The following is a 144,179-nucleotide window of genomic DNA, read 5'->3' on the forward strand; positions in this document are numbered from 1 at the left end:
AAGTCGCTTGCTCTAGTGGTTTTGGTGGATTTGGATGTTTTGAGGTGGAGCATGTCCATTAATTCCGGGTTGGACATGGCCTGGTATGTCAGGCACATGTCACCTCTGAGCAGACGGTATGCGACTGAATAGAGCTGGAGTTTCTTCAATCTGGCAGCATATGACAGATTTTGGAGTCCCTTTATCCTTTTGGTGAGGAACTTTTGGGGTCTCTCCAATTGCTGCAGATGTCGGGTGAGATACATCCCGAATGGGGCATTGTACTCGATCATTGGTCTGATAAGTGAAGAGTACAGGGGAACAATGACCTCACTAGATCTGGATGTGAATCCCTTCATGATCAGGTGGGCAATGTAGAAGGTCTTTCTAACCACTTTAGCAACGTGAGTGTCAAAAGAAAGGCCACTGTCAACCTGGGTCCCCAGGTCCCTGATAACCTCTTCTGTGCTTAGTGGATTGCCACCTATATGGTAGCTTGGGGTTACCTTGTTTTTCCCGAAGGGTATGACTATGCATTTTTTGGTGTTTAACTTCAGGCCATGGCTCTGGCACAAGCTATCTGTTTCCGTGAGTCCCTTCTGAAGGATATCCGTGTCCGATGCACTTTCCACTATGGCGCCCAGTTTGCAGTCGTCTGCAAACTTTGTCAGCCAAAGTCCTCCCATGTTGGCCTGTACTTCTGAGAAGTAGATGCCAAACAATAGGGGGCCAAGGACCGAGCCCTGTGGGACACCACTTGTGACCGGCTTGGAGTCTGACACAGCGCCAGCAACTCTAACCCTGTGGGTTCTGTCCTTAAGCCAGTTTGCAACCCATCTTGTGACATATGGGTTTACATTTAAGCTGGTAAGTTTTTCTACAATACCCGAGTGGGGTATTGTGTCGAAAGCCTTTGCAAGGTCAAGGTAGGCTGTATGGACTGCCTTTCCCTCGCCAAACTGGGTCGGGTCCAATGTCTGCAAGTCCCCTATATCTTTGTTTATGAGCTCCATTATGATCCTCTCCATAGCTTTGCAGACTAGACTTGTTAAGCTTATGGGGCGGTAATTACCAGGGTCCGTAGAGGCGCCGCCTTTGTGGAGTGGGACCACAGTTGCCATACACCACTCCTTGGGCACGTATCCTGTGGTAAGGCTGAGATTAAACAGCTGCCTTATGTGCGGGTTTAATTCCTCATTTAGCTCATGTAGCACACAGCCGGGGACACCATCCAGTCCCATTGATGCTGTGTTTTTAGCTTTAGAGAGAGCAGCTTTCACCTGCGCATTTGAGATGTCCGGGAGGCTACACTCGGCTGGGATAGTTATCTCTCCTTTAGGGGAGAGGGGGCTGAAGTTTGCACTGAATCTGTCTGCCAGTATGTTGGCAATGTCTGTGGGTTCAGTGATTTTTGTATCATTTTGGACTAATTCTGAGCATATCTGGGAGTTTCCACCCAGGTTCCTAACATAGCTGAAAAAGGCCTTATGATTGTCCTTTGAATCCATGGCAATTTTTCTCTCAAAATTGGCCTTAGTTGATTTTATGAGTGCTCGTATTTTTTTACTAATAATGATCAGGGTGACTTCCCTTTTATGGATTTTGTTCTATCATGTAATAGCTTTCTCCTCTTATTGTAAAGTTTGTTAATGGCTGGGGTCCACCAGACTGGACGTTTGCCCTTTGTGGAAAGAGTCTTGGTTTTATTTGGGATTGCCTGATCCATGCAGTCCTGGAGGTGTTCATAGAAGGCATTTGTAAGGGCTTCCGCAGCTTGGGTTGTGGTTTCCACTGGCTCAGGGGCCTTGAAGGATACCACACCAGTCTTGAGTAGTGTGAAGTTTGCTTTAGAGAAGTTCTTCACTATGGTCTTTTTGTTTGGGGTGGGGGGGATGTGGATTTCCAGTGAGATTAGTTTATGATCAGATCTCACCAATGAGGGATATACTTCGGTGTGGAGCATTTTGTCCCCATGTTTGTGACAATGAGATCTAGTATATTTTCTCCTCTCGTGGGAACAGTGACTAGCTGTTCCATGGCATTTGAATTTATGAACTCCAGGAACCGTTGGGCTATAAAGTTAGGGCTTGAGTAATGTTCCCAGTCTATATTCGGGTAGTTGAAGTCACCCAATATGATGGTGTTTGGAGATACATTTATACCCTCCAGTGTCTTCAGGAAGGCTGTGTGGGGTTCCTGAGTTTGAGAGGGTGGCCTGTAGCATACTACAATTTGTAGAGCAGTTTTGCCTATGGTTAGTTGCACCTGGATGGTTTCCGAAGCTTCGGGCGTTGCCACCAACCTGGAGGTGTGGGTATCCTTTATGAATATGGATACACCCCCTCCTTTTGTGGTGTGGTCCGGGTTTTGGGGCGGAACGCAGGATATGAGGAAAAGCCTAATAGGGCACGGGTGCTCTCAGGAGCCTTGAACCAGGTTTCAGTTACAGCACAGACATCGATGTTCTCCATACTGAGAAGGGCCTCGAGTGCGTGCATTTTGAGATTTAGACTTCTGGCATTGAGCAGCATTACCCTCAGTTTCTTCCCATTTTTGTTTTCTAGGGTGGTAGGTTTAGAATTTGAGCCTTGCCTAAAAAAGGCACTATGGGGGTGGCAAGAGCCTTAGCCAATATCCGGAATCTCAGGGGTGACAGGTGCAAGCCGTCCCTTGCGAAGCAGCGTGGCTTGTCAAGCATGTCATCCCAGGCAGACAGACACTGGATCCCCTTTGAATGACACCAGACATTAAGCCAATTGTTAAAGCTGATCATCTCGTCTCTATATTGTGGCATCATTCTTGGTGAAGGAAGGATACTGCTCAGGGTTAGGGTCATACCTGCCTGGGCTACATAATCAGAGAGCTCCTCTATGTCTCTTTTCATGTAGTCCAGGGAGGTACGTCTCAGGTCATTCACACCAGCATGGACAATGACTGTGTCATATTTGTACTTGCCGTGGAGTGACCCGAGTGCTTGTGTTATGTGGCGGATTCTAGCCCGATAGGCAGCTTACTGTGACCCTCTCCTTGTTCAGCCTGGTGAGTGGGACGTCAGTGTGTCTGACTATGGAGTCACCTATGACAAGTATGTTTGGTGTTGTATTTGGCCTTAAGGGCTGTGACTGCTTTGCACACTGCTTTTGTGGTTTATGTGTTGCTTGTGGGGTGTCTTGAGGTAGCAGTTGTTTGGGTGTCTGCTTTGGAGGCCTCTGCTGTTTAGATAAATTTTACTCAGAGCCTCCGAGTATGTCTTTGTGTGTTTATGTGTTTGATTCAGTGGAGTGGTAGCATTATGTGAGGCTGGTTTTGTGGTGTGTGTAGTTGCCTTCTCCTCCTGTCTGGTCTTGCCAGTCCTGAGTTGAGAGAGCTCAGCCTCCAGTTTGGCTAAATAGCTGCATCTCTCACAAGTATTTGTGTTATGTGGGAGGAGGAGAGGGTTGTCTGTGTACATGAGGCAGTTATAACATTGCCTCAAGATTCCCAGATTCACCAGCTGGACCGAAGAGGAGATTGACAACTGACCTTTGGACATGCTAGAATAATATTGGGAAATCCTTAATTGAAAACAAGGGCCAGTGGGGAGTGAGGGTGTAGTGCTTTTAATTTTTAGTGCTGACTTATATAATTGCTTTAGTGAGCAAGTGCCAGGTAACTTGAGTGCAATGTGTTACAAGTAACTAAATGCAAAAACGACAAACAGTAACTTTCTTTCAAGTGAAACAAGGAAATAAGTACAGTAAGCAATGCTGATATCACTAGTGATCCACAGAAGCGCTGAGAAGTTGAGTATTAGGTGGAATTAGCTTCCAGGGAAATAACAAGCAAACAAACAACAAGCATATAAACAAAGCTAGATTCAGCAGGCCTGGATCTAGTCTATGCTAGAGCAAACAAGGTGTACCAATTTCAGTAAGATACAGTTCAAATATTCAGGCACTATAAACCTTCAACCAGAAATTCTCAGCTCAGCTTTTAAGCATAGTGAAAGAAAGTAGAGGTATAGCCAGAGAATAATAGGGGGCTGGAGGGAGGGTAACCAGGACTGCAAAAGTGAATACACTCAAACATCTACATTTATGGTAAGTGTACACAACTGTACTATGTTCTTCGTGTTTCACTGTTGCAAAAATTACATTTGGGTAGATTCCCAAAGCTATGGTTGGGTGGAGGGAATTATACAGCATTAGGACCAGCTATAAGTCCCTGCAGGACAGCAGTGGCAAAGCCAGCTCTGGATTTAGAGAAAAGTGGTAGATGGTAATGTTTGGTGAAAGTATGAACTGAGCTCCAGGTAGCAGCTTCTAGAATGTCCCTGGTAGGAACACCTCTGAGAAAGGCTGTTGAAGTAGATGCAGCCCTGGTGGAATGGGATCTGATCCCCTGGGGGATAGGTTTACCATGGTGCTTGTAGCAGAAACGAATACGATGGCTTATCCATTTGGAAATGTTTTGCTTTGAAATAGCCTTTCCCTCTGCCCCAGCAGCAAATGCCACCAGCAGTTGTTCAGATTTTCTTTGAGATTTAGTCCTGCTTAAGTAAAATCTAAGTTGCCTTTGTACATCTAATGAATGCAGAATCCACTCCCCCTTGTTCTGTGGATTGGGAAAGAAAGTTGGCAAATGAATGGTCGGATTAAGAGCCAGTCTGGATACCACCTTAGGCATGAAGGATGGGTTTGTTCTGAGAGATACCCTGTCCGCATGAAAAATGATGAAAGGCTCCACTGCCATAAGAGCCTGTAATTTGGAAATTCTTCTAGCTGAAGTGACTGCTAAAAGGAAAGCTGTTTTCCAAGAGAGAAATTTTAAGTCTGCAGTAGCAGCTGGCTCGAAAGGAGGGAGAGTGAGCTTTTCCAATACAAAATTGAGGTCCCAGGCAGGAGATGGAGCTCTCCTGGGTGGTCTTAAGTTTTTGGCCCCTCTGAGATACTGCTTTAGCAGATGATTAGAGAAGAGAGGAGGTTCTGTGTTGTAATGAGCTGAAATGGCTGAGTCATGGATTTTTATGGAAGTAAAGGACAGGCCCTTGTGAAGCATCTCAGTTAAGTATTGCAAAATCTGAGGAATGTTGGGCACTGCTGTGCTTATCTCTTGAGATTGATTCCAGGCACAGAATCTTTTCCATTTTTCAGCATAAGATTTTCTAGTACTAGGTCTTCTCACCTCCAAAATGACATCCATCACAGGTTTGCTGAGGGATGCTAAGGGTGAATTTAGGTGATTAGCCACGCTGCAAGATTCAAAGTTTGGAGCTGAGTGTGCAGAGTTTGGTTGTTCTGTGAGACAGTAAGTAAGGTGTCTGAGGCAGGTGCCACGGTGGAAGGTGTGACACACTGCACAGGAGTGGGTACCAGTATTGGAGAGGTCAGTCTGGAGCAATCAAAATCATTTTTGGTTTGTCCTGTTTGACTTTTAATAGAACTTTGGAGAGCAGAGCCAGAGGGGGAAAGGCATAGACTGATAGTTTTTTCCAGCTGAAGGACAGAGCATCCACTTTCCAGGCTTTTTTGTGATGAGTTCTTGTGCAAAATTTGTCCAACTAATAGTTCTGTGGTGAGGCAAAAAGATCTATGTCTGGACTCCCCCATTTGCGTGTCAAAATGTTGAAAATCCATGGTTCCAGTTTCCATTCGTGTGGGTCCATGATTTTTCTGCTTAGTTCGTCTGCCAGAGTATTCAGCTTTCCTGGCAGGAATTGAGCTTGTAGTTGTATTTGGTAGGTCAAGGCCGTGTTCCACAATGCCATGGCTAGTCTGCAAAGGGGGTAGGAGTGTGTAGCCCCCTGCTTGTTTATGTACCACATAACCGTGGTGTTGTCTGTCTTTATCATTAAATGTCCTGGCTGAAGGTAGTCCTTGAAGGCTGTCAGTGCATTCTGTACAGCTAGCATTTCTTTTTGATTGATATGAAGGTGCATTCGATTTAGCTTTATCTTCTATCTTTTTTAGAACTTCTTCAGCCTTATTAGCAGAGATGGTCCTGTTGTAAAGGAGCATCCAACAATTTTGCTTTAACATGATCAGGTAGAGTGTGCTCTTTGAGCCAAGCATGTCTTCTTAGCACAAACCCAGTTACAGCAGCCCTGCAAGAGGCCTCCAAAGAATCAAAACCACATTGCAAAGTATGTTTTCCAACTTGTTCAGCTGAATGCAATAGATCCTGTAAATCTTTATTTTCCATACAGTCAGAAATTAATATAATTTTCTGTTTAAGCAGTCCCATGTTATGCTGTTGATATTTAAGCATATGAAATTGACAGTTTAAAGCCCTGATCGCCAAGGTTGCAGAAGTGTAAACCTTCTGACCCCATCTATTCAGTGCTCTGGAATCCCTATCAGAAGGGGTAGGATATTTAGCAGTAGAAGCCTTAATGCCCTTGGGACCCTGAGAAATGGTTTCAGGATCCGCAACAGGATTTTTAAAAAGGAATTTGTGGGAGTCAGGAACCCTGTAGTATCTGTCTGGCTTAAAAGGAGCCGGAGGCAAAGAATCAGGAGCCATACTAGATTCTGAAATACAATGTCTAGAACAGGAGGAATAGCCAAAGGCCTATGCTGAGGAAGAAGAAGAAAATCCCTAAGTCTCTTTTTAGATTCAGAAAAATCCTGACTTTCCAAGTGGAAATGTTCCCTTTAGGTACGTAAAGTTTCCCCAAAAGAAAAATCCTCAGGGGGAGAAGCAGAAGGAATGGAATCTTCTGCATCAGAGTCCTCATAAGTAGGTATAAACAATTCCTGTTTATTAGAAGAATCAGAAGAAATAGAATCTTGTTCAGAAGATTTGTAGTCAATTTCTTGCCTAGGCCTCTTAGAAGGGGTGGGGTTGACTACCCCTGATCAGAGTAATTAAATCTTCAGCCATTTTGATCATTTGTTTCTTAGGCATAGGGGCCTGCACATGTGGCCTATGCGTTGGTTTTTTAGACATAGGTCGAGATTTTGGCCTTAGTTTTGAAGACGGCGTTGGTCTAATACACAAATCTATAGGCCTGAAAGCAGCCTCAGAAGCTGGTGCCTGCACTGCGGCTCCGGACCCATCCAAGGTAGAGACATCCGTGGGTTCCATAACTGAAGCATCTCACGGCATACCGGACTCCGAATGGGTCTCAGTAGAGGCCTGCAAATCAGAATTAGTGGGTATCAGGAGCTCCAAAAGTGCCTCACTGAGTACTGGTGAACTGGCGACTGGCTTAGGAGAAGCGTCATCGGCAGTTTTGGACCTCAATGGCCTGTCTCTGTCTTTTTCTTTGCGTTTTTTAGGTATTCCGGTAGTCAGATTGCTAACCGATGACATTTCTGAATAATTAAAGCGTGAGCCAAAATATTTAGAAGCAAAAATGTACCAATGTTTAATAGTGCATTGATTAAATAAAACACAAAACTGACAGCAAGGTACGTCATGGTCAGGGCCTAGGCAAGGAATACAGTACAAATGGAAATCCTTATGAGGTATTTGCTTCCCACAAGTAATGCAGTTATTAACTTTTACTGACATCAGTAAGGAGCAAGAAAAAGTTTCCCAAACGGGGTACTTAGCTTTTTAGTTGAAGACTTCAGATCTGAAACTCGAAAACGAAAATTTCAGGAGTCGGCCGACCGGCACTTGCGAACTGCTTCTGCTTCGGGCACAGCACGGCAAGAAAGACTAATGTAATGGCATCGGCTGCATGTTTTATACCCCTGATGACCTGACGTCATGGAAGAAGGGACAGCAATCGACGTAGGACCTAAGACTTTGTTAATCAGGCCGACTGAGGGCAACCTGCCAGCAGATTACCCAAATGTAATGACTGCAACAGTGAAACACAAAGAACATATTTGCTCAATGCGTGTCTCAACGGGCTGCTGCATGACGCAGCATGGAGCTTTTTCTATTGGCCCAGGCTTCCTCAGGTGACCGAGATAGCCTGAAAATGAAAGTGAACAAAGGAACATGCAAGTGCAGAGGCACAAACGCAAGAGCAACTTTGTTTTTTTTTTTTATTTAACAGGCACTAAGCCTGTTACTACCAGTATGTAGGAAGGTAAGTAACTGAAGTGTATGTGTGTGTGTGTGTGTGTGTGTGTGTATCTACCTATCTATCCACAAAGTTTCAGAAAGTCAAACTTCATATGGTCAAAACCACATGATTTACTTTCTGAAATGAACAAGACAACAAGAATCTATGATTTTGCAAGGGGCCAAGCCCCCCATAACCCCTGCATATTATATATACCAACTCTGAGATTGCACTACAGTGGGAAAAAGGGAATATTTTCTGATCCCCACTGTACCGCAATCTCCATACAAAAGCTATTATGTTTTGGAAACTCAATCAAATGGTCTCGACCATATGAAGTTCAAAGCTCTACTTTCTGAAACTTCGATCTTCTGAAGGGAGATCCATATATATATATATATATATATATATATATATATATATATATATATATTGATCCCCTTCAGAAGAACGAAGTTTCAGAAAGTCGAAAAAAATATATATATATATATTTATATATATAAATTTGTGTGTGTATGTGTGTGTGTGTGTGTGTGTGTGTGTGTGTGTGTGTGTGTGTGTGTGTGTGTGTGTGTGTATGTGCTGGGAACCAAAGAAGCTCTCAAATTACCATGATTTTGCCTCATACTGTGTCCCATTTCTTGTAAAATATGTGATGTTCTGGATGACAGACATTTGAGTTTCAGATTTAATAACCTTCTAATCTAGAAATCTAGAAACTTTCTAAGTACATAAAAGCAATGTCTGTCCATGATTGTAGTTCTCTGTTCCCCATAATTCTTCAATTTTCAGCTTGGTTCTTCAGCTAAGGTGTATTTGGGGAGGAGTTTGTAATGGTTTGCACACTGTTTTCTGACAATAGTGAGATAAGAAGAGAAATTCCTACATGGCAGTTATTTTGTACGTATTAATTCATTTGATCAGAAGACAACATCTGAGGTATACAGTGATAGTTGTAAAAGTGGCTGCAACTAATGGTCACATCTGTTTTTTTTGTGTGTGTGTGTGTGTGTGTGTGTGTGTGTGTGTGTGTGTGTGTGTGTGTGTGTGTGTGTGTGTGTGTGTGTGGAGAAGCTCTCAGCTGTCCCTAATTTTGGAGAATGTCTCTGACTTTTTTTTGCATCATACTCTGGTCTGTTCTTCATAAAGTTTGTGTTTTTTTTTCTGGTAAATCATTGAGGATTGCACTCAGTAAATAATGATGACAAACATCTGAGTATCAGATTTAATAGCTTTAAAAAAGGATGCTAATTCAAAGCCTGTTATTCCAGCAAATTTCTAAGTATATAAATGCAATAGCTGTCCCTGATGTTGGTCTTTTGTCCATATTATTTTTACCTTTCACCTTGGTTGATAAGCATGTGGAGGGTAGGGGTGAGATTACACACCTTATTGTCATAGCAATGAGTTGAGAAGCTGAAGTCTTGTATGGCAGTTATTTATGTATTAATCCATTTATCTGATGCAACCAGACACCAGAGGTATACAATCAGTCAAACTGGACTGATACCAATTTCACTTAGTTTGTTTTTGAAAGGACAGTGATCAATGAGGTCAAACACCTTTGTCAGATCTACAAATAGGGCACCTTTAAGGAAGCTATTATCAGGATGTCATCAGTTAGGGACCAAAGTGCTGTCACAGTGTTTTTCTAGGCCATATAGAAAGAGAGAGCGAGAGAGGGCATGACAGGGTAGACTATCTTTTCAAGAAGTTTGACCAGAATTGGGTGGATGGATATTGGATGAAAGTGAGATGTATCTTTTCGGTTGGTTTGTTTTAGGTGGAGTTTAATTATAATAGTTTTCCAGTTTATAACATGATGTTTTGTATGAGACATAGATTATATATGAGATGAAGAAATGGATGCACAGTGATATATGAACCAATGGTTTACTTTGTCAGATCCAGAAGGGGTGTCAGTTGAAATATTTAAAAGTAAAACAGAGATCTGTTTAGGACATGTGCATCTGAAGATGAGGAAAAGAATGAATGATGGTGAAGTGGGCAATGCATGATCTGTGGGAGGTGTGCAGTTTATGATGGGAGATTGTTAAATTCTTCGAGGATATCTTCTGTAGAATGTTTTGTTGTACCACATTGAATGGAGTTTGTAGACAGGGTATCATGAGGAGGTTTTCTTCCTATAACTTAACCTCTTTCCAAAAGTGTTTGGGGGAATGTAAGAGGGTAATTTGTTTCCTTGTTGGGAGATTTCTTTTGTGTCTTCTGATGGACTTCTTGGTTAGATTACACAAGACTATAAAGGAGGTGGTTGTCGGTTGTGGTGGTCTGTTTCCATTTAGGTAATGCTTCATCCCTTAGAGTTGCAAAATGTTTGAGTTTAGTGGCTAGCCATTCAGTTTTGGTGGGCTTATAAAGCCTTCGGATAAGCAGGAAGAATTTGTCTTGTAGCTGGAGATGAAAGGTGGTTAGGCTTACAGATGCTGTAATAGGGTCATGTAAGGAGAGTATACAGTTCCAGCTGTGGGCTGTGAGAAGGGTTCTGAGTTTGTCTGTATTTGTGCTGCTCTGGTTTCTGAAGATCTTTGATAGTTTGATAAGATGGCTGACAGTTGTAAAGGTGAGTGCAGTGGTTACTTAGTGATGGTGACAGAATGTTTATGTTGGCGATGGAGCTTGGTATGTTTAGAATAATCATGTCGAGTGTGGAGTGTTTGGAGAACCTGAGGTTAAGTCTTGTTGGTTCTTTCATGAGTTGAAGGAGATCTAGTTCTACTAGGAAAGTACCCACGTTAGTTAAAAGAGGGTCAACATAAATAAGATTGAAGGCACCTAGAATGATTATGTTATTATTTTTGGGACAGTTATTAAGGACATTAGTGATGAGTGGTTTGAATTTATTAAGGGAAGCAGGGGGTTGTAGAAAGAGTGCAGCAATCAGTAGTGGTTTGCCTAGCTTGTTTCTGATGCTATGTGCCTTGAGAGGGGCACAGGCCAATGTAGGAAGGAAGTAGTTCTGCTGTGGAGGAAAGGGAGTTGTTGGGCCTGGGATGGGTTCAATATTACTCTTAAGAAGAAATATAAAGATTATGGAGGATAGTTTGAAGGAGGTCTTCAGTGTTTTTAGGTAGGGAGGAACATGCTTCTGAGTGTTAATAATTGTACAGAAAAGTGATCCTGACAGTGATGATCTTCTGTTTACTGGGGGGTGGATGGTGATTTGTTGATATGGAAGTGAGGAAGTGATATAACTAGTTGTGTAAGTGTTTTATGAAGATGTTTGTTATTGGTTGTAGTGGGTGAGGGGGATAAAGAGGAAAGAGGAAGGAGGTAGAATGGGGTATGTTTTGGAAAGAGGAGCATTTTACTAATTGGATCTGTGTCTTTTTTCTACAGGAAGTTATAAATGGAAGTTATCATTTACAGTAATATTTTAGTACTGACAATGGGAGCAGAGAAATAAGACGGTTGTCTGGTTTTATGGTAGTGTATTTTAAAGAGGTGTATCTTGAGGGTGTGAGACTGGACAGAGATCATCGCAAATATATATTGGATGGTCTGGTGGTGGCTGGGGAACTGGTGGTGGGAGAGGCACAAAGCAGAACACAATTCCCACTGTCTCAGGAGTTAATCCATCAAGGCCTGTGTCTAGCAATGAATTCAAAAACGGTAGGTACAAATGCATGTGTTGTTAAGAAATGACAGCTTGGAGAAAAAAAGCAATGCTAATAATTGTATGACAGTAAAGTAGTGCATGTTGTTCCACCACTTTAATGGGGTAAGCTAACCCTAAAAGGAATGTACCTATTGAGATTGAAGTGTTTTGAAAGGAAAAGTCAAGCAAAGAGCACCCATGGAAATACCTCCTGTCTTAACATAGTTGTAAGAAAGAAAATGTAGAAGTATAACACAGCAAGCACAGCTGGCAGGATAAGTGTGAAATGCACCTTAAGTGTTTTTCTTTTTGCTTGCTTTTCCTTTGTTAAAGTGCCTGTGGGAAGAGTTCGGGTAGAATGCTGCACAGTTGATGTTTGGTTACAGTGTGAGGACTGAGGAAAGGGGCCAGGTCGGTTAGCAAAGATGTGAAATACTATAACTGTAGGCAAGGAGGTATGATCATGGCGGACTCGTCAGGTTGGAAGAAGACCATTTCATAACTCATGTAAAACTTCTTCAACAGGTGCCACTTGTGGCAAAAATGTAGCCATAGCAAAGGTTGTGCTGAGCTTCCATAGTGAATTAGCTTTGTCAGTACTTCAGTATTGATACCTGCTGTACAATGAGAAGTAGCATCAGCCTGCTATGTCTGGTGAAGGGAGGACCAGGCAAACAACATAAAGCCACAGTGTTAAGGGAGGACCAGGCAAACAACATAAAGCCACAGTGTTAAGGGAGGACCAGGCAAACAACATAAAGCCACAGTGTTAAGGGAGGACCAGGCAAACAACATAAAGCCACAGTGTTAAGGGAGGACCAGGCAAACAACATAAAGCCACAGTGTTAAGGGAGGACCAGGCAAACAACATAAAGCCACAATGTTAAGGGAGGACCAGGCAAACAGCATAAAGCCACAGTGTTAAGGGAGGACCAGGCAAACAACATAAAGCCACAGTGTTAAGGGAGGACCAGGCAAACAACATAAAGCCACAGTGTTACGGGAGGACCAGGCAAACAACATAAAGCCACAGTGTTACGAGAGGACCAGGCAAACAACATAAAGCCACAATGTTAAGGGAGGACCAGGCAAACAACATAAAGCCACAGTGTTAAGGAGGACCAGGCAAACAACATAAAGCCACAGTGTTAAGGGAGGACCAGGCAAACAACATAAAGCCACAGTGTTAAAGGAGGACCAGGAAAACAACATAAAGCCACAGTGTTAAGGAGGACCAGGCAAACAACATAAAGCCACAGTGTTAAGGGAGGACCAGGCAAACAACATAAAGCCACAGTGTTAAGGGAGGACCAGGAAAACAACATAAAGCCACAGTGTTAAGGGAGGACCAGGCAAACAACATAAAGCCACAGTGTTAAGGGAGGACCAGGCAAACAACATAAAGCCACAGTGTTCTTGGTCTTGTCTGAGAGAGAAATTAGCCACTTGGAAAGACACTCTAGGTGTGTCTCAACTCTCACCATTACAATGAAAACTTTATCTGAGGTCTTTATCACTTTACCATAAACTGCATGTCAACAACATGGCTGCCTAAGAACGTTTTGTCTGTGCCATTTTCATGCAAATCCAGGTTCCAAAAAGAAAACCACAAGTCTGTTAGACTGTTGTAATCTAAAAGTAGGCATATCATTTAGTTTTGATACGCACTCCCATCCTTACAAAAACAAAATCAGTTGAAATTCATCCTTGTACATAAAAATCAGTGCCATCAGAAAAATTACCTATAGGAAGGCAGTAAGGTAGATGCAATGAAGTCAGGCTCACTTCACATGGCAGTTAAGTTTTTGAAGTTCTGAACAACACATAGCCTAATGCAAAAGCAATCTTACCTGCTAGCTTTTGCACCTTTAAAATTTGGAAATTGGAAATTGCATGTCTCGCCTTCAAATATCACCATCACCCAACCCTTCAATGCAAAGCACACAGCCTGCAGGCCAACCATACACAGTTGCACATCACCAACTGTCTCTCCTTTTTCTGTCTAAGGGAGCCCACTAGCATTCCCTGCCATGAACTTCTATCAGTAAGCAACATTCTGTGGGCATGCCCAGTAAAAGAAATCAAAGTCCCTGAACAACACTGTATGAAATCAGCATTATTTGGCTGACCTGTTTCACTGTAAGTGTTTTTCACATTTGTCCTTCCAGCTTCATTCATTTCATTCTCATAAACTGGCTAACAAAGATGATAATACATGCTTTCTTTCAAAAAACATGAATATTATCTTTGTTTAGACAATTTATTTGGAAAAAATATGTTAAATTAGCAAGACTCCCTTTTTTCCTTTCATTTAAGGAATGTTCAGTGTACTAGCATCCCCCCACAGTATGCCCCAGTAAAATCAAATAATTTCAACTTAAACAATAGCTGTGTAAGTAATCTTATCATGACAGTAGATGTTCAAATAATCACTGCTGCAGTAGTCTTAGCTATATGGGTTAGATTCTACATAGGATTTAACAGCTGGCCAGCTTCCAAAGCTTCAGAGCACATTCCACATGCCCAAACTGTTAGTTAGCTCAAGCTAAGCCAGCTAAAAGACAAGTGTGGGTGCAAAGCTCTTCAGAGCTTTCCTGCCAACAGACAGAGGAAAGGCTAAGACAAAGCTAGGAACAAAAACAAAAAAATGTCCACACCCCTGTATAAAAAGCACACTAAAAACGAGATGGATGGGGGAGGCAGCAAGTACTGCAGCAGTGATCATTTGAATATCTACTGTTATGGTGTTTACTTAAATAACTGTAGTATGTTCATCATATTAATCATTACTGTAGTAGCCATAGCTATATAGGTAGACGGAGAAAAGTCCAGGAGCACCTGGAGAATGATCCTAGCACAGCTTGATGTGGACCTAGAGAAGGAATCAAGTGTGTAGTGTTTTGTAAACGTAAGTACAGAGGACCAAGTAGCCACAACCCATTCCAAAAGGCCATAGATGAAGCCAAGGCCCTGGTAGAGAAGGCCTTGACCATTCCTGGAATAGTTTTGTTATGGTGAGTATGGCAAAAAGTAATAGCCTTAGACAACCATTTGGAAATGGTTTGTTTTGATGCATGATGTCCCATCTTAATACCTTCACAAGAAATGAACAAGTGATCTGAATACCTTAAATATTTAGTTCTGCCAAGATAGCACCTGAGTTGCCTGTGGACATCCAAAGTATGGATTATCCTTTCAGTATCATTTATAGGTTCAGGAGAGAAAACATGGAGATGGATAGTTTGGCTTAAAGTAAACTTGGATACCACTTTAGGCATAAAAGAAGGATACGTTCTCAAAGAAACCCTGTCTACAGGGAAAATGAGATAGGTTTTAGTCATCATAAGAGCTTGCAACTCAGATACCGTTCCTACAGAGGTCAGAGTGATCAATGAAACTGTGTCAGCCAGGTTAGCTGGTTCAAATGGAAAAAGCGGTAGCTTCTCTAACACAAAATCAAGATCCCAAGGAAGGACCATTAGTCTTCTTGGAGGCCTCCAATGCAAAAACCCTTTCAAAAACATTTTGACACCAAACTGCATTGAAAGAGGAGGATCCATGGGCAGATGTGATGAAATGTCCAAATAAATTAACCTTGATAGAGAAATAAGAAAGGATATAGAATAGTAACTCACACTAAGATTGCAAAACCAATATGTTCTATTTATTTATTTATTTTATTTTACATTTGTTAACTGGGAGATTCTGACTGGATATATGTCTATTGTCAGCGGAGGCCTGAGGAGAAAAGCTTCACAGTAAGCAACAGATAGGTAAGAAGTTTATACATAACAAGCAAATTTCACAGAAACAAAAAATTGAAACAAATACAAGCTTATTTTCATAGGAAAAAGAAAAAGGAAAGAAATGACAGATTATTTACAATACTGCTTGGGTTTACAGTTTTGAAGAAAAAAGAAATTTATATATAACATGCAAATATTATTAGGAAAAACACTTTATTCTACAAGATTGTATAAGTTTACAGGTGTGTAACGTAATCATCCTTGATACTGATGGACATATCAAACATATACTAGTATAATGTTTGAATCATGATAGTACATGGGAAGTGGAGAATCCTAGTACCTTAGGGGACATTATGGAAGAACTGCAAGGTATAGAGGTAAGAGGATGCAAGATAGGGGTGGGAAGTGTGGTAAAGTAAGGGGTTAACCTGGGGGGAGGCAGGGGCATTTCCATGAGAGTAGTAGGTGTTCTTTTAGTAGTTTTTTGAAAGTAGCAATTGAATTGACAGATGTAACTGCTGAGGGTAATGAGTTCCAGATTTTGCCTATGTATTTTGGGAATAATGAGTCACCTGCTGAGTTGTTGGTTTTGGTTATTTTAATTAGTCTTTTTTCTCTAGAGTGAAGTTGTCTGGGATTGACATGTAGTTTAAGTTAGATAGGGCAGGAGTTTTTTCAGGGAGTAAGTAACAGTTTATTAGTGAAAGAGAGATGGTGAAATGAGAGGAGATTTGGGAATTCAAGCCAATTAAGTTGGCGTAGTGCTTGACAGTGGTGGGAACGGTAGGGGGCACTGGTAGCAAATCTGGCAATTTGATTGTAGCAGATACTGAGCTTGGCCATTTCAGCTTTGGGTAGGTTGGTGAAGATAGGAGCGGCGTATAGTAGTGGGGAGATGAAGTGGGTTTGAGCTATGGTTATCCTAGCAGGTTGAGTTAGAAATAGTTTGTTTTTATAGAGACTGCCCAGTTTTCTGTGGATGTTTTTAATAGTTTGGTTTATATATCGATCGAACGTGAGGTTGTTGTCGATGGTCACTCCTAGTAGTTTAGTATGTGTGTCTGGAGAGATGATAGCTCCATCCTCGGACACAATATTGAATGAGTCAGGAATAGGAGTGGATTTGTTTGGTTTAAATACCATCAATTTGTTTTTTTTTTTGATTAAGTAGGAGGTTTTTGTTAAGAAACCAGGTTTCAATATTTTGGAAAGCTTTTTGTGTGATCGTGAGCAATTCGTATGGATTATTGGCTGAGCAGACTAGTCATCAACATATTGTATAATGGATGTTTCTTGGCAGATGTAGTGAAGATTATTAATGAAGATGGAGAATAGTAGGGGACCTAAGATGGACCCTTGTTAGACTCCATTGGTAATAGGTAGCAGTGAGGATAGGTTATTGTCCCATCTGACTGCTTGTTGTCTGCTTTGTAGGTAATCCTGGAACCAGGCTAGTGAGTGGCTGCTAAGGCCAAGATTAGTGAGGGAGGGAGTGGATTAGTTTACCATGGTTGACCATATCAAAGGCTTTTGACAAGACTAAGAATATGGCAGATGTAAGTTTGCCTGCATGTCTGTTTTGGTTGATGTGATTTGTAAAGGAGAGAAGGGCTGTGGTAGTACTGTGGGCAGGTCAGAATCCATGCTGGGTGGGAGAGAGTAGTTGGTTATTGAGAAGGTATGGCATAAATTGGTGGTGTATACATTTTTCAAGAATTTTTGCTATGGGGGTATAATAGCAATAGGGCAATAGCTGGTAAGGTCAGTGGATGTTCCTCCTTTATGTAAATGGATAATATAGGAGGTTTTCCAGATTGGTGGGATGATGCTTTCAGATATAGATCTGTTAAGCAGAATAGAGATTGGGTAGGCCAGCTCATTAGCAGCCAACTGAAGGTATTCAGAGGGGATATTGTCAGCTGCTAGGGAAGCTGGTTTAAGTTTAATTAGCAATTTTTTGACATAATTAGTAGGGATGGGTTGAAATTGGAAGGTTGTGTTAGGCCTGAGAACATTCATGGGAGTATTGGTGTCAGTGGTATTGGGTTGCTGTTAAACTGGTTTGGAGATAGTTTCTATGAAGTATTTACTAAATGAGCCTGGTATATCTGTTATTTCATTTTTGGAGGTGGGGGGGGGGGGTGAAGGGTTTACCAGGATGAAGTAGTTTATTTATTCCAGCTCAGAATTTGTTTAGGATTGTGTTGATGTTGGTTTTGCAACTGTAGGAAATATTTTTTTTTTGTCAAAGGAAGTTCATGCTTACTGATTCCGGCAGACTTCTTTGAAAAGGTTACTAAGGCAATGGATGAGGGAAAAACTGTGCATCCTGCCTACTTAGATCTGGCTAAGATATTTGATACAATACTCCTCTCAAGCATTGTCAACAAACTTACAAAAACAGGTATAAACCCCTTTATAACATGTCGGATAGCCAGCTGGCTCACTGATAAGACCCAGGAGGTTGGAATCAGTGAGGCTACCTCCACAAAGAGGCCAGTAACCAGTGGAGTCCCTCAGGGCTCTCTGCTGGGCCCACTCCTCTTTGGCATCTGCTTCACAGATGTCAAAACAAATGTCAAATGCCTCTGGCTAATTAAGTTCATAGATGATTGCAAACTGGGAGCAGTTATTGAATCCTCCAGGACAACAGCACCCTTCAGAAAGGTCTAATACAGACAAACACTTGGTGCCACAACCATGATTTAAAACTCAATACCAATAAAAGCATTATAGTACCTTTTGGGAAGTCTGCCATCTCAGGTAACTACATCATCAATAAAACACCCTTAAAAGTTGATTCGCTCATCAGCGATTGGGGAACTCATGTAGATTAGCCTAGCCTTCGACCTACATGTGTCCAATGTAGCAAGAAAATACTTCCATTTTGCTCGGCTTATAAGGAAGGGCAGGGCATCTAGATTCAGGGAGGTTATTGGCCCTCATCAGACCCATCATAGAATATAATGCCCCCCTTTGGTATGTACCTGACCAGATATATGCAGCAACTGGAACATTCACAAAGGTTCCATACAATGAGTAAACACAATGTCCTATGCTGATTTCTCTTTACTCAGTATCATACAAGCATCTGAGAGGTGATCTTTGCCTGGCATACAAGACATACCTGGACCCTGTTTTTATGAACCTTTTGTATATCCACAAAACAAACAGCATCACTACTATATTAAAAACCCTAACTTTTTCTTGCAACATAGGTAGAACATGTTGAAGAGACAGATATGCTTCTCAGAGAATTCCCATTCTCAGGAACAGGTCCCCCATCAATGTGAAGCAGGGTCCCTCCCTATCCCTATTTAAACACAACTTGGACCAATGGATGGGTAAAGGGAAAATCACTTCTGGTCTAGCTCTTATGTCCCTGATGGACAGAGGTAGTCAGTAAATCAACCTTTATAAATCAAATATAAATCCAATGTTTGTCTCACATTGAGCTTGTATGACTAGGCCTATAACGGCCCTACTGGTTGTTAGCCTAGTGTACACTTATAAACCTATGGCCTGTGCACCAGAGAGCCAGCCATGAATGGGTGCTGGTTATGTTGTTGGCACCAAATAGAAAACCCTTTTTGTTTGCTAATATATAATTTTATTTCTAGCAGGCTTTCTTTGCCTCTTTAGTACCTGATGTATATCCTTGGTAAGCAGGTGCCTAAAAGGAATTAAAACCCTGTCAATCAGGCAATCAATAACTGAAGTTGATTGATGTCGTGGTGTATCAAACACCCCTGTTTTATGTTAGCTGATCCAGTCAGTGAGGAATCTTGTGATAATTGCCCATGGCCATTTCCAGAAGAAGATGAACCATGGTTGCCTGGGCAAGAAGGGAGTCACCACAATGATCTTGGGGGATTCCTTTCAAATCTTCAGAAGTACCCTGGATATTAATGGAAATGCTGGAAAAGCATACAGGAACATTCATAGGTTCATAGGTGTGTACTAGGCTAATGGCCCTGGAGCCTTTACAAGCCTATCCCATAGAAGTATCCTGGCTTCGTGCCACCTGCCATTAGATCCCAGTGCTTCTATCAAGCAGAGCCACTGGAGTGATCCCCAGGGTGAACTTTCTATTTCCCATCCACTCATCAAGATTTCTCTTGAAGAAGGCCAGTGAGGTACTCTGTTTGACATGTACGGGAAATCTATTCTAGAGCATGGGTAGTCTCTGGGTTATGAACCTATCCCTCCAGCATGTTCTGTTAATTGTGGTAATGAGGTTGAGGTCTCTGGAGCATGTAGTGTGGAGGGATTTGGATTTCTTTAGCTGTAGCATTTCTAACAGAGCTGGGTCAGATATGGCTTTGTAAGTCAAGCACAGATCGTCTCTTAGTAGATGATATGAGACAGAGAATAGCTAGAGTTTTTTTGAGTCTGTCCATGCAGGACATGTGCTTAAGGCCAGGGAACCTCTTCGTGAGGTACTTTGTGGCCTTTACAGCTGTTGCACATGTCTAGTGAGGTACATGCCAAATGGGGCATTATACTCGATGACTGGCCTAATGAGGGAAGAGTAGTGAGAGATGATGACCTCTTTCTTCCTGGATGCAAAACCCTTGGTAATGAGAGGTGCCACATAGAAGGACTTTCTGACCACAGTGGCAATGTGGTGGTGGAAGGAGAGGTTGCTGTTAACCTGTGTCCCCAGATCTCTTATAATGCCTTCAGTGTTCAGCGGGCTCCCATTGATGTGGTAATTAGTGGGAACTGAGTTTTTCCCAAAGGGGATGATGACACATTTTTTGGCATTAAGCTTAAGGCCATGGTTTCGACACATGTCATTGGTCTCAGTGAGGCCTTTCTGTAGGATGTCTGCATCACTTAGGGAGTTAATAATGGGTCCCTGCTTGTAGTCGTTTGCGAACTTGGTCAGCCAGAGTCCCTCCGTGTTGGCCTGGACTTCTGAGAAGTAGATGCTGAACAGGAGAGGACCCAGGACCGATCCCTGTGGGACTCCACTCGTGACTGGTCGGCAGTCTGACTTGGAGTCCGCTAGTTTCACACTGTGGGTTCTATCTGTGAGCCAATTTGCAACCCACCTAGTGATATAGGGGTTGATGCCTAGTTTGGTGAGTTTATTAATCATTCCTGAGTGGGGAATGGTAGCAAAGGCCTTGGCCAGATCGAGGTAGGCTGTATGAACTTCCTTGCCCTCATCCACAGCTCTGGTGACTGACTCAAAGAATTCAACCAAGTTGAGCAGGCATGATCTACCTTTCACAAAACCAAACTACATGGGATCTAGAGTTTGGAGAGTCCCTATATCCTTGTTAATTAGGTCCATGATGATGTTCTCTATAGCCTTACATATCAGACTCGTCAGGTTAATGGGGTAATAATTCCCAGGGTCTGTAGTCACTCCCCCTTTATGGAGAGGGATGACTGTAGCAGTGTACCATTCAGTAGGGACAAAGCCTGAAGTGAGGTTGTGATTCAATCACAACCTCACCTCAGGCACACAGTTGTGGTGCCAGTTCACTTTGTAGTTCATGTAAAACACATCCAGGGATATTGTCGGGTCCCATGGAAGCTGTATTCTTGGCCTTGGACAATACAGTTTTAACCTGCGAAGCAGTACTACTGGGTGCCTGGCATTCCTCTGGTATTGTGATTAGTCCTTTGGGGGGGTAAAGTTGGCACTGAATCTGTTGGCCAGTATGTTGGCAATATCTGTTGGCTCATTATAGGAGGTACCATTGTGCAGTAACTCAGAGCAAACCTGGGTATTGCCGTGGAGATTCCTGATATAACTATTGAAGGCTTTGTGGTTGTTTTTAGTGTCTGCCGCAATTCTGCCTTCATGGCTGGCTTTAGAGGTTTTGATGAGGGATTTCAACTTTTTGTTAAGGCTAAAAAGGGAATTTTTTCCAGTCTTGGGACTTTACCTTTTTCTGCAACAGTTTTCTCCTTCTGTTGTAGAGTTTATTAAAGGCAGGGGACACCAGATTGGCTTCCTTTTTTTGGAGTGGAGCATCTTGGTTCTGTTGGGTATGGCTAGTTCTATGCATTTATGTACGTGTTCATACAGTGCATTGGTGTATGATTCGGCAGTCATGCATCTATTTTCCATTGACATGGGTGCCGTGAAGTTAGCCACCTCTGTTTTTAGAAGCCCAAAGTCAGCTTTGGAGAAGTTTTTCATGATGGTAACCTTTGCAGGGGGTGTGGGTGAGATGTGGACTTTCATGGTGATTAGTTTGTGGTCGGATCTAACCAGGGAGGAATTGACTATTGGTGTAGAGCAATGGTTGCCCATGTTAGTATGATGAAAACAGAGGAGTCACATGGATGGCTACTGCCTGACTACTACTAATGCTGGTATCAGCACAGCTTCACTCTGTTGGGATACAATACTCCTTTGCTTCTTCTCTCACCAGAAGCAAAATGTTAGCACCAATCCCAAGAAGAGAAGCAGGCCACAGCATGTTTGGTGATCCTCAGTTTTGTCCCAGATGATCCAAGGGTCTGCAGGTTTGTAGCCTTTTTCTGTTAGATGCCTCGAATAGCAACTAGACCAATCAGGTACGTTAAGCACAGACACTCACTCTCCAACCAGAAAGAGTCAGGAATCAATGCACTCTGCTCCTACTCTTGCCAGGATCAGAATATAAGCACAGATTCCAAGCTGTCACCTATAAAGCAGTTATTAGGCTTTCTGGTGATCAGCAGTCTCCAGGAAATAATGTAACTGCATTCCTTCTCTCACCAGGAGAAAACAGAAGCACTAATCCCAAGATGACTAGCCTGTCCATTGAAAAGAAAAACAAAACAACTTCCAGGCCTTCTTACATGGAGTACTGGACAGAATCTCGCCAGTTGATTGTTCAGAGAGGAGGCAAAGAGATCTACTTGAGGAATTCAAAACATATGGATCAAATCTTGGAAGACTGCCTTATCCAGTTTCAATTCATGAGGGCCTGCCCTGGCCCTGCTCAGCTTGTCTGCCATACAGCGTTGCTCTGGCATAATGTAGGATGCCTGTACAGTGAGATTGTACTGTGAAGCAATATAACAAGCAAACGTGGCAAGTCTGCAAAGAGGGTATAAACTGTTTCCCACATTGCTTGTTGATGTACTACATGACTGGTTTTGTTTGTAACCACTTGAACAGGTTCTGGGGCCAAAGATAGACAGCTAATGCCTGTGTCTGTCCTTGTTGTCCCACACCCCCCTGATCTTTTATCCCTCCTGAAATTGCTCCCCATGCGAATTCAATTTACCAGTGGTGACTGATTGCTTTGGAGCAGGGAGAGAGAAGGAGAAACCTGGATTTAAGGATATCTGTTGTCTCGACCAAATGATTTCTCTTCTGAAAAATCCTAGCACTGGCATATGTAAAGATAATGGTGTTGGTGCTAGGACCAAAGGACAAATATAACAGAGAATGAAATCTGCCATTGCAGACTAGTAAGCAGCATACAACTTCTACCTCTGGTGTACTCCTACACATAGTTTTTCTTGGAGAATCCTTCCAGCCCTTGAACAAGGGTGCCTGTATGTTTACCTTATTTCCTTGGCTGTCCTTTGATAATTAGCAGAGTGCCTTGGATTCTCCCCTGCTACTTTAAACTCCAGTTGATGGTTTCCCTCCCTTCCCCCACACCCCAAGTGATTGCTCAGGTACAACACGCCAAAGGTTTTAAAAACCCTGGATGCCATATTTGCTCTAATTGCAGTTGAAAGTCCTCCAGGTGTAGCATCTCTAAGCCACTGAGCACCTTATTGCTGTGAGCAAGGAATTCTCTCACACCAGCTAAAATCAAAGAAAACTCTAACCAGCAATCATCCAAAAATAGACTGCAGCCCCAGGTTTAACTCAAGGAACCTTGTTGTCACTTGTGTAGTATAGGTGCCAGCTTTTGTGACTACTGTTATGCCTTGTTAAAATCTATTTGTTACAGTCAGCTAGAGTGCATACCCCAGGGGTAACAGCTGCAAACCTTCTTCCTCTTAGCCTACCCCACCCCTTTCATCCATTTCACTGTTGATAATTTGTTGTATGTTAAGGTACTGATTGTTTTTTACAGTTGCTATGGGTGCAGCCCTGCTCCGTTCGCTCACCTCACACCCCCATTCCCACCCACCCCCATATCATTTCCTTTATACCTAACCACCTGTTTCCTCCTACACAATCACTCCTCCCCTTCCATTTCCTCACAAACACTATAGCCTATTTCCTGCCTCCAACATAGAATCCCTACCTCCTCCACCACCTCTCTATGCACACCACCCTATAACCATTAAGTATTACCTATAATTAATATTTTAACTGCAGTAAATACGCATATCTGAACATAGTCCAAATAAATTGACAATATATAATTCAATTCACCTTATCCATAGTCAATAACATCATTACAGATAAAGTAGCAAGTATCCTCCCCCAACCATATTTACTAACTCACTATCTCTGCTACCCTCTCTTAACTAGAGGATACCAGTTACCTGACCAATACTTCTTGGCCAAACTGCAGCTCCCTAACACATAAAACGATAGCTCTTGCACTGGCCATACTCTCCATCACTTTTCTGTAGCCGTATACCCAGCATTACCTGATGCTTATATAGCTCCTAAGTCCCTAACATCACTTCAACTTGTAGCTACAGACAACTCCCATTAGCAAGTCTTACGTTCTCATCCACCTATCTCTTCAAATCTCTTATCCCTCTTAACAACAAACTCCTACATACACCTAATACTGCACCTTTACTATAACACCAATATCAAACTAGAAAAAGAACTGAGACAAATGAACACGCCCTCACTGCACCACTTATATTAAAACAATCCAAATGGTATCGATATCCACCTTCAATGAACCAAACAAAACATCAAAGTTTTAAAAGGTAAAGCCTTCAGTTTTAATTTCCGCTTTTCATCCTGCTCCTAGCAGGACTTCTTCAGACAAACATATAAATATTGATTAAAAAAAAAAAAACAAATCTGCCATCAAGTTCTCTGCAACTCTCGAATGTATTAACCCTACTTGTTTTTACAAACTATATTGTATGTATTTTTACTTTGTAACCTTTATTTGCATTGTGTAACCTATATTGTATTATACTGTTCTTGGAGCTTTTCTCCCCGGGCCTCCACTGAAAATGGGCCCTTCTTGGCCCAGTGGACTTCCCCGGTAATCAAACTGAAATAAAATAAATAAATAAATAAACTAAAACAACAAGAATCAACAAATTTCCACTTTTTAAAATAAAATCACATTTCAATTACAGTTGAAATCACATTTCAATTAAAATGCTTAGTTCCCTGTAACGGGATTTAAAAAGGCCAACCCCCCCCAAGAATAAAAGACACAGCACATTTTATACTTTCAATAGTATTTGACTTTGTAAACAAGTAAAACATGAAAGTAAGAAATGAAAAATAGTAAAAACAAAAAACAAAAGAAATAAATATTTCATTCTATATTGACAAGTTACCAGCAGCGCCGTTCAAACATACAAAAAGTGCAAAAACAACACACAGTGCCTGACTGTGTGTTTACCTCCTTTTTTCACTTATTCCTGACATGTTGACTAAACTTACTTCTTCACCTAAAATGGCTCTTCAACAATCCTTACTTATAAAGTTACCCTAAGCAACTTCTCCTATTTGTATGAATACTGAGAAACATCGCTCATACAGCTGCCTTATATACTAATACATAAAGGTTCCATGACTCATGTCTGCATTTAAATCTGTATCTTTGTATTTCCAGAACTCACCTTATGTTGCTACATATTAATGTGACCCAAAGTTGTTCAAGGTATTTCACCTCGCTTTTGTTACCACATTAAAGACCCCAGTGTGGTGGAAATGAATCACTAAACATCCAATAAAGCTCCACTGTTATTCCATCCTTTAAACAATTTCCAAAATTGTCTGCTAGTTCATCTTATTTAAGCCTCCATTGTTCTTTGCTTGTGTAGTTACCCTAAAACACCACCAAGTGTTGTTTGTTGGTATATACCTACACAAGTTGCAATGGTTTGACATGTTATATCACCCAAATAAACTTCCAAACGGGAATTTTTATGAGTGAGATGGGGGGGGGGGGGATGGAGGCCATGCCCAACCATATGCAAAATGACCTGGTCCACACTGGGGTCTTTAATGTGGTAACAAAAGCGAGGTGAAATACCTTGAACAACTTTGGGTCACATTAATATGTAGCAACATAAGGTGAGTCCTGGAAATATAAAGATACAGATTTGAATGCAGACACGAGTCATGGAACCTTTATGTATTAGTATATAAGGCAGCTGTATGAGCGATGTTTCTCAGTATTCATACAAATAGGAGAAGTTGCTTAGGGTAACTTTATAAGTAAGGATTGCTGAAGAGCCATTTTAGGTGAAGAAGTAAGTTTAGTCAACATGTCAGGAATAAGTGAAAAAAGGAGGTAAACAAACACACAGTCAGGCACTGTGTGTTGTTTTTGCACTTTTTGTATGTTTGAACGGCACTGCTGGTAACTTGTCAGTATAGAATGGAATATTTATTTCTTTTGTTTTTACTATTTTTCATTTCTTACTTTCATGTTTTACTTGTTTACAAAGTCAAATACTATTGAAAGTATAAAATGTGCTGTGTCTTTTATTCTTGGGGCGTTGGCCTTTTTAAATCCCGTTACAGGGAACTAAGCATTTTAATTGAAATGTGATTTCAACTGTAACTGAAACGTGATTTTATTTTAAAAAGTGGAAATTTGTTGATTCTTGTTGTTTGTCTGAAGAAGTCCTGCTAGGAGCAGGACGAAAAGCGGAAATTAAAACTGAAGGCTTTACCCTTTAAAACTTTGATGTTTTGTTTGGTTCATTGAAGGTGGATATCGATACCATTTGGATTGTTTTAATATAAGAGGTGCAGTGAGGGCGTGTTCATTTGTCTCAGTTCTTTTTCTAGTTTGTTTTTTGTGTTTGGATTTCATAACACCAATATCACTCATTCATAGGTAATACCCTTGCATGTAACACATTCTTTCTGAAACTAGATAACACGGGTTACACATATCCAACCCAAATACTAAATACATCATTCTACCCATTAATAATCCTCACTCTACTCCTACTTTACATCCTGTCCTCCTACCACACTCAGCTTCATAACCACACCCCATCCCCTTGGCAAACTGATTCCACAGCCACCACCACCAAACTAAAAAACTTCCCTATATCGCCATGTGACCTTACCTCCCCCTACCCTTCTCTTACTCATGCATTAAACTGAAAATCAAAACTAATCCCCTCTTTTCTCAAAGACTAAAATAATTCACAAATTGACCAAACTCTATCTTCACCTACTCCATAAACTCATTTGTAGTGGTGATATACATCCCGATCCAGGACCCAAAACATCAATTAGCCCAAACTTAAATAATCTAAATCCCTTACACCACAGACCTACCTCAGCTCTCCCCTTTTTAAACATTAATGTAAGCAGTATACTTAACAAAATTCATGACCTTCATGCCCTACTAGCTCTATACAAACCAGATATCACTGTGTTAACCGAAACATGGCTCAAACCACATCACAATAATGAGATTACTGCCCCAGGTTACAACATTATCTGAAGAGACAGATCAGAGAAAAAAGGCAGAGGTGTTGCAATATTATTCCAAAATCATCTTGTCTTAGAACAACTAGATTCCAATACCAATGAATTCAAAGATGTAGAACTAATCCTTGCCAAATTAAAAATAAGTCCCAACAAACATATAATTATTGCAGGTGGCTATATACCACAAGGCAATAACATCACTGTAATGAAAAGCCTGCTTAATTAGACCTCCAACTCCCTTCCACATGAAACCATACTATTAGGAGACGTCAATATTGACTGGCTTCACTGCTCCAGCCATAACCCCTCTGCCATCATAAACCTCCACAGGTTTACCCAAACTATAACCACCCCCCACTCAAATTGACAAAACTTCCAAACGCCAGTCCATCTTAGACTGAATCCTGGTATCTAACCCCACTCTTGCACAGCAATCTGGGTGTCTTCCAGATACCCTAAGTGACCATCATCCAACCTACCTAATTAGGAACAGATCCCAAACCATCAACCAACCTATCCTCAGAGTAGTTAGAAACAAAAAAAACCTTTATAGCTACTGATCTCATCAATACTCTAAAAAACTGTAACTGGACCCCCCAAAACATCTACCTCTAGACGATGTCGTTGAGTACTTTAACACAACCTTCATAAAAATCTTAAACAATCATGCACCCCCTAGAACCATTAGAATAAAAACTAACTATGCCCCATGGCTATGAAAAGATACTAAAACTATAATGAAAGAAAGGGACAAGGCCTGGATTCAATATTTATTTATTTATTTTACATTTGTTGACCGGGCTAGTCTGGCTGGATACATGTCCATTTTCAGCAGAGGCCCGAGGAGAAAAGCTCCACTAAATACTAAGTACATTACAAAATATTACAAATGTTTATAAGTAACAAATTAGAAAATCATAACATCACACAGAATGCAAGATAGATTCAGGAGAAGCACATTTCGATGAGCAGTTAATACCATATTAGCAATTTTACATAGAATGTACCTAGGTCGATTAGTACTGTAAAAGGAGAAGAAATAAGACAGATACTAATAGGAAGAGTGAAGGAGAGATGTAGTATGAGAAAGAAAAGGTTAGCCTGGTGTACTGCAGAAACAAAGCCAATGATTTAGGTAGTACAGTTTAATTTTCTGTTTGAATTGAGGCAGGGATGTAGTCAAAGTTATGTCACAAGGTAAGAGATTCCAGCATTTACCTATAGTGTTAGTGAAAAGAGAACAACCTGCTGTGTTGTTTGCCTTTATTGATTTAGTCATAAGTTTACTAGAGGAGCGAAGCGAGTTCAGATTATTATACGGGATTAGGAGTTGAGAGAGTATAGGGGTGTTGTCAGGTAGGTGTAATATGTTGTGAGCTATAGTGAGTTGAGGAATTTTTAGGTAGTTTTGAAATTCGAGCCAGCCAAGTTGCTTTAGATTTATACAGTGGTGAGTCCTAAAGGGGTTACTAGTGGCGAAACGTGCTATGTTATTATAGCAAGTTTCAAGTTTGTTAAGATTGTTTTTCTTGAGAAAAATAAAACCATTACTTTGAGACAAAACTATGTAGAGCTTCGTAACAAAGCCAAAAAACAAATCAAACTAGACAAATTCAGCTACTATACAAGCATGCAGGAAAAATATGCTCACAACCCACAAAAATTCTGGGCCTCAATAAATGGTATACTGCATCCAGGAAAGTCCATGACTCCATTCCCTGTACTTCCAAATAACCATGAAAACATTCCTACTCATTTTAACAAATTCTTTACCAAAACAGTCCAGACCCTTGCCAATGCCCAGAATAGTACTAGCAGCCCCACACCAATAACTACCCCCAACCCACCCCAATATACAAAGCAATAGCCCCAGTTTTCACCTCCACTCTGTATCTACCAAATCAATATCTAAACACCTTGGTAAACTTAAACCCACCACTCTAGCAGCTGATAAGCTGCCAGCAGATTTCCTTCAGATCTCAGCTGAAGCTATAGCCTATCCTGTCTCTATTCTCATAAACAGATATCTGTCAGAATGCAAAGTCGCCACCTCATGGAAAACATCATATATAATTCCACTGCACAAAGGAGGCAACTCCTTAGAGCTCACCAACTATCGCCCAATAGCAATCCTATCACCTTTATCCAAAATATTAGAAAGAGTTGTTCATACTCAACTAATACAGTACCTCCAGAATAACAACCTACTCTCCATATCCCAGCATGGCTTTAGACCTTCCCATAGCACCACAACAGCACTACTATCATTCACCAACATAGTTAACCACCACAGAAACAAGGGTCTATTTATTTCTTCCATATTCTTAGACCTATCAAAAGCCTTTGACATGGTAAACCACAGCCTGCTTCTTGATACCATATCCACCCTAAATATAAGTCCCTCCTCTATATCATGGTTCAACAGCTACTGATCTGCCCATCAGCAAGCAGTCCTATGGTAGGACCAATTGTCCCCCCTGTTACCAGTAACCATAGGAGTCCCTCAAGGATCCATCCTTGGCCCATTGCTGTTCTCTCTATTTACTAATCAGATCTCTTCATCCTCTCCCACTGCCTCAATAGTACAATATGCAGATGACACTACACTCATATGTGCTGCCCCTACCCTTAGTGAACTGCAAACCCTTACCCAAAATAACTTCACCCTAGCCGAAACTTGGTTCACCAACATCAAACTTCTTCTTAATCCCAAAAAAACAAACTAATTATTTTCAACCCTGGCAGAGCTCCTCCCCTAAATAATAATTTCACCATTAGCTCCAAAGAAAACATTCAAATCAGTACAACCACACACACTAAACTGGTAGGCATAGAAATAGACAATAACATGAGGTTCGACATCCACATAGTACAAACCATTAAGAAAGTTAATAAAAAACTTGGTCTCCTCCACAGGAACAAACAGTTTATGACAAAACGCACCAAAGTAACCATCGCAAGGACTCATCTTCTATCCACCCTCCTCTATGCCTCCCCCATCTTGACCAATCTCCGGCAAACTGATCTAAATAAAATGGAATCTTGCTACAACAAGATTGCCAAGTTTGCTACTGAAGCCTCATATAGGTTCCACCACTGTCTATCCCTTAAGCAACTCAACTGGCTTGACTTGCCTCATATACTTCTACTCAATCAACTCTCTGTAGCGCACAAGCTCTTCTACCTTCCTGAGATAACTCCAGCACATCAGCAACTAATTCAGCCCCATATTCCCTCTAGAGCCTTAAGATCTAGTAACCAGAACCTTATAACTGTCATCAAACATAAAAACGAAGCTGGTAAGTCCCTCTTTGCCAACACCATTGACAAAACCTGGAACACACTACCAAGCCAAATAACTTCTACCACCTCCTTTAGTCAATTCAGAAAACTCCTGAAAGCCCACTATCTAAGTAACTGGCTATGCTCATGCCATTCACCAGGCTAATCCATACCAAGAGAATTTGTCAGGGTACAGCTATGTATAAACAGTTTCTCCCCTGAAAGCTTCCAAACCTGTATACATTTACCTTACAAAACTTATAACTGCAAAAGAAAACAAAAAATGTACCTCTGATTGTCTACTGCAAGAAATGTTAATCACTAGCATGATGTCCTGTTATGTGTATATATGCTATATGTATGTTCGTTAATCACCAGCATGTTGTCCTGATGTGTATATATGCCATATGTATGTATGTTCTACTAAATTTTACTCTCATGCAATGTATTGTAATGTGAAGCTTTTCTCCCCGGGCCTCCTCTGCAAATGGACCTGTGTCCAGTCGGAATTTCCTGGTAAAAAAATATAAAATAAATAAATAAGCAAAGAGATTTCAGATACCTCTGTATCTTTGTCATGTGGAATCTTGCCAGGGGTATCATGAGAATCATAGATGCCATTTGACCCAAAATCCTGAAGTATTCCCACAGGTGACCAAAGTCTGAGTGGAAAACCTTAGATTTAGAAGTAGATATAGATCATTTTTTTCCTGTGGAAGAAAAGCTGTTTGAACTAAGGTGTTTAGTTGACATTCTAAGAACACAATCCTGCGGGAAAGAGTCAAGAAAGACTTTTGAATATTCTCTTAGAATCCTAGGTTGTGTAAAAGATCTCTCACCTAAGAGAGAGTGAGAGAGAGATTCCTGACACTTTGCAAAAGACTCCCCAAAGATAAGCAAGTCATCTAAATATGGAAAAATGTGGATGCTCTGTAGCCTGCCATGAGTTATAGCTGGAGCTAGACATTTTACGAATACTGTTGGTGCAGTGAATAGTCCAAATGGTAAAGCAGAGAAGTGATCATGTGATCCAGACAAAAACCTTAAATACCTGAAGCCTGGATGAATAGGGATATGGTAAGTCTAAAATTACCAAGAAACTTGAAAGTGGAAGAGTAAATAACAGGTTGTGAATTGACATCATTTTGAATTTGGACACTCTCACAAGCAGGTTTAGGAAAGAAAGATCCAGAATGGGTCTCCAAGCATTTTCTTTCTTTGGCACTGGGAACATCCTTAAATCCCCCCCCCCCCCCAAGAAGGAAGAACTGGTTCTATCACTCCTTAGAATGGCATGTGATAAAGAACCAGTGGAAACAAGAGTCTGATTTGGAAGATGAGGAACGACCCCATGGAAAGATGGAATGTCCTCACACTGCTATCTGTAACCTTGAGGAATGATTTTCAGAACCTATTTTCTGAGTCTATCTGTTACCAAAGAGGAAAATGGAGATTAATATTTTCTGGAAGAAAAAAAGGGGTCAGGGTCTGTTGAGCAGTCATCAGACTTATTTGACTGTCTTTGGTTTTGGGGAGATTTGAGAATACTTTTTGGAATCCCCTTACCATTTCTTCTTAAATATCTGTTTGCCTGTATTTTGTCGAGACTGTTTATTCTGCTTTTTTTGCTAAAATTGAATGAGGAGATAGAACATCCCTTGGAAAATGTAGAAATGGAAGGCTGCAAATCTTAGATTCCCTGGATCAGCTTGTCCTTTTATCACACTTTTTAATCACCTCTGCAGCAGAGGGGCCAAACACTAAATTTCTATCCAAGGGTAAATTTAAAATCTCATTTTTTAACCTCATCTGGAAGATTCTGAGAATGCAGCCATGCATACCTCCTCAAAACAGTACCAGTGGCCATAGCCTTGGAAGAAGCATCAACACTGTAAACAATGAGTACTGAGTAATGCAATACAAAATGTTATTTAAAGCAGATTTTCCCTCACAAGAAGAAACTGCAGATAAAAACGTTCCTCATACTTTCACAATTAGTCAGAACAAACTTTAACGTATGAGCTTGACAATTCAAAATTCTGCAAATCAAAGTTACAGAAGTATAAACTTTTCCCATATCTATCAATATTTTTTTTTATCGTCCTTGTCAGAAAGAGTAGGATTGGAATTGACAAGGTGCTTAGCAGCAGTGTGATCAACTAGAGCTATAGCTGTTGGGTCAGGTTTGGGAACAGTGTATAAAAATGTAAAAGATTGAGGAACTCTATATATCCTATCTACCTTTTTAGGGATGGCTGGCTGATAATCAGGAAAACTGCAGACAGTAACACACACCCTTTCAACAGACAGAACAGGAGGAATGAGTGCAGGTTCTGGAAAATCCTTCAGTAACAACTCACAGTATTTTCTGAAGGACTGAGAAACCACTGTGTTCTCCTGCTGTCAACACTGGAACATGCTAGCGGTAGTCTCAGAGAAAGATACCCCCCCCCCCCCCCACACAGAAACAATCAGAAACTGAGCTTTCCTAGAGTCTGAATCAGAAATCTGAGGGGAAAATCCTGTATCCATCCCCGCATCTTCAGAATCTTGAATCTCTTCAGGAAAAAAGGCATCACTCTTTCTTCCACCAGAAACTACTTTACAGGAAGGGCCAAGAGCCTGAATTAAACCCTGAGCCCATCCCAGAAAACTATTCCTATCCAAAGAAATTTGTGAAGGAGTGGAATTTCTTTTTGACAGCAAAAATGGAGCCAACCATGTTACTAATGGCAGCAGCCCAGGGATGGGCAGAGCATTTTGACAAAACAGGGAAACCTTCCCTGTTCCTTCTCCCAGGACTGAAAAGAGTGACTCTCCCTTGCCCACTGAGGGGACCCCAACAACTGTAGAATATGTGGTTAACCCCACCTCCATCCATAATGGCTGTAGATGCTATACCAGAGGGAACCGGGGTAAAAGATGAGTGGTCTGAGGTACAACTAATGGCCACAGAAGATTGTTAGTAAATTTGTTTAATGTTTCCTTTTTGTAGCTGGTAGAAGGCCTGACCATGGGATCAGTAGTCTGTTCCATGGTCAAGCAGAAAATGGTGCCCCTTTTCCAGGAAAGCTAAGCAGCAAATTCTGGTAAACACTACCATTAAACAAAAGTTACTTTTTTGACAGAAAAACAGTAAAAAGCACTTTAAGTACTATGCTAACCCCACAGATTCTCCACAGAAAAAAATATTTTCAGTCACTTTACAGCACTTTTAGAACAGCCAGGAAAAATGAGGTCTCCATTTAAAAGTATGTTACAGTTTTGTGATAGGCCATTAAAACACAACACTCCTATTTTAAAATAACTTTCCTAAATATGAAAGTGAGAAAACAGCAGCATAAATAAGAAAATGGAAGTTTTTTTTCCCAGCAAAGGAACAGTATGATCTGACCATCGATCCTCAAAAGCCTCAGAGGAGCATACTCTTCAGTGGCAGGAAAGTACTAAAGTACTTTTTCACCCAAACTTGTCTTTTAGTCAGCTCAGCTCAAGCTGCCTGACAGTTTGTGCATGTGGAAGATACCCTGAAGCTTTGGAAGCTGAACAGTTGTTATATGCTTGGCAGGATATAATCCATATAGCTAAAGCTACTGCTGCAGTGTTCAACATGATTGCTAATGTCTCCATTTATAAAGTATTGTCACTCCATCTAACAAAAGGATTCATTCATACTTGACAGTAAACATAAATATAAAAACATGTGTAAGCTGTTTTCAATGTTCTTTTCAAGTATTAAAAGTATTAAAATACAAGCCATTATTTAAACAAGCTTCTGACTTAATTTACTAAGGTCTTAAAGCTCTATTCTTCAACAGAGGCTTTAGAGAAACTTATTCATTCAAACCAGGAATCCAGCAATATGCCTTGTGTTCCAGCTTAGAATTAACATTATCATATTTCCCATTTATTACAGTGCATTCCAAGACCATATGTCTGATATTAAGTGATTTGTTTTAACTAATGCATTATGCAAACGTCAAATGTTGACTGGTAATCAACATTTGTTTAAATCTCCAGTCTTGGAATACATTGCATTAAATGAGAGGCATATTATTTCTAAATTAAAAACAAGGAGTACTGATGGATTATAAGACTTAAAGCAAACTTCTATGATTTGACTGAACAGTTTCTCTAAAGCCTGTATTGAAGAAAATGACTTTAAGATCCTAGTTATACAATTAATTAATTGATAAATTAAGATGCTTAAGGAATATATAGTGGCTTGTATTCTGCAAATAACTGAGTTTGTGAAAGCATGTGTTTTCACAACTCTTTCTGCTGTCATGTAAACAAATTTTTGTGTATTTACTTGAGCAGGCTTTTATTTTTGAACATTGGCCTTACATGCCTTTTTCTGGTTTTATCTGCAACAGAGCTGTATTTTATATAGCATTATCATTGTATCTCCAGTAAGTGTTGACTGCAAATTGCAAATATCACCCTTCTTGGTGGCTAGTTAAGTAAAAGACAGCTTTCCTCAGAGCTGTCCAAATATGGAACCATGTCCACACAGCATGATTCAGAATAATATAATACACTCCAAACAAGGGATCAGCTAAAATGGACACCTATGCATTTCTAGTCACTTCCACGTTTCCAAATGAATAATATTACTCAGATCTGTAACTGTTTATTTAGAGAAGGCAAAACACTAAATAGGTTTGTAAATATTTCTTTAAAGAGATATACAGTTAATCATATCCAGGCTATTTAACTGCAACAACTGTGACATCAAAAATATTAAATTCATTTGTCTACCCATCAATAATTCTTTCATTATCCAAAAGCAAATAACCTAACTGCAAATGTGTCCCTGGAAAAACATATGTACTGCACATTAATTCAGTTTTCTGTTTTCAATTAGTAATGTGATAAGTTTATCCCTATGTAAAGAAATGTACCCTTTACAATTTTCATTATAAGATTATTTCCACATTAGTTTCTGCATACTTTCTGAAGGTAGCTTTCAAGTCCAGCTGTAATAATATTCCAGTGTGAGCAGCCATATAAAATAATACCTATAATACATTATATTTAAATAGTTACAAACCTTTATAAAATTATCAAATCATACAGGGTTGTATTACTACTAAAAAACACCAGATGGCACTATATTTAGTATCATAACAAATTCACGTCCTATATGTACTGTGGGTTTATTATGCCATTTTTTGGTTTTGCTTGTCACAGTACAACTATGGTGTAAGCTGCAACACCACCCTATCGTGCGGACCTGAATGACAGGTGCACACAAACCAAGTGCCCTTTTGTACAGAGATAACATTATGGCACTTATTAAATTCTCATTATTAACACTTCACCTGTTAGTTCCATTTTCAAATCTTTCCGATTGTTACCAGACCTAGGAGCAATGTCAGTGGTATAATATGTAGAGTACACTTGTCTTTGGCACTGGAAGGCCAGAAGGCTGTGAGTTCTTTTCCCACTCCAGGTGATCAGTTGTTGACACTGCAGTGCAGCAGTATGGAGTGCTGCACTCCTGACTGTGTTGTCCTGATGAGATATTAAATTGAGGTCCCACTTGCTTGAATCTCCTCTCACAAAGAGTAGGGGAAGTTCCCTGATGCCTAGCCAAATGTCCCTTAGTAGTAGTAATAGCACCTCGGGTCTCACCTCAAAAGAGGCCTTTAGCATACTGGGAGTAACCTGGTCAACAAAGAATAAATGAAATGATAAAAAAATAAGTCCGAATTCTTACTTTGTGACCAGAAACTGATGTAACAAGATCAATTTTTCTTTCATATTTACTGCCAAAATGATATACTTGGATTTGTCCTAGCCATTGCTTCTCTGGTCGTATATAAAGTACAGTTTATAAACAATTTGTAGGTAAAATTACAGTAGTGATTCAGCCATGGACCTCCATGCATGTGTCCTTTCAAACTGATGTTTCACCCTCTCTCTTTCAAATCATTCTAAGTACAATATTAAAATTCAAAAATATATACTATTTATCCAGAAAGTCTGGTCTCACAAAGGAGCAGACAACTAGTATTTGCTGGGTAAGGGGCACACATGGGGTGGGGGGGGGTCAGTGTTCCCCACCACACCCAATTACCAGCTGATCTTTTTGTCTTATCTTAATGCTGCCACATCACTTCCTTCTTGGTCAAAGAGTTAGAAGATTCTCCTCTTTGGCCTAACATATTCAAATCGACTTGCCCTTGTAGAGTGCCATTTCTGAAAAATACCCATAAGTTTATCTTAATCACAGGACTTTGTTTTATGTGGGAAGTTGGCATAATGGTTAAGGTGTTTACCTTACAAACACAAGGTGCAGGGTTTGATTCTCACATAGGGTAATTGGCTAGGCTTAAAATGACCCAATAAGGGCTGTTAGGCTAGTACCAACCTATGAAAAATATCTTGAAACTGTCTCATTAAGTATTCAGATATAATCCAAAATATCAGTTTATCAGCTGTTAAAGGGCACCTTCTATGTTCTCTGAAAATCAGGTAAGATTCCTAAATGTACTTGATCAACTCCCTTTTAACAAGTACTCCATTACATTGGAGGACTCCAACTACTTCTCAATAAACTGAGCACCTATACCTTCTATGTAGGGTGTGCACAGAAGTTCTTAGACTTAATAAACAGAAACTCCGTAGATCAGATAGTTAATAAGCCCACCAGAGGACATAATATTCTCAATCAGGTCCTTACAAATGCAGTCTGGATCTCCTTGGCATCTCGTTTCTCTGTTAAGCCAGACCATAAACTGTTGACATTCACTATCAAAATCTCCAAAGCCCCAGCATATAATACCATGGAATTCAAGGATTTCAAACATACTAACTTCATCAAATTCTACAAAGATTTCATAATTTACTCATGACAGCATCGGCTCTGACAATGACACAGCAGGTAGCTTCATGAAGGAGTTCTATGCCCATTTAGATAACTATGTAGCACAAGCAATCCCAACCTGAAGACAATATTTATTTTATTTATTCAGTTTGGTAAATGGAGTAGAACACTGACCTATATGGAACTGTTTCACTCACACCTTAGACAAATATAAATGACAGCAGACAAGCAAGTTATCAAGAAGTATTATGAATACAAACAAAATGTGTGAAGATAGTAATGAATCGATAACATTAATAATAAAATACATTGTACAAGGGACAACAGGAGGGGATGCTTAGAGTAAGGAAGGAAGGAGAAGAGTGGAAAAGTGAAGAGAAAGAGCACAATAATAAAAATAATAATAAATTAATAAATTAATTAATTAAATTGATAATAATAAAAATTATTTTCTTGGGTGGCAAAAGCCAGGGTACCATTTGGCTAGGCTTATATAGGCCCTAGGGCCAATAGCCTAGTACCTACCTATCAACCTATGAACAAAGTGTAAAAGACAGAAAAGTAAGGTAAGTACACACATAAATCAATTATATACACTATATACATTGTGGAAGACATGTTAGACAAGTGTGTGTGTGTCTTTCGGCTTTTCCCGGTTAGGGGTCACCACAGCAGAACTCCAGTCCGCTCATGATTGGCAGTGGATTTTACTGTGCCGAGTTGCCAGCCCGATGCCCAACCTTCAACGAAGGCACGCCCATTCATGCTCGCACCTACCTGCATGCCTTTAATGTCACTCGACTGCAGGGAGGGCATGTAAACTCCACACAGAAGGTGCTCCAGCCGAGAATCGAATGGGAGAACCTCTTGCTGTGAGGTGACAATGCTAACCACTGCACCACCATGTGTCAAAGTAATGTGAGGAAGACAACATTGCTTGATTAGTGAAAGGGAAAGTAGGGAATTATGTGATGTGTGCAGAAGGAAAGCATCTGTACACTGCTTCAGACTTGAGATGAGCTTTAAGTTGAGCATGGAGTGAGGGATACGAGGTGAGTTCTTTACGATTAGTATAGAGGGATTCCCAGAGTTTGAGACTTAGGATGGAGAAAGCATGGTTAGTGCAATAAAGTCTTATTGTGTAACTTTGAAGAAGTTGACCAAAATGATTAAGGCTTCTTATACTGTAACTGGGTGGGGGAGGGTGTCTGACTAGGTTGCAGGCAAAGGAAGGACAGGATTGTTTTTTAAGGATCTTGTAGACTTGGGATTCAAAAAGCAGGTTGGCACATTGTTGGACAAGTAGCATAAAAATAATATTTATTTATTTATTTATCTATTTATTTATTTATTTTTATTTATTTTACATTTGTTAACCGGGAAAGTCTGACTGGATACAGGCCCATTTTCAGCGGAGGCCCAGAGAGAAAAGCTCCAAATGTACAAAAACAAGTGTAAATACAGTGAAATTATTACAGTGAGTTATCACAAAACTGAGAGTTTTTAACGATATGTACACACAGGTATATGTTTTTCTCACATACACACAGCAAAGATAAGAAGCAAGTAGCTGAGAAAGAAATAGCTAAAGATTTCATCTGAAAAAGGAAAACACATATATTAAGGTGGTTATCATACATGGTGTAGTGTTAACTTTAAATCTTTCCAGTAGGTGGGTGATACATAGAATTTTAAACAGTTACAGAGACAGAGTTTTATTTTTGTAGTGAGGTTCTCATTTATGAATTATGATTGAGTGGGAGTTAGTCAGGGTTTGTAGAGGGACAAAGCCACTGTATTTTTAGGTATTTCCTAAGGGATGTTTTGAATTGGATAAGGAGGGGTCAGTGGTGAGTTCAGCATTACCAGCAGAGTTGGAGAATAGTGATTCACTAGCTGAATTGTTGGTTTTAACAGTTTGCACTAGCAATTTTTTGGAAGAGCGAAGGGATTTTAGGTTACTGTAGGAGGTAATAATATTTTTCAGTATGGGTGTATTGTTTGGTTGTTAGAGGATTTTGTGAACAACTATTAGTTGGTTATATTGCAGTTGATAGGGTAGTTCAAGCCAGTCTAACGATTGAAGGTTACGGCAGTGATGGGTTTTATAAGCTGATCCTGTGCAAATCTGGCAGTGTTATTGTAGCACGTAGTAAATTTACTGAGGTTTGATTTGCTTAGGTTTACGAAGATGGGTGAAGCATAAAGAAAGGTCGATAGCAGATGTGTACGGGCAATAACAGTTCTAGCAGATGGGGTTAGGAATGGTTTAATCCTGTATAAAGAACCTAATTTTTTATTAACTGTTTTAACAGTTTTGTCTGTCAGCATCAAACTTGAGGTTGTTGTCGATGATCACTCCCAGTAGTTTAGTACTAGGTTCTGGGGAAATTATGGTACCATTGTTAGATATTATGGTGAGAGGTAGTGAGGGGACCTTGTGACTGGGGGAGAAGAGTAATAGTTTGGTTTTATTTGGGTTTAATAGTAGTTGGCGACAAGTGAGCCAGTTCTCTACTTTGCTGAAAGTGATATGAGACAAGGATTGTAAATCTGTGGGGGAGGTGGCAGAGCAGATTAGAGAGGAGTCATCTGCATACTGAATGCAAGTTGCATCAGGGATGACTTTGTACAGGTCATTAATGAATATGGAGAATAGGAGCAGACCTAATATAGATCCCTGTGGGACTCCAAGGGGGACTGGTAAAAGGGACGATAGGTTATTCTTCCATAGTACAGCTTATTGTCTGTCACTTAGGTAAGAATGAAACCAGGTAATTGCTAGGTTATCTATGGAGAGTGATTTTAATGTGTTTAAGAGTAGCTGGTGATTTACCATATCAAATGCCTTGGATAGGTCAAGGAAGAGGGCTGAGGAGAGTTTGTTGTCATTATGGTTTTGATTTATTATATGGGAGAGGGAGAGACGGGCTGAGGTTATACTATGGCAAGGTCTAAATCCATGCTGGGAGGGGGCTAGGAGAGTGTTTTGATTCAGATAGGCAAGAAATTGCTTGTGGATACATTTTTCCATTATTTTAGCAAAGGGAGACAGAATGGCTATAGGCCTATAATTTGAAAGTTCAGTGGAATCCCCCCTTTATGAAGAGGAACAATGTGGGAGATTTTCCAGATGTGGGGGATATAGGCTTCGTGGATAGCTCTATTGATTAAAATTGATATGGGGTATGCTATTTCATTAGTGGCTTTTTGGAGATATTCTGCAGGTAGTAGGTCTGCTGAAAGGGTGGTGGATTTCAGTTTTTTTAAGCAGGGACTTAATAAAAGATGTTGTTACTGGATCAAGCTTAAAAGGGATCTTATTATCAGGTGTGGGGTTGGTGGTACTTGGGGTATAGGAAGATAACTTATTGGCTAGGGATTGCATGGTTTCTGTAAAGAAAGTGTTAAAGGTGTTAGCAACAATTTTAAGAGGTTGTTGGAGGGTAGTTAAGGGGGTAGGGGTAGTTGATTGGCCTGGGTGGAGAAGTTTGTTTATGCCTGACCAGAATTTCTGTGGTTGATTTTGGTGCTTTTGTTGCAGATTACAGTAGTAATTCTTTTTGTCTAGCATACTAGTCTTCTTTGTATCATTTCTCAGCTGTTTATATATAAGGTGGTCTTTTGGGGATTTAGTGGTTCTCCAGGAGGTCCACGCTTTGTTTCTGCTAATAATTTTTTGTCCTGTATCATTGGACAGCCATGGTGCTACTTTGTTATTGGTTCTGATAGTGCATGGGGAAGCATGGTTATCCAGGATAGCAAGAAATGTAGAGTTAAGGTATGAGACCGCTTCATCTAGTGGAAGTAGCCATAGGCTGGACCAGTCACATGTGTTAAGTTCATTTTGAAATTTAGTCTGAATAAAGTTCTTACAGCTTCTAATGGTTTTAAAGGAAGATTGTTGAGGGATGTAATTTCTTTTTCTGATTATATAGGTCAGGAAGTGATCACTAAGTCCTCAGGTAGGGTGCCTGTTTTATATATCTGGGGTAGGTTGTTTATTAATATCCAGTCGAGGATACTTTCCTTTTTGTTAGGCTTATTGATTCTGGTTGGGGAAGATATCATCTGGGAGAAGCCATGCAAATTTATATGGGTGGAGGGGAAGTCTGAAGAGCAAGTATTCCAGTCGATATTAACATCCCCGAGAATAATAGTTTCCTGGGGGCAGTTAGTGGAGAGCCATTGGAGGATACCCTCCAAGGTATTTGTGTTGTCACCTGGGGAAATATAGATTTATGCAATGTTTATAGATTTGCGTTTGTTGAGTTGGACCTTTGTGATGAGTATTTCTGCATTGTTAGTAAACAAGGCATTTGGGGTACTAGTTTTGGATACTTCCAGAGTGGATTTATACAAGATGGCTACCCCCTTCCTTTCTTAGAGATGCAATCAAGTCTTAATATAGTGTACCCTAGGAGTATAATCTCATTATCAATGGTAGTAGGCTTGACCCAGGTCTCGGTAAGGCATAGTATATCAGGGGAGTGGACATCCAGGAGGGCATGTAAGTAGTGGATTTTCTTGTTTATACCTCTAATGTTTAGGTGACACACTAGAAGTGAGTTGGGGGCATTATTTGAGTTTTGTAGGATAGTATGGGTGTTATTTGTGGGGCTGATAGTAACAGGTGGGGTTGGGCCTGGGTTAGGGTGGATGTCACCATCCATTATGAGGCTAGGTGGTAATCTAATACCAAGTTTTTGGAGTTTTAATAAGAGTTTGTGGTAGTATTTAGTTCTAAGATTAATATATGAAGCATGAATGGGATGCTGAGTTTTTGTGTTAGAAGAGTTTGATGAGAGGTGGGGTAGTGGTTGGTTAGAATGATGTGGCTGATCAGTAGTACTGGTTTTGGTTCTAGGGTAGTGGGTGCCAGGGAGGTGTTGGTATTCATAGGCTGTGAGAAGATAGAGAATTATAAGTGGGGGTATTAGGCAGTAATTATAGTTTGAAGAATTGTTAAAAGTATGTGGAGGCATTTGTAGGGGTATTTGAGTAATGCTTGTTTACAATAGAGTTGGGGTGTTTATAATTAGCATATAGTGAGAGACTGGAAAGAGTTTGAGTAATAGGGCTGGGTCCTGTGAATGATTGGATAATGCTGATTGATTCTGATGAGTGGGAGTGGTGTCAGATGAGGGGAGAGTGGCAAGGTGATAATAAGTGTACGACAACTGGGGGGGGCAGGTGGGAATTGGGGGCAGGGTAGGGGAGCAGAGTGAGCCCACAGGGTGAATGGAGCGGGTAGAGCCAAAAGAAGAAGAAGATCGAGGAGAATAGTTAGTGGAGTGCTGAAGTCTAACGGTAAGTGTGGTGAGATATATAAGAAGGTAAGGGGCTTAAAAAAGATAGAAGTGGGATTACAGCAGAGTGATATAAGGAAATATTTGTATGGTTATACTGGGACCACAGTGTGAGAGAGAACAATAATAAAGAGATGACTAGGAACTGTGTTAGGGGGATTCGATGAAGAGTAACTAAAGGGATTTAGAGACACTAAAGCTAATAGTATGGAGCCACCTAGTGGGCAGGAGGGGCACTTGGATGCACTAATAGTATGGAGCCACCTAGAGGGCAGTGGGCTACTTACATGCAAGCACACTACTGGGGATTCCTATGAAGCAAGACAGAAAAGCTACGTCAAAAGATGGTGCCTTTCTACATCAAGCTTTTTGATACCTCTGTAATTAAGCAGGAGTGGGAGGGGAGGTGTGCAGGTTCAAAGTGGGGGGGGGGGTAAACACAAAGTAATGCAAGGTTGTGAGTCAGAAAAAAATGGACTACGCCAGCTGCTAAAAAGAAAACAGGAAAACCAAGCTAAGTTAATTCCAGATCAGTATGGTGCAGTATTTTCCTAATAACTACAAATGTTATTTTACTAATCTAGTACAGAGTGATAAAAAGGACCACCACTTCTGCAGGGAAAAACAAAGGAAGTATGGGCTGCAGGTACATAGGTAAACTTTTTCCAAGAGAAAGTAGTTTTAAGTAATTGACCTAGGAGTACTATAGGAAGAGAGAAATGGGGGGGGGGGGGCAGTAGTGTGCACGCGTACAGTGAAAGGGCAAACAGTCTTCAGTTTGGAGGACAGATTAAATACAACTCTAACATACACTAGTGTAGCTGAAAGCAGTTTAGTGTTCCACCAATACAGGGACTCACAGTGCAGGGCAACTAGACAGCCTTGGGTTGATTGGAGGTTGGCCAAGATACAGGATGTAACTTTTGCTGAGGGGAACTAGTGTAGCTGAAAGCACTTTAGTGTTCCATCGATGCAGGGTCTCACAGTGCAGGGCAACAAGACAGCCTTGGGTTGACTGGAGGTTGACCAAGACACAGGATGCAACTTTTGCTGAGGGGAATGCGAGCACACTACTTGGGATTCCTATGAAGCAAGGCAGAAAAGCTAAGTCAAAAAAAAAATAGACAATAATAATTAGTACAATGGGAAATTCAAACACTAAACCCCCTTAGTTGTCCTACAACACAGCAGTTCTAAAAACACTCATATCAAAAATATTATCGTAAATATTACTAAAACCTTAAAAATTACTATTAGGTCTACTAAAGCAGCCCATGCACATAGGTTACCATCTAAAGCTGCGGACAATTATTAGTTCTTATTCAGCTACATTAGGAAACAAAGGAATAAAACCCAGTATTGTTCTGAAATTATTAAAAGTGGTACCATATATTAGACCTCTCAACTATCCCTATTTTGGAGGGACATTCCTACTTTCAGGATTGATTTAGGATGTCCCTATTTTTGGAAGTATGGGTCTATTTTCAGGTTTCATTTACCTCCTTGCATAATTTTCTGACTGCATCTCATTACATGTGATTTTTTGAAGCTGTTTAGTGTATAAAAAACACACAACATGAACAACATCCTTGTGGAAACAATAATTTAAAGAAAGAGAACATACATCTTATGTCTCTCTTTTTCTGAAGCAAAAGTAAATGACCTTCTGGGCAGAATTTTGCAATATAGTTTATTAATCTACAGACTTTACACTGCATTTTTAATAATGTGTTCATGTTTTCAAACATTTTTCTCATTCTGTTTAAAAACATTTCCAAGTAGTATCCCACATTCCTACTGGAAGTGGGAAGAGTTTTGTGCTGTTTGGTATGCAAATTGTATGCTAATTAGATGTCCAGATTTTTAGGTGGATGTTTCTATTTTTCAAGGGCCTTTGTTCCTATTTTCACTATTTACAGACTGAGGCGTATGCTACCTATTCAGACCCAATAGACACTGGCAAAATGCTAGCAAACAAATTCAGTGTTACTTTTATGCTATCAACTTCTTTCTGTCAAGCTGTTTAATCTAAGTTTAACTGTGGGTTTTGTCCCAGAAGATTGAGGTACTGCATCGTTGATGCATCTATACAAGAGAGACCCTATCACTGATCCATCAACCTGACAAGTCTCATCTGCAAAGCGAAGAAACATGTTATAACTGATATTGTAAACTATGATATGAAAAATATCATTCATCTTGACCTGCAGCAGTTTGAGTTTGTTATGGGAAAATCCTGCCTAATGAATTTGGTTAACTTCTTTAAGAGGTTGCACTGGCTGATGAAAAAGTCATACTATTCACACAGTGTATCTTGACCTAGCATTTGAAACCATACCCCATGTTGTCACTGCATACAAGCTTAATGCCTTAAATAGATCCTTATGTGCTAAGATAGATAGCAAACTGGCTAAAAGACAGAACCCACTCAATATGAGTGGCAGGTGCCTCATCAGAAAGTATGAAAGTAATCAGTGGTGTCACCTGGGACTTACTGTTGGGACCCCTTCTTTTCAGCATTTATTTTTATGATCTCTAGAATGGAAAGCATGACGCTCTGGCTAATTAAGACTGCAGACCACAAACTTGAAGTTATTATAGCAATAACCCATGCCTGGGTGTGGGTAATGCTGGATTTACCCACGGTTGGCGTGGTTGGGTCACGAGGGCGAAGCCCGAGTGGCCAAACAAAGCCAACCGTGGGTAAATCCAGCATTACCCACACCCAGAAGTGGGTTATTGCTATTAAACAATGACATTATTTAAGAAAAAAAATAATTACTTTTCTTAAATAATGGCATTGTATAATGCCTCCTTGCTGCCCTTCCGCAGCTGTCTGGTATTCTGCGGCAGTTCTGATGTACTGCGCATGTGTATGCCTATGCAGTACATCAGAGCTGTGGGCAAAAGCAACGGAGAAAGCAAGATCTCCATTGCTTTTTACTGTTTCGCTATGTTAAATGGGTTTAACATAGCGAGACAGCTTTAAAAAAAGCAACGGAGAATCTCCGTTGCTTATTTTAAAGCTGTCTCGCTATGTTAAACCCATTTAACATAGCGAGACAGGTTTAAAAAAAAAGCAACTGAGAAAACAAGATCTCCATTATGCTTTTTACACACTGTCTCGCTATGTAAAAGGAGTTTAACATAGCAAGACAGCTTTAAAAAAAGCAACGGAGATGTCCGTTGCTTTTTTTAAACCTGTCTCGCTATGTTAAACTCCTTTAACATAGCGAGACAGTGTTTTAAAAAAGACTTATACTAATGGAAAAAGTCCGGGCGACCAGACCTTTTTCCATTAATATAAGTTGATTTACAACATGCACGCTGACCAATCAGCGTGCACGTTTTGGAATATTAATGGGGGGGGTCATGGTATAATGTCAAGTACTTCTCTGATACGGTAACCCTTCAGCAAGAACATAATCATGTAAATAACTAGTGTACTGAAACTAGGCACAAATAAATTCAGAAATGTGAAATAATCACACATTTGGTAGACAAACCTTCCCCTCAGCATACAGCAGACACAATACCCCACTTCAAAATGAGAAAGTTGTAGGGGAACATAGGTTGAAAAGTCCTTCATCTTTCAGTTATCATGTGACAAGTATCTGCAGCTAATTGTCAAAGGAATATTATTCATATCTAAAGAGGTTAATGTTCTCTTAGCATTGATTATGTCAGTTATTGAGAATAAAGCACCTTTCAGAATGTACCTCCATAGACTTATCAAACAACTAGAAAGACCCAGAGGTTTGTAACTAAAAGATCATGGGCTTAAAGAGTCTGCTATACCAAAGCAAACTGAAAACACTCCTTTTATTTAGACTCTTGAGGGGAGATCTGTGCCTTGCTTTTCATGTTATTAGATACCCAGTTGTCCTCAATTTCTTGCATTTCCACAAGTCTGATATTTCCACAAATACCAAAACCTGGGACCTGAATCTTCACCAGCAGATGAAAAAAAAATAACAATGGAGAGACAGAGTCATCATGCAGCATCTCCCCCCGCAGATGAAGCAGTGCGATATGCTATCATCCTTCAAATGGGGCCTAGATAATTGGATGGGCACCCACAAATTCAGCCTTGGCTTGACTGGCCAGCCCTCCATGAGAAAGGGGTTATGGCCAATGATTGAGTACTGCCAAATTGTAAACGGTCACAAGACTCAGCTGGATTTAATTCTTATGAATCATTTGAATCAAAACTGATGAGGAGATAAATTGGTTCTAGAGAGGCATTATCAAGGTATATTGTAAAGTATCTCACTTGAATTTAATAATTATGCCAGCATTGGTTAGAATCTGTCTTTTAGAGACATGATCACTGGAGGGTTTATGAAGTTCATATGCGATGACTGTGTAGGTCTCATTCTTCTTGTTTATTTGGCCAAAAAAGCTGTGGTCCAGCCTAAGGAAGCTGAGAGTTCTGCTTTAATTAAAGGATACCTGCTTATTCAGGACTAGATAAAGTTATAGGTTCTATCAAGGGATAGTTCAGAGGCTAGACCCAAGAGCAATGCTAGTAATTTTAAGTAAAAGATAGATTCAGTTACAATCTGCAAGTAACTAGAGAAATTATCAGACAAAATACTGCATAATATTTTATTCCACCAAAAGGTATTATTATTACACTTCACTCACTAAAAATCATATCAGATGTGGTGCTGGACTCAGTGAAAAATTATTTGCAAACTGCTGGAGATGGAGACTCTAAAGTGACTTACACCTACCTACATGGTGGTCACCATAAAGCTAGTACATTCTTTTCTAGCTACTTGATGTTTATATTCAGTTTTCTTAATTGCTCACCTCTTTAGGTGTTAACATTCCTGAGGAGTTGAATTAAATTGTATGGAGCCCACCTATCCACAGACAAGGTTTTAGATATGGGACAATAGATCTACCATGTTATTGTAGGCATGAAGAGTCACTGGAACATATTCCTCAAAGAATAGTACAAGCCAAGTTGTTTGACTTTGCTATGAAAGTTATATATGCAAATGATTTTCTGAGTACCTTGTAAGATATGTTTCTTTTTCTCAGAAATAAGCATAGAATTACCTCATTTTATAACTGGAAATGTTTTAAACCTCCATGGGTTGAATAGCTGAATGAGGTAGCAGGTGTTGGGCTTCAAAAATTGCTGCAAAGATTTTGCTGCCATAGAGATTAGTGAAGTCACTGGGTGCAGGATCTTTAATGTACTGTGTAACAGTTTAAGGAATTACGAAGTATGCAGTCTTTTACACATTACAGGAGTTCACAAGTTTGAGTGCAGCTAAAAACCTGCTGGCCTACAAAAGGGTCACACATTTTACTTTTCATGTATGCATCAAGGTTATTTTTGAAAGAACTTAATGAATGAAATAATTCTGGTATGTGTTGTACATCAAAACTTTCAAGTTTTATTTCTTTTATTAGTATTTATCTGATCCTTTTTTTTTTTGTTTCCCCCAGTGGTGTGTTTCAGGAATAGACTCTCAAGTAGAACTGAATCAGACATTATGCTACAGTAAAGGCAGAGGCCACCTGTTAAGTAACCTGTAAGAAAATAATAACAGTTTATATGATACACATCATCGTACCATAAAATCTTAAGAAGTAGTTCACCTTAGCATACACTTTTCTGGTTTTTCAGATTCTCTGTAAGATAAAACACTTATTCTTGGTTTGGATAGAAAGACCCCATTTTGGAACATTCCACTACACATTAATTACTGAGAGCTTTTTTTGTGAAATGTCACAGGAGAAATGGGTTTCTTGGGAGATTTAGTGCAAGAAGTGGAGAGCAGGACCACGCTGGCTTAATTTCTTCATTTAGTTGATAAGTACATCTACTAAAAGAGGACTGCTGGAAGTGTCAGCATTTCTCCCATGCCCTGATCAAAGCCTTTTTGAGTGAAATCTTCATTCAGAGAGAGTTCAGTCTCTATGGGAGTCATTTTTCAGGAAGCATCTTAGTTGGTCAGCTAACTGCCGGCAAACCTGACAACTCCCATGTTGTCAAGTTAAGGAGTGCAGTGATATCAACGCATCTATATTATAATAACAAATGCTTAAAATGTCGAACACATCTTTGTCGACACGTTTTAAGCGAACACTCATAAGCGAAAGCTGAAAAAGTTGAAACTGACATACTCAAAATATTTTAGTTGTCCAACACGAATCCCCCACTGCCGCATTGAACATGAACTGCAAACACAGTAAATTTCACTTGTAATGAACACCCTAAATATAAGCCACAATCCTTCTAGTTTGTACAGTAAATGAAGTGGCCATACCAATTGCCAACAGTAAATCTCCAAAATTACACTTGACCAAAACGGCACTTTCCTGAAACACAAGCCAGTTAACACACATACACTAATTTTTCTTTCATTTTTGCAGGGGGGGTGCTCCCCCCTGCACCCCCCCCATGTGGGGGGCTTTGCCCCCTACCCTCCCTGCTAATTATATATACCAATTCTGTGATTGCACTAAAATGAACGTAAACATGCATAATTCATAATGTACACATCTTTACATCACTGCTACATTTGCATGTGTTGGCCAACTATAACATTTCAAACTTAACGTTTTAGATCTTTAGAGATTTCGCTTATAAGAGCGTTCGCCTAAAACGTGTCAACAAACTGGTGCTCGACAATTTAAGCGTTCATTCTTATAATATAAACCTCAAAATGCACTCCCTTGAGGCACTCCTTAAAATGGAGAACATCGATATCTGTGCAGTGACTGAGACCTGGTTCAAGGGTCCAGAGAGCACCCCTGCATTACTAAGCTATAACTCATACCACACTTTTCGGCCTCCTAACCTGGACCGGAACACCAAAGGCAGAGGTGTGTCCATATTCATTAAGGATATCCACACCTCCAGGCTAGTTGCTCAGTATAATGCATCAGAGGTTAGCCAAGTGCAACTAACTCTGGGCAAAACTGCAATCCAAATTGTAGCTTGCTACAGATCCCCCACCATGCCCCAGGATTCCCACTCCTCTTTTCTTGATATTCTGTAAAATATTAGGGTTCAACCAAACACCCTAATAATGGGAGATTTCAACTACCCCACCATTAACTGAGAAAACTACTCATGTACCAACTCCTTCACTCAACGCTTTCTGGAATTCATAAATTCCAATGCCCTGGATCAACTTATCCACACCCCCACCAGGGGCAACAATATCCTTGACCTAGTCATTACCAACATGAGTGACCGGTGTTCCACACCTGAAGTCAACTCCTCATTGGTCAGATCTGACCATAAGCTAATCACCCAAGATATCCACATCCCGTCCCCACCCCCCATTAAGGAAATCACTGTAAAAAATTTCTCCAAAGCCAACTTTATGCTTCTTAAGACAGAAGTGGCGAACTTCATGACACCCATGCAGATGGACAATACAGTTATGACTGCTGAATCCTACACAAATGCACTCTATAAGCACTTACACGAGTGCATGGATCGTGCTATCCCAAACAGAACCAAGATGCTATCCTCCAAAAAAAGGAAGCCAATCTGGTGGTCCCCTGCCATAAATAAACTCTACAACAGAAGGAAGAATCTGTTGCAAAAGAGAGTAAAATTCCATGAGTGGAGGAGATCCCTGGTCAGCCTCAGTAAGAAGCTGAGATCCCTTATACGATCCTCCAAAGCTTGCTATGAAAACAAAATTGCCACTGATTCTAGGGACAACCACAAAGCATTCTATAGCTATGTCAAGAATCTCAATGGCAACACCCAGATCTGCTCTGAGTTACAGCACAACACATGAAAATTACATAACCAACTGATATTGCCAACGTCCTGGCAGATACGTTCGGTGATAACTTTACCCCCCTCTCACCACCTAAAGGGCCCATGTCTATACAGGAAGAATGCAGAGACTCTGCAATCACAACTACGCAGGTATAAGCTGCACTCTCTAAAGCCAAAAACACAGCATCCATGGGACCGGACAACATCCCAGGCTGCGTTTTACATGAACTTCAGAATGAACTGGCTCCCCACCTAAGCACCTAAGCATCATAGCCTCACATCAGGCTTTGTGCCCACTGAATGACGCACAGCAACAGTTATCCCACTCCACAAAGGGGAGCCACCACTGATCCTGGGAACTATCACCCTATTAGCCTGACGAGCCTGGTCTGTAAGGCCATGGAATGTATCATCATAGAACTCATAAACAAAGACATTGGTAACCTCCAAACTTTGGACCCCACCCAGTTTGGGTTTGTGAAAGGCAGATCATGCCTCCTGGACCTGATCGACTTCTTTGAGGCAGTCACCAAAGCTGTAGACAAGGGTAAGGTGGTTCACACAGCCTATCTTGACCTCACCAAGGCTTTCGACACCATCACCCATTCTGGATTATAGCTAAACTCACTAAACTAGGTATAAATCCCTACATCACAAGATAGGTTGCCAATTGGCTCACTGACAGAACCCACACTGTAAAAGTTGCAGACTCCAAAAATGACTTCAAACCAGTGACAAGTGAAGTACCACAGGGTTCAGTCCTGGGACCGCTCCTGTTTGGAATCTACTTCTCTGAAGTATAGGCTAACACAGAAGGCCTTTGGCTAACGAAATTCGCAGATGACTGCAAACTAGGAGCCATAGTTGAGTCCCCAAATGATGTGGACATCCTACAGAAGGGCCTCACTGAGACAGATGCCTGGTGTCAGAGCCATGGCATCAAGCTCAATGCCAAAAAGTGCATTGTCATCCCCTTTGGTAAAAACTCTGTACCCATGAACTACCACATAGGCGGCAGTCTACTTAATGCTGAATGTGTGATAAGAGACCTGGGGACCCAGGTGGACAGTAGTATCTCCTTTGATAATCACATCGCTACAGTAGTCAGGAAATCCTTCTATGTGGCACACCTCATCACAAAAGGGTTCTCATCTAGGAAAAAAGAGGTCATTGTTCCCCTCTACTCGACACTCATTAGACACATTATAGACTACAACGCCCTTTTGGAATGTACCTCAAAAGACATCTGCAGCAGCTGGAAAGGCCACAGAAGTACCTCACAAAGAGGATTACTGGCCTCAAACAGATGCCCTACACTGACCGTCCCAAAAAACTCCAGCTTTACTCTGTAGCATATCGCCTACTCCGAGGTGATCTCTGCCTAACATATAAAGCTATGTCAAACCTAGAGCTGTTGGACATGCTACACCTAAAGAAATCCCAATCCCTCCAAGCTACACAGTCTAGGGACCTAAACCTTGTCACCACAATAAACAGTACATGCTGGAGGGATAGAATCCTGTCCCAGAAACTTCCCATACTCTTGGAACAAGCTACTCATCTATGTCAAGCAAAGTTCCTCATTTGCACGCTTCAAGAAAAATCTTGATAAGTGGATGGGAAATAGGAAATACACCCCGGGGATCACTTCAGTGGCTCTGCTCGACAGGGGCACAGGAAAATAACTTTCTTGGGTGGCGTAAGCCAGGAAACCTTGTTGGCTAGGCTTACTTAGGCCCTTGGACCGATAGCCTAGTACCTACCTATGAACCTATATAAACAGAGTGCAAGGTATTCTAGAATGATTTTTAACTGGTGTATACAAGTGGTTGATGAGTCTGTATTTTGTTACTGAACTGAATAAGTATCAGTATTATGATATACTTCAAGGTTTAAGGACAACCATGTGCTCTTCTGGGAGGGCTGCTGCACAAAGGTTCAGTGTAAGTATTGTATGTGAAGAGTTTAATGCTTAATCACCCAATACATTACAGAAATTCTAGTTTTGCCCTTCAGTGGAAAGCATATGGTAGCTAACTTCCTGCCAGTGGCAACAGTTTTAATAGTACAGGTTGATTCAGCAACTGTTCCATGATGTGTTCTGTCAGTGAGCCAGATGTTTACCCATCAACTGATGTAAGGCTAATCCACAGCTTGGGGGGTTTGTCACTGATACCTGCATGTGTGATTGTGTCAAAACCCTAGGGCTCATCACAATAGGCAGAATACACTGTCTTACCTTACTCTAGGCCTATCACATGGAATCAATGTGCTGTGACACCATCATAGATCTCCTGTGGTGTGAACAAGCACATACACCTTCCTAATACCATGGAATACAATTCAACACACCCTCCAAATGGCCTGTGTTCCCATACAAAGGTATACATCAACATGCATCCACCTGTGTTGTGGGGACATCACCTGATGCATGCATGTATAGAGACATCCTAACTTTCCTTGCCTGTGATGTACGCCAACATGCCACCATGGACCTCTGCTACATATATACTAGTAATTTTTCAGGTGTATGAAACAGACCTGTGTGATATGTTACTGCTACATCAGGTCCATTACGTCTGATAGATGTCCTTAAAGAGGTCATCAAGGGGATAAATGATGACAACAATATCATCTTGTGGAGCTTCAACAGTTAAAGGCATTTGACAAAAAGTCACACTGTGGTACTCAGTCAACACTGTCACATGTGGCCAGAAACAGCTATATCAGCCAATGGTTAGACCAGTGTATGACAAATGTGGCATCGCAGTATGTTGAAATGTGTGATATGACATATATCTCAGGTCCAGTGATCAGGTCAGTACATCAGGGGTGTCTGCTAGGCCCTTGCATAAGTTAAGTAATGGATATCACAGATGACATACACATGCTGTACCCAAACAGCTGCCGGAAGGACTACAGCTTGTGGGCAATCTTTGATTACAATTGTGATATTAGTATAATACACACAGTATCAACACATACCAGAGTCTGCTGCCACAGCCACAACAACACCTGCATTAACGAGACACATGGAGGATGTGTTACATCAAGAAACAGACACAACACCCAAGTATAATGTGGACATCACACCCTAGAATCACACCAATAGGTATGTGACCTGTTTCCTGGGGTAGAGGGTAAGTGGTACATCCACCAGCATCAAACCCCTCAACTATCCAGATTTTCACAGAATATCCAGATTTTTGCCACATATTTTCAGTCCGTCCCACTTAAAATTTGTGATTTTGTAGTAAATCACTGAGGACTGAAATCACTAAATAGTGACATAAATTTGAGTTTCAGACTTCATAGCCTTCAGAAAATGCCTGCTAAAACAAAGCATGTTACTATAGCAACTTTCTAAGTTTGTAAGATCAATATTTTAAATCTGTCACTATTTTTGTGCCTTTGTCCACCCACTATTTTAGACTCTGTCCAGATTTCTTGCATGAAGAGGTTGTGAGGTATGACCAGCATGTGGTCACAGTGCTGACTACTCCCTTGACTGTAACCCAAGTACTGGATATGTGAAGGACATGTACATCAGAGGGCATAATAACATCATAGTTCCCAGCCTTCATCACACCAGTAACTGAGTACAATGCACCCTTTTCCATGTACCTCTTTACACATGTTCCAGTGATGTGTAACTGAAGTGTACCACCTTTGTCACACTGTACTGTCACACATCTTATTGGCCATACCTAGGTACTCTTTCTGTGGAATATGACTGATGGTGCAGAGCACCAATCAAGTTGTTACACCAGGTGCATGTGTGCATCTGTTCTGCTTATGCACACACTACACACATTGGTGTTTGACAACATTAATGGCATGTCCATCATTTGTGATAGTGTGAATTGTGTCATTGATATATGCCATGCACACAAGGCAGCGAGCCTGGAGTGCCCATACTGTAACATACAGGTATAGTAGTGTCCCTCCTAACACCTCCTGCAGATATTACAGTACCAGGACAGTGTGAGTGGTTACCCTCATAAAGTGTAGATGTATTATGCTAGTTGTGCAGTGTGTGTGCAGGCTCATCTGTTATCACTCTACATCACATATGTTATGTTAGAGGCATGGGATCCATGGTGGTATTATTCAGATATTGTCAATGATTGTGGTTGGTTCTTGTAATGTTTGCCATGATCCTTTACCTGTGGCCACCATGCTGGAGACCTCTGCTGAGAGTACAGTCATATTCAGGTGTATCACTTTCCAATATGCATCCTACCTCAGTTGTATATCAGATCCCTAATAGATGTCCTCTGCATTATTCATGCAAGGATGCTTATCTGAAATACACATCCTCCCCATTGTTATGTCACCTTGTGTGACAGTCACAGACAGCACATTTTCACTGTACAATCCATACTGTACCATATAGATATGTGCTTGGTGTTGCTGCTACAACCATCTTCCATTGACATGCCCTGCTCTGCTGTACGTGCAGGAGTTTCACCTGTACTCTTTCCCTGTGTTCATTCCTACAATTCATCTGTGTGTCCCTATTCAATAGACACACTTCCCCTGGGTGATCATTTTACATGGCAGTCTCATGTCCTGTTACAGATCATTAACTCAGCTTCATGACAGAATGGCAAGCATGGGATATGACAATACTCTGTACTGTAGGTACTGTGTTTGAACAATATACTTCACATTCATACCTCTCAACTGACCAGATATTCCCAGGATGTCCAGATGTTTTCCTTATCAAATATGTGGCTTTCTGCCATATCACTTTGATGACTTCTGAACTGCTATGACTCAGTATTACAGACATTTGATGAATACCTCTCATCTGTCCTGATCTGTGCAAAATGTCAATTTTTGTCTCATATTTGTGATCTTTTCCTCATAACATATTGTTTTCCTGGCAAATCAATGACATGTCATTGAAAAATGCAGTCAGTAACTGATGATGGACATTTCAGTTTCAAATTTCATGCTCTTCAGAAAGTTCATGCTCATGTACAACCTATATAATCTAGCAACTTTATAAGTTTGGATGTGGAATATTGACAATCTATCCCAATTTCTGGCCCTTTGTCCCCCCACTGTTATGGTTCTGTCCACATTTCTTGCTCTAAGAAGTTGAGAGTGCTACATTCAGACACATTCCTATGTGATATCTATGTCAAATATGTCCCTATTACTGATTTGTTGTCCTCTCATTAAGTTGGCCTTTGTGCAGATGTGTTGCACTAACAGAATAACAGCTATTTGTACAGCCATACCTCTCAGCTGTACAGTTTTCTTCAGAATGTGCAGATGTTGCCTCATATTCTGTTGTACTTCTCATACAACTGTGTTTTTTTTCTGGCAAATCATTATTAAAGTATTGAAGTCTGAAGTCAGAAAATAGTGACAGACATTTGAGTCTCAGACTTCATACCCTTCTGACAAATCATGGGACTGCAAAACCTGTCATTCTATCAACTTTCTAAGTTTTTAAGAGTAATATTTAATAAGTGTGTCCCGAGCATACCTCTCAACTGTCCAGATTTTCACAGAATTTCAAAGCTTTTTTCCTCTTATTTTTGGTCTCTTCCTCATAAACTTTATGGTTTTCTGACTAATCACTAGTATGACCTGAGGATTAAAGTGACTAAAACGACATGCCTTTGAGTTTTGGACTTCCAGTCCTTCAGACAATGCATGCTAACACAAATTCTGTTTTTCTAGCACCTGTCTATGTTCATAAGAGCAATATTTATCATGTGTCCCTATATTTGTGCTGCTGACTCCGCATTCTGTCATGCTTTGTCCAGACTTCTTGTGCCAAGAAGTTCAGAGGTATGGTCCCTACTTGTCATCCTTAATTGCCCCCACATTATTTATGGATTTTGTCCCTGTTTTATGCTATAAGAGACAGCCACAGTGGTCAAAGTGAGTAAATAATAACATGCCTTTGAGTTTCAAACTTCATGTCCTTCAGACAGTGCATGCTAACACAAATTATGTTATTCTAGCAACTTTCTACATTTATAACAGCAGTATTTAACATGTGTGCCTATATTTGGCCATTTGTCCCCACATTATATCATGTTTAGTCCAGATATCTTGCTCTAAGAGGTTGAGAGATCTGTATTACTTACAATGTGTACTGTTCATGTAATGTTCATGGGTGGCAGCAAAGCTGCATTCTGAAAACTCCAGTGTTCTATCAATTTTCTAAGTTTGTTAGAGCAATATTTAAAAAGTGTCCCTATTTCTGGCCCCTTTTCCCACCCATTATCAATGGCTTTGTCCATATGTCTTGCTCTAAGACGTTGAGAGCTCTGCATGACTTACGATATATACTGTTCATTGGGGGGGGGGCATGACAGCATTCTGAAAAACCCAGTTCTACCAATTTTCTAAGTTTGTAAGAGTAATATTTCAGAATTATCTCTATTTCTGGCCCCTTTCTCCACCATATTATTGAAGGCTTTGTCCAGATGTCTTGCCTTAAAAGGTTAAGAGGTATGCATGACGTGATGTGTACTGTTCATTTGGGGAGGAGCGGACTGTCTGTGCTCTCCTTTACATGCACTAGCCATCTGTGTTGATTTACAAGGTTTCATGGCTCACAATACTGGCACGAGCTGAAAAACCTCACTTAGGTGCATCGCTCCTCATTAATATGCATTGTGCATTGCTGCACACCGACTGCGGTCATCATTATGGGTATACTCCATGTAGGCTTTGCATGGAGCCTACATGGAGTTTAACGAATCCTGCAGCATATATCTAAAGTACATTTGACTAAATGGTCAAATGACTGAATGCCATTGTTTACAGTGTTTGTAGGCAGGATTGTGCAGGAAAATGAATGTTTGACTGAAAACATTATAGTAGTTGGCATGAATTTGACAGTGTTCCCAGGTTATGGTAAGGGTTAGGTAAAGGGCACAGATGTACTGTTTTGCATGTTTGGCATGGTTTGTGTTCTGTGTCCTTTTGTCTTGAATAGTATTACTGTAAGGAAAAGGGTTTTTAGTTACATATTGTATAGGCTTAGGGTTAAGGTTAGGGTTAGAGTTAGAACACATGAGTAAGGTAGTGCTGTGCGGCTAAGCCCTCCCTTCCCACTTTATTCTTGTGTGCTATCCCTAACTCAAACCCTACACATTACATTACATTATTAAAAACCCTTTCCCTATCAGTACCACTACCAAGATGACACTTGATTTCACTTTTGTAGTTGGGGTGGATGATATAGGGAATTTTTAGCTGGATAGAATTTTTAGATATTTTGTTATTTGATATTATGTTTTGTGTTTTCAGTGTTTCATTATTTTCATATATTTTGAGGTTCAATATTTTGAGTTTTAGATATTTCATGACATACCCATAGATCTATATATCGATGTATGTTGTAGTGTAGAATGGTTTGTGACAAACAAGAGCAGTCCCTTAAATCATTTTTTTTTGAATTACAAATCATATTTATTGACAAATGAAATTCAGAAAAGAAATGTTTTATCATAAAAGTTAATTTGCAATCCAACATAACCAACATAAAGAAATTCACTTTTCTTTTCTAAACAAAACACTAGCAGAGAAACCAGTACTTTTAAAGCCCTCTAGACAGCGTTTCTCAATTCCAACAAAAGGGAATAGTAAAAAAGTTTCATCTTATTGTGACAATGTGAAGTATTGCCAGCTATGACAGGAAAAGTACGGCAGTGGATGTGTAACATATGCCAGCACAGCTAGCTGGAATTTTGTAAAGAATTACATGTCATTTGTATATCAAACTGATTTGCAGAAATGCTTGTGTTGAAAAATTTATTTGTAAAGCTGCTTGTGTTAAAAATGTACCAACAGTGTGTCCTGCTGGACAGAAAAAGAAATATACATGTATTATTGTAATTGTTTAAATGTATATGTTTTAATAGAGGACACTGGAAGATAAGAGGTTAATCTCAATCCATGTAACTTTGAAAATCATAAGAAATTAAATTACTTAAACTAGACCATAAAGATGTTATCTCACAGTTTTGAATTAAGCCAGAGATGCAGCGTCTGTAAGAAGCATGGTCTGGTAATCTCTGTAGGAACAGCACAAGTGTTAAAATTGATTTATGCATTCCAGGAGTTGCAGCAAATCTTAGCAAGGCTCTTTCTGTGTGTGTAGTATTGACACACGAGTGAGAAATCCTGACAGCTCCTAGCCAAGGGAAGTAGCATGGGAACCAGAAGTCCGATGACCAGATGTATGTGATGTCATTCTGTAATCCATCACTAAAAATGATATTTTAGTACTAGGCAAGACTAAAGTCTTATTCCACTCTGTTTTTATAACCGGGCAAAGAAGGATCTCTCACCTACTTCATCTTGCCTTGCTCTACTAAGTAACCAGGGAATTATAATTCTTTAGATCAGTCAGGAAAATATATTGAGATTAGTTCATAGGTTCATAGGTAGGTACTAGGCTATTGGCCCTAGGGCCTATATAAGCCTAGCCAAAGGTACCCTGGCTTTCGCCACCCAAGAAAATTATTTTCCTGTGCCACTGTCGAGAAGAGCCACAGAAGTGATCCCCAGGGTAAATTTCCTATCTCCCATCCAATCATCAAGATTTTTCTTGAACAGTGCTAATGAGGAGCTTTGTTTTATATAGATAGGCAGTTTGTTCCAGAGTATGGGAAGTCTCTGGGACAGGAATATATCCCTCAAGCATGTTCTGTTTATTGTGATGATGAGGTTTAGGTCCCTAGAGTGTGTAGCTCGTAGGGATTGGGATTTCTTTAAGTGGAGCATGTCTAAAAGCTCTGGGTTTGACATAGCTTTGTGTGTTAGGCAGAGATCGCTTCTGAGTAGGTGATATGCAACGGAGTAAAGCTGCAGTTTATTGAGGCGGTCTGCATATGGCATCTCTTTGAGGCCGGTAATCCTCTTTGTGAGGTATTTCTGTGGCCTTTCCAGTTGTTGTAGATGTCTTGTGAGGTACATACCAAAAGGGGCATTGTACTCTATAATGGGTCTAATGAGTGACGAGTAGAGAGGAACAATGACCTCTTTTTTCCTGGATGAGAAACCTTTTGTGATGAGGTGTGCCACATAGGAGGATTTCCTGACTACTGTGACAATGTGATTATCAAAGGAGAGACTACTGTCCACCTGTGTCCCAAGGTCTCTTATCACACTTTCAGTGTTAAATAGACTACCACCTATATGGTAGTTCATGGGTACTGAGTTTTTACCAAAAGGAATGACAATGCACTTTTTGGCATTGAGCTTGAGGCCATGGCTTTGACACCAGGCAACTGTCTCAGCAAGGCCCTTTTGTAGGATGTCCAAATCTTTTGGAGTTTTGATTATGGCTCCTAGTTTGCAGTCATCTGCAAACTTCGTTAGCCAAAGACCTTCTGTGTTGGCCTGTACTTCAGAGAAGTAGATACCAAACAGGAGAAGGCCGAGGACTGAACCCTGTGGTACTCCACTTGTCACTGGTCTGAAGCTGGATTTGGAGTCTGTACTTTCACAGTGTGGGTTCTGTTAGTGAGCCAGTTGGCAACCCATCTTGTGACATTGGGATTTATACCTAGTTTAGTGAGTTTATCTATAATTCCAGAGTGGGGGATGGTGTCAAAAGCCTTGGCGAGATCTAGATAGGCTGTGTGAACCACCTTACCCTCATCTACGGCTTTGGTGACTGCTTCGAAGAAGTCTATCAGGTTTAGGAGACATGATCTGCCTTTTACAAACCTGTACTGGGTGGGGTCCTGAGTTTGGAGATTACCAATGTCATTGTTTATAAGTTCCATGATGATATGCTTCATAGCCTTGCAGACCAGGCTCGTTAGGCTAATGGGGCGGTAGTTTCCATGGTCTGTGGTGGCTCCCCCTTTGTGGAGTGGGATAACTGTCACTGTGCACCATTCAGTGGGCACATAGCCTGAGGTGAGGCTATGATTGAACATGGTACTTAGGTGGGGTGCCATTTCGTTCAGTAGTTCATGTAGAACACAGCCTGGGATGTCGTCAGGTCCCATGGATGCTGTGTTCTTGGCTTTGGATAGTGTGTTTTTTACCTGTGCAGCCGTGATTACAGGAACTTTGCATTCTTCTGGTATAGAGATGGGCCCTTTAGGGGATGACAGAGGGGTAAAGTTAGCACTGAACCTATCTGCCAGGATGTTGGCAATATCCGTTGGTTCCGTATATTTAGTGCCATTGTGCTATAACTCAGAGCAGATCTGAGCGTTGCCATTGAGATTCTTGACATAGCTATAGAATGCTTTGTGGTTGTCTTTAGAGTCAGTGGCGATTTTGTTTGCATAACTAGCTTTGGAGGATTTTATGAGGTATCTCAGCTTCTTACTGAAGCTAACCAGGGAATTTCTCCAATCATGGGATTTTACTCTTTTTTGCAACAGTTTCTGTTTTTTCTGTAACTGTGTGAACCTGTCCACCTCTATTATTTTTAATATTTTCTGTGACTGAAGCTCTGGTGTTTATTCTAAATAGATATTTAGTAATTTCATGTTTTTATATTATTTATTATTATTTATTATTAAATATATTTAAACTTTTCATTGGGGCTGGTCTTTAAGAGAATATTGTAACCTTTGAGAGTACTCATATCTATTTGGTGACTTTGTGACCAGTCCTGAAAGCCTTACTGCATTGGTCAAACAGTATCATTTGTATTAATATTAATTTCATGCAGTATAATTGGGTACCCTTGTAAGAGCCTTAGGGTAGCTGGTTTTGGAGTGTCTGGTGGCAGTGTAACTATCACATAGTCTGAGCAAAAGGCGGCATATCTAGTAAATCTGTGCCAGCCTTTCCCAGGTGACTGTGTGTGTGTGTGTGTGTGTGTGTGTGTGTGTGTGTGTGTGTGTGTGTGTGTGTGTGTGTGTGTGTGTGTGTGTGTGTGTGTGTGTAAATCAAATCTCCAAGAGTGTGTGTGTCAACTGCTTGGAGCAGGGACATGAAGTACTGGTTTCACAGAGAGAGTGGTGGAGGACTTGGCTTGGACACTCGGCTGAGGACTCAACTCTATAGTGGTGCCAGTGAGCAGTCTTATTGGGGATCTGTAGAGAGAGGGAAAACCTGACCCCAGATTGAGAGTGTGTTCCCTGTGTGCATAGAACTGCATCTGGAAATACTGGGTGTATCCATTTTTGTTCCAAGAGGATGTCCCTCTCCAGTGTCTGTGGTGAGGATTTAGACTTATTGATCACTAGTCCAAAATGGGGACATCACATATTGTTGAGCAGTGGTGTGGATATTAATTGAGCTTCTGTAGCCTGTAAGTAATTGTCACTAAAGGTGTGTGCATTCTCAGCAGTCAGAAGGTAAACATACAGAGTTTCATTTCACAGCAGTTTTATTTTTTATTTTTTTTTTTTGTTACTTTAGTTAAGTCAGGGAAAGCGGGCAAATATGTCAGCGGAGGATTATAGCAAGCTGACAAAGAACCAGTTGGCCAAGGTGTGTGAAGCCAGAAAACTGGTGCATGTCAACCTGACTAAAGAGGAAATTATTTCAACCTTTGTCATAGCTCAAACCAGCAACCAGAAAGATAACCATTCTGGTGATAGGGATCTGCAGCCCTCAGAAACAGGACAGTTCTTTTCCTCAGAGGACTTAAAAACCTGACTGGGATTAAAGAGGCTTGAACTGGAGGAAACAGCAGAGAGACTGCAGCAGACATAACAGATGGAATTAGAATAAGCAGACAGACTGCAGTATTTGGAAGCCAAAGAAAATGACAAGCAGCATCAATATGACAGGGAGATGTTGACTCTTGTCCGGGGTCATGGAGGTAATGGGGAAAGGAACAGCTGAACCCCTGAAGCAGTAAAAGTCAGTACACGTTTTCCAAAATTTACAGAGAGTGATAACTCTAACAGTTTTATTCATATATTTGACAGAGTATGAAAACAGTATAATGTTGACCAAGGGTTCTGGGTACAGTTCCTGACCCCTTTACTCCATGGCAAAGTTGATAACTACCGTTTCTAAATTATCTGATATTGATTGTTTAAATTATGATAAAGTAAAGAAATGTTTACTTGAATGTTTTAAGTTAACACTTGAAGTTTACAAAAAAAATGTTGTGAGCATAGACGCAAGGCAGTTGAAAGTATGTGTGATTATTTTGCAGAGTTAAGCACTTATTTTCAAAGGTGGGTGAGTGGGCATCAGATCACCACTTTTGAAGGGCTGGCAGACCTTTTGGTGAGGGAACAAGCCTTTAGCACTTTGCCTGAGGAGATGAGAATATGGTTGGCAGACCGAGAATGCAACTCTGTATATGAACTGGTGGGGAAAATGGATTTCTACTTAGCAAGCAGGGCATCACTGCACAGGAAGAGGATACCCAGTGCTGCACATGGATATAAGGGAACCTATGGTGGGCAGCCTAAGCCACTCCAACAGAGTCCACCAGTAACAGGGGAAGCCACTAGTTCAGGGACATGTCCAGGATCAAGGGATAAATGTTTTAAATGTAACCATTGGGGCCATGTATCATATAGATGTCCGCAGAGGCAAGGTGGGAAACAAAAAGTGGGGGAGGCAGTAAGTAGGAAAAAAATATGCTAGCAGTAAGTTGTCTGGAGACAACAGGGGTACCAAACTATTACCCGAGGTTATATCCTAGCTTAGTAGATGGAAAACAGGCCACTGCTAAAAGAGTCACAGCCTCTGACATAACCATTGTAAAGCCTGCAGTGGTTAAAGAGGAGGAGTACTTGCTTGGGCAGTTCAGTCCATTCAGAATGTTAAGAGGGATCCCATTCCAAATGCCTTTGGCCAGGGGTCACCTTGACTGGGAGAGTGAAAAAGGAAGCAAGGAAGTAGCTGTGTTTGAGGATATCACTGCAGATGTCTTAATAGGGAATGCTTTTGATAATGTAGTACCTTGTGTGCATGCAGTTACACACAGTCAGGCTTAGAGATAGGCATGTTGGTCTGGTAGCCTGGGGGAGACCCAGACAGACTTCACACCTGAAGCCAGGGCTGGTGAGGTGACTATTTCAGCGAGGGAGCTACCCATAGCAGTAAGCCTGAAGACGAGTCACAGCTGCTGGTAGGTACTGAGGCAACACTGTCAGAGGATTCTAGACTTCCTGTAGAAGGAGAGTCGGGAAGGGTCACAAAGATGGAGTTGAGACAGGCTCAGCTGTTGGACCCTACACTAAGAGACTTGAGGGAGGTAGCTAGGGTGGCACTTCATTATCAAGGAAAAGAGGAGTCTGTATTCTGGAACAAAGGTTTACTATATAGAGAGTGGACCCCTTTGGGAGGGCTAGAAGGTGAGGTATACAGCCATTGGTAGAACCTAGAGCCTACTATCTGACACTTCTTGCCATAGCCCATGACATCCATTTTGCAGGTCATATGGGCATCAAGTGTACCAAGAGACATGATATGCGGAACTTTTACTGACCTGGGATTGCAAAGGATATAACAGAGTACTGTAGGACTACTGGTGGTAGTAGATTATACTACTAGATACTTTGAGGCAGTGGCTCTGTCCTCCATCAAGGAAGAGAAGGTGGCAAATGCTTTGTTAGAGATTTTCAGCAGGGTAGGTTTCCTGAGAGAAATATTGGCTAACAGACTTGCCAGTTTCATGTCAGACCTGCTGGCTTGTCTGTGGAAGCACTGTGTGGTGAAGCACTTAAAGACCACCCCTACCATCCCCAGACTAATAGTCTTCTGGCGAGGTTAAATTATTCACTAAATACCATACTACAAGCATTTCCAGACCATTTTAAGAGAGAGTGGGACAAATATTTGCCACATCTGCTGTTTGCATACATAGAGGTACCCTAAGAATCCACAGTTGTTTCACTCCTTGAGTTGCTGTATAGGCATAGGGTGAGGGGCCCTTAAGATTTGATTTCTGATGAGTGGAGAGGAAGAGTGTGAATCTCTCAAGGATTCTGTTGTGGCATATGTCCTAAACCTCAGTACAAGGCTTAGGAAGCTCATGGGCTTGGCCCAGAAGAACTTGGCAAGAGCCCAACAGCAGAAAAAGGTTTGGTATGACAGGAATGCTCGAGCCCCAGAGTATGCTATAGGACAACAGGTTATGGTTCTCATTCCTGTCAGACACAGTAACCTGCATGCAGCTTAAGACTGACCCTTCTAAGTGGGAAGGAAGATCAGTGATGTTAACCGCATGGTAGAACTGCTATACTGGAGGAAGGGGCACAAACTGTACCATGTTAACATGATGAAACCTTACCATGATAGGGAGGCCCTCATACTGAGTATTTTCAGTAGGAGGCAGGAGGAGTCTGAGGGGGAATCTAGAGCTACATTGAGCCAACCAGTAAAATGCCAAGTTACTAAGGTGGAGCCTAGGGTTGCATGCATATGACATGACAGTGCAGCGCTGTAGGTGGGTCAGCAATACCAGTGCAGAAGGGTTCTCAAGACAGGGCATGGGTTAAGGTATTTCCAGACAGACTCACTCCTATAAGCAAAGTTTCTCAAGGGTCACTTGAAAACTAGCATGAGTTTTCAAAGGGGGGAGAGATGTGACAATGTGAGGTCTTGAAAACTATGCCAGGAAAGGTAGGGCAATGGATGTGTAACATATGCCAGCATAGCTAGCTGGAATTTTGTAAAGAATTATATGTCATTTATATATAAAACTGATTTGTACAGATGCTTGTGTTGAAAAATGTATTTGTAAAGCTGCTTGTATTAAAAATGTATCAACAGTGTGCCCTGCTGGACAGAAAAGTAAATATACATGTATTATTTAACTGTTTACATATATATGTTTTAACAGAGGTTGCTGGAAGAGAAGAGGTTAATCTCAATCCACTTAACTTTGAAAATAGTAAGAAATTAAATTACTTAGGATAGGCCATAAAGATGCTATCTCACAGTTTTGAATGAAGCCAGAGATGCAATATCTGTAAGAAGCATGGTTTGTTAGTCTCTGTAGGTAGAGCAGAGGTGTTAAAATTGTTTTATGAGTTCCAGGAGTTACAGCAAATCTTAGCAAGACTCTCTGCATGTGTGTTATCGTTATATTTTAATACTAGGTGAGACTGAAGTCACATTGCACTCTGTTTTTGTAACCTGGCATAGAAGAATCTCAGGGAATAATAATTATTTAGATCAGTCAGGAAAATATAATGAGATTAGTTAATTATTGTTTTTCTGTAATTGTGTGAACTTCTCCACCTGTGTTATTTTTAATATTTCGTGTGACTGAAACTCTGGTGTTTATTTTAAATAGATATTTAGTATTTTCATGTTCTTTTATTGTTTATTATTAAATATATTTAAACTTTTCATTGTGGCTGTTTTTTTAGAGAATATTGCAACCTTTGAGAGTACTCATATCTATTTGGTGACTCTGTGGCCACTCCTGAAAGCCTTACTGTATTGATTAAACACTATCATTTTTATTAATATTAATTTCACTCAGTATAATTGGGTACGTTTGTAAGAGCCTTAGCGTAGCTGGCTTTGGAGTGTCTGGTGGCAGTGTAACTACCTTATAGTCTTGGCAGAAGGGGGCATAGGTAGGAAATCTGTGCCAGCTTTTCTCAGGTGTGTGTGTGTGTGTGTGTGTGTGTGTGTGTGTGTGTGTGTGTGTGTGTGTGTGTGTGTGTGTGTGTGTGTGTGTGTGTGTGTGTGTGTGCAAGCGCATGTGCGCATGCATGTGTGTGTATATAAATCAAATCGCAAGAGTATGTGTGTCATGGACACAAAGTCCTGGTTTCACAGAGAAAGTGGTGGAGAACTTGGCTTGACACTCAGCTGAGGACTCAACTCTATAGCTGTGCCATTGGGGACTCTCATTGGGGATATGGAAAAAGACAGAAAAACAGCTGCTGGACTGAGTGCCTTTCCTGTGTGCTCTTAAGGAAAATTTTGCTTGATGCAGAGAGCTGCATCTGGAAATTCTGGGTGTATCCATTTTTGTTCCAAGTGAAGTCCCTCTCCAGTGTCAGTGTTGAGGATTCAGGCTCCTTGATAACTGGCCCACAGCGGGGACGTCACACTTACAGCCAGGTAATAAATCCAGCCCACTTCTTCTCTGAAGGATCAGGTCCCTTTCTTCACAGGTATACCCCCCAGATTACCGTCTTTCTTCCTTCTGATCTATGTAACTCCAAATATAGTCTTGCTGGGAACTTCCTTATATCCAAAGACCAGTAATATATCTTGCATGAGGGCACTATGCTTTAAATATCCATGTGTGCAGCACATTAACACTCTTGATTGCGTCTGGATTAACATACATAAACAGGGGGCATCATCTACTATGCCATCTAACCCTCTTAAGCTATCACATTTAAAGGGGACAGACACCACTATGCTATGTGACACAGTGTAGAACCATCAGTTCAAGTCTCAACAGGTATTCTGTATAACAGAAACAATTCTTCTGTATTCTGGTGGCTGTGGCCCAATGAATGCATATCTTCTAAAGTCTGAAGGCTGATTGCCAACCAAGATAGCTTTGGGTCAGTGTCACTTTGTCAGAATAGCCATTGAAGGGGCATGATATGTGATCAGGAAAAGGTCTCACCTCAAGAGATAATATTTTGGGATAGCAAGGGCCCATTTAATGCATTGTTCTGTATTAGTAAGCTTCTTACAAATATGGCAGTTGGAATGATACTGCTGAAGCATTACTATGTACAAAGAAGTGGTTCAAAAAAAATCAGGTGCTATAGGCGTAGACCCTGATCATAGCATATTATTTAACTGTCTACAGATTAATCCTATTGCATTTGTCCACTTTATCTTCTAAGTAGCCTTACCTTTACTTAGGTAAGTTAGGGGTGAATCAGAAATGGCAAAACCAAAACAAACTTCCAATAATAACTAGCCTGGCCAATAAAAAAACAAAGGTTTTACTTGCTCTTTAGTCATTGATGAGGGCCAATATTGTATTCCTGTTTTATCAGCCTCTGGTTTCATGAGTCCATGGCCTATCATGTAGCTCTAATGGCAGGCATCTTCTATCCCTTTCTTGCACTTATCTGGATTAAACATTTATTTTAGCCTGATGAAGAGAGTTAAATACCCCTTGGACTTTTGGCAACTGTCTCTCTTAGTCTTCAGAGAATATTACAATTTAAGTAGGGTAAGCTGATGCTAATCTGGCATAAGGATTTTGTGTTCCAGCCTCTGGGATGCTGCAGGAGCTCCCTAGAGACAAAAAGATCACCCTTTCTAATGGAAGGAACCATCAATCAAAATACCATTTTTTTTCATTATTTCATTATTATCTGAGACTAGTGGGATTTAACAATAGTTCTTGGTTAAGTCTGAAGTAGACAGAAACCTAAACTTGCCCATTTTCTCAATCTATTCGTTTGACGTAGGATATGAATCAAATTTGGATATGTTGTTTATCTTTCTAATGTCTTTGCAAAACGTTATGGCTTCATCAGACTTTATTTATCAGTGCAATGCGACTAATACACTCATTCTGTGATTCCACAATAATCCAGGTTTAAGCATCTTTCAAACATTATCCTTAATTGCTTGGTGTTGCAACTCTGATAATCAAAATGGTTTTGAGTGTACTTTTTCTCCAAGTGTAGTTTCTGTCATATTTAATTAAACTGGTTATAGCAGGTAATTGAGAATACATCTTTGTATCCAAGTACAAATTCTTTTACTTCCTTTGTCTTAGTTACTAATAGTGTCTCCCCTATTTTGACTTCAGGATATATTGATGGAACCTTATTTTCCTCTGAAAATATACTTTCTAAAGAATATTCAGCAGAACTTTCTACAAAGGATCAGAACATTCATGTGATATAACTATTACGGTTTCCTTTTTTCACAGCTGCCTCAGCTTATAATTCACTTCACTTGTTTTCTATATTACTTCAAAGGCCCTGACACTTTTTAAGGTATTTTTCCACCTCCAGAATATGCCACCTTCTCCCCAGTGGCTTAGATATAACAGCAAGGATGCCTGAACCACAGAGCAAGAGGAAGGGAGCGCCCCCCCCCCCACACGCACACACATTTTTACAGCTGAAACTTAACGTGGATTTGTCTTTCTTTTAAGGACATGGTTAAAGGAGGACCCATTCATTGCACGCTAACATGGAAAGCACATGAAAGTTAATACTAGCTTTTCCCCATCACATCATATTATGCTGGAGTTATGCTAACCTCCCCAGAGTGTGCTGGAGTTATGCTGACCTTCCCCGAGTGCTGGTCATGATGCCAAGCTGCCATGCTTCCTTATGCTACGGTAAGGAGAGTTTGCTTTGCTGATACAGTTGCTTCTTGAGCTGATTCATTGCTGAGTGGTTCATTTGAGTTTCAACTTTTTATTGTTTTGAAAAGAAGGTAATCCTTTGTCCTAAGACGAAATGAGAATATCACTTCATGAAATATGGAAGTGAGATGGAGACTTTGAAGTGAAGGGACAAGTAGGTAATAATTTAATAAATAGTAATCAAGTTTATACCTAAGATTGCCATGTGTGTAATTGTAGGATGTTGCAATTGTCTGCACTGGAAGTCAAGCTAATTGTAGCCTCTGAAGTCTGTGCAAGATAATAGTTATCACATTGATTTGGCCTTTAAGCAAAAAAAAAAAAATTTCCATCAGGAATTACTGTTATATATTTCAATCTGTTGGTTCAGGGAATACTACCTCAGGTTGCATCAATCTCTTACAGTTAAGAAAAACTTGTTTGTACTGAATACCACAGAACAATATGTAATTACTTTTAGTAGTGTGAAAATAAAGTGGACATCACTAAGACATTTCTTGGGTATAGAGAAACCAACCTGCAACTGTTTCTCAACTAGTTTGTGATTGCTTGCTGAACCACATGTAGGTTATCATAGTGTCTTGAAAGAAAATTGCAGTAAAGGCTAAAGAATAAAAATCTTAATACTGAGTCCTATGGAACTCCCCTGCAGCATAAAAAAATCAGTGGACAGTTTTCACCTTTCCCACCTAAGTAGAAATGCCCTGTATTTGAGGTAGGTGTGGGACCAGCTGAGATTGTTTCTGTGGGCACCACGGTTGGATAGCATCTTTACGAGCCATTTATGGCTCATAATGTCATGAACTTTAAGAAGTCTAGGAAAAGAACATACACAACTCACTTTGTTAAGTTCATTATCAAATTCTGTAAACATCAGTAAAACAGATTTTTATGATACATTTGGAAAAAGACTGAGAAATGCAGAAAACCTTGAACTATAAGATTTTTCATCATACACTGAGAGAAAAGCTATTATTTTAATTTTCCTTGCATATTTCAAATTTATTTATTTATTATTTATTGCATTTGTTTACAGGGAAAGTCCACTGGGCCTGAGAGCCCATTTTCAGTGGATGCCCAGGGAGAAAAGCTCCACATGCAAATTATACAGAAAATACAATTTCAGTTGCATAAATAGGTAGAAGGCAATACAGTAATAGTAATAGGCATGGATTTTAAAATATAACAGTATAATGCACATGTCAGAGTTAACACTGTATTAACAATAACTAGCTTGGATATGAATTAATGAGGACAATAGCAGAGTAAGACAAAGGGAGGTATAGGTTCAGGTGGGGTAGTAAAGTAGGTATATAGAGAGAGGATGGGTATCAAGGTTAAGTAAGGTAATAGGGTTAGGCACAGATAGGATAGTTTGAGTGCTGGCTGGCTAGAAAAAGGGCATAGGAAAGAATTGGGAGAAGTGGGAGAAAAAGCAGAGGGGTAGAGTAATGGTAGCTGTGTCTAGTGAGTTATTTTTGTCATGGGCAAATGCACTTCAAGTTGCCTGTGATTTAATACTGCTTTTAATACCTTTAAGCTATTTTGTTTGTTAAGCTAAAAAGTCACGTGTTTGAAATTTCTGTTTGGATTTGGGTGTTTTAATCTTGCAGTTGTATTTGTAACAGTGGGGGAATTATGATATACTGCAGAATCTTTGCTACATTTACATATTTTTCATTGCACTTTTGTTGTGACTACATTTACTTGTGATGTCTGCCTGATTGGGTGTCATAGGCTTGTAGATTTATTTTTCAGTAGTAGCAGTATTGTGAGTTTTGCTGCAAGATCTGTGCAGGTCACTGTACATGCAAGTTCCCAAATGGCAAACAACTGGGTCATTTCTCAGGGTGCATTGTCAATTTGGCAGTTCCCTGGAGTAGATGACTTCCCAAAGGATGTGATAATGTGGTACTTAGTATTATCACAACCACATTTGTATTTTCACGAAATTCGCATACTAAAAGTGAAAGAAGGGCATTTAAGACTCAGAAAACATCCTCAAAGTGTTTCCTACTGTCACATTACATTTCTTAACCATCAGGACCACAGTAAGTTGTACACATACACAGGGAGTTTGTATCGCCAGTTACACAATGTCATCATATGCAATGTAGCAGTGCTGCCATTGCCTGCTGTCATCGCAAGCAACTTCCAAAGCTGCCAGCATTCTTCCAGTGTTTTTTTCCTCCTTTCAACTTTACTGTCTACCTCAAGCAAGGCTGACCACAAGTCAGATGGCAGGAACCTAATTCAACATACCAACATTAATAGGGAACAGGCAAGGAAGCACGCAGTGGCAAAGTAAGAGACATACACACTTTCCTTGGGGTGCTATCTTTGAAGGAGCTAAGTCAGAACAGAAATGTACGCTATTTACTGACAACACTACTTGATGAGTTGGAATAGTCACTTTCAGTGAAGTCTGTCATCCTTCCTTGTGCTCTGCATTTCTTTAATAATAAATCCCATTTATTAAATCTGACCAACCCAAAAAAGGGACACATTCTTAAACTTGCTCTTACACACTTTTTTACAACCTGCAGAAATCAGCGCGTACGATACCAGTCATGGCAGTTACAGCGACGTAACTCAGAAAGAGGATGTTTTAAATTACTGATCTTCCTGAAGGTAATACACTTTTTTGTCCTCAATAAGGAGTGCCAATAACACTTTACAGTGTTGCATGCCCTACTTTCACCTGAAGTAATCTATTTCTGCAACCGCAAAAATGTGGTTGCAATAATACGTAAGTACCGATAATGTATTTTTTGGATTTTATTTCAGTTCATGATTCTGGCACCAGTTATTGTTTGGGACAAAACTTCCTGCATAATGGGGATTCAGTAACTGTTCCTAGCTTGCAGTCATCTCAAACTTAGTTGACTGTTCCTGATTTTGTGTCATATTCTTTGATCTGTTCCTCATATGTGTGATTTTCTGGCAAATTTATGAGGACTGCAAAATTGAAATAATGACAGACACTTGAGTTTCAGACAAACACTGAGCCATTTGCTAAACAAACAATACTGTCTCTCAATGAAAACAGACTTAGCACAAGCTTTAAACTTCTCTGCCCTTGAAACTCACATTCATTGAAAATGCATGAAAACCCGCATTCATTTTGCATCTGGCAAGTGGAGGACTAAGCTTACCTCTGGGCTGTTTTCAAACCATAGGCTCCTTACACATTTTTAGGGTCATGCATTACATGTATGCATTCTTTGATTCACCTTTCTGATTGTATTAAATTATATTCCTTGTATAATAAAGCGCCACTTGTTAGAATGTGTTTTAAATTTGTAGTTTTGAACAGTCTTCTAGTAAGCAATGAAACAAAATATATGAACCAATAATGACAAAACTACCCATTTCAGAAAATTTCAACCATGAAAGGCCATTTAAACTTCTGTCATTACAATCCACCATTATCAGTAAATATGCAAAATCTCTGCAGAAGTAAGTCATCTAAATATTTCCACATTAAAGGGATCTGTAACTAATGAAGAGGTTGCTGCTAGCAAATGACTTTATATTTCACTGTTTCATCTACAAATAAAGTGCCTGTTGCCCTTGAAGAATAAATTGCCTGTGTGACATAAAAAAATGGTAAGCTTGTAATATTGCAATAGGGAATGGATGGCAAACTGATAACTGGTTCATAGTTACTAGGTATCTCCTCAAAAGGAGGACATTCACAGGACTACAGCATCCACTCCCTTTAAAGTACAACACAGTACAGTGATTCATCTGTATACTGTGGGAGTAGAACCCACAGCCTTCTGCATCAAAAGCAAGTATGTTACCCGTTGTGCTACTAACAATGCAACCAGCTTAGCATAAACAGCATTAAACTTCTTTTCCACTGAAGCTCTCAGCTCTTTTTAAAATCCACTTGCCCCCCCCCCAAATAAATTTTGACTTTTTCCAGATTTCTTGTGCTGTGAATTTAAGAAATTTAGTTGAGTGTCAAGTGGATTTTAAAAAGAACTGAGAGCTTCAGGGACACATTTTAAATATTGCTTGTATAATCTTAGAAAGTTGCTAAAATAAAGTGTTTTGTGTTGCCATGTGTTTCCTGAAAGACAGGAAGACTGAAACTTAAAGAGCTATCAATATTTAATTAATTCAGTTCTCACTGATTTTCCAGAAAACCAAATTTTAAGAGGAACAGATCAAAAGTATCAGCCAAATATTCTGTGAAAATTTATACAGTTGAGAGCTATGGACTCAACTCCCTGAATCACAAGCAGTTGTATGGGTAGAGAATTCAGGCTCTTTTTTCTTTTACCTAAGGTACAGGGTTTGAGCCTCACTAACATTAACCACCAATGCATACCTAAACACACACACACACACACACACACACACACACACACACACACACACACACACACACACACACACCTCTCTCATTCCTTAAAAATCAAGGCATCTTCCAATCTGACCCAATACTGATGGACCTACTGAACATCAACAAGTCAAATGGCATCAGAAATATTCAGTCCAGGTATCTAAACTGAATGTTGTGGAGAGATGGATAAATATCAGAGAGGCTACCACTGTTCCAGAACAGACTATGTATTCAAGTAAAACAAAGCTCACCCCTGTCCATATTCAAATGCAATTTGGATCTAAGGATGGGTCATAGAAAATGTACTCCAGGATTGTACCTCGTGCCACTAATGGATAGAGGCAGTTCCTAAATGCTACATCCCTTACATAGGTCCCCTCAAAGTATCTATAGTATAATCACATTTATTCTCACTATGGCTAATTATCAGCTATGGGATAGGTAAGACCACTCAAGAAATGTTAATTCAAGCACCAAAAGGGAAATTAGCTAAGCTTAAAATGTCCTCCAAGTGAATCTATGTTGTGGTAGTAAATAGTTTTAAAAAATTGCCCTTTTTAGATCACTAAGTGCCCCTCTCACCCTCTGCCCCCACAGTCTTCAACATCTTCCAGCATCTATGTATAATAGGCAAGTCCTATGGCAAAAGCATGGCTACTTTGTAAAACAAGAGCATGTAGCAAAATAATAAAACTTCAGGAGCAGTCCCCACCCTCCAACTGTGTTATTCAACTGTTCACAAAGGTACAAAATAATTAAGGGTGCCTGCAAGACAGGTGCAGGGGGGTGCACTTGCACCCCCCTGGAACTGGCTGGCCGGGAGATTAGATTTTGTTTAAATTAAAAAAAATATATATATATATATATATATATATATATATATATATATATTTTTTTTTTTTTAACCTTTGCGTCCAGTCACACAAACGCAACAGGTCAGTGGCGTAGCTAGCAGGGGGCGAGAGAGGCAGTCTGCCATTGGCGGCACTTTTGGGACTTTTAATAGTTTAAAAATAACTGTTTTTTTAAGGTCGTCCTTGAAGAGCATTCCCGTAGCATGCTGTACTTCAAATCCAGTCACCCACGTCATGTATATGCGTGGCTGCGGACGTCTTGTCTGCCATGGAATTTAAAATACAATTTGCTTCACCTGTTCCAAGAAGATTTGCTGCTTTGCATTATTCACTAAGTAAGGGGAGTTTTCTTAGTGTGTGCCGACCGATCAAGTAAGGGGAAGTTAGTTTTGCTTGCCGTTCATTCAAGTAAGGTAGGTAGGTCTGTAATCATTCATATACAACTTTGAAGTAGCTTAAAAAAAAGATTTGACATAAATGATAAAATATGTATGTGGAAGAAAGGATTTTTTTGATTGTCAGGGTCTTGCAGTAGTTAAGTTATATTCTTGCAAGATATTCTGGCTATATATGCAAATGCACTTAATCTCTTGATATAGTCCAGCGTCATACTAGTCAATACTGATAATATAAGGTTCCCAAAAATAATTTGTAATTTATATTTTGACATGATATCTGAATCTGATCAATATACTGTACTTAGTTTAAAGTCAATTTGAGCATTAATTTTTTTCCATATATAGTTTGGCTTATTATATATGTGGAGATTTGCATCTAAATGATTTTATGCTAATAAATGTGTTCATGCTGGGGTCATCTGGTTTCTTATCCAAGTATGACATACACAGATAGTTCTCAGCTATATAGTATTGTGGTGGCATTGATAGAAGACAAGAAAATGTTTCATTTTTACCAGTAATAGTTATTCCTTATTTTACTATAACACATTTTCATTTAAGCATTTTCACTGTGCTCTGCTGAATTATCGTCTAACCTCCAATGTTGGTACTTTAAAAGCATTGATGGCAGCCTTAATTTTATTTTTATTTACTAACCTACTGAGCCCACTGACAATGATTAGTTGACTTGATCAGACTAAAAAGTACTTAAAAAAGGACAGTGCATGCCAAGTCCACCAAGGCATGTTCAGAATTACTTATCTGCATCTAACCACCACAACTTTTGTGCCATACTGCTATATGCCCAGCTTTTGTATTTTTGCAAAGTTAAGATTATTATATCCTTTACTAAGACATTAGCGTGCAGCATACTTCTGGCAGTCTCTTAGCTACACTTACTCTTGAAAGCATATGAAAGGGCTGAGAGAAGGTTATATGATGTAGTGATTGGTCACTTCATTCAGGAATGTCAGTCTTAAACTTTTAGCATGAATTGGAATTGACAAGCTGTTTGCTCTGAAGCCTACTTAACAGCATATCACCTCTTTCCAGGAATGAGTCATATTATAGGATCATAGGAGGTTATTAGGCTAATGGCCCTGGGGCCCTTACAAGCCTAGACAAGAGTTTATCTCCAAAAAGAAACCTCAGTCAGCACCTGTCATCCCTGTCATTGAGGGACACAGGTAGAACCCCTGGGACAAATTTGAGGCTTTCCATCCACTAATCAAGGCTGAGCATGAAGAGGGTCAGTGAGGTATTCTGTTTGATGTGTATGGGAAGTCTATTCCAGACACAGAGCAGCCTCTGGGATACAAACCTATCTCTTCAGCAGGTTTTGTTGATGTCACATATTAGATTCAGGCCTTTCGAGTGGGTAATGAGCAAGGAGTTAGACTTATGGATATTGAACATCTCTAGTAGGGCAGAGTCTGAAATTGCCTTGTAGGCGAGACACAGATCACCTCTGAGCAATGTGTATGATACCAAGTAGACTGACAGTGATTTGGGCCTGTCCACATAGGATAGGTGTTGGAGGCCATGGATTCTCTTTGTGAGGTAATTCTGTGGCTTTTCCATTTGGTGCAGATATTTGGAGAGGTACATACCAAATGAGGCATTATACACAATTATTGGCCTAATGAGTAAGGATTACAGGAGGTAATAACCTCCTTTTTTTCTGAAAGCAATCCCTTTACTTATGAGATGAAACAAGTAAAAGGCTTTTCTGACAACTGCCACTACATGATTGTCAAATGTAAGATTGTTGTTAACCTGAGTACCCAGGTCTCTCATCACAGGTTGTGTGCTTAGGGGTTGCTGTTGATATGGTAATCAGTAGGGACAGGGTTTTGCTGAATGGTATGATACATATTTTTGTTTAACTTGAGGCCATGACTTTGGCACCAGTCATTAGTTGCTGTGAGACCCTCTTGCAGTATTTTAACATCATTTGGGGAGTCAATGACGGAACCCAACCTGCAGTCATCCGCAAACTTGGTCAGCCACAGGCCTTTTGTCTTTGCCTGGACCTCTGAGAAGTAGATGCCAAACAGTAGGGGTCCCAGGACAGATCCCTGGGAAACTCCACTAGTGACAGGTCTGCTATTGGAGGTGGAGGCACCAATTTTGATCTTGGCGATCCTGTTGGTGAGCCAGTTGACCACCTACCTACATGATGAGATAGGGATTTACGCTAATTTGTGATAGCTTTTCAAAGATGCCCAAGTGGGGGATTTTGTCAAGGGTCTTGGGTAATGTAAGCTGTATGTACTGACTTTTCCTCATCCAGAGCCTTGGTGACAGTCTCAAAGAAGTCAACCAGGTTCAACAGGCAAGATCTGCCCTTGATGAATCTGAACTGGGTGGGGTCAAGTGCTTGGAGACTGCCTATGTCCTTGTTTATGAGATCCATAATAATACGCTTCATGGCTTTACAGATCAGACTTGTAAAGCTAATTGGGGGATAGTTTCCAGGGTCAGTAGTGGCACCACCTTTGCGAAACGGATTGACAATGGCAGTTCTCCACTCTGCTGGGATGAAGCCTGTACTTAGGCTGTAGTTGAATAGGGTGCTCAATGGTGAAGCTATTTCTTGCTGGAGATGATGCTGTATCAGGTCCCATGGAAGCTGTGTTTTTTGCCTTGGATAGGGCCTTTAACTCTTGATCTATGGAGATGTGAGGTGTTGGACAAGCATCGGGATGTCAAAAGGGCCTTGGGGGGGCAGGGGTTGAAGTTTGTGCTGAACCTATCTGCTAGCAGGTTGGCTAAGTCAACTAGATCAGTGTAAGTGATGCTATTAAGTATTAATTTGGAACAAACCTGGACTTTGTCAATGAGGTTCCTGATGTAACTCAAGAAGGCTTTGTGGTTACCCTTTGTTTTGGAGGCTAGTTTCGATTCATAATTGGCTTTGGAGGTTTTCACTAGTGATCTAATTTGCTTGTTGAGGCTAAAGAGGGAGTATTTCCAACTTGGAATTTGTTGCTTTTTACCCTTGGACAACAGTTCCTTCCTTTTGTTGTAAAGGCTGTTGATAGAGGATGTCCACCAGCCAGGTTTCTATTTCCTTGATGAGCAGGTTTTATTTCTGTTGGGTATGGCTGAGTCCATGCAGTTGTGCAGGTGCTTGTATACTGCACTGGCGTGCTGTTCAGCATAGTTGTCTACATTCTTTGAGGGAGGCAGTGGTGTGAAGCTACTGATACCCTCCTGGAGGTTGTAGTCAGCTTTTGAGAAGTTTTTTAGGTTGATTACGACTGGGGGGGTGGTTGGGTGGGATAGAAACTTCAAATGAGACAGACCAATGATCTGATCTCACCAGGGAAGAACATACTATGGGAGTGGGGCAACGGTCGCCCATGTTGGTAAGAACTAAGTCCAGAATGTTATCTCCCCTTGTGGGGATGAGACGAGTTGGTCTAGTACTTTAGAATTGATGAAGTCAAGGAATCGTTGGGCGAGTGCCAAGTACATTAGTGCAGGAATAGTTAACCCAGTCTGTGGTGGGGACTCCAAGGATTTTTACTGCTTTGCATTATTCATCAAGTAAGGGGAGTGTTCTTAGTGTGTGTGAACCGATCAAGTAAGGGGAAGTTAGTACTGTGTTGTAATTTAATGGGGGTGGATGCTGCTGTCCTGAGAATGTCCTCCTTTGGAGGAGATAACTAGTAACTATGAATCTGTTATCAGTTTGCCATCCATTCCTTATTGCAATATTACTAGCTTATCATTTTTTAACGTAACATAGGCAATATATTCTTCAAGGGCAACAGGGACTTTATTTGTAGATGAAACAATGAAACATAAAGTTGTTTGCTAGCAGCAACTTCTTCATTAGTGACATATTTATTTATTTATTTTTATTTTATTTTATTTTACATTTGTTGACCGGGATCTGTTTAATGTGGAATTATTTAGATGACTTTTACTTCTGCAGTGATTGTGCATATTTACTGATATTGGTTGATGTAATGACAGATGTTTGAGTAGATTTTTATGATGGAAATGTTCAGAATTGGGGCAGTTTTGTCATTATTGGTTCATACATTTTGTTTCATTTCTGTTTGGAAAAATGTTCAAAACAATAAATTTAAAACACGCTGTAACAAGTATGTTGTATTATACAAGGAATATAATTTAATACAGTTAGGAAGGTGAATAAAATATGTGTGCAAGGGGCCTATGATTTGAAAACAGCTCAAAGGTAAACTTTATCTGCCACTGGCCAGATGCATTTTCTTTGAATGTGGGTTTCAATGCTGTTTCAATGAATGTGAGTTTCAAGGGAAGAGCAGTTTTAATGCTAAGCCTGTTTTCATTTTGAGACTGTACTGCTTCATTTAGCAGGAGTCTATCAGTGTTTATGCTATAAAATTTAAAATAAAAGTTTTAAATGAAATCCAAATAATCATTGTAGAAGTAAAGCAAAAAGCAATATGCACACTAGTGTTTATGGTAAATGGGAGAAATAGCCAAGTAATGGGAACATAGGAATGGCTGCAGGGGGGAGGGCTGCATATGGGGGAAGCCCCATTTGACCATGATTTTGTGAAGGTGGAGGGGTGGCAAACTCAAAGACAGTCCTGGGTGGCACATATTCTAGCTATATCTCTGCAACAGGTGTTTGCGACCTGTTTTTGTCTTCTTCATCTGTGCAACCAATGGTTTATGTCTTCATTGCCCGCACAGAATTTGAATTCCAGAAGACATTTGGACTGCAGATGAATGTACACGTGAGAGGTAGATGTGTGTGTATCTAAGTGTTTAAGAGGTGTGCGTGTGCGTGTGTGTGTGTGTGTGTGTGTGTGTGTGTGTGTGTGTGTGCGCACGCGTGTGTGTGTGTGTGTGCGCACGTGTGTGTGTGTGTGTGTGTGTGTGTGTGTGTGTGTGTGTGTGTGTGTGTGTGTGTGTGTGTGTGTAAGTAAGGGAGAGGTAGGAGTATGTCTAAGGGAGAGGTTCATACCTCACAATTATCCAGATTTTTGCCTTATATTTTTGGTTTGTTTCTCATAAAATTGTGTTTTTCTGGCAAATCACTGAGGACTCGTCAGAAAATAATGGCAGACATTTGAGCTTTATTTTTCATATCTTTCAGAAAATGTATACTAATGCAAAACTTGTCGTTCTATCCACTTTATAAAGAGGTAGGGGGATGTATGTGTGTGTCATACCTGTCAACTGTACAGATTTTCATAGAATGTCCAGATTTTTGCTTTATATTTTTGGTCTGTTCCTCATAAAAATTCTGTTTTTGACAAATCACTGGGATGAGCTAAGGATTAAAGTTACTAAATAAATGACATGCATTTGAGTTTCAGACTTGATATCCTTCAGAAAATATATTCTAAAACAAATCCTGTTATTCTAGCAACTTTCTAAATGTGTCCCTAGTTTGGGGCGTGCGTGTGTGTGTGTGTGTGTGTGTGTGTGTGTGTGTGTGTGTGTGTGTGTGTGTGTGTGTGTGTGTGTTTATGTGTGTGTGTGTGTGTGTGTGTGTGTGTGTGTGTGTGTGTGTGTGTGTGTGTGTGTGTGTGTGTGTGTGTGTTATGAATAAGAGGGAGGTAGCATACCCCTCAGCTGTCCAGATTTTTGCAGAATTTCCAGATGTTCCCCCATATTCCTCCTAAAAAGGATTGAAGTTGCTAAATAGTTTTAGACTTCATATCCTTTAGAAAAATGCATACCAACACAAATCCTGTTATTCTAGCAATTTTATAAGTTCATGGAAGCAATATTTATAATCTGTCCCTGTTTATTTTAGGCTTTGTCCAAATGTCTTGCACTAAGAAGTTGAGGTGCGTGTGTGAGAGAGAGTGAGAGAGAGAGAAAACTGCCCTAGTTAGATCTAGCAGCTGGAATTTATTTTCAAGTGCATTTTCAAGGAATTGTGAGCTTAAAGGGAAGCAAAGGTTACTGCTGCTCATGCTGTCTGCTTAAAATGTGCAACTGTTTTGTTTAGCAAATGGTATCATTATTGTGGATTAGCACAGCAGGTAGCATACTTGCATCTTGATGCAAAGGGCTGTAGGTTCTATTCCTACAGTATGTACATTTGTATTTTAAGGAGGTATATGGGACTGCAGTCCTTAGTATGTCCTCCTTTGGATGAGACACCTAATAACTATGAACCTGTTTTATAGCTTGCCACACATTCCCTATTGCAATATAGCAGCTTACCATTTCTTTTAATGTAACATAGGCAATTTATTCTTCAAGGGCAACTGGCACTGAAATATAAAGTTGTTTTCTAGCAACAACCTCTTCACTGGTTTCAGATCTCTTTAATGTGGAATTGTTCAGATGACTTTTATTTCTGCAGAGATTCTGCATGTTGATTGATATTGGTGGATTTTATGACAAAAGTTTGAGTGGCCCTTTAGGTTCATAGGTTCATAGGTTCATACTAGGCTATCTGCCCTAGGGCATTTATAAGCCTAGCCAGAGTGTGTTTGGCTTTTGCTACCCATTTTAAAGTAATTTTGCTATGCCCTTTTGGAGGTTAGTATACTGTGCCTCTGTCTAACAGTGACGCAGAAGTGATACCCAGGGTAGACCTACGATCTCCCATCCACTCATCAAGATTCCTCTTGAAGAGAGTCAATGAGGGACTCTGCCTAACCTGGACTGGGATTTTATTCCAGAGTGAAGGGAGCCTCTGGGTTATGAATCTGTCCCTTCAGCATGTCCTATTTATTTCAGTGCTGAGGTTCAAGTCTCTCGAGCGCGTAGCTCGATGGGATTTGGATTTTCTGAGGTGCAGCATGTCCATTAATTCCGGGTTGGACATGGCTTTATACGTCAGGCACAGATCGCCTCTGAGCAGGCGGTATGCCACTGAGTAGAGCTGGAGTTTCTTTAACCAGGCAGCATATGGCATCTGTTTGAGCCCTTTGATCCTCTTGGTGAGGTACTTTTGGGGTCTTTCCAGTTACTGCAGGTGTCTGGTAAGGTATATCGCAAAAGGGGCATTGAACTCAATTATGGGCCTGATGAGGGATGAATAAAGAGGCACGATGACCCCCCCCTGATCCAGATGTGAATCCCTTCATGATTAGGTGAGCTATATAAAATGTTTTTCTAACCACTTTGGCCACGTGGTTGTCAAATGAGAGATTGCTATCAACTTGGGTCCCCAGGTCCCTAATTACTTCTTCTGTACTTAATGGATTACCACCTATGTGGTAATTTGTGGGCACTTTGTTTTTGCCAAAGGGGATGACTATACACTTTTTGGCGTTTAGCTTGAGGCCATGGCTCTGGCACCAGTTGTTGTTTCTATGAGACCCTTTTGGAGGATGCTTGTGTCGGCTGGAGAGTCTATTATGGCACCCAGTTTGCAGTCATCTGCGAACTTGGTCAGCCACAGTCCTTCCGTGTTGGCCTGTACCTCCGAGAAATATATACCAAACAAGAGAGGTCCCAGGACTGAGCCTTGTGGGACGCCACTTGTAACTGTTTCAGAGTCTGACATGGCTCCAGCAATTCTAACCATGTGGGTTCTGTCCTTGAGCCAGTTTGCAACCCATCTAGTGACATAGGGGTTTATATTTAAGCTGGTGAGCTTATCTATAATGCCCGAGTGAGGTATTGTATTGAAGGCTTTTTGAGGTCCAGGTAGGCTGTGTAGACCACCTTCCCCTTGTCAGTGGCCTTGGTGACTGTTTCAAAGAAATTGACCAGGTTTAAGAGGCAAGATCTGCCCTTAACAAAGCCAAACTGGGTAGGATCCAGTGTCTGTAGGTCCCCAATATCTTTATTTATGATGTCCATGATGATCCTTTCCATAGCTTTGCAGACCAAGTTAGTCAGGCTTATGGGGCAATAGTTCCACAATCCGTTGAGGCACCACCTTTGTGGAGAGGGACCACTGTTGCTGTACGCCATTCTTTGGGTACATATCCTGTAGTAAGGCTGAGATTGAACAGTAGTTTTATGTTTGGGTTTAGCTCTTCTTGGAGTTCATGTAGGACGCAGCCCGGGACACCGTCTGGTCCCATTGATGCTGTGTTTTTTGCTTTGGGGAGGGCAGCTCTTACCTGAGCATCTGAGATGTCAGGGGGGCAGCACTCTGCTGGGATAGATATTTGCCCTTTTGTTGGGGAGAGAGGGGAGAAGCTAGGATGTTGGCAATGTCTGTGGGTTCGATGTATTTTTTGTCATTTTGGACTAATTCTGAGCATATCTGGGAATTCCCACCCAGGTTCCTAACATAACTAAAGAAAGCCATGTGATTATCCTTAGTGTCCTGTGCAATTTTTCTCTCGAAGCTGGCCTTAGACGATTTTATGAGTGCCCGTAGTTTTTTGCTAATACTGATCAGAGATGCCTTCCGTTTTTGGGATTTTGTTCTATCATGTAGTAGCTTCCTCCTTGTATTGTATAGTTTGTTTATGGCTGGGGTCCACCAGACAGGACGTCTGCCTTTGGAGGATTGGGTCTTGGTTTTATTTGGGATTGCATGATCCATGCATTCCTGAAGGTGTTCATAGAATGCGTTTATAAAGGATTCTGCGGTCTGGGCTGTATTTTCCACAGGCTCGGGAGCTGTGAAGGATTCCACCTCAGTTTTGAGGAGTGTGAAATTTGCTTTAGAGAAGTTTTTCACTGTGGTTTTCTGGGCAGGGGGTGGGGTCGGGATGTGAATATCCAGTGAGATTAGTTTATGGTCTGATCTTACCAGTGAGGGATACACTTCTGGTCTGGAGCATAGAGTCCCCATGTTGGTGATGATCAGGTCCAGTATGTTTTCCACTCTTGTGGGAGTGGTAACAAGTTGTTCCAAAGCATTTGAGTTTATAAATTCTAGGAACCTTTGGGCTAGGGTGTTGGAGCTAGAGTAATGCTCCCAGTCTATGTTTGGGTAGTTGAAGTCACCCAATATAATGGTGTTTGGAGAGACTTTCATATTTTCTAGTGTTCTCAGGAAGGCTGAGTGGGGTTTGTGGGTTTGGGAGGGTGGTCTGTAGCAGGCTATAAACTGGAAGGCAGTTTTACCCACTGTTAGTTGCACATGGATAGTCTATGATGCTTCGTGCTGTGCCACCAACCTGGAGGTGTGGGTATCTTTGACGAATATTGATACTCCCCCTCCTTTTGTGGTTCGGTCCAAGTTTTGGGGCCGAAAAGCATGGTATGAGGTATGACCTGGTAGTGCTGGGGTGCTCTCAGGAGCCTTGAACCAGGTTCCTGTTACTGCACAGATATCGATATAGGGTTGAAATGTTCTGAATTGGGCAGGTTGTCATTATTGGTTCATATGGTTTGTTTCATTGCTTAAAGGAAAAAATGTTCATAACTATAAATTTAAAACACACTCTAACAAGTGTTGCTGTACTATACAAGGAATATAATTCAATTATTATACAGTATAATTAATACAGTCAGGAAGGTGAATCAAAGAACTTTTGCATGGTTCTAAAAATGTGTGCAAGGAGCCTATGATTTGAAAACAGCCCAAAGGTAAACCTACCCTGCCACTGGCCAGATGCATTTTCTTTGAATGTGGGTTTCAATGCTGTTTCAGTGAATGTGTGTTTCAAAGGCAGAGACGTTTTAATGCTAAGTCTGTTTTCATTGTAAGACTATTGCTTTGTTTAGGTTTAGTAAATGTCTGTTAGTGTTTGTGCTATAAAATTTGAAATAAAAGTTGTAAATGAAATCCAAATATTTGTAATCATTGTAGAAGTAAAGCATAAAACAGTATGCACACTGAGAGATTTGAACAGTGTCTATGAAAAATGGGGAGAAATATCCAAGTAGTGGGACACTGGAGTGGCTGCATGGGCGGAGGGGGTGGGGCTGCGTGGGTGGGACTCTGGGGCTGTGTGGGGCAGGGCTCTGGGTTTGCACCCCCCCCCCTGCAAAAAATCCTGCGGGCTCCCTTGAAAATAATCCCTAGTCCTTGAAATATTGACAAAAGTATACCTAATGCTTTTTAAAACAAGAGTCTGTACCAGGGCTGTGAAGCTTCATTAACAGTTCCTGTTATCTTGTTTTTTACTATATTGCCCTCGGAGGTGTAAAATAATTCCTTAGTCCTTTAAACAAGAACAAGCAGTCAAAATGAAGATTGCTGTTCTCATGCATTCTTGCACCAGTGGTTTCTGTACTTAGTGCTAAATGTCGTGGCCTGCTTAAACCCCCACCCCAAACCCGAGTTCTTTCTCCTTCTCCAAATTAACTTGTTTAAATCTTATCGACTCAGTACAATTATATGCAGCAAAAGCAGTTATTGACCTGAGTGAGGCTTGGCTTCCTGATGTTTTCACTTATTGTTTTCAAAGTTACAGGAGACTAGTGTTGAGCTGTTTGCAGCTTCCCCACTGTGCATGAATTTCCCTGTGCCTCTGTGGGTGGATTATGTGCACTGTCTTCCTATCACCCTCAGTTATATACACTATTCATCTACCTACTTACTGCTTCTGTCCCTTTTCTAAAACACATCCCTTTCCTTCAAGATGTGGGTATCCATGAATGTTATCACCAGGTTTGATGTTCAGTAATGTTCTGATTGGAAGCCAGCTGCAGTAGATTATAGTGCATTTGGTGATCTTTCCAGGTCTCTGAGGCTCAGAATGCATGACTAGTTATTTGCCTATAACTTCCTGTTGACTGTCATGAAATGGTGAACTTGAACCACTGTTGAGTCTCAGGCTGTATAAGTTTTTGTTTTTGAGACTAGCACTGAAGTCACCCCTACTTCTAACTACTTTGTTCCCATGCTCCCTTCCTTTAACTGCTATCTCTTGTCTTTATGTCATAAGGCCTGACAACGTTCATGCTGATTTTACCTTTACCTGTGCTGTTACTGCATGGCTGATCGTTCCTCATCCTCAGCCACGGTTACATTTTCTCTGTACTGCTGCTATTTTCCTTCTCTTCCTCATTTAACTCTGATTTACTTTCTACCTAGTTCAGGGGTCAGCAACCGTTTTGGAGCAAAGAGCCATTTTATCCTAAAATGTCTGACCCAAGATTTACAAAGAGCCACAATGGGTACAGAATGTGGGTTGAGATACGATTTTTTAACATAATACGGATACATATAGGATCATAGGAGATTACTAGGCTAATGGCCCTGGGGCCCTTACAAGCCTAGCCAAAAGTATATTTTCTTTAAGCTATTCCTTCTGGCATACAAGTAACAAGGACACAGGTAGTGACTTCCTATGGAACACAGAGATTTTGGTGATGGAATTTGGGGAGTCATGCTTGATGGCTTGGCTTCCTGAGCAATCTGCTCTCAGGATATATTACGCTTATGCTCATGTTAACATGCCCTAGCTGATTTGCACTTCTTTCCCTTAGCACTATATCATCCCACTACCATGTTTAAAGGTTTGATATCGATAACTTTATGGAATATAATGGGCAAACTTCTGCTATTATACCTTGTGTATGTATGAGTTAGTATATATAATTAGTAGGGAGTACAGGGGGGTGCAGGGGGGCTGAGTCTGTCAAAAAACAATGTTTTATTTTATTTTATAAAGTAAAGGGTTGCATGTGCTGAGGCTGTTTCTTGGCATATGCATACTGACGTGTCAACTTCCATGTTTTTTGGCCATATATGGACGATGAATTTGGGCTCGACTTATATACATGTTTTTGTGAAAGTGTGTATGCATGTGAGAGCATTCTTCTTTTTATGTTTGCCTTTATATTAGTATCCCTATACACAGTTAAATGATTTTATAATTTTTCATTTTGAATATCTCTACTTTCCTTAAGATAATTTCAGAAAACATTAGTAACTAATGATAAATTATACTCTCCATTTTTGTACATGTTGGGTTGCTCATTACAAAAGGAGGACTAATACATCTGAAGAGGAAATGAATAAAACATCATGTCATAAATAAAAAGAGAATATAAACTGGCAGATGGAATGCATCTTGAGAGTTAAGTTGATACGTAGGCATATACGCACATCACAATGCTTAAAACAGGAAGCTGTAGAACAAAGCAGCACATTAGGGAATGAATCAGTCCAAGACGAATAGAAGTGCACTTTATTCTACATTAGGACTATTCAGTGATAGCATCCATTCTCCTGGAGGCAGTGCTTAATGATATAGTAAGTGGCAAATGTTACCCGATTTGAGTGCTAAAGAATTTCACTATATTTTCTGCAAAGAGAACGATTCTACATGAGAAAATAGATAAAGAAAGTTTTCATGAAAATCAAATAGATGCTACAATACTGAATAATGGATGAGGTTGAATTTAACAGAGGAAATATTGGATTTACTCTGATGGAACTGATCTGCTGAGAACATTATAGTACATCTGTAGTTTTTGCACTTGCCAGACAAAGTTATCTACATTAGGTTTTTGAACAGGTGATGGAGCCGAGTATTGTTCAGTACTTCTGAACCCTCACTTTGAAAAACTTCACTACTGCATAAACATTACAGGTGGAAAAAGGGAGTGAGTTACTCAACCCCCACCTATCTACAGCCTCTACAACTCAAAATCAGACAAACTCACTAAATGAACTGGCACAGTGATAATTATTTGTAAGCCTTAATCTTGAAGTCACAATTTAATGAAAGAGAAGCTGTAGTGTTTTGGGTGTTTGGTGAAATAATTTGTATCCAAAGTTTTAAACCGTTATTGAGAAGGAGAATGATAAAGAGAGATGACAGCAATTATACACTGCAGTACTGAATTAAGTTGCATCAACCGCATTGTTGAAACAAGTAGTTTGACTTTCAGGTCATGAGAAAGTTATTACTATAAAAGGCACATGTTTAAGAGACGAGAGACTTAATGGATGACAATGCCACGGGTATATGCCATATAAATAAATAAAAATAAAATACCTTTTTTTCAGCTCTGGTCAATGGAAGTGACCACATCCTAACTAACTTATGTGGAGGGAACGGAACAATTAATTTAAATTTCCCTCCAACTTCCAACTGCCAAGCAGAATACACAAGGCAAGCAAGCAGTTGTTCAGCCTCAGCTGCTAACGTGGTAGTTATTGCTGGTTCTAAAAACTCAGGGCAAGCAGCTGCTTAACTGTTAATGTGGAAATTCAGCTGCTTAGATGCAGACATGGAAGTTTACTACTGCAGAGAAGAGCCACAGCCACATGGTCAAACAGCCGAGCCGCATATGCTTCGCGAGCCATGGGCTGCTGACTATTGACCTAGTTGCTGCTATCTGTGTATAACATTTGTAATGGTCTCTGTATTGTATAATATATGTATATGTATAAAATTCTATTGAGCATTGTACATGTCTGTATGAACTTGTAACTCACGTAAGAATTTTTTATGTTTCTTATATAAAGATAGTAAATGTTTGAATGTAACTGGAGTTTTTCTCCCTGGGTCTCCACTGAAAATGGGTTCTTTCTGACCCAGTCGGTCTTTCCTGTTAAACAAATGTGAAATAAATAAATAGTGGGATCTTTCCTAAGGCATTTCACTGCAATAAAAATAGAGGTCAAAGAATTGTGCCTGGGTAGTTCCATTTTTGCCTGCACATTGTTCACACTATTTCTGACAGCATTTTTTCCTTATGATTTTCCTACTCTGGACTATATAATTAGATATCAACTGTCAGTCACATTGCATTCACAAAGGCCCTCTGAAAGTAATACCTAGTGTTCTCCTTGCCATTGTAGTCTCCATATCTCTGTAAATAGTTCATTGCTTACTTTCCTATCTTCCATCCCTGCTCCTAATACATCATCTTCACCATTCTTGAGCTTAGAATGAATACAAAATGGTGGCATCTTTACTTTTTCATGTTCCCACTTGCCACCATTATCTCTGAATCCTTTTTCTGAATTGCTCTGCAGTGTTCCTGCTGCATTTACCTGGGCACTTCTGCAACAATCACCCCTATTCTTGACTAGACTTGATACGCTATCCTCCATTCTTTTAAACATGTATAACATATTTGCTTTCTGAATATAAATCCCCACTGTCGAGTAGAGCCACTGGAGTGATCCCCGCGGTGAATTTTCTATTTCCCGTCCACTCATCAAGATTTCTCTTGAAGAGGGCCAGTGAGATGCTCTGTTTGACATGTATGGGAAGTCTATTCCATAGCAGGGGCAGTCTCTGCATTATGAACCTGTCCCTCCAGCACATTCTGTTGATTGTGGTAATGAGGTTGAGGTCTCTGGAGTGTGTGGTGCAGAGGGATTAAGATTTCTTTAGATGCAATATTTCTAACAGAGCTGGGTCAGACATGGCTTTGTAAGTCAAGCAGAAATCGTCTCTAAGTATGTGGTATGAGACAGAGAATAGTTGGAGTTTTTTTATTCTGTCCATATAGGACAAGTGTTTAAGGCCTATGATCTTCTTTGTGAGGTACTTTTGCAGCCTCTCCAGTTGTTGCAAGTGTCTAGTGAGGTACATGCCAAATGGGGCATTGTACTCGATGATTGGCCTAATGAGGGAAGAGTAGAGGGAGACAATGACTTCTTTCTTCCTGGATGCAAAACCCTTAGTAGTGAGATGTGCCACACAGAAGGACTTTCTGACCACAGTGGCAATATGGTGGTCAAAAGAGAGGTTGCCATCAACCTGTGTTCCCAGAGCTCTTATAACACCTTCTGCATTCAGTGGACTACCATCGATGTGGTAATTCATGGGAACTGGGTTTTTCCCAATGGGGATGATGACACATTTTTTGGCATTGAGCTTAAGGCCATGGTTCTGACACCAGTCATTGGTCTCAGTGAGGCCTTTCTATAGGATGTCAACATCACTTGGGGAATTAATAATGGCTCCCAACTTGCAATCGTCTGCGAACTTTGCCAGCCAGAGTCCCTTCATGTTGGCCTGGACTTCTGAGAAGTAGATACCAAACAGGAGAGGACCCAGGACCGATCCCTGTGGGACTCCACTCGTGACTGGTCGGCAGTCTGACTTGGAGTCAGCTACTTTCACACTGTGGGTTCTATCTGGGAGCCAGTTTGCAACCCACTTAGTGATATAGGGGTTGATGACTAGCTTAATGAGTTTTTCTATGATTCCTGAGTGGGGAATGGTATCAAAGGCCTTGGCCAGATAAAGGTAGGCTGTATGAACCACCTTGCCTTCATTAATGATCTACCCTTCACAAAGCCAAACTTTGTGGGATCTAGAGTTTCGAGATTCCCTATATCCTTGTTTATGAGGTCCATTATGATGCATTCCATAGCTTTGCATATCAGACTTTTCAGACTAATGGGGTGATAGTTTCCAGGGTCTGTAGTTGCTCCTCCTTTGTGGAGAGGGATGACTGTAGCAGTGTGCCATTCGGTAGGGACAAAGCCTGAGGTGATGCTGTGATTGAACAGGGCACACAGGGGAAGTGCCAGTTCCCTCTGTAGTTCATGTAGAACACAGCCAGGGATATTGTCAAGTCCCATAGAAGCTGTATTCTTGGCCTTGGACAGTGCTGTTTTAACCTGTGCAGCAGTAATACTGGGTGCCTGGCAATCTACCGGTAGTATGATTGGTCCTTTGTGGGGGGAGAGAGGGGTAAAGTTGGCACTGAATCTGTCGGCCAGTATATTGGCAATATTTGTTGGCTCAGTATAGGAGGTACCATGGTGCAGTAGCTCAGAGCAAATCTGGGTATTGCCGTGGAGATTCTTTACATAACTATAGAAGGACTTGTGGCTGTCTTTACTATTTGCTGCAATTCTGTTTTCATAGCTAGCTTTAGAGGATTTGATGAGGGATCTCAAATTTTTGTTGAGGCTGATAAGGGAGTTTTTCCAGTCTTGGGACTTCACCTTATTCTGCATCAGTTTCCTCCTTCTGTTGTACAATTTGTTTATGGCAGGAGACCACCAGATTGGCTTCCTTTTTTTTGAGGAGAGTATCTTGGTTCTATTGGGTATGGCGAGATCCATGCATTTGTGTACGTGTTCATACAGTGCATTGGTGTATGATTTGGTGGTCATGCAATTATTCTCCATTTTCATGGGTGCCGTGAAGTTAGCCACCTCTGTTTTTAGGAGCCCAGAGTTAGCTTTGGAGAAGTTTTTTATGCTGGTTACCTTTGCGGGGGGAGGGGGGATGTGGAGTTCCAAGGTGATTAGTTTGTGGTCGGATCTAACCAGGGAGGAGTTGACTATTGGTGTAGAGCAATGGTCGCCCATGTTAGTAATGACCAAGTCAAGGATGTTGCTACCTCTAGTGGGGGTAAGAATGAGCTGGTCCAGGGCATTGGAATTAATGAATTTCAGGAAATGTTGGGCAAGTGTATTCGTACATGAGTAGTTTTCCTAGTTAATGGAGGGGTAGTTGAAGTATCCCAGTATGGGAGTGTTAGGTTGGAACCTAATATTCTCCAGAGTGCTTAGGAATATGGAGTGTGAGTCTTGGGAGATGCTTGGGAACCTATAACAGGCTATGACCTGAATCGCTGTCTTACCCAGTGCTAGCTGTACCTGAAGTATATTTTATGCATTATGTTGGGCTACCAGTCTAGAGTTGTGTGCATCCTTTATGAATATGGAAACACCACTGCCTTTGGAGCTTCGATCCAGGTTCTGGGGCAGAAAGGTGTGGAATGAGTTATAGCCTGGTAGTGCAGGGGTGCTTTCTGCTGCCTTGAACCAGGTCTCTGTTATAGCACAAATGTTGATGTTCTCCATTTTAAATAGTGCTTTGAGTGAGTGCATTTTGATATTTAGACTTCTAGCATTGAGCAGCATGACCCTCACATTGCATTTTTTGTTTGTAGCTGTTACTGTGGTAATTTGGTCTTTGGAACACCGCCTAAAAAACACACTATAGGGGTGGCAAGATCCTTGGCCAGTATCCGGAAGCCCAGAGGTGACAGATGCAGGCTATCTCTGGCAAAGCATTGAGGACTGTCAATAATGTCATCCCAGGCAGACAGATACTGGATCCCCTTAGAATGACACCAGAAACTTAGCCAATTGTTTAAATCAATCATTTTCTGCTTGTACTGTGGTATCATTCTGGGTGATGGTAGGATGTTGCTCAGGGCTAGGGTCATACCCACCTGGGATACATAATCCGAGAGCTCCTCCATGTCTATTTTCATGTAGTCCAGGGAAGTACATCTCAGGTCATTCACACCCACATGTACAATGACAGAGTCATATTTGTACCTGTTGTTGAAGGACCTGAGTGCATGCATTATGTGGCAGATCCTGGCACCTGACAGGCAGCTGACTGTTACTTTCTCCTTATTCAGCCTAGTGAATGGGATATCAGTGTGCCTCACAATCGAGTCAACTATGACTAGTGTGCTGGGCATACTGATTTTCCTTAGGGGCTTTATATCATCCCTCTCACTATCTTGCTTTTCTTATTATAATTACCCTCAGTATTCATACCATTCCTGATGCCATCAGTGTGGCACATTGTGCTTCTACAGCATATGCAGCTTCTGGTCCTTTCCTTATTAGCTCATATCACATGTTATCAGTACAGATGCTGGCACCAAGCCATAACCTGGACTAATCACCAAGCATTTCAATCAAATCTCTTAGATTTGTTATATCTCTGCACCTCTAGCCAGTCAGCAACATTCATTTCAAAAAAAAGAAAATAGTCTTGCAAAATAGTGATTCAGTTTATACCTTCAGATATAAATTACATATTTCATGCTTTTGCAAGGCAAGCTTATATTTTTCTCCATTTTTTTGGTGACATTCAACCTAATGTAGGATCTCCTAAACACTTACCAATCATCCCAAAATACAAAATTCCTAACTCAGTGCCTATAGACCACAAAACTCTCACCAAACATATGATTTTTATGCATCATATAAACTGCAGAAGAATTTGTAACAAATGCAGAGCTACATTCATGGATGTCTGGTTACTCACCCAACTTCCTTGTTTTAATAAAAAAACTGTTAAAACAAGAACTCGAAGTGTTGAAGATGAAGAAATACTCCCAATAGGATATAGTACCTACAGTTATAATAGAAATAAAGAGAGATGGAGCTATTGCCATAATTCAGTCAAGACACATTGAGCTTGCTCCATTTAGTAAAGAAATCTCGTTTCAGTAAAATCAGAAATGTTAATTACTTTCCTTAAATTAAACAAACATAAAACTCTGTATTTTATTGTTCTATACATCACACCTGGACACAACAGTTCTGTAACTGGAGATATACTTTTCTGTGTTTCAAACAGCATTCCTTATAAAACCATTCTACTAGGTAAGTTAAATATTACCTAGTCAGCTACAGATATGGCCTCTCCCCCTACTCTATTAACTTTCATCACTATGCACAACTTTACAATTCCAACCAGGTACAGCTAACAAAGAATCAGCGCTAGACTGGATATTTGCCACTGACCCCAAAAACATAGCTGAGAAAGGTGTCTTACCAGACTGCCTAAGTCTATCGCCCAACATTTGTTGTCAGACAACATATAAAAATCCCCAAACTGGTCCAATATAAACAAGTAAGAAATCAAATTTCAATAAACATGCCATATCATGCCATACCATTTTTAAAGCCTACAGCTGGTCTCACCAAGAGCCATCTCATTAGAAGATTCTGCACAGACTTTCAAAGACAACTTTCTATACATTTTAAATCAATATCGCCTTAATAGCAAAAGGAGTAAAAACAACCCAGATCTCTTTCCTCTGACTATATCTGTACTCAGAATAATTAATGGAACAAAGTGACTTGGCTAACAAACAAAAGTCAATCTAACTTTCAACAGTACGGTCATCTCCAAATACTAGCCAGTAGATCTACAAATTCTGTAAAAAAAAGTTGTTTCTTGAACCCACAGCATTCCTAACTTATAAACTCAAGAAATTTCAGGTCCAGAATAAATAAATTGCTTCTTCCTGGTTAAAAGAAAATTAACCCAGCCCATCTACACCAGGAAATGATTTTGATACAGCCTGTAGCTTTAATACCCACTTCATGAATGCAGCAACACCGTTTGTCAAAAACAGCAATATCTGCACACCTACTTCCCCATCTGTGCCTCTTACCCTCATTCTCACGTTTTCTTTCAAAAATGTATCCACCTGGATCATTAGAAAATATCTTAACAAATCAAAACCCACAACCAGAGTAGCTGGCAACCTTCCTACTAATTATCTAAAAATTGCAGAAGATGTCATGGTGTACCACATATCAGGGCTAATTAATACATCTATTCAAGCATATGGAAGCAAAGCTATAGTCTTCCGTTACACAAAGAAGGCAATTATACTAACCTGTCCAACTTTAGACTGATCGCAATAGTACCACCATTGACAAAAATGTTTTAAGTAATCCATGTCTAACTTCAGAAATATCTCCTTGACAATGACCTACTGTCCCAAACACAGCATTGTTTCTGCCCCTTTCACAGCACCAGTTCAGCTCTGCTAGTATTCCTAAGCACAATTCTTAGCTATAAAAATGAAAGTAAGTTAGTCTGTGTGATACATCTTAACTTGTCTGAGGCCTTTGATATCACGTCTCTATGTTCTGAAACATACTTCGCAAATTAGGGCTAACTGAAATATAAATATTCTGAATTATACTCAGTTACAACAACTATGCTGTTTGTGTTGAAGTTAATATCACCTTCTACAGAATCTATTGATTATAACGTTTGTTTGCATTATTACACATTCACAACTGCTAGGCTGTGTTCCACAGACAATGCAGATATACCCGCTTGAAATAAGCTGATACAAATCAATGCCCAGCACCACTACTGATGAAAAAAACAAGAAAAGAAAAACAACTATTTTATCAGGCATTTTCTGGATGAAAGTACCAACACATTTCATTAATGTATTATTAATTTCTGCTGCATTAATATATTGCAGTAAGTGTTCTGTAGTTTGCCAATTGTATTAACTGTACTGTATTTTTTCTCTATATATCTTTTTGTGGAGCTTTTCTCCTAAGCCCTTCACTGAAAAGGCAGGAGCGGCTTATGCTATAGGACTGCAGCCCCCCCTCCCCCCCACCACCTGTAGAAAGAAGGAAGAAAAGAAGATAAAAAAAAAATTGAGTCCTGGAACTCTACACATGCATGCTTGGAGTTCCTGCTACTCACAGAACTCCAGACTGCTGTGTTAGGCAGTCTGGCTAGAGGAAAAAGGCATCTCTGCACTGCAGCCCCAGAAGTCTGTGCAGTGACAACCGCAGAGAACGGAAGAACACTGGATTGCATCACCCACAGGCTGGAGCCTCCAGCCTACTCTTGCATGCCAGGAAAACAAAAAACAGCTGCTGCTGAGGAGGAAACCAGCTGTTAGCCTTGCATGGCTTCAGCTTCTGCTGAGGAACCAGCTGTTAGCCTTGCATGGTTTCAGCTTCTGCTGAGGAACCAGCCGTTATCCTTGCAGGTACAGAGGATTTCGCTGCTGCCGAGGAACGTGTGTGTATAATACCCTAGTTGCTATGCACTGGTGGCTAGAGAGAACTCACGGTGGAGGGTAGAGAATACTCAGGCTTGATCCCTGTACCTTGGGTGCAAGTGGCAAGGGCCTGAATTCCCTACCCATCATCATTTGTAAAAAAGTTGCAGATTTTTGCTTCATATTTGTTTTGTTCCTCATAAAATCTGTAGTTTTTGTATCTTCATTTTCCCTTGCAACATCTCTGTAGTGCAGGGATGCACTGGTAGCATTGTTGCCTGACAGCTACAGGTTCTCTGGTTTGATTCTTGGCTGGAGTGCCTTCTGTGTGGAGTCTGCATATCCTCTCATCTTACAAAGACATATCTGGAGTGTTTCTCCCTGCTCTGCTGAAAATTGGCTTTTTTTCCAAGTCAGACTAGTTTCCTGGTTAACAAATGTTTAAAAATAACAGGCATTTGACTTTCAGACTTCATATTCTTCAGAAAGTACATGGTAACACAAAACCCTTTCTAAGTTTATAACATGGATATTTGAAATTTGTCCCTGTTTTTTGGGACGGTATCCCCCCATTATTGGCTTCGTCCAGGTATTTTGTGCTAAGGTTGAGAGCTATGGTGAGAACTGAATTGGGGGCTGTATTCCCCCCATTATTGGCTCTGTTCAGGTGTTTTGTGCTAAGAGGTTGACAGCTATGGTGAGAACTGAATTCACTAAATGGTAGCCATTTAAGTTTGTCTTCCTCTCTTTCACAAAACAGCTGATTTGGCATAGTGGTATGTTTCTCTGACTGCTTTGCACAGGGTCCCCTGGGTTCAAGAATTGGCAGTGAAATGTATGGTGGTAACAGCATTTTATTCTAGCAACTTTCCAACATTATACAAGCAATGTTTAAAATGTGTCCCTGGTTTCTGGGCTTTTGTTCACCCAATAAATTTTGTCTTTTTCCAGATTTCTTGTGCTGCAAAGTTCAGAGATACAGCTGAGTGTCGAGTAGATTTCACAAGGAGCTGAGAGCTGCAGGGGAACAAAAGTTTAGTGCTGCCTATGCAGGCTGAAAGGAGGACCAGAAACCCAGCTGTTAGCTTGCATGGGCTAAGGAGCATGGATCAGATCAAATAAGTTGCTTCCATGGAAAGAGGACAGGAATGGAGACTGCTGAAGTAATTGCTTGCTTCCATGGAAAGAAGACAGGAACAGAGACTGCTGAAGTAATTGCTTGCTTCTGTGGGAAGAGGATAGGAACTGCTGAGAAGTTGCATGTCAGGTAGACAAACGTGTGTGTGTGTGTGTGTGTGTGTGTGTGTGTGTGTGTGTGTGTGTGTGTGTGTGTGTGTGTGAAATGCCCCAGAGAACACATGGTGGTGGGTTGAGCCCTGTACCATAGATGCAAGTGGCAAGGGCCTGAATTCCCTACCCAGCACCATTTGTAAAAAAATGTTTGCAGATTTTTGCCTCATATTTGTTTTGTTCCTCATAAAATCTGTGGCTTCTGTATGTTTATTTTTCCTTACACAGTTAGTAGTGCAGTGGTGCACTGGTAGCATTGTTGCCCAACAGCTACAGATTCTCTGGTGTGATTCTTGGCTTGGGTCCCTTGTGTGTGGAATCTGCAAGTCCTCCCATCTTATAAAGGCATCTGTCTGCAGTGTTTCTCTCTGGGCCTCATCTGAAAAATTGTCTTTTGTTCCAAGTCAGACTTTCCTGGTTAACAAATGTTAAATAAATAAAAATAACAGGCATTTGAATTTCAGACTTCATATTCTTTAGAAAGTATATGGTAACACAAAACCTTTTATTCTAGCAATTTTCTACATTTATAACATGAGTATTTGAAATTTTTCCCTATTTTTGGGACTGTATCCCCCATTATTGACTTCGTCCAGGTTTTTTGTGCTAAGGTTGAGCGCTATGGTGAGAACTGAATTTGCCGAATATGTTTGGGGGCTGTATTCCCCCATTATTGACTTTATTCAGGTGTTTTGTGCTAAGAGTTTGACAGCTATGGTGAGAACTGGATTCACTAAATTGTAGCCATTTAAGTTTGTTTTCCTCTCTTTCACAAAACAGCTGATTTGGCATAGTGGTATGTTGCTCAGACTGTTTTGCACAGGGTCCTAGGTTTAAGACTTAGCAGTGAAATGTATGGTGGTAACACAGCATTTTATTCTAGCAACTTTCCAACATTATACAAGCAATGTTTAAAATGGATCCCTGATTTTGGGCTCCCTCCCAAATAAATTTTGGCTTTTTCCAGATTTCTTGTGTTGCAAAGTTCAGAGATACAGCTGAGTGTCGAGGCATATTTTACAAAGAGCTGAGAGCAGCAGGGGAACAAAAGTTTAGTGCTGCTAATGCTGAGATGGCTTGCATTGTTAATAGCACAACAGGTAGTGTACCTGTTTTTGATACAGAAGGCTGTGTGTTCTACTCCCACAGTAGGTAGATGCATTGCTGATACTGTACTGTGTTGTAAAGGGTGTGGATAATGCAGTCCTTTTTGGCGAAGGTACCTAGTAACTATGAACCTGTTATCAGTTTGCCATCCATTCCCTATTGTGATATTACCAGTTTGTCATTTTTTTTAATGCAACATAGGCAATTTATACCTCAAGGGCTGCAGGCACTTTATTTGTAGATGAAACAATGAAATATAAAGGTGTTTGCTAGCAGCAACCTCTTCATTAGTTACATATTTCTTTAATGTGGAATTATTTAGATGACTTTTACTTCTTCAGAGATTGTGCATATTTACTGATACTGGTGGACTGTAGAATTGAGTAGACTTTTATGATGGAAATGTTCTTAATTGGGCAGTTTTGTCATTGGTGCATGCATTTTGTTTCATTGTTTACTGGAAAAATGTTCAAAACAAATTTAAAATGCCCTCTAACAACTGTACTGTATTGTACAAGGAATAATTTAATACAATCAGGACGGTGTATCAAACAGCACGTGTATGCTTCATGTTCAAGGGGCCTATGATTTGAAAACAGCCCAAAGTTAATCTTTATCTGCCACTGGAAAAATGTATTTTCTTTGAATGTGGGTTTCAATGCTGTTTCAATGCATGTGAGTTTCAAGGGCAGAGAAGTTTTAATGCTGAGTCTATTTTCATTGTGAGACTGCATTGCTTTGTTTAGCAGATATCTATTAGGGTTTGTGCTGTAAAATGCAAAATAAAACTTTCAAATGAAATCCAAATCATCACAGAAATAAAGCAGTATGCACATGACAGTGTTTATGGTAAATGGGGCGAAATAACCAAGGAATGGGACATTGGAATGGCTGCAGGGGGGAGGCTCCATTTGACCATGATTTTGTGAGGGGGGAAGGGAAGCAAACTCAGACAGCCCCGGCTGAACTATACCTCTCAACTGTTCAGATTTTTGCACAATTAATAGATATTTGCTTCTTATTTTTGGTTTGTTCCTCATACAATTTGTGGTTTTCTGGCAAATCATTTAGGAATGAAGTCACTAAATGACAAACATTGAGTTTCAGACATCATAACCTTCAGAAAAATGCATGCTAAAGCAAGACCTGTTATTCTATTAACTGTCAAGTTTATACAAGAGCAATTATTAGTAGTGTTTATATGTCCCCCAATATATTTGGCCTTGTCCAGATTTCCTGCATTAAGAGGTTGAGAGGTACGTGCAAATCACTTTATAGAATTAGGAATATCCAAACCTTTCAACTGTCCCCAATTTTGGCTCAAAATGTTGCTCTCCCCCTAATAATCCCTCCTTAAAATGGCAATTTTGGAAGAAAACATGGAGGGTTTACAATTATATATAGCTGTAATGATCAGAGTTATAGATTACTTTTATTTCAGAAATGCATGTTGATGCTCTTATTTTGTTAGCTGCTCAAGTTAACAGTGTTAATATTAAAAAGGTGTCCCTTCTTTGACAGGTTTCCAGCTGTATAGTGTGGCAATTTTATATTTTTGCATCACAGTTTTGGTCTGTTTTTCATAAAATTGTAGTTTTCTGGCAAATTAGTGGCAAATCATTAAAGAGTGAAGTTAGAAAATAATGGCAAACATTTGAGTTTCAGATTTCATACCCTTCAGAAAATTCGTACTAATGCAAGACCTAGTACTGTTCTATTATCTTTCTAAGTTTATAAGAGCAATATTTAAAATTGTCCTTATTGTTGGGCCTGTGTCCCACTTTTAGTTCTATGTATGGCTTTGTCCAGATTTCCTGCTCTGAAGTTGAGCGGTATGAGTGTCAGTGCCATCACCATCAGCCAGAGACATTTCAAATTGTGACATACTTGTTGCACCCCACTCCCCATTGTAGTGGCTCTGGATGTGTCCAAGCAAGGCAAGGAGCAGTGTGCAGAGTATTCCCCCATCCAAGGTAGACCACAAGTACATCCATGGCTTTTCATCCATCCTTGATTTTGCAGAATGTTCTGGTTTTCTGTCATATTTTTATCCTGTTGATTTATGCTTCTTATTATTCAGAAAATGCATGCTGTCACAGTGCCCTGTTGCTCTGTGTTTAAGTAGCAATGCTTTAATGACCATCGGGTAAGCTTGTTGGAGATTGTAAGATGCAAGTAAGCTTTAATAAGCATACTGTTAAAGAATTAGCAGCATTGAAAGCCCTTTCATTGTTGCCTTGCAGAGAATATTTACATAACTAGATAATGTATACCTTGGGTATTGAAAAGCATATGACAGTATTTGTAATAAAGGACAGGATTACAGTATTTTCAGAAGCTCATTACATTTGTTAGAGACTTGCAGTCATCTTTTGTTGCAGACTCAGTCATCTTTGCAGGCTTAAACTAAACAGAATGCCAGTCTATCATGTCTGGTCCATAACTTGTGCAGGAATCCTTTAAGCAATTTATCTTGAGCGTGTTTCTTGTTTGCTGTTCATTTTGTACTTTGATCATGTCTTCCCCATGAAACAAGTAAATAGTTGTTGTCAGGCAGCACGTCTTTTTTGGATAAGAAACATTTTTAAAAGTGGGGGTATCACAGAGATTGCTACTTTCAGCATGTTACTTGGTAATTTTAAAAAGCTGAATATAAATTATAATTAGAACTGCAGTGCAACGATAACTGGTTTGAGTTGAGTGCTGCTTGTTTTTTTATATTTGATTTTGACTGGCATTCCAGTTTGTATCTTTTGGCTTTTCCTGGTTAGGGGTCGCCACAGCGGAACTCCTGTCCGATAATGATTGCCAGTTGATTTTTACGTACCGGCTTGCCAGGCCTGAAGCACAATCTTTAATGAAGGTACGCCCATTCACGCATGTCTCCACGCAGAAAACACTCTAGCTGAGAATCGAACTGGACAGCGTCTTACTGTGAGGCAACAACACTACCGCAGCACCACCACCGCAGGTTGAAATATATTTAAAAAGTAATTTATTTTTTCATGCCTCACAACCTGTGTTTCCATCTGCATATTAACTAAGTTGTCATGTAGCCAATGCATTGAAATATTTTTTTATTCTACACTTCATTTTGTCTTCATTGGACTCTCATAATGACTGTGTGACACCCAGGACAGCATATTTAAATAAAGTTCCAGTTGTTGTGGTTTTGAGCATAGCCCCACCCCTTTCTAGTTGGCCACACCCCTTCCCATTGGCCCCACCTGTCTCCTGCAGCCCCCCTTTAATTTGAAGTCACCAGCTACCACTGTGAAAAGGGGTGTTTTTTACACCCAGTCAGGCTTTCCCAGTCAGCAAATGGAAATGTATTTATTTATTTAACTAATTATTAACTTAATTTTAAAACAGGTACTAATACAACTACATTATCTTCTATTTCACAACAGGATCACAAATCTTAACTTGTCCTGCAGATTTTAATAATGCCCTATTATGCTTTTAAAGTGGGTGTTTTCTCCCTCCCATGTTTCTTTTGCTATATCTAGCAAGCTTCAGGGATGTACAGTATACAGCATTTCAGATGGCATGAACTCTATTGAGGTTTAGGGGACTTCTCTTACAGCAAAGAGAAGATGTGGCAGTAGCTACTCCTAGATTTTCCCTTCTTTCTCAAAACCCTTTCCCACACAGCTTAATGTTTTATTAAATCATTCACCTAGCCCATCAGTTTGACAAAATGTGTATGTGTGTGTGTGTGTGTGTGTGTGTGTAATGTATGAATATCTAGCATTACATGGAAACACTGAATATGTAGACTGAAAATACTGGACACAAAATATCTATTGCTGTACATTATAAAAATATAAATGTTAGCCATAACACTTACATATATAGTTTCCCTATTAAATAAACGAAAAGTGGAAATGTTGAATGGCCAAATAAATAAAAAGGCCATTCCTCTAAATGAATATTGTGGGGGGCTGCACCCCCCACACCCCCACTAATTATATATACCAACTCTGAGATCACACTACAGTGAAGAAAGGGCAAAATTTCCAGCCTTCACTGTACCGCGATCTTACAATAACGATATCGAGGAACGGCCTTTTCATTTATTTGGCCGTTCGACATTTCCACTTTTCATTTATTTAATAGGGGCCCTATATATATAAACATATTTATATATATATATATATATATATATATATATATATATATATATATATATATATTTGTGTGTGTGTGTGTGTGTGTGTGTATAAGCTTGGTATACAGACGTCTGAGGTGGGAGAACTGAAGCAATGGATACTAGTGGAACAATTAGGGTAGATGAGAGAAAGAGATTAGTTGATTTAAGTTATGTGGCCTGTCAGGTTGGAAGAACATTTAGCTTGATTAAGGAGATGAGATTTTATCAATCCACAGAACCTGAAGTAAGACGAAGTGTCTTTATTGAGTGGGAAGGACCCCCATAGTTTAGGATCAAGAAACAAATCAAGTACCAGACCACACTAAGGTGGCTCGCCTCAGCATCAGAAGTCTAAATAACAAATTGCCTGATCCTGAGGCACGGCTAATCTGGAGCTCATGCATGTTTGTCTTATTTCAAAAACTTGGTTTAAAAGTACAGAAAGCACTCTGTCCCCACTAAGGTTTATTCCTACTGGACTTCCAGTACGGCACCTAACTTGTTGTGTTCTCTTGCTTCTGACAGTCAAATGAGGGATTTCTTTAATTGGTTGGTTTAAAGCAATTTAAGAAGCCTGTGGTCAAAGAAGGGGCATCTGAGGAGCAAATGACTAAAGGAAAAATGAAGGAAGTGAAAAGAAAGGAGAGACACTGAGATTAGTGACTCCACTCGTAAGGCTGATAGAATAGTACATCTGGGCTCATCTGTAATTGAAATGAAGGAAGGCCAAACAGAAAAAGTGGTAATGTCAAAACTGCCCCTTAAGACAAACAATGTTCAGCGAGGTACTCTGGATGAGAAATATGCTACAGGAATATATTAAGAAAACTGACTGCAGGTTAGAGGATGTAGAGCAGGATCTGCATGTCCACTCTGATGAGACTGAAGATTTAAAGAATTCCAAGAAGGAGAGCATACTGTGCAGACTGCAAAAGGAGTTGTAGAAAGAAATTACTGAGATAGAGGACAGAGAAAGGATCGAGAGAACCTGAGATTTATACACTTCCCAGAAGGTTTGGAAAGCAAGCATTATATAAGAAAGATGATAGAACTGGTCCATGAATGGACTGATATCCTGTTGAAAAAAAATGTATTGGTTAGGGCACATGGAGTCTTGTACCTGGAAACATCTTGGATAAGGTATCTGAGACAAACTGTGGTGAAGGTTCAAATGTTCAAGCTCAAAGAGCAGCTTCCTGGTGAATTATGGAAAAAAGCTTACTTCACGTGGGAGAGTATTGTGTGTATGTGTATCAGGACTTTTCATTGCCTATAAGGTAGAAGAGACAAAAATTTGTACCATGCTTTAGGAAGTGTAAATTATTGGCTTTTGTTTCAATCTTCAATACTGTGTAGTTTTTTTGTGTATTCATTCTAATAGGAGTAAAGACATTTACAACTCCCCCAGTGGCACTGAGGCAGTTGGACAGATATAAGGAATACCAAAGTTTAGATGGCCAACACAGACCAGCTGAGGGAGGAACTCAAATTGAGAAGACAAGAAGGGAGCATTTTCCTGTGATACCATTCCCCCACTTTCATCAGAAGATGCAAGAACTGCAATGACAGATGAAGGAAAATACACGCAGAGTTAGTAGAAAATTGAGGTGGGAGCTGGTGATGGAAGAAGATGAGGGATCTGAAGGAGACCAGCATCAGGATGAATAATGTCTCACACTCATGTGAAGAATGTTTGGAAAGGAATGGCAGTCAACATTAGGATATAAGGCTACAACTGCAGCAGATGATGGGTGACTTGATGGTATCTTGGCAGTGCATTGGTCATAGAAGTAAATTTTGGGGATTAAGTAAATATTTTTATTTGGCAAGTCAGAAGAGACATCATGGGTTGTGGTTGTGGTCTCCTATCTTGCATACAGTGGATTGTAGCAAAGGGAAGCACCTGTTCCCCCAAAGGTGATCTTATCAACAACTGGTGTGTGTTGTGAGGAAGGAGGCTGAAACTATGTGTTAAGAAAATAAACTTGGCATTAAGTGATTACATGTTTAAATGAAACTGATGAGAAATGAGAGGTTCTATATAGGTTCATAGTTATGTACTATGATTGCTTAATGTCTGAAATAGGTTTTATCACATAGAACAGCAATTTTCAACCAGTGTGCTACAGTATGATAGGTGTGTCGCAAGATTTTTTTAAAACAAATTAATTAAAGACTTCTTTAAAGAAATATGATGAAAAAGAAATCTATGGCACAAATTTTATACCATTTTATATGATTTATATATATCATTATTTTAATAATATGCAATTAGATAATCCAACGTGGTGCAGCGGTAGCATTGTTGCCTCACAGCAAGAGGTTCTCCGGTTCGATTCTCGGCTGGAGTGCATATCTTGCTGATTTGTTTCAGTCTTTGAACACACTTAAAAGCATGCAAGGAGATCATGAAAATATTCTTATTTTCACCAACAAAATTAATGCTTATGAAGAAAAACTAATGCTTTGGGAAGAAAGAATCAAAAGAGAAAATGCAGTAGAAATGGTTGAGCTAACAAAAAGGTGCAAACTGGATGGAAATCATATAGATCTAATTTTACAAACTTTAAGATTACTTAGTACAAGTATTGAAAAAAATGTTCCCTCACTTGACATATCATCCTTGGATTGGATAAGAGATTGGTTTGTCTTAAGTGCGTGCAAATTGGCAAATTTAATGATTACAGAAGAGGATGAGTTAATGGAGATGAGAAATGACAGAGGATTAAAACTTAAAACTTAAATATTCAACAACAGATGCTACTTCATTTTGGTTATAAGTGAATTTTCAATATTACAAAAAAAGCAACAGAAGCACTTCTTCCTTTCCCCACGTCATATTTCTATAAATCAAGCTTTTCCATAATGAATAATATTAAGAAGAAAATAGATCATGGCTGGAAACCCTGGAAGAAGATTAATGAGTTTGCCTGTCCAAAATTCGACCTTGTACAAAAACATTCTAAAGCAACGTCAAGTTCAGATATATCATTAAATGTGAAATGCAAGTAAATTAGAGGAAAATAATAAATAAAAATTATTTTAAATAATTTTGAGTATTACAAAGTATCATAAATAAATAGTTTCAAAAAGATTTTTTAAAAAGCTACTTTGAAGCAAAAAAGGTAATTACTATTTTTTTTTTTTTTTGTAAAATCAATCAAAATTATACCTAATTTTTTTTTTTGTAAGATCAGCAAAAATATAATATATTTTTTGGTGTGCCGAAAGATTTTTGTAATTAGTTTATGTGTGCCAGGAGATGAAAAAAAAAAGTTGAGAATCGCTGCCATAGAGAGTTAAGCTGGGCGTACTTTAAGCAAACATCATATACTTTGCATTGTGCTTCTCATAGTGTCCAGCTGCACAATGGCTAATCACATTTATATCTTCTTAGCACAGTATGGATGTAAATGTAGTCATAAGGACATTAAGCTGCACACACCTGTACTAGGCTAATGACTACCAGGGCCTTTATAAGCCTAGCCATACAGTCCAACCCAATTGAGTTCTTATGTATCATGAGTGTTTATTAGGAGGAGGTATGTTAATTAGCACATTTCTAGAAGTTATGTGAGAGGGGCTTGTTACCTTGGCCATTGCTGTCTGCTGCTGTCTATCAGAGACATGGAGGAGAGCCCCAGGGTGACTTTCTGATTTCCCATCCATTGGTCAAGGTTATGCTTAAATACGGTTAAGTATGGACTCTGCTTCACATGCATGTGAAGCCTGCCAGAGCATGGGGATTCTCTGAAACACATATCTATCTAACCAACATGTATTATATACAGGTACAATACAAAGTAACAGGTCTTCAGCAAATCAAAGGACTTTGATGAAAAGCAGTCAGAATTCCAGGAAAAAATAGTCCAAATCCACCATTCGATAAATAGTTTAATAGCTCAGGACATAAACAGCATAAATAGCAGAACAAAGCTTTTGAGTAAAAAAATTATCTCCAAGTTTAGACATTATATTGTTTAATTTGGTAGGAGGTGATATGTTTTTGTACTCATACAAAGGGTCAGAATGTAATGCCATGCAAATGCTCTCAGGTCTGTGGGAATGAATGTGCATTAAAATATAGTACTGCACTAATAGTATGAGTGCTGCATGCCACTTTTCATGTGTTCAAGACAGATCTCACTGAGTTGATCATTAAAGTCTGTTTGGAGGGGGATTGTTGATGAGGGTTTTATTCCATAGAGAAGTTGGAATTGCTATATTAAGACTTTGAGCAATGGACACTGCCTACAGATGAGAGTGGCTGATTAGACAATACAATGTCAGCCTGATTTTGATTTGTTACTCTGGTGGGGGAGGCTTTGGGAGACTATGAAAAGTGAGTTGACAAAGTTAACATTATTATTGTTTATTATTAATCAGAGCATGTTGGTTCTTTAACTAAAAACAGGAAGGGAGAAAATCAACAATTGAGATTATGAAATACGTGCACATTTTGTGCTGGGGGGCAGGTACCTGTATGAAGTGGTAGTAGGTTTTAGCTATATTGCCTACTAGAGGGTTCTACCAACAAGAAGCTGTGATACCAAAGCATAGTAGAGCCTTTATCAGAGGTAAGGTGAAACAGAGAATAGAAGGGATTAACAGGAAGCATGCATAGCACACTAATTGAAGATAGATGGACCCCTAGTTGGATGGTATCGCAAAGCTTGATTATGTTTTTGGGGAGTCATTGGAATAGAACTACATGGGAAGAAATCTGTACTACTGCAATGAAAGCAACAAGATCTAGAACATTTTGAATTTTTGCCTGGAAATGTTTGCAAAAGTATTTTTGTACCTTGGCCAGGTTAACTGTAAGGTAAGAAGGTGTGTTTAGGAATTGCTGGAGATGAAAGGAGCAAGTCAGGGGGACTGGAACCACATAGTTTGAGAATGCAGAAGGTTGTTTACTATAAGAGGGAGTTATCTGAGCTGCTGGAGAAAAGTTTGGAGAGTGAATGGCATTTAGAATGGACTCATATTCTGTTGAGTTGGATGGGAGACCTGACCATCACAGGTCATGTCAAGGCAATGGGAAGTTTACTTATGTTAGAGGCAAAAATGGCATAATCAAAGCATGGAAAAGTTAGCAACCCCCTTACAATAAAGTAGATAAAGAGGTAATAGAGAAATTGAATATAGCAGAGACAAGAATGGATAACTGCCACCCCAGCAAATTTCATTGGAGGAGGTGAACTGTGGGACAAGGTCACAACCAGGTCGACCTTGACAGATGATGGGGTCAACATGTGATGGAAAGGACAAAAAAGGGAGATCCTTTGGCAATTTATGCATTATGAATTCTTTATTGCTGTGTTGTATAAAAAGAGAGTTGTTAAAGTTGCCCTGGTTGTAGTAAGGCATTGGGGGGAGGGATATAACACATAATTAAATGATGGAGCAAGGGTAACCACTAATGCAACAAGCAAATGCATACCATGTGGATGACTGCACAGTTTATATTTATATAAGCAAAAATGTTGAATAACATTTCTAAAAAAAATAAAATTAAAAAGGGGGGGGGGTTTGTTATCACCATGCCTTTTGGCCATCACTTCTGGGCAGACCCCTAGAGACCTAAAATACGAAACTGCAAACTGATTGAGATCCAAATCAAATGAAACAGGATAAACTCTCACATCATAGAATGTTATAGGATCCCATCTTTGCTCCCAGAAAACCATGATAGATCCCTAAATACAATGGATGAACTTCAAATCAACAGAAATTCCATTATCCAAGGCCACTTTAACTACCTGACAATAAACTTGGATACCTATATGTCAACTGTAGGTTACACCGAAAAATTCCTTGATTTCATAAACAAAAATCTGTGGACAAAATTGTCAAGTAACCTAAAACAAGACAAAATATTCTTGACATGGTTCTTACCAACATGGCCACTGGTTTTCCCCTCTCCACTTAAATCTGATCACAAACTGTTAAACTTTTACTTCAAAATCTTCAAACAGTTAGATGTAAATATCACAAAGTTCTGTGATGTCAGACATGTAAATCTTCTACAATTCTATGACGAAAGCAATGAACTCAAGCTTAACTGTATTACCCAAGATAATTACACAGCAAGTAGTTATGCAAATAAACACTATGTTCACCTGGATAAATCCACTGACGTGGTAATCCCTACCAACTCCAAACCAAATGGAGAGTTCAAAAGTAAAGCAGCCTAGTGATCTACACGTGTGAATAAGAAATACAATGAAAAAATATTAAACTATATATCAAAACAAATAACTTTCATGTTAAGGTTGACATTAAAAAGCTAATGAAAGAAGTAAAAAGTACCATCAGGAAACCAAAGGCATCTCATGAAATTAGACTGGCATCAGAAGCTAAAAACATTTACAAATCATTCTTTAGTTACACCAAGAAACAAAAGAATAGCATACAAAAGTGCTCATAATTTATCCAAAATGGTACTTCCTACTCAGATCCAGTAGATATAGCCAACATAAAGCAAACAATTCAGTGCAAATTTCATCCAGGAGACAACTGTCAAAAGTCCACATATCCCACAGAATCTCAAATCCTCATCATAACCACATGTCATGATCATAAAGTATGCAAGAACACGTGCCAAAATTTATTTTCAAAATGAAAAATACATCATCCTTGGGGTATGATAATATACTTGCCTAATAAACAGTATGAAACATGTCCTAGTGGGCCCATTCCTACAGCTATGCAACCTGAGCTTAGCCACTGATTATGTCATTGAAGTATGGTACAAACCTGTTGCATTGCCACTTCACAAAGATCCACTGACCCTGGGAGCTACAGACCAAATTAGCCTGACAAGTTTCATCTGCAAATCTGTGCAATGCAAAATAACTGACCTAATTAGCTATTAAATCAAAAATCTTATATGGCTTGACCCTCAACAGTTTTATGAGTAATGGTTGATCTTGTCTAATATCTGGTCAGCATTTTTCAGAAAATAACACAAGCCATAGACAATGGAGATGCTGTAAATACAGCATACTAAACCTGGATAACCATCAATATGGCATACCACAACTTGGCTAAAACTTTAGTGATTTCCAAAATAATCCCTACATATTTAGATGGATGTCAAAATTGTTGAGAGCTAGAATCCATGCAGTGACAGTGGCAGGTGCATCCGCAGTGGGCATGAAGGTGATCAGTGGTGTTCTTCTAGGCTGTATGGTATGATCTCTACTATTCAGCATCTACTTCATGGGTCTACAAATTACAAATGAGGATCACTGGATAATAAAGTTTGCAGATGACCACAAACCCGGTGTCATCCTCAATTCTCCCCTCCAATACTCAGGGGCTCCAAATGAAACTCACAGGTGTCAACAACTGGTGCTTAAAAGTTTAAAACTAATGCTAAAAGTGCAGTATTGTTGCATTTGGTAAAAATCCGTTCATCCATCGTATAATACAAACAACACTCCACCTCAAAATAAAAATGTGGTGACAGACCTTTGAAAGTGGGTAGATAACTCCCTTACGTTTGACCATCACTTTGGGACAGTGGTTAGGAAAACTTTTAATCTGGCATAGCTGATTGCAAAAGGAATTTCATCAGCATACAAAGAAGTTCTTATCCCCCTATATTCTGCATTGATCTGACCTATTATTGAATGCAATGCCTCTTTTGGGATGTGTCTTGCTAGGCATATCAAGGAAATGGATACACCCCAAACGTTCCTAACTAAAAAGATCATGGCCTTAAAATTCAAGAGCTACCAGGAGGGGGTAGAAGCACTGTCCCTTTATTTACTGTCATATATAGACTTAGTAGGAGTAATTTTTGCCTTGTCTTTAGAGCCATTGGGGTTCCAGTAATCCAAAACCTCTTATATCTTCATTAATCTGACAGTCTATGTAACACTAAAACTAGGAATCTCAACTTTCTTCGGCAAATAAGCAAAAGATGGTGGAGAGACGGAGATCCCGTCTCTGTAACAAAGTTCCACTCCAAATAAAACAATGTGACACACTTTCTGCCATCAAAAATGAGTTAGATGATTGGAAGAGTATTCGCAAATACACCCATGGAATGGCTGGCCTGCTGCTCCTACAAAAAGGATTTAAGGAATAAAAGTGTGGATCCATGCAAGGTCCCAGTTGCTTTCTATTTTCTATGATTCTGTGATATATAAAGAAGAAATGAATCACTGCAGAATGTTTAAAACATGGAAAACTAATACAAAATAGGGCATGTTACTTGAAGAACATTTGTGACTCTTGTCTCGGTCCAGAGATAATCAAAAGTAAGCAGTAATTCTGATTACTGTCAATGTAAGTAAATGAAAATAAGATCTTGCATGAGAGGGTAGAGTATGGTAATGTTATCTTTTGAGGACACTGAATGCCTCATGAATAGCACGCAGCTTAACCAAAACAAAAATCTGCTGCCATCTAGTCATTTTGGGTTAGACAAAAACAGACATTATGAATGATGCAAAAATGTTACTATGGCATAAAATATCAAGATAATATTAAAAATACATGTGCTTTTCAGTTTCTGGCCATAGTGGTCTTTTAGAGCTTATGAATATAAACATTACTACTATATCCATTCATCCATCCATTCTTTGTTGACTGGCTTAGTCCCACTAGGCTAGCAGCTTCTTTTTAGGGGAGATCCAAGGTGGAATTTATACTATTAGGGGAAATTTGGCAATGGCATTGAGGAACTTTCCCAACTCATCATTGTTGTGACTGGTACCCATTATGGTCCTGTTTCTGTTCCAGGCACAAAGGCAGCCTGGAGAAACAGGGAGTCAGATGGAGAGAGAGAAGGAGATGATGGAGTGATGAAAGAAATGAAGGAGAAAGCAGATATCAAAACTGGAGAATATGTGGAGGATTCTGAGGAAATATTTCAAAGAAACCTGTCTGATGGAGATGGGTCAGCAAATGATGGATGTATAATTACAACCCTCCAGTTGGGAGGGTTGTGGGATTGTTTACTTAAAGAAATGGTGGTGCAGAGGGTTAAGAGTTACAGTTCTGTTAACATATCCAGATGACATTTTAATAGTTGAAAAAACAAAACTTGAATAAAAGCAGTAATAATCTGCACAAATGATCTGCACAAATGAGTGTCTAGAGATGATAGGGATGGTTTTAAAGAAAACAGTAAAGGTTTAGGTGATGCAATAAAGATTGGGGTATATATTTTACAATGAATGAAATGTTTGTGTTAGTTATACAATGCAAGTAGAATTCAATGGAAAAAAACAATAAAAGAGATAAAACAAGCATGTCTTTTCTGGAGAACATAAATTATCATTCAGAAAAAAGCCTTATTTGATAAATTCAGTACTGATGGAAAATAGCATACTTATCAAGTATATTTATGTTGCCAACAGTATTTGAAAAGGTATTATTGCAGAAAATATTTTCATTTATATGGGGTTCTAAATTAAACCTAGTAAAAAGAGGATTTTTTATGTAAATAATGAAGGAGGTTTAAAGTTAATTAACCCATGGTATATGCTTCATTAAATTTGTACAAAGGTTAAAGTGGATAAATGAAAAAGATGACAGATTGGTAGTAAAACTGTATACATATAAGTATGATAAATTTGGGGGTATGGTAAAAAAGAGTGAAAGAGAAAAAAGTATATAATGAAGAAATAAAGGTTACCAAGAATGCATATTTTTGTGGAAAATAAAATATGATGCTATAGAAAAAGAAAGAAAGAAACGTATGGTATAAAAATGTAAGGTTAAAACCTAGATTACTATGTAAAACTAGCAGATAAAAAAAATAAAGCTATAAAAATAAGTAGCAAGTTGGGTAGTCAGAAATTAGAATGTCAAGATTTTTTTGTAGAGACTGGTAACAGATAACTTGCCAGTAAAAGGAATTATACCATATTAAAAAAAGTGATAGACTATGTTTACATTGCCAAGAAGAAGAAACTGTGGAACATGTGTTTTTGAAATGTAAAATACTAAAAATATTATGGGGAAAACTATGTAAAGAAGATTTTTTGAAGATATAAAATAAGTGGATAAAATAAACATGGATATGATTAAATATGGATATTATAAGAATAGAAGTAACTAAATTGTTAAAAGGATAGATAAAAAGTTATTTTATGTTATATGGGTTACATGGAATGAAAGAATAGATGAAATTACATTTAATGGCAAATGGATTTTGGCAGCAATATTAAGTAAAATCAGATGGTGGTTATGGAAAAATGAGTAGGTCTCTAATATGGATGAAAATTTATCACCATTGTAAATGAAATTATGACTATGTGTAAACAGATTTCTATATTTATATATCTGTGCATATGTAAATTTTGTAAATATGCAAATATTTTGTAAATAAGAGTTATTTTTGTATATAAATAAAGGACCCCTATTCTTTTCAATAAGTGCCATGGGATTCATTGCACCTATCTGAACTACCACCAACTCAAGCAGATGGGGCCTTGGTTAAACATCTCATCCAAAGGATGATGCACTCAGGAGTACAGCACCCCTCTTAGGCTGCACTGCAGTCCAGTTATCGATCTACCTGGTCTGGCAATAGAACCCACAGCCTTCTGCATCAAAGGCAAGTGCAGTAACTGTTGCGAAACTGACACTATAACCTGTTTTCTGATTCTACCAAGATCCCAATTAATGTTGATTTCTTTCATGAAATCTGTCATACTGCATGGTCATAACAAGCAGTCCACCAATTTTAGAAATAATCTCACAACTGCTATTTTAATGCAAAATCTATATCACAGATCAGTGCTGAGTGGTCTGATTTATAAATTCATGTTAAAAATAACTAAAAATTAATGATAAGAAGCTAATAGTTTAACTGCTATTTCAATGTTAAATGAAAGCCTTCCATTTCAGAAAGCTGTAACATTTTATACTGTTAGTCCTGGACATTATTCAAGAGTCTGTCTCCCTAACCCAGTAAAGAGTCAAGGGCATGCTTTTATTCTTTCACTGGGCCTCATCTTATATAACTCCTTTCATGAGATAATTTCTAAATTTGGTGGAACACTTGTTGTGACTATGCAGTATGCCAGATGTCATAAAATAAAACATCGCCATCAATTGTGGATTGTGTAGGATCATAGGTTCATAGGTTCATACTAGGCTATCTGCCCTGGGGCAATTATAAGCCTAGCCCGATTCTGTATGGCTTACGCCACCCCTTGATTTGAGTATACTGTGCCCTTTTTAAGGTATAGTTTACTGTGCCTCTGTCTAATAGTGACACGGGAGTAATCCCTGGGACAAACCTACGATCCCCCATCCACTTATCGAGATTCTTCTTGAAGAGATTCAGTGAGGTGCTCTGCTCACATGAACTGGAATTCTATTCCAGAGCGAAGGGAGCCTCTGGGTTATGAACCTGTCCCTCCAGCAAGTTCTTTGTATTTCTGTGCTGAGGTTCAAGTCCCTCGAGCGTGTGGCTCTAAGGGATTTAGATTTACTGAGGTGGAGCATGTCCATTAATTCTGGATTTGACATAGCTTTGTATGTCAGGCATAGATCACCTCGAAGTAGGCAGTATGCAACTGAGTAGAGCTGGAGTTTTTTTAATCGAGCAGCATATGGCATCTGTTTGAGACCCTTGATCCTCTTGGTGAGATACTTTTGGGGTCTTTCTAATTGCTGCAGGTGTCGGGTAAGGTACATTCCAAAAGGTGCATTGTATTCTATGATGGGCCTGATGAGGGATGAATAAAGGGGCACGATTACCTCTCTTGATCTAGATGTGAAACCCTTCGTGATGAGGTGGGCTATGTAGAAGGTCTTTCTAACCACTTTGGCAATGTGGTTTTCAAAGGAGAGATTGCTATCAACTTGGGTCCCCAGGTCCCTAATGACTTTCTCTGTACTTAATGGGTTTCTGCCTATGTGGTAATTTGTGGGCACATTGTTTTTGCCAAAGGGTATGACTATACATTTTTTGGCATTTAGCTTTAAACCATGGTGCTGGCACCAGTTATCTGTCTCTGTGAGACCTTTTTGAAGGATGTTTGTGTCAGCTGGAGAGTTGATTATGGCGCCCAGTTTGCAGTCGTCTGCGAACTTGGTGAGTCATAGTCCTCCCACGTTTGCCTGTACCTCGGAAAAGTATATACCGAACAAGAGTGGTCCCAGGACAGAACCCTGTGGGATGCCACTTGTGACTGGTTTCGAGTCTGACATGGCTCCAGCAACTCTCACTCTGTGGGTTCTGTCTTTGAGCCAGTTTGACCTTCTCCTTGTTCAGCCTGGTGAGCGGGACGTCCAGTGTGCCTGATGATAGAGTCACCTATTACAAGTGTATCAGGTGTGTTGTTTAGCCTTAAGGGCTGTGACTGTTCAGCACACTGGCTTTGTGAGCTATGTGTTGCACGTGCTTTGTTTTGGGGTAACGGTTGCTTGGGTGTCTGCTTTGGAGGTCTCTGCTGCTTAGGCAGATTTTTATTTAGAGCCTCCAAGTATGTTTTTGTGTGTTTATGTGTTTGGTTTGCTGTCGTGGTAGGTCTATGTGAGACTGGAATTGTAGTGAGTGTGGTTTCCTTCTCCTCCTGACTGGTTTCGCCAGTACTGAGCTGAGAGAGCTTAGCCTCCAGTATGGCTATATGGTTGCATCTCTCACATGTGTTGGAATTTGTTGGGAGGAGTGGGTTGTCTGTGTACATGAGGCAGTTGTAACATTGCCTCATGATTCCCAGATTCACCAGCTGGACTGGAGAGGAGATTGACAACTGACCTTTGGACATGCTAGAATAGTATTAGGAATTCCTTTATAATTGAAAAAAAAGGGCCAATGGGGAATGAGGTACTCAAGGGGAGTTTGTGAGGGTGTAATGCTTTTAATATTTTAGTGCTGACTTATATAATTGCTTTAGTGAGCAAGTGCCAGATAACTTAAATGCAATGTGTTACAGGTAACTTAAATGCAAAAATGACAAACAGTAACTTTCTTTCAAGTGAAACAATGAAATAAGTACAGTAAGCAATGCAGATATCACTAGGGATCCACAGAAGCGCTGAAAAGCCACGTTTTAGGTGGAATTAGCGTTTCAGGGAAATAACAAGCAAACAAACAACAAGCATACAAACAAAGCTAGATTCAGCAGGCCTGGATCTAGTCAATGCTACAGCAAACAAGGTGTACCAATTTTAGTAAGAAACAGTTCAAATATGCAGGCACTATAAGCCTTTAGCCAGAAATTCCCAGCTCAGAAGGGCAGAGTCCAGCCTCTCCTGCCACAAGAGTGCAGACCACAAACCTTCTTAATGTAAAATAACTGGCCTGAAGCCCAAGTGCTTAAACCAGAACTAATACACTTTTAGAATAACACACACTGATCCCTCAATCAGCAGTTTACAACTTGGAATGATGTAAGCTACCTGTCCTGCCACCACAGTGCAGACCACAAACCTTCCTAATGTAAAACAACTGGTCTGAAGCCCAAGTGCTTAATCCAAAAGACTTAGAATGATAGCTACACTTTAATCAAGTTACTACCAAGCAGTAATAAGTACAATTGAATAATTTAAAGAATGCCTGGATTAGTGCTCAAGTTATACAAACAAAGCTAGATTCAGCAGGCCTGGATCCAGTCTATACTACAGCAAACAAGGTGTACCAATTTCAGTAAGAAGCAGTTCAAATATGCAGGCACTATAAGCCTTTAACCAGAAATTCCCAGCTCAGAAGGGCAGAGTCCAGCCTCTCCTCCCACAAGAGTGAAGACCATGAACCCTTTTAATATAAAATAACTGGCCTGAAGCCCAAGTGCTTAAAACAGAATTAATACACTTTTAGAATAACAGACACTGAGCCCTCAATCAGCAGTTCCCAACTTAGAAGGATGTAAGCTACCTGTTCTGCCACTACAGTGCAGACACAAACCTTCTTAATGTAAAACAACTGGCCTGAAGCCCAAGTGCTTAAACCAGAATTAATAAACTTTTAGAATAACACACACTGAGCCCTCAATCAGCAGTTCCCAACTTAGAAGGATGTAAGCTACCTGTCCTGCCACCACAGTGCAGGCCACAAACCTTCCTAATGTAATCCAAAAGACGTATAATGATAGCTACACTTTAATCAAGTTACTACCAAGCAGTAATAAATACAATTGAATACTTTAAAGAATGCCTGGATTAGTGCTCAAGTTATACAAACAAAGCTAGATTCAGCAGGCCTGGATCTAGTCTATGCTACAGCAAACAAGGTGTACCAATTTCAGTAAGAAGCAGTTTAAATATGCAGGCACTATAAGCCTTTAACCAGAAATTCCCAGCTAGAAGGGCAGAGTCCAGCCTCTCCTCCCACAAGAGTGCAGACCACGAACCCTTTTAATGTAAAATAACTGGCCTGAAGCCCAAGTGCTTAAAACATAATTAATACACTTTTAGAATAACAGACACTGAGCCCTCAATCAGCAGTTCCCAACTTAGAAGGATGTAAGCTGCCTGTCTTGCCACTACAGTGCAGACCACAAACCTTCCTAATGTAAAACAACTGGTCTGAAGCCCAAGTGCTTAAACTAAAAGGCTTAGAATGAGTTACACCAAGCAGTAATAAATACAATTGAGTACTTTTAAGATGTCGCAAAAGCAAAATAAAGTAGGAAGAAACACAAATACAGTAAAAGCAGATACATTTTTTTTGAGTGAGCAAATGAGATGGGCCCAGGTGTTACAGGACAGAAACAAGTGCAAATGCAGGCTTTCAAATCAGAAAGTTGAGAGAGATGGAAGGCAGCCCAAATGGCCAATAACTACAAATTCTGAGCCAGAACCACTCCTTATGTGGTAGACAGGTTACCTAGTGCTTACCACTCCCACTGATAAGCTAGAAGGCTTCCCTCCAACACAGAAAGGCTTGGGGGTTCAGAACCTTACACATAGTCCTGGATACAGCAAATCTGTATCTGGAACACTAATTACAGGAAAGGTAGGAAACAGGCTTACAATTTTTTTTTCAGAAAAGTAGCCATTTTCTTTTCCCATGTTCCCATACATTTGCTGTACCTTCCATCTGTCTATATCTTTGAAGTTATTCTTTCTGTCATTTGATTGTTTCCCTTTTGTCTTCCCCCTTTCCCCTTCATATCTATGCTTCTGATTACTCTCCTGTAATCTAACCAGTCATCTTCTTTTAATCCAAAGTCCACTTCACCTACTCAGATGTCATATACTGCTCTCACACTCTCTTCCCCTCCTCATGCATCTTTTTAGTATATCTCAGCCTGTTTTCTTCCCACTCCTCTGTAACCTTCCTGAATATTTGCTGCTAATTCTCACTAATTCTCTCTCTACTTCTACTTCACTGTGGTCCTTTCAGTCTCACCCCCTCTTTTATGAATTTCCACATTTCTACCTCTACTGCTTTATCTATATCCTAAAGGTATTCCTTTCTCTCTACCTTTCATTAGCCACCAGTGTCTTCCATCAAATCTTATCATTTTCCATGCTTCTCAGCCTTCACACTACATTCATCCCCACTCCATCCCTATTAAACTCAGGCCGTCCCTGTCCTCCTGCTGTTGCTGTTTTCTGGGCCTTCATTCTTTCCTTCTTTATCCTACTCCTCTTTCTTCTCTGTATAAATCTATGACAGACATTCTGCATTTCCATTACCCATACTGCTATTGGTTTGATAACATATAACTAACTAACAGTAACATGTCACCCTCATTTCTTGTAATCACCTTCTCAACATATTCATTCCATATGACCATCTGTCCAAAAGCCCCTTTGTCTCATCACACAGCTCTTTCCAATTTATTCTCCTAATATCTACTACTGTTGGATATACTTTAACAACCAAACAGTTACCCCTTCTTTCTAACATGGCTATCCTACTACTTTTGTACCCCACTGCAGTCTCTGTTGCCAGTAATTTGTTAGGGTGATGTACCAAACCTAATTTATTTCCAAACACTTCAAAAATTTTCAACACCAATGGACTTCCTGTATAGTAGGCTAAGAGATGTAAAGGTACAGACCACCTAGGAAAATTGTCAGTGTAATTTTTGTAAAGGTCGATCTAATGGGAAAAATCATTACAGATGTGCATCTTAAGTAATAAAGACTACCCAGAGAAATGAATGTCTCATAAATCAAGCATGAAAAAAAAAACTGGCTAACTCTACCAACAATTGCACCATTCCAGGAGAGCACCTGCCAACACTGTCCAACAATAAATTGGAAAGTGAAGACACCATTACAGGGTATACAAAGCAGTCCTCCCTTGGTCTGATGTTAATGGAATTATAAAAAGTTAATGCCAAATTTGACAGTTGTGTGCAAAATATTGTGGAATAATGCAAAAGTCAACAAGGCACCTTCTTACATGTGCAGCTTTTTCCATTTCTATAAAAACTTTAGGACAACACAGCAGGGGTACTTTAGATTGATTAAACAGGTTTTGTGTTTGTTGACATCTTAGCTTGCATAAGTACTTAATCTGGCTATTATCATCTTTCATTTGCTTGCACTTTCTGTGATAAGTAATAGCACAGCATTTAAGATGACATTCATAGGCTTGCATTGCTTTTCTGTGGTTGATTGATTTGGACCTTTTCTAGACAATTGTATTGCTAGGATTATTTCCTTGTTTACTGATATGTCTGCCATAATCAGAATCTCCATGAAGAAAGTCATTATTGAGAAATTCCAGTTTTCTTTGAATCCAAGTTATTTAGAATAACAAATTGCATGCACTTGATGGGGACTGGATAAATTACTTTTGTACTGCTTCCCTGAAGATGTGTAAATTATGTTTACAAAAAGGGTTCAATGAGTTGATCATACAACTCACAAAGGGATTAACCTCAAAGCAGAAAGGCTTCATGCATCCATCATAGCAACTTACTTTACTGCCACCAAAAGCAAAAACATCACATTAACAAAAAATGGAATTAGAGTTCATAGTTTCTCTCCTAATGGAGACATCCTTGTCAATGTAAGCACTTGACCTATCATTAACTTTCAGTTGCTTGAGCATCTTACTTGAAATAATAGCCCACTGTCACTCATTAACTTAAATTGCCACACTGTGGTTGGATGATTTGGATCATGGGACTACCTCTATCCAATTGCATTGCTGAGGTTATTTTTTTTATCTACTGAATAGTTTGCTATGAAAAGAAAGAGTCTCAGTGAGGATAGTCACCACTGTAAAATATTAGCCTACTTGAAAATACATATCAAGCATCCCAAGCTTTCCACTTTTGATAGGGTATGGGTAAATTACATGCATCTGTTTTCTAAAGAGAAGTTTGCACTTAATTTGATCATCATCATCTTTTTTCGGCTGTTCCCGTTAGGGGTCGCCACAGCGGATCATCTGTTTCCATTTCTTCCTGTCCTCTGCATCATGCTCTTTCACACCATCCGCCTGCATGTCCTCTCTCACCACATCCATAAACCTCATCTTAGGCCTTCCTCTTTTCCTCTTACCTGGCAGCTCCATCCTTAGCATCCTTTTCCCAATATACCCAGCATCCCTCCTCAGCACATGTCCAAACCAACGCAATCTCACCTCTCTCTTGCTTTGTCTCCAAACTGTCCAACCTGAGCTGACCCTCTAGTATACTGATTCCTAATCCTGTCCATCCTAGTCACACCCAGTGCAAATCTTAACATCTTTAACTCTGCCACATCCAGCTCTGACTCCTGCCTTTTCGACAATGCTACAGTCTCAAACCCATATAACATAGCTGGTCTCACTACCCTCTTGTAGACCTTCCCTTTCACGCTTATTGGTACCCGTCTGTCACAAATCACTCTTGACACTCTTCTCCACCCATTCCACCCTGCCTGTACTCTCTTCTTAACCTCTCTTCCACACTCACCATTACTCTGAACTGTTGGTCCCAAGTACTTAAACTCATCCACCTTTACCAATTCTACTCCCTGCATCCTCACCATTCCTCTACCCTCCCTCTCATTTACACACATATATTCTGTTTTAGCCCTGCTGACCTTCATTCCTCTCCTCTCTAAAGCATATCTCCACCTCTCCAGTGTCTCCTCAACCTGGTCCCTACTCTAACTACATATCACAATGTCATCTGCAAACATCATAGTCCATGGGGCCTCCTGTCTAATCTCATCTGTCAACCTGTCCATCACCACTGCAAATAAGAAAGGGCTCAGAGCTGATCCTTGATGTAAACCCACCTCCACCTTAAACATATCTGTCACTCCCACCGCAGTCCTCACCAATGTCACACTACCCTTGTACATATCCTGTACCACTCTTACATACTTCTCTGCCACTCCCGACTTCCTCATACAATACCACAACTCCTCTCTAGGCACCCTGTCATAAGCTTTCTCTAAGTCCACAAAGACACAATGCAACTCCTTCTGACCTCTGTATTTCTCCAACAACACACTCAGAGCAAATATTGCATCTGTAGTGCTCTTTCCTGGCATGAATCCATACTGCTGATCACTAATCATCACCTCCCTTCTTAACCTAGCTTCCACTACTCTTTCCCATAACTTCAAGCTGTGACTGATCAGTTTTATCCCTCTGTAGTTACTGCAGCTCTGCACATCACCCTTATTCTTAAATATAGGTACCAAAACACTTTTTCTCCACTCCTCAGGCATCCTCTGACTTTCCAAAATTTCATTAAACAATCTGGTTAAAAATTCCACTGCCATTTCTCCTAAGCACCTCCATGCTTCCACTGGTATGTCATCTGGGCCAACAGCCTTTCCATTCTTCATCCTCTTCATAGCTGTCCTTACTTCCTCCTTGCTAATCTGCTTTACTTCCTGATTCACTATCCCCACATCATCCAACCTTCTCTCTCTCTCATTCTCTTCATTCATCAGCCCTTCAAAGTACTCTTTCCATCTACTCAACACACTCTCCTCACTTGTGAGTACGTTTCCCTCACTGTCCTTTATCACCCTTAACTGCTGCACATCTTTCCCAGCTCTGTCCCTCTGTCTAGCCAATCGGTACAGGTCCTTTTCTCCCTCTTTAGTGTCCAATCTCTCATACAACTCTCTATATGCCTTATCCTTAGCCTTCGCCACCTCTCTCTTTGCCATGCGCCTCATCTCCTTATACTCATGTCTACTTTCTTCATCTCTTTGACAATCCCACTTCTTCTTCGCCAGCCTCTTCCTCTGTATACTCTCCTGTACTTCCTCATTCCACCACCATGTCTCCTTGTCTTCCTTCCTCTGTCCAGATGTCACACCAAGCACCTTCCTAGCAGTCTCCCTTACTAGCTCTGCTGTAGTTACCCAGCTATTCGGTATTCGGTAACTCTTCATTGCATCCCAGTGCCTGTCTTAACTCTTCCCTGAACTCCACCTCACAATCACCCTTTTTTAACTTCCACCATTTAATCCATGGCACTGCTTTCACACTCCTCCTCCGCTTCTTGATAAACAACATCATCCTGCAGACCACTATTCTATGCTGCTTAACTACACTTTCCCCAGTCACCACTTTACAGTCTCCAATCACCTTCAGACTGGCCCTCCTACATAGGATATAATCCACCTGTGTGCATCTTCCTCCACTCTTGTACATCACCCTATGCTCCTCCCTCTTCTTAAAATGCATATTCACCACAGCCATGTCCATCCTTTTCGCAAAATCCACAATCATCTGACCTTCTGCATTCCTCTCCTTAACACCATACCTACCCATCACTTCCTCATCCCCTCTGTTCACTTCACCAACATGCCCATTGAAGTCCACTCCAATCACTAGTCTCTCACCCTTGGGTACACTCACCACCACTTCATCCAACTCGCTCCAAAATTTTTCTTTCTCATCCATTGCACACCCAACTTGTGGAGCATATGCACTAACAACATTCATCATTACACCATCAATTTCAAGCTTCATAAACATCACTCTATCAGACACTCTCTTCACCTCCAAAACACTCTTGGCATACTGTTCCGTTAGGATAACCCCTACCCCATTTCTTCTGCCATCCACACCATGATATAAATAAACTTCTCCCCATGTGAAGTAGAAGGGTCTCTATCTAGTGGTATGGAAGGTTTTCTCAGCTGCTATTTGTAGATTTAATAGTGCAAGCAAAGTTTGTCTAGAAGTTAAGGGGAAAAACATTATTTTGTACTTCAACATATACACAGATTATGTCTGATTCCTTTTTTTAATGCATTTACTAATGGTTATTTGTATAAAGGAACTACAAACATTTGTTCTCAGCAATGTTAATATGTACACTTTTACACTTTTACTTTAAATTTGGTTTACTTATTTTAGATGACATTCAGTGACTTTTTTATATCAGATGGTTCATGGCAAAATGACAAATAATGCCTAAGATGGAGCAATAAATGGAAATATTTAACTAAATAACAGGCGTAGATAGTTAAAAATATTATTATTGAATGTAAATGATCTCACTCTGCTAAATACCAGGAGAATTTTTCAATATATAAGATTGAAAAATGCTGATATTGCACTATTACAACAAAAGTATTTGTTTGACTCAGAACATAAAGACTTAATTAGAGGACAATGGAGCAGCCAAACCCATTATGCAGTAAATGTCACTAGGAAAAGAGGAGTGGTGATATTGACGGCAAACACCCACCCTTTTATGTGGGCCGGGGAGGAGCTAGTGCATGCTCTGGGAAGGTCTGCAGCTATAAAGGACTGTAGTTTTTATATACTCTCTCCAGGGTTTACAGTTTCAGATTTCAGTGAAGCAATGGTTAGTACTTTGTGCTTTTGTGAGGGAGTGTTATGTTGCATTGGATACTCAAGTGTGGTCAGTTTTAAAGAAGATACCAATAAAAGTCCAAGGTCAAGATTTATTACACTATTTAATAGATTTGGCTTTGAAAATAAGTGTGGTAAAGCTTTCAACCATGTCTCCTGGAAAATTCAAACAGCAGCTCAATTAGTTAGAGTATATATTACAGCAGAGTATGAATCCTGATTGAAAGAATTAATAGTTTTTCCTGAAATACTGCACTGAGATCACATTACATTAGCAATATGTTTATATAATGAAATACACATCAACCAATGGGGATTCCTATTATATTACTTAAAGCAGCTTTCTTTTAAACAATGGTGTATGCAAGTCTTAAAAACTGAGTTCGAAAGATTTAAAGGAGGGGGACCAGTCCTAATAGAAAACTGGGATAGGATGAAAGCTAGAATTGTAGGTAATATAATACTTTACACATCTGAAGAATGGAGTACAGCAAAAAAAAAAATAACAGAAACGAAGGTTGAGTTTAAAAGATCTGGAAGTAAGAAAATGTTGGGGAGCGAAGGAAACTGGGGAGGATTTTCAAGAGAAGAAAAATTAACTGTGCAGACTTTTAGACAAGAAAAGTTAAATTCTGAGGGAAAGCATGAAAGACAGATGATTTCAGGTATCTTCAGAATACCAAAAAGCTTTCATCATTAGGCTTTGCCAACAGAAGAAAATGAAAAGAATTGACTTTTACATGGTATCTCTCCAGGTTTAAAGTTGGAAAATCCTCTACATATATTAGAGAAACATCGGAGATCATTTCAAAGCTATACACTACAGAAAATGTGACCTCCCCCTTATGTACTCGAAGTTTAGTCATTTTTCTACAATCTTTACATCTTTACATCTTCAACATTTGACACAGGAGGAAGCTCCGAAATTGATGAACCCAATAACATCAGACAAACTGAAGACTGAAATAAACAGATGGGGAAAACACCTGTTACAGATGGGATCCCACGCCATCTTTGGAAATTAATAAGAGACCAACTAATAAATGCCACGGTAAGGTTTTATAATGAGGTTTTGAAAACAGGAAAAGTCTCAAGCTCTTGGAAGCTAGCACTTCTAGTTATGATTCACAAGGATGGCAACAATAATGGTTGCAATCATTTTACAGGCTAAGCTCCATATTAAACCATGATTATAAACTATTCATGACAATACTGACAATGGTGAATTTGAGACCTTCAGTTATAAACCTGTATCAACTGGGTTTCCTAGGTGGGCAACAGACATTTAATAATATTTTGTGAACATAAATGCTATTGGAACCATGCTTTTAAGGAGCAACAGAAACTGACACTAGTTAGTTTAGATGCAAAGAAAGCATTTGATAGAGTGGAATGGAATTTTTCTGAGAGGACCGTAAGGACATTTGGGTTTGGATTTTGATACATGACAGCTCTGAGCCTCTGAGGCTAGAAACAAGACACAATACTGACTCCAAAATATGTTTTAGGTCTCCAGGCATACTTGAAAGAGATGCACCCTATCCCCATTGCTATACAATATTAAGGGATATTAGCTAAGTCATAATATCTGTAAGTTAGCAATGTATGATGATGACATCTTACTCAATCTGCACAAAACTTCTGTAGATTTGGTAAAACTACTTTTTGAGTTTGAAAGATTCAGGAAGTTATCTGGTTATATGGTAATTGTTGATAAAGCAACAGCAATAATGGTTAATAACTACATTTCACCAAATTTGAAAACTAAGTACCCTGCATTATGGAAAGACAAAATATTTAAATACTTGAGTGTATGTATCTGTCAGTCTACAGACCAATCTGCTTAAGAACATGTTTACTCTGTCTTTGGATTGAATAAGTTTGGAAATTAGACACTGGAAAATGCTAGAATTAGACTTTGACCAAAGGATATTGGCAAGTCAATATGTAATTCCACCACTAATGCTGTACAACTTTTATTCATTCCTTCACTTTCATCCCCAAAATTCATTAAAGTGTTGGAAATTGTATGGGAGGGTGCAAAACTAAGAGTTGCTTGGGACAGATTGGCATTGCTATCAGACTGGGGATGGTTGGCAGTACCTGGGCAGCAGCAATATTTTGAAGTAGTAAATATAAGGCTAGTAGCACCAATAGGGTGGCCTAATGGTTAAGGTGTTTGCCTTGCAAGCACAAGGTGCAGGGTTTGAGTCTCACAAGGGATAATTGGCTAGGCTTAAAATGGCTCGCAAGGGCAGTTAGCTTAGTACTAATCTATGAACCTAAAATCACTGAGCTATCAGGACTTATGGAAGATGACTTCTAGGTCTTGTAAGTAGTTTTTCTGGTTGCATACCAGAAAAGATCTGGGAAATAGTTTTGGACATGCTGCAAAGTCCATGTTTTTTATCAAAGTTGGAATTAGTTATAAAAGTTAAACATGAGAATTTTTCTCTGTGGAAGGGCTTCATTTTCTCTAAAAGTATGTCAGATTATGGGAGAAAAGAGAAAGAAGCTCTTTAACTCATTAACCCCAAGTACCATCACAGGACACATCTAAGGTTACATCTGAGTGCTCCTTCAGGTGATAGCTATCCTTGTACATTACACGAGTGCCATCTGGTAAACTCCACTGCTGAAAACTAAGTTGAAAAGGTACCTAAGCTTTAAGTACCTTCTCAAGTTTATTTTCGCAGCAGAGTTGATGATAGTTTACATAGGATTTTTTTTAGAGAAAATCGATTTCTGTGGCTGCAATGTCTCACAGCTAGCTGATTTTGTCAACATTGCATTTTAATGTACAGAGTTGTCCCAGTGACAATTGCACACTCCCTTTCTTCCTTCCTTCACCTGCAGTAAATAAAAAAAAGAAGTCTAAATGATCTCACTGTATAAATTTAATTATGGGTTGCAAAAAAACAATTAAAGACTTTAGCCCACAGTCACAGCCAATCAGATTCATGCAGTGATGGCCACCTGTATGACATCTCCGCCTCCACACTTCACAATTCTTTGCTTGGGGGTAATAAAAAGGGATTTCTGTAGCAGCATTGCTCCCTTTCTCTTTAGAGAAGACATATATTACAGAGAACCTGCTACAGGATCCCTCTGCACAGCAAGCCATTTTCAGCATGAGCAAGGGAAATTTCAGGTAAGCACATTTTTTTTTAATTATTTTATAGGGATTAGTGTAGCCTGCAGTTCACTTGCTGTACCAGACATTAATTTGTGTGTGTATGCATGAGTACATATATGGTTATGTTTCTGTCTGCATGTGTAAGTGAATGAGTGAAAGTAGATTTTGTATGTGTGAGTGTGTGTGTGTGAAAACAGAGGAGACTATGTATGTGTGCATGAGAGACAGTGAACAGTGAGATCGATGGAGCCTTTATTTTACACTCACTGTTTAGTGAATATAAAATAAAATAAATGAAACTGAAAAGGTGTGTGTGTGTGTGTGTGTGTGTGTGTGTGTGTGTGTGTGTGTGTGTGTGTGTGTGTGTGTGTGTGTGTCTGTGTGTGTTTGTGACAGAGACTGAGAGTGAGGAATGACCTCTGTATTCTGAAAATAGGTAGTACTATGGTGGAAAGCACGCCTGCATTCTAGGAAACATCAAATGTAATCTCAGAAATGGTGGCTACCATGAAAGTGTGAGACGCTTGGAAGTCATAAAGAATTTAGTTAAAAATACTAACAGAAGCGATATGTTTCTGCACTGAAACATCTGGAGGTCATATGACGTGACTGGAGAACGCTGTTTGTTCTTTTCCCTTCACAAAAACCAGGAGCTACAGGGGAAGGGGGATAGTGAATTGATTCGGAATGACAACAGTAAGGTACATGGGATTACTTTTTATATAATTTGTGCAAAAATAGACTAGTGCTTACCGAGCATGTGCTTGGCACTGTCCTTACTTAAGGACATAGGCTGGTCACTGCAGAGCCTGCAGCTAGGTGCTGAGTTGCAATTAGAGGAGTGGGTCCTTGTGCAAAAGATTGGAGAGCACTACTTGTTGGTCCATGCCAAGGGGTCATTGTACAGGAATAAGTATTTTTGCTGGGAGATCTATAGCACTACAGAAAACTATCGCATACTGTAGGACTGGAATTTATAAGGAATACTTTGAAAGGCGTTCAGGCTCCTAGGCAGCAAGACATTTCCCTGTGGTATATTTGGTTGGGGACACATGGCTGAAGAGACATTTATCTGCAGAGAAATATAGCTGTTGCAGATTCCCTGTGGGCAAAGAGAAGAATGTGATGCCATGCCCACAACTTCAATAACCAAATGCACAGGAGAAAAACAATGTCCATGGCCCCCAAGGCAACATGAGACAGCAGGCAGTATGGCAGGCATCAGCAGCAGGCTGGCCAGTGGGCATGTCAATGGCTGTAAAAATGAGGTGCACAACAGGCAGTGCCTTTATCATTAGCATGTGAGAAACACTACCCCCTTCACAGTGTCTAGGGAACATTATGTAAAATACATACTGGAGCATAAATCTGACTACAGTAGCATGCAAGATTTCCTGCATGCTGTAACACACTTCTACATGTTGTAGTTACTTAAGTATGTACTGTACACTGAGCCAAACATTCATTATTTCTTCTGCCCCCACACACTTGGTTACTAAAGCTGTGGGCATAGCAGTGAGTGTGCTTCTCCTTGCCCACAGGGAATTCACAACAGACATATTTCTCTGCAGCTGAATGTCACTTCAGCCATGTGTCCCCAACCAAATATACCACAGGGAAATGTCTCGCTGCCTAGGAGCCTGAACCCCTTTGAAAGCTCGAGAGCTGCAAGTGGTTTGCCCAGTATGCTAATGTGCTTTTGCAAAAGTTGAAGAAAGGATTTATTACTTGTTTTAATATATCATTTTAAGAAGCAAAACTCGGTACATGTCACCGTAGCATTACTTCACTTAGTTTTCTTCTGTATATTTACTGTGGACTCTCCTTGAACGTTTAGGTTAGAAAATATTTCGTAATGTAGATTTTTTTTTCTTTTTGGACCACTAAATGTTTATTGTGATTTTGTTGAAACACTGCCCCATCCGCTTGCTATTTCTTTTTAAATATATTTTCTGTGTTAATGTTGCTGCCCCCTTAGGTTGACCTAAAGTAACATGCAGGTTTGGGTACTTCTCTTCAGAGAGTGCATCTCCCAGTTGAAACATTGAAAATGAAAAAGATTTATAGATAATGTACATTCAGGGAGTAAATGCTTGTTTTGTGGGGGCTTGAGAATGTATTTGGCCACTGCTAGGCATTTCTCAGAGATGTCTTTCAGCTACAGAATTACCCCATATGAGTGGTCTGGAGAGATGACATTTGTGGGAACAACAATCCCAAGCAGATTTCAGTTTGAAAGCCACCTCCACCTACAGAATTCCCCCTAGTCCCGCAGTCTGTGGCTCTGGCAGTAGAATGCTCTGCAGTTCTTATTGTTATTAATGATTGACATGCAGACTACTTCTGGTTGTATTGAACATGATTCAAAGCAGCATTGTATTTAATGTGTGAACTGACCAAACATGGTACATTAAAATGGGAGCAGGGCTGGGGATTTGTAACTAGTGGCTACAGTTACTGAGGTAGTTTTGCAGGGATGTAAACAGACTTTTGTTTTGCTTTGTGGGCAGGGGACATATTTATACATTAGACTTATCTGGGATGCTTCATTACATACCAAATACTTATGTATTTACATATAAAGTGCATGTGTGTATATTTATTTATTATTATTACTGTTATTGCTGGTGATGACCGGTGCTACAGAAGCTTATGTTCACTTAACTTCTGTTGGATTTGCCTTCAGTCACATAGATTTTTTTAGACGACCATATTAAGTTGTGATGGTGGTAAAAAGGAGTTAATCTGATGGCCTTTCTTGTTGTTTACATTTTGTGAATTTTTGTAGTGCCCTAACCAGTGCTAGGATACTACCTGTGTATTGTAGTCTCCTACCATAAAACATGATACTTCAAGTAACTAATGTGTATTATACCATGACCCCCCATTAATATTCCAAAACGTGCACGCTGATTGGCCAGCATGCACATTGTAAATCGAGTTATACTAATGGAAAAAGGTCCAGTCGCCCGGACTTTTTTCCGTTAGTATAACTCTATTTTTAAAACACTGTCTCGCTATGTTAAATGGGTTTAACATAGCGAGACAGCTTTAAAATAAGCAACGGAGATCTCTGTTGCTTATTTTAAAGCTGTCTCGCTATGCTAAACCCATTTAACATAGCGAGACAGGTTTTAAAAAAACAAGCAACGGAGAAAGCAAGATCTCCGTTGCTTTTTTTTTACTGTTTCGCTATGTTAAATGGGTTTAACATAGCGAGACAGTTGTAAAATAAGCAACGGACATCTACGTTGCTTATTTTAAAGCTGTCTCTCTATGTTAAACCCATTTAACATAGCGAAACAGTAAAAAAAAAGCAACAGAGATCTTGCTTTCTCCGTTGCTTTTGCTCAGCTCTGATGTACTGCGCAGGCGCGCAGTACATCAGAACTGCCGCGGATGCCAGACATCTGCGGAAGGGCAGCAAACAGGCGTTATACTATGCCATTATTTAAGAAAAGTAATAGTTTATTTTCTTAAATAATGTCATGGTATAATAGCAATAACCACTTCTGGGTGTGGGTAATGCTGTATTTACCACGGTTGGCTTTGTTTGGTCCTCGGGCTTCGCCCTCGGGACCAAACCACGCCAACCGTGGGTAAATCCAGCATTACCCACACCCAGGCATGGGTTATTGCTATATTAATTTGCTCTAAAAAGTTGTGATAAAATTTTGTAGGAAATCTAGTGTTGTACCATGTAAAAATGTGCTATATCAGTTGTTTTACTTTTCTGGTTCTCCAGATATCGAATCAGATTTGATGAAAAAGTGGAAATTCCTTCGGAGTCCAGTAATGTTTGTGAGCCTTTAATGGCAACTGATACAGAACAGTTTTAAATAAAAAAACAGGCACTTAAAGCAAACTTCAATTCACATTTGTCAGGCAGGAGCACTGAATTTAATTGCACTACATTTATGAATGAAATAGTTTATTCATAACACCAAAATTGCCAATTTTCAATATGAAAATTATTGTGAAAGATAGTTTTGGCCTGAAAGATAATTGGTTTTGCTTAAGGTTTAGAATATGAATTTTGTACAATTTTCTAGATATCTACATAAAAAAAAATACTACTTGGCACAATGAGGTGTTTCCCTTGTGTGTACAAGGTAGCAGGTTTGATCCTCACCTCTGCTAAATATAAAAAGCTTCATTATAGGGGTTCTACCTGTGTCCCTCATTGGCAGGGAAGATAGGTGCTGACTGAGGTTTCTTTGTGGAGATAAACTCTTGTCTAGGCTTGTAAGGGCCCCAGGGCCATTAGCCTAGTAACCTCCTATAATCCTATGGAGCTGCAACTCTGATGGAGGTAGAGACCCAATTCATGCTGTTTTCCTTACGTAAGTTACTTTTCTTTTTTAATATAATTAACTCACCACTGGATGAAATTCAGCCTGCCTTTAGCTGGTGACCAATGAATAGTCCTGATCTGCAGATGACATGCTGCCATTACTCAGCTGTTTTCCAGAAGTCCATAGCTTTCCCAGAACTTTCTTTTTTAATGCAACTTTGCTAATATTGAAGTAGAGAAACACTGTTTGGCTGACTGAAAAGAAAATATCTGATGGGCTTATTCGCAGTGAGTTCCTGCATAGGGATGCCAGTTTACTTTGACATCTTAGAAAGAACTCCGCATAACCTTTGCCCTCTGATTTTCCTGTTATGTATAGATAATGAAAGTTTTTATGGCTGTTCCTATCTTTCATATCAGAGTTTTTCTGTAAGCTCCATCTCAGTGTTAGCACTTTGTAGTTGCTGCAGGTGATGCTGAATATCATGCTTCTGGGTCATTAGTTGATTAGAATGCACTGAGACTGGTTACATAGCTCACTTCAATGTTACTGGCATTGAATTTTTTTTAGGGGGATGGGGGGGCTCTGGCATTAAGTTGAACCCATTTTCAGTTATTCTGCCAAAAGCCTTGGATTATGCATGTGGCTGCCCAGAAGAGAGATTATGAGCTTTGGCCATGTTCATGCATTACTAAATTGAAGTTGCCATATTTTTTTTCTGTTCTCAGAACCACAGTAGGACATTTGACCCTTGGGCAGTGCTGTGTTTGAATAAGTGAATGTCAGCAAATTTGAAGAACTGAACTCCAAAAAAAATTATCAAAATTGATTTATGATAAGAAGGTAGTGGAGCTTCAGTGTTTCATGGCTAACTTCTACACTGGAATCAAAATAAAAAGTGTCCCTTTTCTGTCGTTGCCTAAAATTCCATGATTAGATTAATGGCCAAAAGCAGTTGTGAAATGAGACCACAAATTGCTGCAAAATATATTCAAAAAGTCATTGTCTAAACCTGATCCACTGACAGTTGGAGATGACATGTTGGGAAGAAAGGAACGGTAAGGGCTTGCCACCTCAACTCACTTTAGTGGGGTGAATGTAGAGATTGTCACAGCATACACATCATGGGTGAATTCCTATGGAATCATGCGATGAGATTGTGACAGGGCTGTCATCCAGAGGAGTGCTTGTACAGTCTGTCTATTGCACACAACCCACTGGATTCTTCACACACGGTCAATGAGGAGGGTATGGTTTAACACAGATTTGATCCTTACCTTATGGATGACCACTTCCATTCTTGGTTTGCTCAGTTGTCACCCAATAGTACAAATAAGCTGTAGGACTGTCACCCTAGTGAGCAAACGGATCTGTTGGCTACTAGGTACAGGTTAGATGATGAGCATAAGCATGGACTGAAAAATCATTTTTAATGCTGTAGCTTGACTACAAATAATGCTGTTGGACTTGTAGAAGTGTAGTATAAACCAGGAAGTTGGATACACTAGCTGATTAACTTGAATCATACCTCAGGGACAGACAGATCTGCCTGAGAGTAGCTGGAAGTTTTTTGGATTGTTCTACAGCTATCATTTCATACTGTTACAGGAATGCATCTGCTAAAGAAAGCCATCACAAATATCTTGCTGAACCAGCTGTTAGTGCTACTTTAAAAAATAATTTGTATTTTTGTGTTTAGTGTCTGTTTTATAGCAGATAGTTAATTGTAGTCCATTTGGAAGTGTGACAGATGTGTGAATCACTTAAGGGAGCAGAAATGGAGTCTTATAATGGTGTAAAATGTTTGAACAAACAGCGAAACTTGTTTATAACTGACATCTGCACAGCTTTTCATAAACAAAAATGCATGTGAAATTCTTTCACGTGGTAATCTAGGTCTTAGAAACTGGGCTGGCTTCTTCCACCAAAAAACTTCACTTGGTTTATTGTACGTAGACTTTTTCCAGATAGATTAAGGTTGTATAGCTGAATGAGGTGACCAGTCTTAATGTTAGTGATGTCCATTTTCTCAAGACATAGCATTCCAGAAGAACTTCCAGTTTTCAAGCCAGAAATATTAATTTTGCTAAGTGTGGAATTTGAGTACTTCACATCCATGATATCCTCAGAATAATGGGCAAACAGAGAATTGCCTCCTCTTCAAAGAGGTCCTGGGAGAAAATATCCAGCAAACAACTTATACAGTGCAACACAATGTAACCTAAAGAGGAAAACAAATGCAGCCATAACAAGTTCTTTTAACTTTTTTTAAAAAACAATGGGAAACTTATGCTGTTACATAAGACACACACAACTGGACCGTCAATAGAGACAGCTTACTAAAAGGATACAAAGCATAACCAACATGTCTTACTTGAACCGTCTCAAAGCCCTGTATCCTAAAGATTGCTAAGAGGTGGCCTGTCAAATCTGTAGGGCATTGTCTGTACTTGTACCATGTTGCTGAGGCCTGGAATTCCTTCAGGTAAATGTGAGACAGTACTGAGAGGTAGAAAAACCATGGAAAGGTAAAGCTTTTTGGGAGAAGGAAAGAAAATGTAGGATGAGGTATGAAAAGTTGGAGAAGAAAAGATAGGAAAATAATGTTAAGTTCGGTAAAATTTAGCTGCGTACTAGTGAAATGTTTCAGAAATGGAGGGGAAGTATAAATGGATGGCAAGGGTGGGATTATTTTCCCAATAATCTGAAAGTATGTGTAGCTCTGAGAGTGACTACAAGTTGAAAATGTGTGTGCTTGAGTATAGTATATTGGTTTTCACTTCACAGGTACAGGACCAAGTGTCAAGTGAGACATTCCCTTTGAAAGGGTCTGCAACACGTTCAGTGTTAAAAAATTTTTTTTAAGCCATGATAAGTAATGCTGAATCACTTTTATTTCTTAAAAAAAAAAATCTTTTGTAAATATAAAATAACCCATTTTAACTGTCATGTTTGCCTATAACGTGAAGTTATATGTAAGCTGTTAGCATGTGTTCCACATTTTACCCATTTGTCCTACATTATGGATTTGTAATGCAGATACTGGGAAGATTTGCTGAAGGGTAGTTTGGGCAAATATTTCATTCTGGTACTTGTGCATACATCAACATTTTATTGACGGGGTCACTTGGGTGAATGCTTCATTTTGGTGATTGCACATACTATGAAATGTTACTGAAGGGTCGTTTGGGTAAATGTTTCATTTTGGTGCATGTGTGTACCCGGACATATTAATGAAGATGTTGCTTGGTGAAATAATTAATTGTGCATCAGGGAAGTGTTTCTGCATACATGGTCAGACTGCTGAAGTGACCACTGGGCAAAATAGTTTATTGTGTCATTTTGGTGCTTGTACATACACAACGCAAACAACTGAAGGGGTTACTGGGGAAAATAATTCATTAGTGTGTCAGGGAAAAGCTTTTGCATAATTGGACAATCCATTTGGCCATTGTATTCATTGATTAATTTTGTTTACTGGGCTAGTGCACTGATCTCAATGGCTCATTTACAGGCATAGCCCAATTAAATAGGATCACATAAGGCATGTGCATAAGATGTGGACAAAACATATTTTCAGATACGAAAATATGATAACAAACAAATGTACTTACAGACACAAGAGTGCAGTGCAACATTTAGGTCAAGAAACAGTACTGAGCATGTAGTCAAAACATGTTTGGGTGGGATGAGAGGCTTAGTGGGATATATTATATTGTTGATTTTTGGCATAGCTCAAGCAGATATTTTGGACAATATTTTTGCCTTTTTCACGGCTGTGCAAAATCTGAAGGGAATTGTTATGGCTAAGCTTGTATAGGCCCTAGGGCTAATAGCCTAGTACCAATCTATGAACCTATGTCTTATTCTAATTAGAGGGTTTGTTAGGCTGGATAAAATTATTTACTACTTTTGGAATAATTCTTATATGGATCAACCAGGTAATTTACAGATTTCTGACTTTGTCATTTCTGTTTATGATTATACTCAGTGTTTGTCTCAGTGACATAAATGTTATTCATTGCACAAAAGTGCCAGCATGGAGCAACCATATATTTTGGGCAATATTCCTGGCTCTGTCAGTCATGTGTGGAATTTAGATGGGAGGAAGGTTATATAAGCGTTGTACTACTTTTACTGAATTACTTTGGTCTTCTCTTAACAGATGGTAATGAGTCAGTGTTACATAACACCTGCACCAGGTAATATAATGAATGCCTACTCAACAGGTTATGTGCAGCAATTATCACCTGTGTCTACATATGCAGAACCTTGCAGTAATGAAATGCAGGTCTTTATCACATTTTAACAATAAGTGCAGTTACAGTATAACACTGAGTCATTCTCACTTGTCAGGTAAAACTGTCAGCAGCTGCCACTGTTATTCACATAAGTAGAGTCGTATCACATTGATGAATGCACAAGCCAAATCTGGGATTCTGTCTGTGTGGAGTCATTTCAAGCTCCCACCACCAGTTTGATTCTGTCATATTTACAATTTTTGTGTTTTACTATACCCATTGTGGTTACATGGCTCATATCTTAGTGAACTACTGCAACTAAACATCGTATCATGCAGTAATTTCCTGTATTACACAGTCCCTGTCTAGCGTTCTGCTGTGTTGCTTTTCAGCTGTCTCTGTACAGGTATATAACATCATGCTGATGTGTGCATCAGTGGGAGTCATACCTGGATACCATGAATCTTAGGATCATCCTGGATGGCAGTGGGGAACTTGGAGACTCTTCAGCTCAGTCCCACTGTGCTGCTTTCCTGGATATTCATGGTTTCAAGGGTGCCACTCTGATGCCTTCAGTCCCCCCCCCAAAGGGCCACCTGCAAAAAGAAAGAATTTTGGTATGTCCTTCTTGTTTCTCATGTGCTCTTTCTATGGCTCTCTAGTCACTCTCCCTACCTCTGGTATAGTAAATGTTTGCAGGTCAGGGCAAGAAAAATTATATTACTTGGCTACACCAAGAATGTGCATGTATACAGTGATATGTGCCTACTGCTAATCTGATAGTGCTGTGTGAGCTGCTGGTTTTTAGGTTGTTAGGTATGTACCTCTGCATCATCTTTGCAAATAATGCACCAAAAGAATAATGCCTATGTGGATAGCAGTAAAGGTTCCAGCAGGCAAACAAGGTAATGCATATTATATACATATACATGTCATGGTAATGCAATAAATCCCTCAAACATCATCAGTAACTGACTTGCATTTCTTCCCTGTGCAGATACTTCTACCTTGTGACAGTGACATGGCTTCAAGAGCAGGGGAATGACAAGTGCAAGTGTGGGTGTGCGACAATTCCTACATTAACTAGGCTGCCAGACATGCTTCCAGTAATACAAAACACTACAACTTGAGCTTCCCCACATCTAGAGTGAAGGTACACTGGATTGCAAGAAGAGGTATGCACTGGGGTGAACTCCTGCAGTTGTTGGAAGAGAAGTGTTCCATCTATCCTGAGCATGACATTCTGGTCTTGCACATTGGAGGGAACGATGTCATCACTCATCCACTTGGACAGCTGAGGTTTCAAATCAAGGAGATTTTTGAATGCATGCAGTCATGGTGGCCATGTCATTTTGTGTGGTCTGACATAATTCATTGCCAGAACTGGAGACATGCAAACAGCCAACGGGTGGCACACAAGGCCAGATAGTTGCAGACTGCGTTCATGCGTGGATTGATGCTCAGGGTAGGTGGATCAACAATCAGCCATAACAGCATCATTGCAGAAGATGATCACATGACGGTGTTCACCTAAATGAAGATGGCATTGAATGGTTCTTGAGTGATCTGCACAATGGCATGATGACAGCAGTGCATGACATACTGGAAACATGCACCTAGTGACAAAAGATGGAAAATAACCATGACCAAGTAGAAACCGTATGGTAAGTGAAAGTCTATTACATTTCATGAAAACCTTTTTCACTACTTAGAACACAGTAAAAGAATTGTAATTGTGCCTCTGCTAGTGAACACATCAACATGCTAAGTAATACCTAATTTGAAGACAGTGTTAGTCCTCACAACATGGTAAAATAACTGTGCCTGTGGGCTGTACACATGTACAGCTATCACAGTTTTATTGTTATGAGGGTTATGACATTTTTTTCATATTTTGGTAAATAACTTTGTTAAGGAAGTTGTCAATGTGCTAAGTAATACCTCATTTTGAAGACAGTTCCAGTACATACAACATGGTAAAAGAACTGTGTCTGTATGCTGTACACATGTACAAATATCAGTTTTTGTAGGACTATGGTTATGAAAATTATGACTTTTTTTTATATTTTAGTGAATTACTTTGCTAAAGAAAAATGTCAACGTGCTAAGTAATAGCTCATTTTGAAGACAGTATTAGTCTTTACAACATGGAGAAAGAACTGTGCCCATGTACTGTACACATCACAGTTTGTTTAGGACTTACATTATGAAAATTAAGATTTTATTTCATATTTTGGTAAATAACTTTGCAAGGGAGCTTGTCAATGTGCTAAGTAAACCTCATTTTGAAAAAAGTATTAGTATTTACAACATGGTAAAAGAACTGTGTCAGTATGCTGTACACATGTACAGATATCACAGTTTGTTTAGTCTTGTAGGATTATGAAAATTATACATTTGCAATATTTCTCATTATTATGCTCATATCTTTGGAAGGGAGCATGGTGACAACACAAATAATGCATTATTTTGAAGCTGACATTGAGCCACACAATTTGTACACTAATATGTAGTCTCTGTTACAGGTGATGAGATACTATGCTTTGTTTATTTATCAATTATGAGAAATATAATATTAATCGGATTCCTATTACCTGATCGAACATTTAAGTTAGCGAATACCTAAATGTCGAACTGGTAATAGCGAAAGTAAAAAAACGTGAATGGCTGACTAACGCAGGGAAAGAATTGCCTTGGCCGTTATGCAGATTTTGCCCCTTTCCCCACTGTAGAGCTATCTCGGAGTTGGTATATTTAGTTGGAGGGGTGTGGAGGGCACATTTTGGTTTAAATTTTTTTTCTGCGGTGGAGGGAATTCATTCCCTACGTTAAAATGACCATTTGCTGTTTTAATTTTTCAATATTACCAGTTCGACGTTTAGGTATTCGCTAACCTAAATGTTCGATCGGGTAATATAGACACATATTAATCATATTTCTGTGAATATCTCAGTAAAGGTGCATCACAAAGTAATGGTTTAGGTATCGTTTTAAAGCTGACATTCATACAAACAAATTAATTACAAATTGTATGGGTCTACATGGTACATTCACCAAGATATTGTGATTTGTTTTACCAAAAAGGTAAAAAATATGCACAATATCAGCATTCCTTGACAAATATTTAATAATGACTTAGATATGCACTATCAACATTTACACTGTTGGAAAGGTCAGTGTCTTCTGAACCACTTTCACAGTTACATTTTTAGTCTAGTTCTTGTGGTTAGAGAGTTATGAACATTTGTTTTCTGTATGGGATTACAAATGGATTATCTGAAAATAAGCTCAGGCTGCACTGTTGTTCCTATGGTGGAAGTAAGCAGACAGCATTTTCTGAGCTGCTCTGGAGTGAATGAGTTAAAACTGGCATAACTAAGATACAAAAAATAGATACTGGGAGCAGTTTAGGTTAGGAAGACTGGAGAGGAGCACAAGTTAAATATAACTTATGTGAATGTTTAAGATTAGAGTTAGAAAGATTATGTACAGCTGAAAACGTCATATAGTTCCAAATGGGGCTTTTAAACCTCTGAGGATTGTAGAATTACTGATCTAGGGTAGAACTAGCAACTATGTCTTTAATTGATTAATAAGCAGGCATTACAAGGAGATTTAATGCTTGATGATGGTGATAGAAAAATATAAATCAAGAAGGAAGGCAGATATACAGCAAGGCTTTTCAAATGAATAATGGAAATTTGTTTCATATTTGACAAGATACGCCATTAAAAGCAGGAGGCTTGAGATATTCTTGTGGAAATGTCTCCACAAGTATTTTATAACCCTCTAAATTACAGCATATATTTAAGCAAGCAAATGGAATACACAGGAGTTGTAAATTGGGGAAAAGAGGTACACGGACACATATTTTTGTAAATGTGATCAATTGTCAGATTATACGAGATAATTAAGGATGATGTTAAGAACAATATTTATAGGTTATTCAGATGCAAATCACCAAAACATTTGCTAGGCATTGACCCTGAGGTGTGTATTAATAATGCTGATAGTGTCAATAAAGGCCATCACAAAAAATGGAAGTCAGACACCCTCCCAATATAAAATGGCAAAATGACTATTATCAGAAATGTACCAAAGAGAAGCTGCAGCACTTGATTTGTGACAAAGTACAAGGCACCAAAGGAAATGGAGCAATTGGATAAAGTAAGTGTATTTATTAAAGGACAACAACAGGATTCTATTATTAAATGCTCAAATTTTCAGTACTTTTTCTCCCTAATTACTGTTCCTGCTATGAATAAACGGCAATACTGCATTTCAATTATTTTAAGTCAACTGTTTCTCTCTACTAGGACAGTACCTTACTGAACTGTAGTGGTTTCACTTTCAAAACACTTTTATCCAGCCCCGGAAAAGCTTGCTGCAGTCTCCAGTTCATTGATGTCATCAAGGCCACTGAATACAGGTAGTTTTCTGGCCAATTCCCTCCCCAAACTGACATCACCATGACCGTCCTGAAAATCTACAAATGCTGTGATGTTACAGCTCCCTGGTCCTTCCCTTACCCATACAGAAAGTAAAGGCTAGAACAAGGAAACAGTACATGAGTCAAGTCTCCTGCTTTGAGCTGTCAATCACAGCAGGTAACAGCTCAAATTACCTTTAGCACTTTGACAACTAGGGAAGTTAGGTGTGAAGGGGGCTGGGAGATGAGTCAAAGTAGTACAATTCAGGCTTCACAAAAGACTGCAGTTTAGCCATTCTTAAAAGAAGCAGCAGTAAAAGCACTTTGAAAGTCTGTTCTGTGGCATTTGCACTGTTTGTGTTTTAAGCAGTCACTGAACGTCATGAAATGTTACTTAAAACTAACTGACTGAAAGACAACAGTGTATGCATGAAAAATCAATGTAGTGACAGGAGCTTTAGAAAGAAAAAGGCCTGTGTGATGTAATTTTTTACAGGCAAGCACTACATTGTGAGATACCTAGAGGCAGACTAAACAATCAGAATTACTTCAAGATGACAGACCCCATGTGGTCAGACTCTGAAATTACGTATAAAATATTACAAAACCTGTAAATAGTCCCAGAATTGTGTTAAAATATAGGAAACACCAAACCGTGATGAAATAAACTTGTTGTTAAGTCTGTGGGTGCAGTTGTCCTTTAAGAAGCATATCCGAGATAAAGTAATGAGATATGATGACTATACTATATAAAAATGAAAAACTCAGATGCCTATAAGAATGCTAATTCAAAGAGTAGAATGGCATTGTACTGAGGGTTTTTGGCTTCATAGGGTCATAGATTAGTATTAAGCCAACTGCTCTTGTGCATCATTTTAAGCCTAGCCAATTATCCCATATGAGAATCAAACCTTGCACCTTGTCTCTGTCAGGTAAACACTTTAGCCATTATGCCGACCACCCACCTCAAAGTGAGAATCAATCCCTGTACCTTGTATCTGTAAGGTAAATATCTTAACTATTACACCAACCCTTAACCCTTCTGCAGTAAACTCTGTATGCATAAATTGATATACATTTTTTAATTTGTTGATTTTTATGCTTTAATTGTTTTAATATTTTTTCAAAAAAATCTTCAGCACTTGGGGTAGCATCACCTCAATGCCTTCCAGTGATTAACCTACAACCATCATCCAACACATATATATTGCTCCTTTTCTCCTTCATTCCCCAGCTCTCTATCACTCTATTTACCTTCTAAGATAGCTTCTCCATGTCAAGTAGGAAAATTTCCAGAATGGTGGATCCCCCTGCTGCATTTCTCTGCCTAACCTCAAATTATCTGACAAGTCCTGTTTTACCCTAATCAGAACCTTCAGGTCTTTGTGTAGCACTCATACTCCCCTCCCCAATACTTACACTACAGTCTTCATCATAAACTTCCAATTTCCCGCGTCAAAAACCTTCTGAATACCCATGAGTACTACCCCTATGCCTTTTATCCTTTCTGTCTTATTCCGACTCATAAAGTTTGCCATCAACCTCCAAAGACCTGTAGAAGACCTATAATTCACAAACCCACTTGTGATTCCTTCACTGTCTTTGGCAACAGAGTGTGTAACCTAGTTAGACATATTGTGCTACTTTTTCAGAAAGAAATTGATCTATAATTCATCATATCTCTCTTCCCCCTTTGCATTAGATAGCATCATTGTCTCTAACTGTGGCATAGATTCCAGCATTTCCCCTTACTTTCTTATCAAATTAACTGGGTTAAAAATATATTCCATTACATGCACTCCTAACAGCTTATAATAATCAACTGAGAAGTCATCTGGGCCACCTGCTTTGCCCTTTTTTATATGTCTTATCATCACTATAACCTTGTCATGCTAATTTCTTTATGTATCCTCTCTCTGTCATCTTTTACTAACCTTGGCCAATCCCGTTTCTCAAACTGCATGCTCCATTCCCCCCTTTGTTTGTGTAATTTCTTGTACAACTTCCTGAACTGCTCTTTTATCATTATCTTCTTTTTTCTGTATTTCTCAGTGAATGTATCTTTTATTGTTCAGTTTTATTAGTCAACATATATTTGCTTAGAGTAAAAGAAATGCTGGTCTAATAATTATGCAAGTATCTTGTTCACTACAGTACATGTATATCATTTGTTTTTGTGCATGTATATACTTATGTACATTTTATGGCTGCCCTTTCTTTAGCCCATGCCATGACTGAAAAAATGGCCCATTATTTAGGGCAGTTTACTTACTCAGTTAGCAAAGGAACAAAGGGCATAAATAAATAATTAAATAAAATCTGCCCCTTCTTACTCATCTAATTCTTCCTGCAGCTCATTAATTCCATCCTCCTAACCCATCATTTCATCCTACTTTTATTCTACCTCCTCTACATTTATATCCTGATTCTTCTGCCTCAACTCTCCCTCGAATTTTCTAATTGAATGTCTTCAATATTTATTTTGCCAATCCCAGCAGCCCATTACTTCTGGCCAACAGGAAACTTTGGTTCTGTCCCACTCCTTAATCCTTACCTTCCTGCATTCTGATCTATTCCTTAGAAGTACATCCCAGGCAATCTCTTGCAACCATTCTACCTGCTGTGGCCCCTACCACTTGTTTTGATCCCAGTTCTTCCTTCTCCTTCGCCCTGTCAACAGCATTATAAGTAAGGAAGAATTTGATAATCCTGTATATATAAATATATATGAAGCAAATTACAATAATGCAAAGTAATGAAATGCAATAAAGGCAGTGCAGAGAGTATAGAACATATGGCAAAATATATACACAAGCCATTGCAGAAGAAAGAAACAAAGTCACAGCATAAAACATTCACGTGTGAATTGATTAGTATGTAGTTGTACTATCAGTGTGACCAGATCCCTGAGACAGTTTCAATGTTCACGAATAGATGAAGAAGAGGAAGGGGTGGCAGAACAGTGCAAGACGGAAAGTAAGCGAAGAAGCAGAAATTACAATAAACTGGTAAATGTTAAGGTGGAGGTTGTTGAGTGATGTATACCTTTTGTCAGAGACATAATTAGGACAGTATGCTTGAAGGGTAACTGGGTACTGATAGCAGGATTGGGAAAGTGCATCAGCCTGTATCCATGAAACATGTTCCTTTGTTTTCATTAATGAGGTGCATTCTCAGAAAATTTTTTTGAAGTCAAGTAAGTTGTCAAAGAGTTGGATTTCTTTGGAGATGTTATTCCAGGATGTTGGGACTGTTTTCATAAATGCCCTCTTTGTGCAAGCTGGAAGGTTGGAAAGCTTAGTTGTAGTCTTGTATTGCTGCATAGCGTACCTTGAAATTCCCTTAAAGAAATTCAGCCCCAAACTGATATATATTTCAGATGTGGTTTCATCATCTGTTTGTACTAAGGTAGTACAGCTTCTTGATTGCTCTATATTGCCAGTAGTTTTATTATATTGTACTTATTCTATATTTAATACTTGTGACTTCACTAATCTAAGAGTAGATATCTTAGAACTCCCCTTTTTCAGAAGCAAAAATAAATGTCCCTTTGTGGTACAATGTTGCAATATGGTTCGTTAAAGTCCCCAGTAGTAGCACTGTCTCTGACAACGTACTTTTATTTTTCCATCATTTCTGTTACTCTCTGTTTTTAAATATGCATTTATGAGTAGTACCACACATTCCTACTGGAACAGGAAGAGCTGCATGCTGTTTGGTATTCATATTTTATGTAATTAGATGTCTGTATTTTTTGCAGGATGTATTTACTTTTCAAGGGCCGTTGCACTTACTTTTAATGTCTGTAGGTTGAGAGGTATGTTCATGTTATGTATGTTATGTCATGGAATTCTGCATCATAAAACCACGTTTATGATAAAACAAAGCCTGATTTAATTCTAGCTGACTGGTTGACATCATAAAGTGCTAATCAGTGTTTCACTGTCTTGTCTTAATTTTTAAACATCAGAATTCATTCAGGCATCTTGGCTGCCAATTTGTCTGCACTTGTTTTATGTCAATATCTAGTTTCAAGAATGGGCATGTTATGTATTTATTCTTTTTTATTACCTTTCAAGGCCAAGCTACAATTAGGTAAAACGTTTTCTTGTATCTTCTTGTGTCTACGCTGACTAATAGGCATTTTCTTTTCATAACTCATACTTTCCTTCTTTGTCAGTCATAATAGGTTTCAAATAAATTTCTGCTCACTGTACCTCCACCATTAACATGCTCAGACAGATCATGTATTGTGTAAAGAAAGGTAGGAGAAAACAGAAGCATTACTTGATGGCAGAAAGTTAGGCTTCACCCACTTTGTCTACTGTTTTTCTTTTTATAGTGGATTAGCTGCTATTTTTTGTTCATACAATTGATGGGATAGTGTACCAAAACAATTAATGTAATTCCAACTGAAATATGTTGCCTTTTTGAGGGGATTGTGTCACAGCTAAACAAATTTGAGACTAGCGTCTCTATCCTACTGTTCTTGTTTTATTGCCTACCTGATGTCTGGGAGATTGAGAGATATGGTGGACTGTGTAGGGATGGGGTAAGGCTTTCAGAGAGGGAGGTAGGTGTCCATCAGTACTGGATATGTATTCAGAGTGGGTGCCAGGTGTATATGTGTGTAACAGGTGTTGTGATACTGCAAGTGGGAAGGATGCAGGCTGTCAACATCCCTGGCCATGGATGCAGCTTTTTCTAGCAATGGCAGTGGCACCAGCATCCAATAATAAGAATGACAGCAAATCACGAGAGCTTGATCACCTGGACACCAACTACCACATAGTCCACATCTGGGTGGGTGACTATGCCTTGCTTCACCCATGCATACTACCAGCAGGTGGTGTGCAGGAGATAGTAGTATGTGGACATGACCTACTGACCTGTGGGGTCTACCACAGTAAAGAGAGGTTAATGTCAGCCACGGGAATGATATCAGCCCTGATATGAAAACACAGATGGATCCAAGGTAGCAAAGATGACACCCAGGAACCCATCCAATACCAAAAGAGTGAGGTGATGTACTTATAGATTTCACATATGTTGCAATGCAGGTCACACATTAAACTGATCATCTCTGTCACAGTGGTGGTGGCATCTACCTCTATATGGATGACAGACCTGCACATCCATTGTATAATAAACATTGTGACACCCATATCAGGCACTTACCAGGAGACATGGTGGAGACAGCAATCAAACCTCCGCTCCCAATTACTGCTCCAATGATCTGTGGAGACTCCATTGCTCACTGCAGATATATGGGCAGGGGACAAGTCTGACCCTCAATAGGTGTGCCATGTATGACCAATCTTTCCATGAAGCATGAAGAGTTAGGCAGATTCCAAAGGCAACAGAGCTGTGTCGCTTGATGTTGGTGGTATTTGTGGTAATGTGCCCTCTGACTGTGCTACTGTAAGACCATCATCACTATCAGTGTCCAGTGCAGCACCAACATCCAGAATGCCGTTTCATCTCAGAGAATCCCATGACAATAGCAGCTGTGAAATCAGACAAGCACTGATATCAACATTACTAGATGTGACAATGTCAGCAATTTGTGATGCACCAAGAGTACATTTAACAGCTATGCAACGACTGTTAACAAACATGCCTTCCATAGAAAGACTTAGTGCCTACATCTCAGAGGCACCCACAGAGATACATGGTGGTGTTGACCATTCGTGAGCTTATAGAACAGGCATACCCCTAAACTGTGATACTGACATATGGTAATACCAAACTGATGTATCCCCAACAGAGACAGGAGATGGTGAACCAAATTCAGCTCTGACAGCCATGCTTCGGCCAGGTATCAAGATCCTTTCAATGGCTCCAGTCCAACAGGAACTATTCCATGGGAGTGGGGGTGATCTGTGATGGTGGACCGCCACACATGACCATCCTCTCCTGTGCAGTGGCATTGGCCTTTTTGCAGGCATTTAGAATCACATCTGAGTATATGCAACAGACCTGATAAGCTGTCTTATTCTAGCCACTGAATGCATTCACTTCTGCCACCAGCTCACAACATTCATGGTCACAAGAAGGCCCGGTCAAGGGTTTGTACTAGCACTTCCATTTCTGCATCAGAAAACTTTTCTAGGTGCATCCTTTCCCTAAACACCATGTTTCAACTTGTAAATGTGGGCATATACCTATGGTCAGTGAGTGGTCACAGCATATGAGCATAAACAGCTGTACTGGTCACACACACCCATGTGGTGGTTGTACCACCATAGGTTTCCAGAACTACTATACCACAATACCACAGTACACATAGCATTCTAGTAGGGTAGCATAGGGCACTGTCATACACATGATCAGTGGCATAAACTTACCTCTGCCCAATAAAGCATGGCTGCATACCCCCACCCCCCCACTCAGTATCAGTTATCAGGTGTTCTGTTCCCACCTCATCCCATCCATTATGTTCTATACCTGAACATAGTGCACCTCAACTCAGTCCTCATAGTGCATCATCTACAGTCCCACAGCTAATACCTTGCTGGGCTACAGCCTGCATGCACCTGA

This window comes from Protopterus annectens, chromosome 2.part0 (assembly GCF_019279795.1).
Source record: "Protopterus annectens isolate FY-2018-M chromosome 2.part0, PAN1.0, whole genome shotgun sequence".
Taxonomy (NCBI): domain Eukaryota; kingdom Metazoa; phylum Chordata; order Ceratodontiformes; family Protopteridae; genus Protopterus; species Protopterus annectens.